This window comes from Dipodomys merriami, unplaced genomic scaffold (assembly GCF_024711535.1).
Source record: "Dipodomys merriami isolate MVZ:Mamm:240054 unplaced genomic scaffold, mDipMer1.0.p SCAF_11, whole genome shotgun sequence".
In the NCBI taxonomy this organism is placed as follows: Eukaryota; Metazoa; Chordata; class Mammalia; order Rodentia; family Heteromyidae; genus Dipodomys; species Dipodomys merriami.
In genome coordinates, this window is record NW_027202382.1 from 35,947,926 (window position 1) to 36,090,765 (window position 142,840).

Genomic DNA, 142,840 nt, shown 5'->3' on the forward strand with positions numbered 1-142,840 from the left:
TGGCCTAAATTCTAGTGCAGTCTAAGATTATCTCCCTTGTACAGAGAAGGCCACCAAATGAAGTAATTTGCTCAGGTTATCCATGTAAAGGCTACTGTGTAAAACCCAAGTCCTGAACTCTGAGGCTGGCTGAATGCAGACCTGCCCCAGGGCTGCCTCAATGTGCCCAGGAGATTCTAGGCTGGATGAACTGAGGCCTGGTAGCTTGAAGGAAGGTGAGAGTCCTGCTTGCCCTGCCCTGGAACTTGCCTGAATGTCCAATCCAGGGCCTTCTACTGATGGTAGAGACAGGGTTCATCCAGTACATGCGAGAAGAGGGTGAGAGAACATGGTTAGGAAGAGCTGGAAGAAAAAGGGTGCACAGTTGTGAACACTTACAGCATTCAAGGTCATGATCACTGCCTTCCAGGCTCTGAGGAGTCATTAGGAAACAGGTGAGTGGACCCGCTCTAGGTCGCCCCCACAGGGCTGGCAGCTGGTATGTAAGTACAGACTGAAATACCAAATGGGGATTTGGCTAGCTGACCTTTAACCCTGACATGGAGATTCTTGGGTTCTTTTCTAGGTACTACTGATTTCTGTTGTGAAGTATTTCCACCACAGCTACAGCCCCTCCTCCACGGAGCACCTCTTCTCCTTGTCCAGCCCTGGGAGGTAGGTAGAACAAGGTAGACATCTGTTATCGTCATCTTATGCCCAGGTGAAGTCCACTGAGGACCACTGTCTGGAGTCTACTACAAGGCCTTCAGGGTGGAAGCAGCTGCTGGTGGTCTCAGGGGACTCAAGAGGAGCTCCAACCTCCCCCACCCCCAACACACTTATGGCCTACACTGTACCTGACCACATTTCCTCCTTACCACCCTCAAGAGGAATCCAGGCCAGGGTGGGCAGGCCATCCAGGCAGACAAGGACTGGGTTGGGTGCCCAGATGCCTGGCCACACCCTGGTTGTGCTGCTTTCTTGCTTCCTGACTTTAGGAAAGTCACTTTCCCTCTCTAGGCTACTCCGTAAATACTTGGAGGAGGGGTGTGAGGGGGAGGGAAGGAAGGGCAGGAATGCTCACTGTAGGTTGTGGAAAGGTGAGAAAAGCTGGGTGTGGCCACCAGGTCCTTGGCTTGGGCTTGTTGACTGAAAAGTATGAGTCAGGGACTCTGGATGAGTCACCTCCACCTGGCTGGTGGCAGGGTGGGGTCAACCTGATTTCCAAGTGAGAGCTGAAGTTGGCTGGGAAGTGGGGACCATTGCAGAATCTTGGGCTGAAAGCCAAGCAATTCTTTTTTCTCAGTCCAGCTGGCCCTCAGTTTCTCCACCTGTAAGATGGGTGCATTATTTTCCCCTTTTGGTCAAAGTTGAATTTCTAAGTATGGAGAGAGCCTGGAGAGCACCTATCACCAACTCTGTGGCTGGCTACCAAAAAGGGAAGGGAATGACTTTATACAGAGCTTCCTGGTGGAGCACAAGCCAACCATGGTCCGGGCTGTTCCTCTTTCCCAAAGCTGACATGATAATCCGTCTGAAGGTCTCTAGGGAACTTTGTCCTCAGAGCTAGGGATCCCTAGAAGGCCCAAGGAATTTTAGACGCTGTTGGAGATGGTGCCTCTGTTCTAGGAGTCTTGAGTCCTTTTCTTTTCTCCACCACATAAAGAATTATGAGGCAGGAAAAGTGGGAACAGAGGCAAAGTGTACGTGAAAGTGAGAGAAGGTGCAGAGAGCCTCTTCACTGTTGGTCGGTTGGTTTGAGTCCAAACAGATTCTTGGCTGGGAGGGCCATGCACGCGGTGTAAGTCCTGTCCACCTGCTTCCCAGTCAAGGAGGGCTGTGGAGGAGGAGTGTACAGACTAGATAGTCTGTTTGTTTCCTGGTGGTTAGGGGCATTGCTTCCCTCAGGGTTTATCTCAGCTTTCCAGGGCCCCCCAGGAAGAGGAAAGGATGCTCTTTTTTGGGGAGGGGCATGGGGATCACCGTCTCTCCCTATCTGCCTAATCTTTCCCCTTTTTGCCTCGCTCCTGCCCTGCCTGTCAATGAGGAGTGCATAGCAGCTCTGCTCCACGCTGCCAGTGCTTTTGCTGATGGTGGTACCTGCCTCTTGCCTGTCCCAGCTCTGCGGACCCTGAAGGGTTGTAGGCCAGCCGTAGGCCCCATTACCTGAGAGTTCCGTGTGTTTGGTCCTCTTCCCCCTTCCGTATCACCACCTCACACCCACTTCATGGGCTTGGGTTCAACCAAGCAGCCCCAGGACCAAACCCTCAGGTTTTCTTGGCCTCCATCTTAGGTGCATGGGAATCTAGATGCTCTTCCTCAGCTTTGGAGAAGCTTGCATTGATTACCTTTTCTTCTACCTTTCTTTTTTTTTAATATTATTTTTAAGTAGTTGTACAGAGGAGTTACCTTTCAACAAAGCAGTTTATGAGTACAGTGCATCTTGATCAGTGTCAGCCCTTTCAACATCCTCTCCCATCCCTCTCAACCCACCTCTTCCCTTCCTTTTCTTAATTATGTAGGATATGCTTTGAACTTGATGATTGCATTCTCTTGCCTTCTCTTCATTTGTCCACTCCCCTCTCTTGATTCCACCCCACTCCTCTGTGATTACCCATTTCCTGATGTTTATTTTGTTGCAGTATGAGCCTTTCTAAAGAATTACACCATTTGAATTCTCCCCTGAATCTACTTTTTTTTTTTGCTAGTCCTGGGCTTGAACTCAGGACGTGGGTGTGTCCTTGAGCCTCTCTGTACTCAAGGCTAGCACTCTATCACTTGAGCCACAACCTCACTTCCAGCTTTTTCTGAGTAGTTCACTGGAGATGAACCTCACAGGCTTTTCTGCCTAGGCTGGCTTCAAACCATGGTCCTCTGATTTCAGCCTCTTGAGTAGCTAGAATTATAGGCATGAACTGCCAGTGTCCAGCTGAATATGCCATATTTTAATTAATATATTTATGTATACTTGAATACCACCCCAAAGTATTTATTTATATATTTATAAATTAATTCTAGCTTCCACATATGAGAAAAAAATTATTCTTTGTCTCTCTGAGCCTGAGTGTACATGGTTCTTTCCAAGTGTTTCCATTTTTTTTTGCAAACAATGTAATATCATTCTTTCTAATGCCACAATAAAATTCCACCGTGTATATACCACACTTTTTGATCCATTCATCCATTGAGGGCCATCTGAGCTGATTCCATACTTTGGTTATGGTGAATCTTACTGCAATGAGCATGGTTGTGCTGGTGGCTTTATTGTATTCTAGTTTGTAATTTTTTAGATACATGTCCAAGAATGGGATTGCTGGGTCATTAGGTAGTTCTATGTTTAGTTTTTTGAGGACCCTTCATACTGCTTTCTAGAGTGGCTGAACAAATTTACATTCCTACCAACAGTATATTAGAGTTCCCTTTTGGCTGTATCCTTGCCATAATCTGTTATTGTCTGTAGCCTTGATAATGGCCATTCTAACTGGGGTGAAGTGAAATCTCAGTGTTGTTTTGATTTGTTTTTCCTTTATGGCCAGACATATTGATCATCCTCTACCTTTCTGACTTTAGAGCCCTGTTTTTCTGTCTCAAATGTTCTCAGTATTCTGATCATCTTTTTTGTTGAGTTATAGAAATAGGTTCATTCACTCTTCCATTCATTCATGGATTAATTTGATAGGTATTTAGGCTAAATCTGGGTACTGGAGAATCAGCAAAGGATGGAACTTTTCTGTCTTACCTGAGTGGTACAGTAGAATTACTGGCATCATAGATTCATTCTGACTTCAGCTGTGAAGGAAATGATGGGTTATGGAAGCAATTTGGGGTGGGTGTGTTGAAGCGGGGGTTGTCTTGTCTGGTCAGAGCAGAGAAACCTTCAAGGCAGAGCCTTTAAGAGGGAGCAAGGGATGGCAGAATGAGCAGGGAAGGGAGGCTTGCTGCAGCACAGAGAACACAGGACTGGCCAGATCATGCTGCTCTTGAATTTGCCTTTTAGGCTGGCCACTGGGAACCATGGAGAGACTTAATTAGTAGAAGCCTTGAAAGAGACAGGACCAGGGACCAGCCTGATGAATGCTGAGGATGTCATGTTGGGTTTTTCCAAACCCAGGTGTCCTGACACTGCCTGGTATGAGGCCTGGTGATGTTAGTCCTGGGAAATGTGAATCCCAGGATTCTTTCAGTTCTGCTTGTGTGTGTGTGTGTGTGTGTGTGTGTGTGTGTGTGTGTGTGTGTGTGTGTGTGTGTGTGTGTGTGTGTGTGTGTGTGTGTGTGTGTGTGTGTGTGTGTGTGTGTGTGTGTGCGCGCATATGTGCGTGCTGGTCCTGGAGCTTGAACTCAGGGCCGAAGCACTGTCCTTGAAGCTTCTTTTGCTCAAAGCTAGTGCTTTACCACCGGAGCCACAGCTCCAATTCTACCTTTTATGTATTTATCTTTTTTTTTTAGTAATTTATTAGAGATAAGCATTGACTGACTTTGAACCACAATTCTCAAATCTCAGCCTTCTGAGTAACTGGGATTACAGGTGTACACCATCTGTGCCAGCTGGGTTCTACACTTACCAGCCAAACCCTCTCTGACTTCTGCTCTGGAGAGGGAGGTAAACTGAGGCCTGGAGTACACAGTGATAAGTGCCAAGGGGCCTAGAGAGCCATTGAGAGCTCTTCATCCTGGAGTGATACACACTGGCCTGAGGATGGGGACACAGGCACTTTGGGTTAGACGGGAGTATGCAAAGGCCTGGCTGCTCAGAGAAGCCCTCTGTACTTGGGAATTAGTGAATAAAGTGTGGATGGAAAAGTGACAGGAGATACTGACAGGGAGAAAGAGGTTGGGAAAGGCCTTGAAAATCAGGCCTTCATCTTCTGGGTGCCTTGGAGCCATGGATGGGTCTTTTATTTTTGTTGGTTGTGGGGCTTGAACTCTGGGCCTGGGCACTGTCCCTCAGCAATTCAGCTCAAGGCAAGAACTCTACCACTTGAGCCACAGCGCCACTTCTGGTTTTCTGGTGGTTAATTGGAGATAAGAGTCTCATGGACTTCCCTGCTCAGGCTGTCTTTGAACCACAATCCTCAGATCTCAGCCTCCTGAGTAGCTAGAATTACAAGTGTGAGCCACCAGTGCCTGTCATGGATGGGTCTTGAGCTGAGGAATGACTTGAATGATGGGATTTCAATCTGAAAGGGTGGAGCAGAAATGCGCTGTGCTGGAAGCTGGCTGGAGACAATGAATGTCACCCGTAAAGCCTTGTCACTCTCGCTGACCCCACCAACCAACCCCCATTCACACTCACAGAGCAAAATTCTCATGTCTGTCCCTTGTTCCTTATCCTTGCTCCATTCTGCCCCTGCTGGCCAAAAGCCTGAGTTGTCCACACTGCAGCCTGGGTGTGGTTAGGACAGTAGGTCTGAGCCTGTAGCCAGCTCTGACCTGGATTCCTGTGTGCCGCTTAAACAAGGTCTTCAATCCATCTCGGCCTCTGTTCCTTGCCATGAAGTGGGGGTGAGGGAGAAGACAGGGAAGTGAAGTCTGTCGCCTGTGCACAGTCATGGGACAGCCAGTTCATCTTGATATCTTTGTTGGCCCCTTACAGCTCAGTCTGTCATCAGCTGCTCCTTGGGGAGCTCTTCTTTTGGACCATAAATATGTGGACATCTTGAGCAGCCCTCACGAAGGCCTCTAGGGGACATGGACGGGGTGGAAATGTCTTTAGCATTGATATCTGGCTCAGGCCAAGCACAGGGGTCTGGATTGGCCTATTTGTACCTCTCTTGCCAGCACTAACACAAGATGAGTGTATCAAGCCAGCTTGCAGGTTTCTCAAAAACACTAAATGAGAAAGTGAATTTAAAGAATGATCATAGACCTGTGAGCATCATCCCACCAAACATATTCATCTTATGGCCAAGGAATCTGGGTCCCCAGTAGGGTCAGTGATTTACAAAACTGTGGACTCATTCATTTTTCTTTAGCCCATTGCAGTTCCAGTTTAAAAAACAGGACCATGCCTGGTGCCAGTGGCTCATGCCTGTAATCCTAGCTACTTAGGAGGCTGAGATTTGAGGATCATGATTCAAAGCCAGCCTGGGCAGGAAAGTCTGTGAGACTCTTATCTCCAATAAACCACTCAGAAAACTGGAAGTGGTGCTGTGGCTCAAGTGGTAAAGTGCTAGCCTTGAGCTGAAGAGCTGAGGAGCTGAGGGACAGTGCCCAGGCCCAAAGTTCAAGCCCCATGACTGACCAAAAAAAAAAAAAAAAAAGACCAATTTTCATTGCCCAGAGTGGTCAGGTAACCCCTGTAATTCCTGCATGTGGGAGACTGAAGAGGAGGATCGTGAGTTCAAAGCCAGCCTGGACTATTTAGTTGATTTTTTTTTGTCTCAAAAAGTCAAAGGCCAGGGATATATAGCTTAGGGGTAGAGTGCTTACACTCCATGCACAAGGATCTAGGTTTGATCACTAGTGTTATAAGATAGATTCATTAGTGAAATGAATTCTCAAGTTGAATAGGGAGAGAGGAACAGTAAAATGGTCCTCAAGTGGCAGAGGCTACCTTCAGACAACACTGGGGAATATTCTGCCTGAGGGTACACATCTGACTTTCTTAGTTCACATTTGGAGAAACTGAGGTCCAGAGAGAGAGGAGAGAGAGGGGGAGGGAGAGAATGGCTGGCCCATGGTCCACAGAGGGTGAGGAGCAGAAAAGAGACCCAGGCCCAGCTTTGGTATCAGCAGTAGGCAGGTGGAACTCTTCCCCCTCAAACCCACCCCACCCTTAAGAAAATACAGTGGAGCATGACACTGGGTTCCTGAGGAAGTTTTGGTGTTTCATTGTGTTGGGGAGGAGGATCATTTCCAGAACTGTGTGTGCCCCTGGTGCCTGCGGTGTTGGGCTTGGCACAGCTATTTTGGACAAAGCCACAGGCTTGTATTCATAGGCTGATGGGATTAGGTTGGCCTGTGTTAGGAGGTCACCACCTTTCTTCCACTCAGCCCAGCCGTGGCAGAGGAAGAAGCCTTTGGGGGAAGTTGGGACCCACAGGTGAGCAAAAAGAGAATTGGGGTAGAAGACTGCTAGGAAGAGGGACATGGAGGCTCCTAACTTCCCAGCTCAGTCACCAGGCAGATCTAAAGAGATGAGTCCTGGTCCCACCTTGTTCTCTTCCTGCATGTTGGGGACTCCTCACAGCCTAGGACCGCAGCTATGGTGGAGGGCCTCCTTCCCACCTGCCTGCCCTCTCATCCGGCCACACCTCCCCCTTGCACAGACCACACCTCCCAGCCACCCTCTACCTGCTTACCAGTTCCTGTGCCTGCAAAGACAAAGCTGGGTTCATCCTTCAAGTCCCTGCTCTAATGCTCACCTTTTGTGGACTTCCCACTGCCCACAGCAGCTTGAGCCATGATGGTGTTCCTTGTCTGTGTTCCTCACTGGGCCAGGACATACCATGGCAGGGCTAGGAAGGGAAGGGAGGGAAGGAGGGAAGCAGTAGTACCTGTCCTGGCTACTTACCTTGCATATCTAATATCCATCTGCACAACCCTCTGGGCTTTAGCTACTTTTTTTAAAGATGCCAGGGCTGGGTACCTGTGGCTCACACCTATAATCCTAGACTCAGGAGGCTAAGATCTAAGAATACTGCTTTGAAGCCAGCCAGGACAAATTCAAAGACTCCTATCTCCAATTAACCAGTATGAAAAACAAAAAAAAACCCCAAAACTGGAGATAATGATTCAAGAGACTGAGCATCATCCTTGAGTGAGAAAAAAACTAAGTCAGAACATGAAGCCTCGAGTTCAAACCTCCTACTACCACCACATACACACAAAAATAAAGATGCGAGAAGAGAATAATAGTCCTGAATGCAAACCTTGTTCTGCACTTCCTAACTATTTAGCCTCCTATTAAACAGCTCCAAGCCTCAGTTTTCCTATTAATTAAATGGGATAATGCCAGTCATAGGTCTTGGGGAGAATTCGACCAGACAGTGCCTGTTATGGTATCTGGTTCATCAGCAGGAGGAATTAGAGAAGTGCTAAATGGAAAAGCTGCTAATATAGGGCCTTGCACAAGTCGGTGGCCAAGAGGAGAGATGAGATCTGGAAAATCCTGGCATCCCGCTCCACCCTGCACCTCCCCCCCACCCCCAACCAGTCCCCTGGGCCTATCCTGTTCCCCAGATCAGGGGAGCTTTGTGTGGGGATTGTTTTTCTTAAGAAGTTTCCACTGGTGCCAGGCGATGACTCAGAGTCTGAGTCATGAAGATTGAGGGCCAGGGAGTTGTGGGAAGAAAGGAGGAGGAGGGAGAAGAGAAAAGGGAGAGGAAGGAAGCCCTAGTTCCAGTCTTGGCTCTCCCACTGTTTGATCCACCAGACTTGATAAGCTCCCACTCTTTCCTGTTTGGCCTCAGTTTCCCTACGTGTGAAAGGAAGGTGGTGGGCTTTGTTGAGTGGGTCTTACTGGTGGCTGAGCCTTAGAATCAAGCCTCATTCAGAGGTTCAGATGCACACGTTGGGTGCAGGGGGTGTGGCCTGGGAAACTGTCCTTTGCCTGAGCATGCTAGGGGAGTTTCTGCACACCTGAGCTCCAGAGGTGTTCCCCAGCTGCCTTCTGGGGTTAGTGGCTCCAAGCTGGGGCGGCTTGACAAGGGACGGCTCTTGTGGAATGTTTTGGAGAGTGGTGTGTGGGAAGGGTGGGGCTCCTTATTTAAAAACAACAATAATAAATTTTAAAAAATCAACAGCATGAGCAAAAACAGACCAAGAGAAAAAAGGAGAATAATGCCAATGGATTTTTATTTGTTTGGGGAAAATTTTTTTATCTTATTACTTGTTACTATTAAAGTCGTTTAAACCCAAAACAAAACAAAACCCCAACAACAACAGCCAGTAACTCCCATCTATAATTCTAGCTACTCAAAAGACTGTCATCTGAGGATCCCTGTTCAAAGCCAGTCCAGGCAGGAAAGTTTGTGAGACTTGTATCTCCAGTTAACCACCAAAAAGCTCTAAGTGGAGCTGTGGCTCAAGTGGTAGAGTGCAAACCCTCAGCACACAAAGCTCAGGTACAGCCCCTACGCCAGGAGTTCAAGCTCTCGCACCAACACACATAAAAAAGGAAAAATACAGGAAGAATAAGTTTACAAAATAGTAAAAAGTAAAGAAACAATATTCTAAAAATATAGTTTGCATAGTTCTTTGAAATAAAATCACATATATTTATGTAACATCTATTTTACTCATTTTCATTAATCCAGTGATTGTGTGTGTGTGTGTGTGTGTGTGTGTGTGTGTGTGTGTGTGTGTGTGTGTGTGTGTGTGTGTGTGTGTGTGTGTGTGTATGTATGTGCTGGTCTTAGGCTTGAGCTTAGAGCCTGGCATTGTCCCTGAGCCTTATTAACTCAAGCCTAGTTTTCTATGCTCTTTACCACTTGAGCCATGCTCCACTTCTGGCTTTTTTTTTTTAATCTGTTGCAGGGCTTGAACTCAGGTTGCTGTCCCTGAGTTTTTTCACTCAAGGCTAGCACTCTACCACTTTGAGCCACAGAGACATTTCTGATTTTCTGGTGGAGACAAGAGTCTCAGACTTGTCTGCCTGGACTGGCTTTGAACTGTGATCAGCCTCCTGAATAGCTAGGATTACAGGTTTGAGCCACTAGCCCCCAGCTGAATGTGGTGATTTTTAATAAACGTAATTATACAACTACCCGGTTTTGGTTTGTTTGTGTGTTATTGAGATAGGGTCTCACTCAGTAGCCCAGGCTGGTGGTGGCCTCAATCTTCTTGCCTCAGATTCCTGAGTGCTGAGATTACAGGCGTGTATCACCATGTCTTGCTTATGCACTCATCTTCAGAACCAATCTTGAGAACATTTTTATTACTTCATAAGGATCCCTTGTGCCTGCTTGCAACCAGTATCCTGTCCACCTCATGGCTAACCACTCATCTATTTTGCCTCTGAATGCCCAGATCCTGTTCTTTTCCCAGCCTCATGCTTCTGGCTCTACAATCCTACTCAAAGTATTTCTGTGTTCTGACCTTCGGATTTCTCCTCAGTACAAGAGGGAAGAATTACTCCCCCTGCCCTTGCAGGGTATTGTTTGAGTTTTTCCCGATGTGTACAAAGTGTTCTATGCACAAGAGGAGCTGGGGATGTGGGAGGGAGCCCGGCACATAGAACATTCCAACAGCCCTAGTTAACATTATTATTATTTATGATGATTATTATTTTATTACTATTATTTTATGTATGTATTTGTGTGTTTGCATATGTGCCAGTACTAGGGTTTCAACTAAGGGCCTCTGACTCTTTGCTTGGCTTTTTCACTCAAGGTTGGTTCTTGACCACTTGAGCCACATCTCTATTTCTCTTGCTTTCTGATAATTAATTGGAAATAAGAGTCTCATGGACTTTCTTGCCCAGGCTGGCTTTAATCCTCAATCCTAGATCTCAGCCTCTAGAGTAGCTAGGATTACATACACAAGCCACCGGTACCTGGCCTGAGCATTGTAAAGCACTCATTCTACACTAGGCCCAGGGCTGAGCATCTCACCTGCATGATGGACTTTTGTTCTCCAGGATGGCCCTGATGGGTTAATACCATTTCATTTTAGAGCTGAAGAATATTAGGCTCTGTTGAGGGTCACATAGACAGACTGTCCCAGAGCCCATTCTTTTTAGCCATTGTATCAAACTACCTTCTACCCTTTGGGCTATGAATCCTGGAGCCAGAGATGGAAATGCAGGTTTAGGACACTTACTGCTAAGGGCTAGGACCAGGAAGGTGCTGTGGACAGGGCATCCATGAGACATGATCCAAGAGAAAAGTGACATGGGATGCAGCTATCAGGTAGAACCGCCCCCTCAGAGCAGGGCATGAGGAATCCAGGGCCAGATGTGTGTGTGTCCTGGTGTCGAGAGCATGGTACAATGTATATACTTAGACACGTGGTCCCAGCAGTGTGGGACCTGAGCTACGGTAGCGGGTGGGCTCCAAGGCTACACTGGGACTCTCTATCGTGGCAGTGCTCAGGGCTCCAGGAAGCAGCAGCAGGGGCCTTTTTCCTCCTCTTCACAAAGGGTTGCCTGTTTTTCCCTTCCTCCTGCCTGTCTCTGGATGCCAAAGAGTGGGAGTGTCCCAGAGGGGCAGTGGGATCTGGAGCATGCCCCAATACCCCATTAGCTTGGACAGGGGTCAAGTCCTAGGGCCAAGTGCATGGCTCAGGAAGGGCCTGCCACACCCCTCAGATCCTCTTGCTTAGACCCAGCCCACCAGCATGGACTGGGACCAACAGAGCCCAGTAGTTTTCCTCCACGTGGTACTTACTCCCTGCTCTCCCCTCCCTGGCTTTCACTGTGGACTGTGGGCATGTTGTTGGTGTTTCTGGGCCTTGGGGGACAGCGAGCCTGATTGTGGCTGGGGCTGTGGAAGCAGAGGTAGAAGTTGCTGAGAGCTGTTGAGGAGGCAAGTGGACACTCAGGAGAGGCTGTGGACCGGAGGTGGAATTTCTTGAGCCCTCCTGGCACCCAGAACTCATGGTTTTGTTTTGTCTCATCCTACAAGTGCTTGGCTTTTTCTGCTCAATACTGATGCTCTACCACTTGAGCCACATCTTCACTTCGGGCTTTTTGCTGGCTAATTGGGGCTAAGAGTCTCAGATTTGTCTGTCTTGGCTCCTTTCAAACCTGGATCTTCAGATCTAGCCTCTACCACTTGAGTTACTGCTCTACTTCTGGCTTTTTCTGAGTAGTTTATTGGAGATAAAGTCTCACAGACTTTCCTGCCCAGGCTGCCTTTGAACTGTGATCATCAGATCTCAGCCTCCTGAGTAGCTAGGATTTCAGGCGTGAGCCACTGGCGCCTGGATCTCTCGTTTGAGACAGTCTTGCTATGTACTTCAGGCTAGCCCAGAGCTCACTACATAGCCCAAGCTGGCTTCAAACTGGAAATCCTGGCTTTGCTTTCCTAGCCCTGGAATTATAAGCCTACATCACCACACCTGGCATCATACCTGCCTAAGAGCAACTTTACTAACACTTAATCTACATTAAACTCTGTGTTAAAACCCAAGTGTGTTTTACCTGGTTCAATTCTTAAAGCAAGCATAGGAAGAAGGTACTGTAATCCCCAATTTACAGATGAGGAAATGGTGACACAGAGATCCAAGATGACTTGCTTAACTCTACTAGCTAGTTCAGGGGTAGATTGCCCCCAGACTTTTCTGTGGGAGCTCTTCTCCAAAACACACCCATGGGTCCCTCCCTTTGTTTTTCTCCCTCTTGGAAAGTCCTCCCTCTGTGGAGCTGCCCTGTAGCTTCTCCTGCTCCATCTGTTCCTGGCTGGGGCATCACAAACCCTACCTTCCTTTGCCAGCAGACCTACCTACAGTCGGTGTCCTCCGAGTCTTCTGCAGGTTCGAGTCACCGTGTCTGCATGGTGTGCATTTGTATTTTGCCTAGGTTCCCTTGGCAGGGTCCAGGATCCTGAGTGGGGAGGGAGGACGGGACAGGATAGAGAGGCTAGGACCCAATTCTTTGGATCCCCAAGTCTCCCGGGGTAAGCTCCTCCCCTAAGGCAGGGGAGAGCCCGCTGCTGCTATGGATCCTGGCACCAAGGGCCCCGGGGCTCACACTATGGATGGCCAAACCTTGCAGCTTCCAGGGCATGGGGTCAGGAAATGGTGGGGCGGGGCCCCTCTGGATGTCCTGCCCTGGCTTGCTGCATAAGGTGGGGTTGGTTCTGGAAGATTGGAGAGGGCCAGTGGCTTCAGTCCCTGGGATGATTGGCCTCTTAGAGGTGGCATCAGCCAAGACTCACTGGCCGTCTGCCCAATTGCTGTCCACACCCAGGATGAACTTGGCCAAGGCAGAGGCCCAGCTGGCCTGTCAGGGAGCCCTGATCCATAGAAACCTAGACTTCGGCTCTGGCCTGGTTGTCCAGAGACCTGAGTTCTAGGTTTGTCATGCCAGGCACTGGCTTTGTGGTCGTGAGGCATCATCCTCTTTTTCTTGGTGTTGTCATAACAACAAGGAGAAACTGATGCTCATTATTGCTACCCAGCCCTGCTCTGGGTAGTGTACTCAGCCCTCCTCACCCCACCTCCACCCCACATTCTGCAACTGGACATCACTGTCCCTATTTGTAGATGCATTACCTGAGACTCAGAGAGGGAAAGACCTTGCTCTAGGTCACACAGCTCAGTCTTGAACACAAGTTCCACTGCAAGATGCATAGACTTCCTCACCCCCCTCGTTCCATGCTGCTCTTCCTTGGTGAATGTGTTTTTGCCTCTGTGCAAGCCAAGCAGACTGTTCAGGAAGACAGTGCTCACTTTTGGGGAGGTTCTACTGAGTGTCAGGCCTTGGACCCCCTCATGGCTTCCTCGGCTCAGTCTCATCCTCCCCCATTTTATAGATGAGGAAACTGAGGCCTTCATCGCAGGCCACTCGATTCTAAAAGCTGAGTTCTTTCCAGTCCACAGGGCTCGCCAGGACCTGTCTAGGCCCTGTCCAGTTTCTCTGGGTTTCATAACTGGCTTCTCTGTTTACTGACCATTGTCCCTGCTGGCAGAGCCCTAGGCCAGAGGGGCGGGTGCTCCCAGGAGGACTAGAGAGAGAAACAGTGTTAGCAAAAGCAAACAAGCTGTATGAGAATGGCTGGCTGCCTGGGAAATCCAGAACAACAGTGTTTGAGATGAAGGAAAAGAACAGGGTGGTGTCTTCAGGCCCAGCCAAGGTCTTTTGTATATCATGGCTGGGGGGTGGAGGGGGTGGGGGGTGCGGATGAGGCTACGCCTAGTGGATGTTAACCATACTGAGAGACCCAGAGAAATACAGAGACTGGCCTGAGGTCAGTCACAGAGAGAATGAGGGTCTAGGGCCGGTTGTAGATGGCCGGGGTGGGGGGGGTTGGGGTCAGCCACAGTCCCCCAGGGTCTGCAGAGGAGTGTGGGCTGTACCACTTCATCCTGTAGTGGACACTGGATAGCTGCTAAGCGTGTGGCACTGAGCAGGATGAAGATCAAGATGGAGGTGCAGCAGATAGACTGATGGAGGAAGTTGGTGGGGAGTCTGTCTGTCCCACGTCAAAGAACCCGTGCTGGACCTGAGTGCCATGTGTTACAAGGAAAAGACTACAGTCTGTCCTCCACTTAGTGGCCCAAACCTTTGTCCTGGACACTCATGGCTTTCTTGGTGCCTCCTCCTGTTAGAGACTCCTGACTACCAGCTTGGCCTGGGCTTGGGTGGTTTAGCAACTACAACTTGGAGACTCTGTAGGGTGGCCCTACTCCTGCCAGGCGGTACCAGGGCTCCTGCCTGGTCCCACTGGCTTTGGAGTGGGTTGGATGTATGTTCAAATCTCAGTAATACCTCCTTCCAGCAGACTGACCCTGAGTAAGTGACTGTCCCTCTCCAAGCCTCAGTTTCCCTGGCTTGGCATGCTGCTCTTCCTGGCTTAAATCAGAGGTCCTGGGCTATCTGATTCAAAAGGACCCATAGGGGTGACCTGATCCTCTCCTCTGACCTGCAGCTTAGGGACATGTACATTCTGGGTATGATTGTACAGCCAGCATTGGGAGTGCTGTCCTGGAAATGAGACTTAGACTCAGACCGCAGCGGGGCCCCCCTGTTTTTTGTACATGGAGACACTGAGGCCAGCAGATGGACAATGAACTGCCCAAAGCTATCCAGGAAGTCGTTGATAAAGCCAGCCCTGGCATGGGGGAGGGGAGGTGCTTCAAGAGAACCTGAGTTCTCTTGAACCTACACATCATCTTCTAGGCAAGGAACCGAGTCAGTTAGTGTTACTCCACCTTCCTCCCCACGTATTGGTGTCCTCTTTGAGGGTTCCCCACCCTGGGGGTCCTAGAAGGCTAGGACCAGGGACCAAGTTCCAAACCTACAAGGCAGGCAAAGCTGCAGGACCTCTGTGATCATTAACCTGAAGCTAGGGACCCTGGACTGGTGGTCACTGACCTTGGGGTCTAAGCTGAGCCACCTTGGCCTGTTAATCACCAACTGGGCAAGTCCCAGCCACACTGTTCTATAAGGGGGGCTGCTCAGCCAGGCAGGCGGGCTATCACTTCAGGTTCCCTTTGTGGGGCTGAGAGGATAAGGACATTTCCTCTTGATGTTCACTTGCATTTTCTGAATTGTCTAAGAAGCAAGTATCCCTTTAAGTCTAGAAAGCATTGTTTCTATACTGAGTATCAGTGGGTCATACCTATAATCCTAGCTAATCAAGAAGATGACATCTGAGGATCGCAGTTCAAAGACAGGTAGGGCAGGAAAGTAAGGGAGACTCTTTATCTCTTAACTAACCAGCAGAAAAGCCAGAAGTGGAGCTGTGGCTCCAGTGGTAGAGTACCAGACTTGAGTTGTAAGTGCTGAGGGACAGAGCCCAAGCCCTGAGTCCAAGCTGTAGTACTGGCATACACACACACACACACACACACACACACACACACACACACACACACACACGATTAGTGTCCTATAGGAAAAGTAAACTATATTGGATGTATGCTTTTAAAGTTTTAATACCTACAGCAATGCTTTTTGAAAGTTTTTCAATGATCATCTTTAAGTAGTCGGATAAATGAGACTCAATTCAGCATGTCAACTTGAGTATAATGCATCTGAAAACTTTTTTCCCTGCAAGTGTCATGAGGTATACTTTGCATGTCATACATAATTCGTTCACTGTAAGTGTACAGTTCCATGATTTTTACTAGATTCTATCGTTTGTGTCATTCTCACAGGAATCCATCACTCTGGAAAGAGTGCTGATAATTGCAGTGATCTGGGTATTTCCTTCAGCTTCAGGCAAGCCTCGCCATGTCCTAGAGTGAAATCTTTTTCATCCTTTCAACGGGCTGCCTGAACAGTTTAGTGTTTATTGACTTCTTGTGGGAGGTCTGTGAAAAGAGGAATAGGAGAAATTATTGTTCTACAGTTTGCTTTTTTTTTGTGCACCTGGATGTGTCTCTGAGCTTATTGAGTGCCTACTGTGTGCCTGGCACCATCGAATCAAACTTATTCTCCCCCCCTCCCCCCACAGCTGCATAGTGGTTCATTGTATGGCAGCTCTATAATTTATTTAAGCCAGTATACTTGGATCTTTTCCAATTTCCTCCAAACAATGCTTCAGTGAACATCCTTGCACGTATATGTTGGTGTTCATCTGTAAGTAATTCTGTAGGAAATGTATGTTTTGAATTTAAACAACCAACTTGCTCTCCAGAGAGGTGACACTGGCTTATGTAGCCATCAAGAAGGCATGAGCAGTGGGCTTAAATCTTCCTGCGAGGAGGGGAGACACTCTGAGTCTAGCCCAGGTCGGTCTTCTGCAGGCTTCATGGGCCTGAGGGTGGGCATACCCAGGCCATGAAACACTTGAGAACTCAGCATCCCTCTAAGGCTCTCCACAGACGCCCAATGAAGTTGACTCTTCAGTGTGATTCATAGGTCTCTGGGGCACCTGCCTCCCTGGCCAGCCCCATCTCCTCGTATCCCCTACACATCAGCTGACCCTCATTATTCCCTGGACATGGCCTGTGTTTGCCTGCCCTTTGCCCAGTCTGTTCCCTCCACTTCAAGGCCCAGATTATAAGTCCCCTCCTCCACGAAGCTTCTTCCTGTGGTGGCAGTTGCCTTCTCTCCACTCTGTATTCTCTTAGCCTTTGATCTGAGCCCCACTTCCCTCTTAAGGAGGAGGAAGTTGTGGATGGGGAAGAGCAAATTTCAGCCACATTAGATAAGAAGCTTTCTAACCCAGGTTCCAGGAGGAGTTGGGATGGGTGACTGTTTGCCCAACTGCAGGCCAGGCTGTTTTTATAGGAATAATCTAACCCTAAGCAAGGGCAATGGCCTGCAGTAGATAGGGAACCAGAAGTATGGAAAAAAAGCAAGTAATGTACAGAAATCCAGCCCAGGTCTTCAACTTCTTACTTCCCATAATGCGTGGGAGAAGATTGAGACTCTCCCTTGCCCAGGAGAGTGGTACAGAGAAAGCAGGCGACCAGCTCAAGAAGCACGGGCTTCTTATCTGCAAGACATGAATCTAAAGTGTTCCCCATGGGAAGAGATAAAGAGTATCAAAAAAGAACAACTTTGTACATGGAAGTAACTTCAGGTTTTGTTAAAAATAAACCTTTTTAAAACAGATGCGTGTTTTGGGATATGGGTGGCTCACGCCTGTAATCCTAACTACTCAGGAGGCTGAGATCTGAGGATCACAGTTTGAAGCCAGCCTGGGCAGGAAAAGCCCAAAAGACTCACCTCCAAGTTACCACAGAAAGCCAGAAGTGGAGCTGTGTGCTCAAGTGGTAGAGTGTTAGCACCTTAAGCAGAAAAAGCTCAGGGACAATACCCAGGTACTGAGTTCAAGCCCAAGTACTGGCACCAAAAAAACAAACCAAAACAACAACAAAAAGCAAAACAAATGAATGTTATTTAACGGCTGGGCACTAGTATTTCATGGCTATAATTCTAACGACTCAGGAAACTTGTAGTTCGAAGCTAGCCTGGGGAAGGAAAGGCCATGAAATTCTTTTTTTAAAAATTGTTATTGTAAAGGCGATGTACAGAGGGGTTACAGTTCCATAAATCAAGTAATGAGTACTTTTCAACAATGTCACCTCTTCCCTCCTTTTCTGTTTTTCCCTCCCAACCCCTCCCCCACTAGTTGTATAGTTCATTTCCAACATAGGGTCTAGAGAGTATCACTGCTGCATTTGTTCACCCTTTGTCCCTCCATTTCTGTGCTCCCCCTTTTTCTCCCCCAAACAGATAAACTTACATAGACTCACAAGACAAAAGGTACAGAAGTCAAAAACGACAAAGGAGAAAAAAGAAGTAAACAACAAAAAAAACACTCTTGTTTCCATTTCTTGGAGTTCATTTTGATAAATATCATTTTATAAAAAATATAGCATGCTTGAAATTTGCAAGTCATCCTTATGCAAGAGCCAGACTAATCATCTCTGTATTGTTCCAATTTTAGCAAGTATGTGCGCTGAAAGGAGCACCATGAGATTTCTATCTCTTTAATTAACCATTTAAAAAAGCTGTGGTTCAAATAATAGAACACCAGTGGAAAAAACTAAGGGACAGTGCTCAGGTTCTGAGTTCAAGCCCCAGTATTGGCACAAAAAGAGAAAAGCCAAAGTCTGTTAGGGGCTGGAAAGCAGCCTTGGGCTGGTTTGGAACTCATCCCCAGATCTCAGCCTGCTGAGTAGCTAGGATTACAGACTTGAGCCATGTTGCCAGTCTCCGTCTCTGACCCACCCTGCCCCTCTCTGAGGTTTGCCTTCCCTTCCTGTAGTTGGTGGCTATGCCAGCTGCCTTGGGTGGGAGTTCTGCCAGAGCTACTGTGGATTCAAGCCATTTGAGTAACACCGGGCTCTTCCTAAGTACTCACTCTGAAAACTATGTTCTGACATACCATTATGCAGAGAGCTTCAGGAACATGCTAGGTACAGAACGCAGGGGAGGCTTGCGGGAAGTCACACGGAAGGAGACCGGAGATGGGCTCCCCATCCTTCTTTCTTGGATCCACTTAGCTAGCCCTGACCTAGCACCTGCTGTATGTCAGGCTCTGGGCTAGGTCTCTGCCCGGGGAGGTTCGAGACCTCGCCCAGGTCGGGTCGGTCCCAGTGGCAATCCAGCTGTCTCCAAGATCCAGGATAGATCCCCGCCTCTCCCCACCCCCTCCCCACTTCCCCCGCGGGGATCAGGGCACAGCGCCCTGCCCTGCGCCCTCCCTGCGGGGCGGTCCCGGGTTTGGGCGGACTGGGCGGGTAGCTACTTAAGGTCTGGGGACGGGAGGCTGTGAGGCTACGGACCGGCTCAGACATTGCACTGTGGCTGCCATGGCGCTGCACGGCTCCTCCGCGCGGCTGGGCGCGCTGGTCCTGGCTCTGTGCGCGCTGTCACCTGCCCTGGCGGCCACCACGTCTCGGGGTTCAGCCCCGGCGCCAGCACCCCAGGGGAGGGGGACCCAGACCCGGGTGAGTGCCCAGAGGGGGTTCCCTCTCCCCCCCACACGGGGGCTCCCGGAGTAACTCTCTATTGTAAGTTCTTGCAGATACAGCGCTAGGAAAAGGGAGTAATTCAGGTCTAGAATGGAAAAACTGTTTTGTTGCTTTGTAAGTATCTCTTGCTGCTTCTGGGCTCTGGCCAGGGGAGGGGAGCGGGGACCTCAGGGGACCAGGGCTGCTTCCCTCCCTGCAAGCTAACCTTACTTTAGAAGGACTTCTCCCTCACCCACTCATCCCTGCAGCCCTGTTTCTCCTTTTCCTTATCTAACTTCTGATGGCCCCCACGGCTCTCCTCCCACCTTCTGATCTCTTCTCCCATGGATTCCCTCTCACTTACTACTTTCTCTCCTTTTCTCTCTCGCCAAGTCCCTTCCCTCTTTCCTGTATCTCATCCCTGTCTGCTTAATTGTCATCCCTATTTATTCTCCTCTCTGCTCTTTCTCTCTGGTGATAACTACTCTTGGTCTTTCTGCCTTCCTGCCTATCCCATCTTTCTGATTTCTCCCATCTGAGTTTTGCTCCCCTCAGATCTCCCTTCCAGCCTGTGTGACCTGAGCCTGCTGGTTTCTCTCCTCTGGTTCTAGCTTAACCATCCTGCCCGTCTCCATGCACGCCTAACAAACAACCTTTCTCATCCTTGACCGCCCCTCCAACAGGCTCCTGCAGATGCAAGGCTGTGTCCTCTCCACCTTTCCCAAGAAATGGGACTGCGGGGTGGTGGGTGGGTGGAGGACTGGGTGGGGGGCAGGAGGGAGGAGGCAGACAGTGCAAGAGGCCACTTGGGCTTAACAGGCCAGTCCAGTCCCTTCTTGGCAAGTGATAGCACGAGTCATGTTCCTAGCCTCAGAAAGGCTGGGCCCTCACCTTTCTTTGGTCTTCGATTTCCCACAGTGGGGCTGGATGATGAACTCTCTGAGGGCCCTTTAGCTCTTAACAGCCATAAAGGCACCGAGAGGCATAAGATGAGTCCCGGGGCTCCCTAGATTTGCCACTCTTGGGGGACAGGGGAGTGGGGAGGTTTACCTGTAGTCCAGAAGTGCATGCTCCCTTTGGACAAGTTTCTTCCCTGGCAGAGTTGGTCTACCTCTCTGTGCCTCAGTTGTTATGATCAATTGATAATAAAAAGGGAAGGGAGAAGAGAGGCAGAGACCCTGCCTACTTCTTCCCTATCATCTACCCTCTGACCTAAAAAACCAGGTGAGGGAGTCCTGCACGAGGGACCCATGCTAGTCAAGGCTGAGGATTTAGAGGATAATCTCTCAGCTTTCTAACTCTCAGAAAAGGGTCCACTTGCCTTGGCCACGGGGACAGCTGGAGGCCCAAGTGAGAGGCTCTTGGTGCTGGAACTCAGCCTCCCTCAAGCCCAGGGTCTCTCCCTGCCAAGACTTCCGTGTCTGCTGAGCCTCTGCCCCCTCTCTCCCCAGCCTGGCAGCATGGTGGTGGAACACCCTGAGTTTCTCAAGGCGGGGAAGGAGCCCGGCCTGCAGATCTGGCGTGTGGAGAAGTTTGACCTGGTACCTGTGCCCCCCAACCTCTACGGAGACTTCTTCACAGGCGATGCCTATGTCATCCTGAAGACGGTGCAGCTGAGAAATGGAAATCTGCAGTACGACCTCCACTACTGGCTGGGTGAGGCTGACCCACCCAGCCCCTGCCCCAGTCCCAGGCTTCCCACCCCCATACAGCAAGAACCATTGAGGTACGGTCCCCCAGGGCATGCCAGCAATCCAAGTGATGACTGGGCCCTAACTATAGGCCAGGCCCTTGCTAGTAGTTGCTGCACCCCAGACTCTAGAGCCTACTTGGCTCTAGAGCTCAGATCCCAGCTCTGCCCCTCACCTCTGCTCTGCCTTTGGCTAAGTTCACCATATCTCTGTGGATGAGACTCATCCATAGAGAAGAAAGGTGAGGGTGAACACCAGTTTTGAGGACCCTGGATCCCCTCCATAACTTCTATGGTCCAGCTCCAGTGACGTCCCCTTCCCCCGCAGGTTTGGGACCTGTATAACGTAGCTCTGTTCTGCAGTGCTAATTGTCCTGTGTTCCCTCACTAAGTTCACAGGAGGCAGCGGCTTGCTCAGCTTCCATGACTGGACCCAGGCAGTGCTCCTCTTTTCCCTGGGACTTGAGACCACCTTCCAGAAGCCTGGCTCATGCTTTTCTAATGTCTCTAGGTGAAAAGTGTAGCCAGGATGAGAGTGGGGCGGCCGCCATCTTTACCGTGCAGTTGGATGACTATCTGCATGGTCGGGCTGTGCAGCATCGTGAGGTCCAGGGCTTTGAGTCGGCCACTTTCCTTGGCTACTTCAAGTCTGGCCTGAAGTACAAGGTGAGTTGGGCTCCATCTTGTTTGAGTGTCTAGGACATATATATGCCCCAGTGGCAGGATGCGCTCAGGTCCATGCTCTTCTGGCCTCGTGGAATGATGGATGGACAGGCCAGAGGTCGGATTTGGAGTCAACCAGCCCTGGGTTTGAATTTTGAACTCTTCCTAACAGTGTGGTCTCGGATAAATCAGCCTCCATCTCTAAGCTTCTGGGGAAAAGAAAATTTCCAGTGACATCATAGGGTTATCTTCCTTAGACCCCAGCAAGTTCTCAGCCATTAGTGGAAACCAACCATTTTACTTGGTACCCTGTAGTTCCTAGGGTTTTGCCAACAGAGGGTACTGGGTTAGGTGCTTGATAAGATATTCTCTCTCTCTCTCTCTCTCTCTCTCTCTCTCTCTCTCTCTCTCTCTCTCTCTCTCTCTCTCTCTCTCTCTCTCTCTCTCTCTCTCTCACCAGCCTTGGCACTTGAACTCTGGGCCTGGACACTGATCCTGAGTTTCTTTTGTTCAAGGCTAGCACTCTGTCACTTGAGCCACTCACAGACTTTCTTGTCAGAGCTGCCTTCGAACCACAATCCTTAGATCTCAGCCTCCTGAGTAGCTAGGATGGCAGGCGTGAGTCACCAGCACCCGGTTGATAAGATATTCTTGGTCTCATTTCTCTTCTGCTCACTAGACTCCCCCTTGAACTTGAACTCTTAGGAGTTGGGCCAAGACAGACCTCTTTCCCTAGGCCCCCAGCCAAGTGAGGCTGAGCAAAGACATGCTAGGAGCCCCAGACAGCTGGGACTGTGTGACCCCCCAGCCCCACAAGCAGCTTGATATCCCTAAAAGCCTGCCTTTCCTCCCCCACCCCCTCCAAGTTCCCAGAGAGCCAGTTGTACCTGCCCTGCAGGGCTGGGGAGGATTTGTTGAAGGAAAAGCTGAGAAATGCCTCATGTGGCACTTAGTTTCTTGAAGGGCTCAGGAATGGCTTGGATTTGCAAAGCTAGGTTCCTCTTTTTTTTTATTCTTCCCATGAAACCACCATTGTTCCTCCTGGAGAGTTCTAGAGTGAGATCAAAGCCTTGTGTATATCACTCGTGTATGCCATGCTCTCTCTCAGAGCTGTGTGTTCTGAGAGAGGTCACTACCCCTCTCTGGCTCTAGGGTCTTCTGTGTCTTCAGGACAGTGACTTTATCTTTCTCAGGTGAAGCAGAGACTGAATGATGGGCGAGTATTCATGAGACGCAGATAGCAAACGCAGGGTGTGGCCTGGGTTTGGCCAGGCAACCTGGCCTGGCTTCCCTGGCATCTGCCCAGGGAATGTCCGCCAGCTTACCATGCAGAGCTCCTGCTACTGAGCTGCGCAGCCATAGCCACTCTGGGCCCTGAAGAAGGAGAGGTGGGAAGGTGGGGAGCCAGGCCTCTGGGCTGGAGAAGGACTGGGTCTTTTCCCAATCCCCGGGACAGGAAATGGGAGAGTGCTTGGAGTGGTTCCAGCCAGACCAGGACACAGGTACTAAGGCCATTCCTGACCCCTGTGAGACTCTCGGCAAGGCCCACCCTCCTCTCCTCCACCTGTTATTCATTCTACAGTGTCAAGTCCCCATCTCAGCGATGCCTGCTAGAGTCGCTGCAGCAAAGCTGGCTCTGCGCTGAGGACATGCGTTGTCTCATTTAGACCTTCTGGTTGCCCTCACATCATAGGCTGGTGGTGCCCATTTTACAGATAAGGAGACCTGAGACCAGTAATTGATGGAGATTGCTTCAAACCCAGGCTTGTGCAGCCCTCACTCTCTTAGGCTCTGAGCCAAGCACAGGGTGACCACCTAAAGCGTGCCGAGTGTGGCAGGTCTCTGAGGGGTTCAGGTCTCTGAGGGGTTCAGAGACTAGGAGGTGAGTACTCATCTCTGTGCCTAGTCATCTGTGTCTTAGGGGCTAGCTCAGCACGAGTCTGATATGGTCACAAATATGAAAGTTCTCAAGGACAAAGGAGCATTTCCCCAGATCTGCCAGTGCTGAAGAGCAGGTGACAGGCTCGTCCCCCAGGTTTGTGAGAATAAATAAAGATGATAAGAATCACAACCACACAGGAAGCCCTTGCTACTGTCTCGATTAATTCTCATTACAGGCTGAGGCTCAGTGGGGTGAATTCCTTTCCCTAAATCTAGCCCGCGGAAGGTTCTTAACATTGAACACTTACATTGCTCTAACTGTGCCAGGGATTTTTTTGGAGCATTGGTCCTGTGTGTGTCCAGTCCTGGAGCTTGAACTTAGGGCTTCGTGCTCTTGCTTGGCTTTTTCACTCGGGGCCAGCATTCTACCACTGGAGCCATACACTTCTGGCTTTTTGATGGTTAGTCGGAGATAAGAGTCTCATGGCCTTTTTTTGTTCCCAGTCTGACTGAACTGTGATCCTCAGATCTTGGCCTCCGGAGTGACTAGGATGACAGCCAGGTCTTCCAAGTATTTTACTATCTAATTCATTTTACCCTATGTGATACCTACTAATGTTTGTACCATTTTGTAAATAAGTACTGTAATGTCCAGAGATGTTAAACAACTTGCTCAAGGCCACTCAGCTAGCAAGTGACAGAACTGGGAATCAAACTCAGAGGTGAAGAGTCTAACTCAGAGCTGGTTCAGAGTGGACATTTCAGGGTACCCACTTGGTTCAGATGGCATCTAGCATTTCCTCCCCTGCCCTGAGATGATTTTTCTTGACATTCTTAGGGATGATTGGGGAAGAGAGGAGGGCCCTAGAAAGTGGGATCTCTATCAGGCCCCAGATTTGGGACTTCAGTCCTGAAAGGTACTGGCACCTGGTGGAAAGGTGAAGTTCAAGGCCAGTCCTGTTTACCACCTTCTGCGAGTCCTCTGGCCGCCCCCGCACCTGGCAGGCCCAGCCCAAGGCTCTCAGCCCTGGTGTCCTCATCAATTATAGATCTGGAGGAGCAGGGCTTGTTATGCAAGACTTGTTCCTGTGAAAGCCTCTTCCTGGGAGCCACGTCTGACCCTGGAGTGTGAGAAGGGGCAGGAAGGGGTCAGGAGTCTCTAGGAAGCCTCTGGTTTGGGGTCTGACCCCTCTTGTTCTGAGACTCCTCCCCCTACCCCACTTCTTAAGGCACTGCCCCAAGATGGTTCAGAATCCCTTGATCTTCTCCCCATCCCTCTAGAAGCTCTTCCCCTCCATCTTCCCACAAACTCTGGGGTCCCCCTGGGGCTGGGTTACTTGAAACCCTTTGTTCAGGTAGAATCTGGGCCTGGCATAGTCCTTGGAGCCCCTGGCTTGAAGAACAATTGGAGATGCAGTCATGGGAACCTTTTCTCTCCCATTTCCCTCTTGTATGTTTTCCTCTCTTTCTTCTTTCTCTCTTCCTTCTCCCTTCCTCCCCCTTTTCTCTCCTTTCCTTCCTTACTTCATTCCTTCTCCCCCTCCCTTCATCTTTCCATTTCCCCCTTTCTTCCTTCCCTTCTTCATTCCCTTCCTTCCTTCCTCCCTCCCTCCTCTCTCTTTTTCTGTCTCTCTCTTTGTCTCTTTCTTTCTTTCTCTCTCCCTTCCTTCCTTCCTTCCTTCCTTCCTTCCTTCCTTCCTTCCTTCCTTCCTTCCTTCCTTCCTTCCTTCCTTCCTTCCTTTCTTTCTTTCTTTCTTTCTTTCTTTCTTTCTTTCTTTCTTTCTTTCTTTCTTTCTTTCCTTCTATACTGGGACTTGAACTCAGGGTTTAAGTGCTGTCCCTTAGCCTTTTCACTCATTGCTAGTACTCTGTCACTTGAGCCATACCTATACCTCCACTTCCAGAATTTTGGTGGTTAATTGGAGATAAGAGTCTCGTGGACTTTCCTGCCCAGACTTGCTTCAAACTGTGATTCTTAGATCTAAGCCCCCTGAGTTGCTAGAATTACAGGTGTGAGCTGTTGGTGCCTGGCTTAAGTATTCTTTTATTTTCTAGATACAGGAAGAAAATAAAGGATGGGAATAAAAAAGTTGGGGGGGGATATGGGAAGGGATGATTAGGGGAAACAAAGGAGGAGGCAACAATGCTTGATAAGAAATGTACTCATTACCTTGCTCATGTAATTGTAACCCCTCTGTACAGTATTTTCACAAAATAAAATAAAAGTTCTAAGGGAAGAATTGAGAGCAGAGCTAAATGACATAAAAGCGACCATTTTTTTCTGTCGTAAGTTTCCATTTCTAAATATTTGAACATGTCAGATATTTCAGGGGTATAGGAAAACAAGTGAATGAGCTTTGTGTCCGCCTAGTGCCTCATTCCTTGTCTCTAAAGAATTGGCAGAAATGATCTGTGGGTCCCTTAAGCACCTACTTTTAATTTTTGCCAGTCCTGGGGCTTGAACTGAGGGCCTGGGCACTGTCCCTGAGCTTCTTTTGCTCAAGGCTAGCACTCTACCACTTGAACCACAGTATCAGTTCCAGCTTTTTCTATATGTGGTACTGAGGAATCAAACCTAGAGTTTCATGCATGCTAGGCATGAAAGCTACATTCCCAGTGTCACCTCTCTGAACTGCCATGCCTTGCCTAGAAGTGGGGCAGTGAGATCCCTCCACCTCCCGGGTCAGCAGTGGGGACCGCATGGCACATGGACCGCAGTAGATTATGCGGTCATCTACTCAGATGATGCCCAGAGGATGCTCAGTCAGTAGTACCCCATAGTTCCACAAACGAGTGCTGGGTGGCTGATTTTCTGTGCAGGCTGCTGTACTTTACCCATTTCCCAGCAGTCTCTCTGAGCCTTCCTGCCTCTGTACTTTACCAGATCTCAGGCATCTGCTACACCCAGTCCCCTAGGCCCCTGGCCCTACACCCTAGTACCCAAACTCAATTCTTCCAGTGATGGGAAAGTTACTGGTGGCCTCTTAGGTGTGGGTGGGCAAGTCAAGAGTGGCAGTCACACGAGGTCCTTGATACCGAGTGACCCAAGGGCCCTGGACATAGCGTGCAACCACTCTGCTCAGCTATAGGAACTATTGAAAAGTTTTGTGGTCATACCAAGAAGGGACACCAGGGGGTGCTCAGCTTCTAACATTTCCCAAAAGTGGGGTTTGCCAAACACTGGAGCTGTTAGCACAGGATGTGGTCTTGAAAGTGGTTCTTGATCATAAGACTAGGTGGTTCTGTATACAAGAAAAAGCAAGCTGCTGGGCACCAATGGCTCACACCTGTAATTCTAGCTACCTAGGAGGCTGAAAGCTGAGGATCCCAGTTCAAAGCTAGCTGAGGCAGGAAAGTCTGTAAGACTCTTAGCTCCAGTTAACCACCAAAAAGCCAGAAGCAGAGCTGTGGTTCAAGTGGTAGAGTGCTACTTGAGATAAACAAACAAACAAATAAAACAGAAAACTCAGGGACAGCACCCAGCCCCTGAGTTCAAGTCCTAGTATTCCCTACACTTTGATCATGGAACCCTGAGGAATATATATTTTTTTATTGTAAAGGTGATGTACCAGTGGGGTTACAGTTACACAAGTCAGGTAATGAGTACATTTATTTTATTTATTTTTTGGGGGGGGTTATGGTCGTGGGCCTGAACTCTGGGCCTGGGCACTGTCCCTTAGCTCTTCAGCTCAAGGCTAGCGCTCTACCACTTGAGCCACAGCACCACTTCTGGCTTTGTTTTTCTGCTTATGTGGTGCTGAGGAATCGAACCCAGGGCCTCAGGCATGCAAGGCAAGCGCTCTACCATTGAGCCACCTTCCCAGCCCCAGTACATTTATTTTTGAACAGTGCCACCCCTTCCCTCGCTCTTTCTATTTTTCCCTCCCAACTTCCCTTCCCCCATTAGTTGTATAGGTCGTTTTTAGCATAGTGTCTAGTGACATGTTCACCCTTTGTCCCACGATTTCTGTGCTCCCTTTACCCTCCCCAAATCACTTACATAGACTTATAAGACTAAAGGTACAGAGATTAAAAAAAACAACAACAAACCAGCAACAGAGGAGAGAGGGGGAAAAAAAAAGCAAAATACCAAAAATCCTCCTGTTTCCATTTCTTGGAGTTCACTTTGATAAACATTTTATGTGATGATACGCCCATAGCCATTGAGTCTTTGTGATCTGAGGAATATCTTGAGGAAAACAAAATTAAATAGGAGTGTAGAAGAATGCTGATTGTGAAAGAGAAATATTTGCTGTTCTTTGATCCAGGAAAGTGGCTCCTGGAGTCACTTTTGAGTAGATTATGAGATTCAGTGGGATTCAGTCTGTAGGGAATCTAATACTCTTAGCAGTATTCACTTGGGAAAAAAAAATTGTTCCTCTTCTGATCCGTTTCCCTTCCTGTAATGGCCGTAAGGCTGTTCCAGCCTTAAACTGGACAATTGGAATGGTCAGGTTTGTGACTGGCCATCTATCTGCTGTTGGAAGGCCACTGCTCTGTCCTGTGCCCTTTCTCCATCACTGGATTAATGATTTTCTCTTGACCCAACAGGAAGGAGGCGTGGCCTCAGGGTTCAAGCACGTGGTACCTAATGAGGTGGTGGTGCAGAGACTCTTCCAGGTCAAAGGGCGGCGTGTGGTCCGTGCCACAGAAGTGCCTGTGTCCTGGGACAGCTTCAACAATGGCGATTGCTTCATTCTGGACATGGGCAATGTGAGTCCTGCCTACCCTTTCCTGAAGGCTCCAGGGCTCAGGGCTGACACACTGGTGAACAGATGTGTAGACATGGGTGGGACAAAACACAGACCTGAAGTCCACCTCACTGCGAGGTGAACTGAGGCTTTGATGGACACATAACCTCCTCTGCCCTGCCCTGTAAGCTCTTGCTTGGCAGGCGCAGACATGAATACTGTGTACTGTGATCAGTACCCCCCCACACACACACAAGCGGAGACACGTGTGTATGTTGCACATGTATTATAATGTAGCTGGTACTTGATAATACCCCAGGCCTGACTGATACATAGGTGAGTGATGCTTTGTAACATACAAGCCTTACAGGTCCCTGTGAGCATGAACCTGCAAATGGCTATAGCCAGACATTGCACCCCAAACTCATGTGCGTAGTTGAATAGTGTTCATATTGATTTAGTGTAAGCTCTCTCTCTCTCCTTTTCTTTTTTTTTTTATGAGACAAGATCTCACACTGATGTAACCCAACCTAGCCTTGAAGTCACTATATAGCCCAAGCTGGCCCATAAACTCACCATGCTCCTGCTTCAGCCTCCACAGTACTAGATTACCAGTGTCCGTGACCAGGCGTGGCTTTAGAATAATCTTGAGTGTACACCTCTACTGATTTCACAAAGCAAACCCTGGCATGTAACACCAGATTAAGAAACATCGCTCACCCCTTCTCAGCCTTTTGGCTAAGATCAAGTTTAGTATCTATTCTTACCAGTTTAATATCTAAATGTGTCCTCCATCTGAGTACACATTAATATATAATTATATAATAATATATTATATATTTTAATTACACTTATATATTATATACAAATATATTTATATTAAATATATGACTACACAACACATTTAAATAAAGGTGTTTTATGTAACTATATTTACATATTATGTATAAATTATCTCATATAATCTTTATATTAAATAGAGATTTGAAATTTGGAGTTGGATTAGAAGCTTGTTCCACCCACGGCTGGCATTGGCACTTGTAGGAATGGTGGAACATCTCCTCCCTGTTCCCCAGGGGGAATCAAGGAAAAAAAGGAAAAGAAACAAACATCCGCAGTCCTTATTACCCCCTTCCAGTCCCCCTGCTTCCCCAGGGAGGGCATTATCCAGAAAACTCTCAACAACATAGATTTGTTTTGCCTGCTTCTGACCCTTCCCCACACCCAAACACTCGCCATTTTACGTCTTGCATCCTTTTGCAGTGCCTTGCATGCCTGAGGTTCGTCTGTATCTCTGTCTTCACTTGTAGGTCACCTGTTCTCTCTGTTCCTAACTTTCAACTGATTTACCTTTTTTGCTTCTGATAGGCACTTGGGGTGGGCTCTGGTTTGGGCTCCTCAGGACAACCTTCCACCGGTCTCTAGTAGACTGTGCTTCTGCTCTGTCAGATATGTCTCTCAGAGCAAGATTGCTGGCTCTGAAGGTGTAGGAAGACTGAGCCTTAGTACCTACAGCCAAGTGGCTTTCCAAAGTGCTGGTACCAAGTTATCTTCCCACTGGCAGCTGTCTCCATCCGATTTCTGTTGCTATAGCAGAATACCTGGACAATTTATAAACCAAAGAAGTTCATTTAGTTTATAGTTCTAGAGTCTAGGAAATGCAAGGTCTAGCCACTGTGTCTGGTGAGGGCTCTGTACTGCTTCATCCCCCAGCAGAAGTAGAAAGGGTGAGAAGTGAAAAGTGTGTAAATGGCACAAAACCCAGGGGGTGAGCTTACGTTGTAACATTGTAACATTGGACAGAATCAACCCCCTCCCTCAAGCACGGCCTCAGTATCTCTAGTGACCTGACCCTGTGAAATTTCCTCCCACCATGGCCTGCCAGCCCTCTCCTGGGTGAGCACAGACCATAGTGTGTCTGTCCCTCCCTCCCAGCATCCTCCTTGGCATGAGCTGGACAGGGCATGTCAGAGGGCCAGGGCATGACTTCCTCGTGTCTGTCTTCCAGAACATCTACCAGTGGTGTGGTTCCAACAGCAACCGATTTGAAAGACTGAAGGCCACACAGGTGTCCAAGGGTATTCGGGACAATGAGAGGAGTGGCCGGGCCCAGGTTCACGTGTCTGAGGAAGGTGCTGAGCCCCAGGAGATGCTGCAGGTACCCACCGACGGCCACAAGGGGAGGGGCAGAGGGCAGGCTGCTTCTGCCCGCCTCATGTGATGAACGGGAGGAAATAGTTCCACAGGGCCTGGCATTGCCGGGAGATCACACTTCCCCAAGAGCCCAGTGAGAAGCCCAGGTGCATGCTGGGAGTGTGAGCTCTGAAGGAGAGCTGGGAGAGACCATCTCCCAGCAGCCCCTGGGGCTAGCTGAAGTCCAGCCCCTCTCTGATCATCTGTGGTAGATTTGTCAAGGACTCAATGGGGTGATGAGGTTGTCAGCCATTGTGCTCTGAGGCAGAGTCCATAGAGGCAAGCCAGGGTCGCTAGCCTCCCATTTGCCTGCAGGGGGTGGAGGGTGATACCAGAAAGAGCAGTGGGCTGGTTTTATGGAGAAGAGGAATGTGGACCCCGGCAGCTGGGCTGGTAAGGCCAGACAGGCCTAGCGTGGAGACGTGAATGTGCATTCAGTCATGGGTGCCAGGATGCAGTATGACGGCATCTGGGCCACAGGAGAGCCAGCCAGCTGTGGTGCAAGCAGGGGTCCTTGTGAAGGGCAGTCCTGGGGACGGAAGGCAGGGAGCAGGGGTCTGACAGGCAGATCTGGTGAGTGCCACATGCAGGAGGCCTGGGAACGCCAGCCGCCCCCTTGAGGGCCCTGGGGAGTCTTTCCACATGGCTGTTGGCCACCAGGGAGCTCCCAGAGAACCCTGCAGACCCATGACCCCCTGCTCTCCCACCTCTCCACCTTCCGCAGGTGCTGGGCCCCAAGCCAGCTCTGCCTGAAGGCACAGAGGACACAGCCAAGGAGGACGCCGCCAACCGCAAGCTGGCCAAGCTGTACAAGGTGAGCGTCTGGGCGTGGGGTCAGGACAGGCCCCGCCTCCTCCCGCCCCGCAGTGCTGTGGGGCCTGGGAAGTGTATGGAGGGAGGGGCTTCCAGTTCCCTCGTCCTATGGGTGCCATGCATTCCCATTGCCTTCCTGCAGGAAGAATGTGAGTGATCGACACATGTAGGCTGTGCTTACACATGGGATCCACCAAGCTCTCCCCTCCCCTTCCCTCCCCTCCCCTTTCCTCCTCTCTCCTGCCCTTCCTTCCCCCCCTCCTTTCCTTCCTCCTCCTCTTCTCCCCTCCCTTCCTCTCTTTACTCTCCCTCCTGTCCCTCCTTCTTCCTTCCTCCTCCTCCTCTCCCTCCCCTCCTCTCCTCTCTTCCCCCTTTTCTCCTTCCCTTCCTTCCCCTCCTTTCCTCCCCTTCCTTCCCCTCCTCTCCTCTCTTCCTCTCCCTCCTCTCCTCTCACTCTCCTCCTCTCCCCTCCTTTCCTTCCCCTTCCCTCCTCTCCCTTTCTTCCCTCCCCTCCTCTCTATCCCCTCCTCTCCCTCCCCTCTTCTCCCTCCTCTCCTCTCACTCCCCTCCTCTCCCCTCCTTTCCTTCCTCTTCCCTCCTCTCCCTCTCCTCCCTTCCCCTTCCTTCCTCTCCCTCTCTTCCCTCCCCTCCTCTCACTCCCCTCCTCTCCCTTCTTCTCCCTCCCCTCCCCTCCCCTCCCTCCCTCCCTCTCCCCTCCCCTCCCCAGTCCCCTGGGTGTTCCTGCAGTGCTCCAGACACTCACGCGCACCTCCCTCTATCCATCCTCTTAGGTCTCCAATGGCGCAGGCACCATGTCTGTCTCCCTGGTGGCGGATGAGAACCCCTTTGCCCAGGGGGCCCTGAGGTCCGAGGACTGCTTCATCCTGGACCACGGCAGGGACGGGAAGATCTTCGTCTGGAAAGGTAGTGAGGATGGAGCAGAGGTCCCACCTGGGTGTGGAGCGCTTGGGTGGGAATCCCAATGGCTTGCACACTCAGTGCCGGAGAGGGAAGAGCGTGGCAAGCACCTGAGCGGGTACCATGGAAATCAGGGGTCTAGGGTCACACCCTAGCTAATGCAGTCAACATGCTGGGTGATCTTGGGCACTCAATGCACCCTCTCTGGGCCGAATTGGATAGGATAATGCTAGTAGTAGGACTTGCGCCATCTAGCTGTACACTAGAACCATTCACGAAGGTGATGTGGTTTCTGTTGAGCAATCTCATGCTAGAGCTGTATGGAATTTTTTGCAGATGAAAAAAAACACATCAGTATTGGGGATTTAACTCAGGGCCTCGTAATTGCTAGGCCAGTGCTGTACCATTGAAGGAATGCCTTCAGCCCTTTTGCTTCTCAAAGTTTGTGTGTCCAGGTGGGGTCTCACATTTTTGCCAGGCCAGCTTCTGACTACCATCCTCCTACTTTTGCCTCTCAAGTGGTTGGGACTACATGGTGTCTGCCACCATGCCTGGTGCATGCAGAATATTTATGGGAGGCTCTTAGAGGTCGCTTAGAGTCGCAGAGGTGTTCTGAGAGGATCATGAAGGTCCTCCCAAGGTGCTCTGAGACCAGTTCTGGAAAGAGGATGGAGGGGTGGTGGGGGTGGGGAGAACATTATCAAACATGTGCAGTGCAGTGGTTACAATATATACTCTGGGCTCTTGAACCTGGGTCTTGAGACATCTGGCCGCTGACAGGTGACCCAGGAGCTCACCTGGTGCTGGGAGGTTCTCTGGGTTGGGACAAAGTTGCCTGTGCGGTGGGGAGGAGCCCTTGGTTTCTGCCATGTGCAGGCTTCTGAGTCCATGGGGCAGAGTCTGAATGTAGCTTCCCACCTGCCACGTGGCCTTGGGCAACCCCCAAAGCTCCACCTTTATCCCCAGTGGTTATGGTGATTGCGATCATCAGCCACGACTCCAGACAGGCATCTGGGAGTCCTCAGTTCAGCTCAGGCTCCTAATGCCCTCCTCCTTCCCCCATGGCTGTCTGGCGGCCCCCAGGTAAGCAGGCCAACACGGAGGAGAGGAAGGCTGCCCTCAAAACAGCGTCTGACTTCATCTCCAAGATGAACTACCCCCGGCAGACCCAGGTATGTCTTGGAGGCGAAGCCAGGGCTGGGGAGGGCTGGGTGGGAGGGAGATCTGCACGTGGACCGGACACTTGGGGTTCCCCTGATGCCCCTTTTTGGGTCATCTGGGTACATCGTGCCCCTCCCCGCTTCCTTCCCAGGTTTCAGTTCTGCCTGAGGGCGGGGAGACCCCACTGTTCAAGCAGTTCTTTAAAAACTGGAGGGACCCGGACCAGACAGACGGCCCTGGCTTGGCCTATCTCTCCAGCCACATCGCCAACGTGGAGCGCGTGCCTTTTGATGCTGCCACCCTGCATACCTCCACCGCCATGGCCGCCCAGCACGGCATGGATGATGATGGCACAGGCCAGAAACAGGTAGCCCTGGGGGCCCGGGGAGGTCGGGCTGTATCCTGGCCACTTTGTCCCTCGATCATTCCCAGACACCCCCTGGTCACTGCACCATCTCTACTCCTGGAGTCTGTTTCTCTGTCGTCCACTGCTGATTGATGAGATTCTGATGATTCCTTCATCTGGGGAGTCAATGTCTCTACTTTGCCACCAGGTGGCGCAGCAGAGCCTCTTGACCACTTGGAACAAGTCAGGTCTCCAGAGTTCTGCAGAGACTGCCAGCCAGCCTCAGGGATACTTCGTCCCTCTAAGCGGCTGGAGTTTGAGATTGACTGAGTCTAGTCCCTAGATTCACTGGGCTGGATTCATCAGGAGCTCCCCAGGGAGAGTGCAGAATGGGACAGGGGCATGTGTGATAAAGCCAGAGTAGGAACATTGAGAGTGGGTCCCAGCTTTGCCTCTGGGGGGCTCCATGATTGGGGAGGCTTTTTGTTTTTGTTTTTGTCAGTCATGGGGCTTGAACTCTGGGCCTGGGTGCTGTCCCTCAGCTCTTCAGCTCAAGGTGAGCACTCTACCACTTGAGCCACAGTGCCACTTCTGGCTTTCTGGTGGTTAATTGGCGATAAGAGTTCAAAGCCCATCTGGCTTTGAACCATGATCCTCAGATCTGAGCCTCCTGAGTAGCTAGGATTACAGGCATGAGCCGCTGGAGGTTTATCTTTAATGTCTGGCTGAGCCCAAATGGAATCACCTAGGCAAAGCGTATCCTGTCACCCTGCTGTGGGCTCTGTCTGGCTGAGGTGGGGAGGGGGTGGACACAGTGTCTGACCCCAGCTCTGCCCTGCCCTGACAGATCTGGAGAATCGAAGGTTCTGACAAAGTGGCTGTGGACCCTGCCACATACGGGCAGTTCTACGGTGGCGACAGCTACATCATTCTGTACAACTATCGCCATGGTGGCCGCCAGGGACAGATCATCTACAACTGGTGAGAACATGGGCCTTCAGTGTGTTGGGGGAACATAGGGATCCTTGCTGGGGAGGAGAGGGAGTGGAGTTGGTGGGGCATCAGGGGAGGTAGGACACCCAGGCTCTCCTGGGAATAGTTCTCATTCATAGGCAGTGCCTGTGAGGTTTCTAAGTGACCTTCCCTTCCCCTTTCCCTCCCCTCCCTTCCCCTCCCCTCCCTTCCCCTCCCCTTTCTTTGCTTTCTTTCTTCTCCTCCTCTTCTTCTGGCAGTACTGGCATCTGAACTCAGGACTTGGTGCTTTCTAGGCAGCTCCCTTGCTTTTAGTTCTTCCACTAACTTTGCTCTGGCTGACCCCGAGTGATCTTCCTATCTCTGACTGCTGAGTATTGGGAATTACAGCACACATGTACCACTACACCTAGCTTGTTCTTGACATAGGGTGTCACTAACTTTTGCTGGGCCTGGCTTTGAACCTCAGTCCTCCATCCTCCTACTTTCACCTCCACCTTCAGATAGTTTTGAACCTCCTCATATAGAAATGTACCATGTCCATTATGGGAGAGGTGGTCCGTTAGAAATAAACAAACCAATACAATATCTCGCACAAAATCTATGTGAAGCACTGTATAAGTTTATCCCTTTAATTGTCTTTTTTGTGTGTGCTAGTCCTGGGGTTTGGACTCAGGGCCTGGGTACTGTCCCTGAGCTTAGTTGTTGTTGTTGTTGTTTCTGAAGGCTGGTGCTCTACAAGCTAGTGCAGCCACAGTTCCACTTCCTATGTAGGTTTTAAAAATTAAATTATTTTTCTCTACCCCACAATATGTACAATTGTTACATATATCAATAAAAATCTTTAATTCTTCTAAAGCAGGATATAATTCAAAAACAGTCTCAAATCACAACAGAATAAAAAGGTGCTACTGAAAACTCTTATTCTCCTTTCCTACATGAGTCAAAACTTTTCAGACTTCCTAGATGTCCTTCCAGCAATGCTGCATGCAAATGCAAGCAAATGTGACTCATTGTTCCTAATTCTCTTCCTTGTTTGCACAAAAGATGGTTCACTATAGTCCCTCCCTCCCTCCCTTCCTCCCTCCCTCCCTTCCTCCCTTCCTTCCTTCCTTCCTTCCTTCCTTCCTTCCTTCCTTCCTTCCTTCCCCTTTCCATCTCTCCCGTATATATGTATGTATGTATGTATATTTGTATGTATGTATTTGTTTTATGCTGGTACTAGGGCTTGAACTAAAGGCTTCAAGCCTTGTGCTCAGCTGACACTCTACCACTTGAGCCACATCTCTAGTCTGGCATTTTACTGATTAATTGGAGATAAAGTCTCATGGACTTTTCTGCCTGCACTGAGTAGCCAGGATTACAGGTGTGAGCCACCAGTGCCTTGTTGCTCCTTTATTTTTTGGCTAAGTTTTGGCTGGAGGCCAGTTGAGGTCATTATGTAGACAGCTTCCTTGTTTTAGTTTTTGTTAGCAGCTGTATAACATTCCTTTGTTGTGCTTTATTTACCAAGTTTCCTGTTGGGACATACTTGGGTTGATGCTGCTGTACAGACTTGGGTTGAGCTGTTATAGGCATCACAGACTTTAATAACCTTAAGCAAACATGTGGAATGTTTAGGGAAAGTTCCTCCAGGCTTATGTCCCAGGATTGCTGGGGTCAGAGTCCAGGAACTTGACATTTTGATAGATTGCACTGATTTCCCTTGATAGTACTTGTGGCAGTTCACATCTCCACCCTCTCCTTGTAAGAGTCTCTCTTAAACCCACACCAGCGGACTGTGTTCTCATGCTTTTGGATGTTCATCAACTTGATAGTTTATACAATGGTGTCTTGTTATACTTTCAATCTGTGTTTGGGTATTGGGGCTGCAGCTCAATGGATGAGCATTTGTCTAGTTTATGTGAGACCTTGGATTCAAGCCCCAGCACTAAAAATATTTTTAATTGTATTTTTCTTACTACACAGCTTCCCTGTCTGATTATTAACTATGGGATTTTTTTCTTTTTTAAACTTTTGATTTGAAATAATAAGAATCCTTTCTTCCTTCTTGCTGTGTGTGTGTGTGTGTGTGTGTGTGTGTGTGTGTGTGTGTGTGCGCGCGGGCGTGCGTGCGCACGTGCCAGCTGGGGCCTGAACTCAAGGCCTAGGTGCTGTCCCTTATACCTTTTTTCACTGAAGGCTGGTACATTCACTCAAATGAGCCACAGCTTCATTTCTGGATTTTTTTGGTGATTAATTGGAGATAAGTCTCATGGACTTTCCTGTCCTGGCTGGCTATGAACCACAATCCTCAGATCTCCGCCTCCTGAGTATCTAGGATTACAGACGTGAGCCACCGCCACTCAGCTTCTTCTCTGTCTTTCTGTGCAGAGAAATGTCCTGGCTACTTTTGTACATCCCACAGTTGGGTGTCTGAGCACCTGTCATGGCTGGCAGACCCATGGGGCTCATTTAGGATGGGGAAATCAATCTGCTATACTGGGATCTAAGTGAGAAGACAGGAGGCCGAGCTGAGGGTGCTGGTTTGGCTCCTGGCTCTGGCTCTCCATCTCTATCCCCTTCTCCACTGCATAATGCGGATGGTGTTTTCTCAGACTCTGGAGTCTGTACAAACCTCAGTGCTTTGTCTCACTCCCTCTTTCAGGCAGGGCGCCCAGTCTACCCAGGATGAGGTTGCTGCGTCTGCCATCTTGAGTGCTCAGCTGGATCAGGAGCTGGGAGGTACCCCTGTCCAGGTGAGCCAGTCCACTGCCACTCCATCCATCCACCCATCTGTCCGTCCATCCGTCCATCCATCCATTCATCCACCCATCTACCCACCCATCCATTCATCTGTCCATCCATCCATCCATCCATTCATCCACCCATCTACCCACCCATCCATTCATCTGTCCATCCATCCATCCATCCATCCATCCACCCATCCATCCACCCATCTACCCACCCATCCATTCATCTGTCCATCCATCCATCCATCCATCCATCCATCCATCCATCCACATTGCAGGGCTTCTATGTGCTAGACATCATGTCTGCAGCCATGATGATCCAGATGGGCTTTCCAGTCAATGAAGAGACATTGAGTAAGAATGCATCATCACATACTGTGATGTGAGCAGCCTGCAGAATGATAATACACTTCAGGATCCGGTAGTAGGATAGGCAGCCTGGCCAAGCCATTAAGAGAATGGATGTGGAGACAGCCCTCTTGGGTTTGAATCCTCCCTTCACCTCTGGATACTTCTGTGTCCTCCAAATAGGGATAATATTCCCCCCACCCCCCCAACCCCGCTTACAGGACTAAGCACTCGTTACATTCATATGTAAAGCATTTAGAGCCATCCCTGACACAGAAGGCTCTTTCTTTATATAATGTATGTGAAGTAGAAAGTCATAGATCCCAGACCTCCCTTCTTCCCAGAGAGACACTGCAGGTAGGGCCTAACAGATGAGTAAGAGTTGGGTAGGTGTTGATTGAAGGAAAGCACAAACCAGGCATAGGGAATTGTTCTGTGCACCGAGCCTGAGGTGGGAGGGACATTGGATATCAGGGTGGGGAAGGAAAAGGGAGAGAGAAGGGAGAGGGGCCATGTTATGAGGTTCAGTAGGGACAGGTCCCGCGGGGGTGATGGTGAGGGTGTTGACTTTGGCCTGGGAAAGGATTGGAATTTGCTGATTGGTGAATCTGAGCTCAGCAATGGGGTTTCAGGTTTCAAAGGTGGCTCTGGCTGCTGGGAGGAGCCCTGGTAATGGGTGTGGCCAGGTCTTCCAGGGTTGATGGGAAGCAGACCTGGGGTCTATTGCTCTATCTGTTGCCCTTGGCCTGGGCAGGACTCTGGTCTGGATCTGAGCTGGTGTACTGACAATCATGCTGGCCTGGGTGCCAGGTACTAAGTGAGACACGCACTCATCTTGCTGCAGAGTTGGCAGGAACAATTTGGGCCCCATTTTGCAGGGGAAGGTCCTGAGAGATTGGGGTAGGCCGCAAGTTCTCACCAGCAGGGCAGGGTTAGGATCTGACCTCTGACCCAGCCCTAGCTGGTCACTGCATTTGGCTGTCTGGGGCCAGGCCTCCGATGTGAATGAGGAGGGCAGAGCCAGAAGCAGCTGGAGCTGACTGGCCCTGGCCAGCTCTCACCCCTCCCTTCCCCACTGCACCACTGGCCAAGCAGGGGGGTCTCCAGACCTGGAAGGCTCTTGGTGCCACTCCACCAGCCCTCACATCTGGACCTGACATCACCATTATGGAAGAATGCCCACAGACAGTCCTTGGGCTTCCATTTAAGGGAATCTATGCAGATGTGGGCTCTCTGAGTTCTTGGACCAGACTCAGGGGTAGCACTGGAAGGAAGTCTTCAGTGGGGGGGGGGGGGGGGGGGCGGCGGGGGAAGAGATGGAAAAGCAGCCACGGACACCCGGGGGACCCCAGGCCCTGGCATCACCTTCAGCTTCCTGCAAGTCTGATTCCCCTGCTCTGCGCCTGTGTGCTGTGGGGTCCTGGTGCTGCATGCCAGGCTCAGTAATGGCCTTGTTTGGCAGATGGGCCCAGTGCCATAAAGAAGGACTGATGAGCTGGTGGCTCACACCTGTAATCCTAGCTACTCAGGAGGCTGAGATCTGAGGATCACCGTTCAAAGCCAACCCAGGCAGGAAAATCCATGAGACTCTTATCTCCAATAAACCACCAGAAAACCAGAAGTGGTGCTATGGCTCAAGTGGTAGAGTTCTAGTCTTGAGCTGAAATGCTGAGAGATAGCACCTAGGCCCAGAGTTCAAGTCCCACGACTGACAAAAAAAAAAAAAAAGGACTGATCCTCTGTCCACCCTCCCCTGACCAGCTCTCCTGTCTCTCTGCTAGAGTCGTGTGGTGCAGGGCAAGGAGCCCGCTCACCTCATGAGCCTGTTTGGCGGGAAGCCCATGATCATCTACAAGGGTGGCACTTCCCGAGATGGCGGGCAGACAGCCCCTGCCAGTACCCGCCTCTTCCAAGTCCGGGCCAGCAGCTCAGGAGCCACCAGAGCCGTGGAGGTAATTCCAGGTCCTGGACCATAAGGGGAATCACCATCTTCGAAATCTGTCAGGCTCCATGGGCAGTGCTCCAGATCCTGGGCAAGATGGGGGGGGGGGGGGGGCGGGCTTTTCTTTTTCTTTTTTTTTTTTTTCTGGGGCCTGGGTGCTGTCCCTGAGCCTCTCTGTGCTCAAAGCCAATGTTGTACCACTTGAACCACAGCACCACTTCCAGCTTTTTTTTCTTCTGTTTACGTGGTACTGAGGAATCGAACCCAGGGCTAAGCCACATTCCCAGCTCTGCGATTGCATTTTTCTGGACAGCGTTCTCCAGAGTTCTCCTTAACCCTGGATACTCCAGCTCAGATTCCCACACCACTGTGGTTAGTCACGGTGGATTCTAGGCTCAATGGGGACCAGGCCAAAGTCTGTTGACCCCAGCTCTGGGTCTCCGGGGCTGTGAGGAGGGGGTTGGGGCTTTTTTGTTTTGTATCTGGTTTCTAATAAACTGGGGACATTCCCTTCTCAGGTAATGCCTAAAGCTGGTGCCCTGAACTCCAATGATGCCTTTGTGCTGAAGACCCCCTCCGCTGCCTATCTCTGGGTGGGCACAGGTGCCAGCGATGCCGAGAAGACAGGGGCCCAGGAGCTCCTGAGGGTGCTGCAGGCCCGGCCCACGCAGGTGGCAGAAGGAAGCGAGCCTGGTGGGTGCCGCAGGGAGCTTGCGGTTCCTCAGCCATGTCCTGGGTCAGCTAGGAGCCTCTGTGGGCAGTGAGGGGTGGGTCTCTAGAGTTAAAGGAAGGGAGAGCTTGACGCTGGCTGGGAAGTCTAGGAAGGTTGGTTGGAAGAGGCGGTCATTTGCTAGAAAGCCTTGAGAGACTCGAGGCAGGGTAATGACACCAGATCCGTGGCGATCTCTTCTTCCTCTTTTGAATCTGCTTTGTTTCCTGATCATCATTCAGGAAGTTCTTTGGGTCAGTCCTTAGTCTTTCCTGTGGGTTCTTGAGCTCTTTCTCCCTTATGGCGTGTTTGATGGAAGGAGGGAAGAGAGGCATTTATGTCTCCAGCAGATCTGTCCAATAGAAGCTTCCTGTCCAATAGAATGGACATGTTCTGTTTCAACCAGCTCCACTTTGATGGCGACTGAACACTAGAAATGCGACTAGTAAAATGAGGAATCAGACCTTTAATTATATTTAATTGTAAGGAATTTAAATATAAATGGCCACGTGTGGCCTGGGCAGGCATAGACAGTGTGGATCAAGTAGAAAACACAGGGCAATTGAAGTTAGAAATGATTCTGCATCCTGGCTTTTACCACGTATCAGCTGTGCGACCTTAGGTGAGTTGCTTAATGTCTCTGAGCTCCTCATTTGTTGAGAGGAGATAATTATCCCCATCCTGCAGTCCTGCTGTCCCTTGCTGTGTGTCTACTGCCAAGCCTACCCTCTCTGGGCCTTCCTTTCATCATCACCACAGTCCCTCAGGCCCTTTTTCTCTCTGTCCACTGGGAGTTTAAGATGAAGGCAGGGATGAGCATGGTTTCATCGGCTTGGGCAGGGTTTGTCTCCAGGTCTGAAAAGGCTAGGGGGCAGTGACATCCCACTGTAACTGCTATGGCCTCCCCTCCCTCCTCTCCCCCCCACAGACAGCTTCTGGGAGGCTCTGGGTGGGAAGGCAGCCTACCGCACATCCCCACGGCTGAAGGACAAGAAGATGGACGCCCATCCTCCTCGCCTCTTTGCCTGCTCCAACAAGATTGGACGTTTTGTGGTAAGTGTACAGATGTCTGGCCTCTCCTGTTCCCCAGCTAGGGAGCTGGCTTGCCCCAGGGGCGGAGGACAAAGAGGTGATACTGAACAGCAGGGGTCGCAGAGATGGTCTGAAGGACCAGTGTGGTAGAGCAGTTCTGCAGCTCCTGCCTTAACTTCCGTTGGTTCTTCTCAGATCGAAGAGGTCCCTGGTGAGCTCATGCAGGAAGACCTGGCCACGGATGACGTGATGCTATTGGACACCTGGGACCAGGTGAGTGAAGGAGAGAGGTGAGGGCCTCAGGCCGCGGACAAAGCTGAGCTTCCAGCTGTGTGACCGGGTACAAAGCTGAGCTTCCAGCTGTGTGACCGGGTACCGGAAGGAGGTAAATTAAAGAGGCAGCGCTAGGTGTTGCCAGAAAAAACAAAAACAAAAACCTTGGCTTGTGACAAGTCACTTCTGCGCGCTCAGCTTCCATTTCCTCAGTTGCAGCTCCAACCACACAAAATGCCCGAGAAAGGCAGACGAGCAGTCAGGTGGCCTGTCTGTCCCCCTGGCCCCGGTGTCTGTCCCCATGGCCTCTGCAGAATAGCACTCTGGCTTTAAATTGCTCATCACTCAAGTGTGAATTGTCCCGCATCACCTGGAGCGTTGGTAGTACCTCTCCAGGCTGAGAAGGCCCTGGGCTCTCTTCTTTATCTCCTAGGGGGAGACTGTTGAGGAGGACTCAGTGTAGGGGAATGGCATTCATTCATTTACTCATTCATTCACTCCTTCATCGAGGAGTAACAGAGCCCCTGGTTGTGTCAGTGCTTTTTTGGTTTTAGATGAAGTGACAAAGCAGTAAAATGAAGCAGAGGCAGATACCAGGTCTGGTCCTCACAGGATCTGTGTGTGTGTGTGTGTGTGTGTGTGCAAAGTAGCATAAGATGTCAATAACTTTTCATACTCTGTGTACTTTGATGAATGAACAAATGAATGAGAATGTGTTTACCATCCATGTGACAAACAAACATCTTTAAAGGGATGATTCATGAACTTCTAGAAGATCTCCAACTCAGTGTCTTATGGCACCATGTTGACCATGGTAATGAGTAAAGCAGGCGGGGGAAGGAATGGTGGGGTCTGTGGTGAAGTGGGACTCTCCATCAGTGGGACCACCACTGCTCCATTTTATCCAAGTCAAGGCAAAAGCTCAGTATTGCCAGATTCTCCCATTTTTCAAGACAAATTAGAATTCAACATGTTGGTGAGCCAGACGTTGGTGGCTCACACCCATAATTCTGGCTACTCAGGAGGCTAAGATCTGAGGATCATGGTTTGAATCCAGTCCGGGAAGAAAAGTATTGGATGCTTATCTCCAATAAACTATTTAGAGAAAGCTGGAAGTGGTGCTGTGGTTCAAGTGGTAGAGTGCTAGCCTTGAGCAAAAGAAACTCAGGGACGGTGTCCAGGACCCGAGTTCAAGTCCCAGGACCAGCAAAACAAAACATGTTAGTGGGTTATCACTTTGCAATCTCTGTTCCACATTCTTCCAGTCACTGTCTGTGGGCTTTGTAAAGGGAGTTTGGGGCTTTGTTCTGTCTGGTACCCGAAACCTTCTCCCCCAGCTGTGAATTTGGTCAGTGGCCTCCATGAACTTAGTATTTCTTATCTTCCCTCCAGGTGTTCGTTTGGGTTGGAAAGGATTCTCAGGAAGAAGAAAAGACAGAAGCTTTGACTTCTGGTGAGGATGATGTCTCTGTGGGACTTTGGCTGTGGGTTGGTGGGAAAAGCTTCTGGTATCAGTCTGGAAGGGGACTTCTTCCTCCATGGTTAGACCTGCCTGTTAGTTAGTGTTAGTCAGCTTTCTATTATGATAGCAAATACCTTGAGATGATCAGCTTATAAAGAAGGAAGGTTTAGCTAGGCACCAGTGTGTCACACCTGTAATCCTAGCCCCTTAGGAGGCTGAGATCTGAGGATTGAGGTTCGAAGCCAACCTAGGCAGGAAAAGTGAGTGAGACTCCTATCTCTACTAAACTACAAAAGAATCTGGAAGTGGAGCTGTGGCTCAAGTGGTAGAGTGCTAGCCTTGAGCATAAAAGCTCAGGGACAGTGTGCAGGCCCAGAGTTCAAGCCCTAAGCCTAGCAAAAAGAAAAAGAAAAAGAAAAAAGTTTATTTTTGCTCACCATGTAAGAGGTTTCAGTCTATGGTCAGTGGACCCTATTGATGAGGCAAAGTATCATGGTGGGTAATCATGTGGGGAGAAAAAATATCCATTTGCCTCATAGTCGGGACTTAGAAAAGAGCAAGAAGGGGTGGAGTCCCACTGTCTCCTTCAGTGACTTCCTTATCACTCCCACAAAGTGCTCATTACTTTCCAAACCACAGCAGGTGGTGAAGAACAGAAAACCTTGAGGGTGTCTCAGGGGAAGGAAAAACAAACAAACAAAACCCAACAGGTTCCCAGGATGCACAGGGGCTGAACTTGCCAAGGGTTCCATGTTAGACAGAGCTAGGGGTCGCTAAATAGAGTTGACTTAGTGAAAACTCCAGTAAAGAGCTGAGAACTTAGACAAAACAGGAAGTTACACCCTCAGCCCTGTCCCTTCCTGTCTTGCTGGCAGCGAAATCATGTGGGTGTCATTGCCTGGAAGGGATGCTGGTGTCCAAGGCAGGGGTAGGCCCCTTGTCCTGAGGCACCCTCTTCCTGATGAGAGACACAGTAAGACTCCCTGAATGTCCTTTTCCTCCGTGTGTGTCTGCAGCTAAGCGGTATATCGAGACGGATCCCGCGAATCGGGACAGGCGGACCCCCATCACCGTTGTGAAGCAGGGCTTCGAGCCTCCCTCCTTCGTGGGCTGGTTCCTGGGCTGGGATGACCAGTACTGGTCCACAGACCCCTTGGATAGAGCCTTGGCTGAACTGGCTGCCTGAGGAGGGGCACGAGCCCTCAATATCACCAGTCAGTGCCTTTTGGAACTGTTCATCTCCCAAAGAGACCTCATGGTGAGCAGGGCCACGCTGGGATGTTTGTGTGTGTGTTCGGATTTGTTTTGTTTTGTTTTATAGTAGCCAAAAATAGCCCTGCAGACATTCAGGGTTCTTGTAAAACCATCTGAACTTGCTGTGCTTTGGAAATGAAATCCAATAAAAGCCTTTTGAAGTGTGTTCTCCTAGTGTGGCTTGGATCCCTGGCCTTTCTCACTCGATGCACACATCAGTCTCGATCCTGTGGCTGACCCAGGAAATTCAGGAGCTACCGAGATGCCTCCCATCCACAGCCTGGGCACAAGTCTCCAAGAAAGACTGCCACAACTCTCAGACCATCCCAAGCCAAACGTAAAATGTTCTCTTAAAGTTTAATGCTATGAGCCAGGCACTGGTACCTCACGCCTGTAATCCTAGCTACTCAGGAGGCTGAGATCTGAGGATCGTGGTTCAAAACCCAGGCAGGCAAGTCCATGAGATTCCAACCAACCACCAGAAAACCGGGAGGGGTGCTGTGGCTCAAGTGGTAGAGAGCTAGCCTGAGTGAAAAAGCTCAGGGACAATGCTCAGGCCCTGAGTTCAGGCCCCACACTGATAAAATTAATTAATTAAATAAAATGGAATGGTATGATAGTGGTAGTGTTTTTGTGTCATCTGTTCCCCTCAGCACAGGGATTGAACCCAGGGCCTTAGTACATAGTAGACAAGCATTCTTCCACTGAGCTATAGAACTCAGTCCCTAACTCTCCATGTTTTGTGCCAGTACTGGAACTCGAACACAAGGCCTTAGAATCTTGTTTGGCTTTTTTGCTTGTGGTTGGTGATCTACTCCTTAAGCCATACCTCCACTATACTGCTAATCCTCACAAGTTCAATCTGCTGCCCAAGCTGTCTGGAGAAATCTGCTTTTTGTAGCTGTCATCTGTAAGAACTACCTACCCTAGATGTGCCCAAGTGTGTAGTTTCTGGGTACTGGAACGGGACTCCTTGGTGCTCTACATGATCCCCTAGGCCTGAGTCATTGCTTATGCTTAGGGAATCAAAAGGACCTCTTGGGGCCTTCCACCTACTGCTTCAAACCTTTTGTCCATGGAGGCTGCACACCAGCCCAGGGGGGCGGCTGGATGACAGAGCCATCGCTGCCCTTCCGCTAGATCTCATCACATTCCCCCTCTTGCCCATGGTCTCCTGTGGATGGACAGAAGCTTCTGTGGACAGAACTACAGAAGAAGGCAGTGTGAGATTTATGTGGTGGGAAGTGTGTGTGTATGTGTGTGTGTGTGTGTTTACACTGTCGTTTCCAAAGCTGGCTGAGCCCTGACATCCTCCAGGGAGCTTTTTAAAAGCATGATTCCCCAGCGGCCTTAACCTCTAGAGACTCTGCTTCATTGCAGAAATGACGAGGGTAGGTGGAAGGGGGAAGGAGTTTTCCAAGTGAAGTTTGGGGATAGGCTGAGTCATGTCAGGCAGAGGGTGTGCCGGGGAAGAATATGGGGCACAGAACAGCCAGTGTGTGGCTGGAACAGAAGGTGAGGAGCACTGGGCTGTGAAGCTGGACGACAGGCAGGCATCTTGAATGCCATGCCGAGGGCTCTGTTTAGATTTTACCCTACATGGCTTGCTCTTGCTTACCCACCAAAGGCGGCTTTCATGAACGCATAATGTGCTGGAACAAAAGTAGCAGTTACCAATGGAGGCTTCTAGAACCTTCCTTCCTGGAGGCAGTTTCAGGGTTGTTGGAACAAAGTTTATTACTTCCTTGTGCTGGCATGTAGGGGTGCAATTGTGGCTACAGGAAAGTTTTGCAATGTTTTGAGGAGGGGAATTGCCTGGGCCAATGGAATTGCCCTGGCTTCCTTAGCAGGTTAAAAAAATTTATCTTAGGGGCAAAAGAGCAAATCAGGAGTAGTTTCAGTGCAACCACATTTTGTCTTCCTCATAGTTTTAGATTTCATGATGTTCCACAATGGAGAAGTCACTATGACACAGACTAAGAAGCCAGAATGACCTCGCTTGGAGACTGGGCAAGCCTAGGTTCCCGTGTGATGGTGTCTTAAGCAATATAACAGGTGTACTTAATTTTGAGCAAACCATTGGATATATAATGTGATTTTTTTTCTGAGTCGGAGATGTAGCTCAGTGGTAGAATACAAGCTTACCACGGATCAGTCCTCAGCACCAAAAATGTTTTCTTCAAGCACAGGTATCTCATACTTGTAATCTTAGCTGCTCAGGAGGCTGGAATCTAGAGGATTAAAGTTTGAAGCCAACCTAGGCAGAAAAATCCATGAGACTCAGTCTCTAAAAATACCAAAAAAATCAAGGAATGGCTCAAGTGGTAGAGTGCCAGTCCTGAGTTCAAACCCTAGTACCACCAAAATGTTTTTCTTCTTGAAAAATAAGTGTTATTTTTTTTGGCCGGTCGTGGGGCCTGAACTCTGGGCCTGGGTGCTGTCCCTCAGCTCTTCAGCTCAAGGATAGTGCTCTACCACTTGAGCCACAGTGCCACTTCCAGCTTTTTCTGCTTATGTGGTGCTGAGGAATCGAACCCAGGGCCTCATGCATGCAAGGCAAGCACTCTACCACTGAGCCACTTTCCCAGCCCCGGAAAGTAAGTTTTCTTTAAGCTCCCAATTCCCCCTTTGCAAATGGGTAGTAGTATATTTATTACCTAACCCAAGATAGTATAAAAAGTGGCTGATGGCTTAAGCCACTTAAGTGATCTTAAGCTTGTTGTTTAAAAGGTTCTTCTTCATTTAATCTTAGCCAAAAGGCTGAGAAACATTAAGAAGGTTTTTCTTAACTCAGCGTATGACCTATCTAGTAAGGCCTCAAGATTGGAAAAAGAAAATTCAAAGAGCTTAGTTTGTTGTATACACTCTTGGTAAAGACACACTGTGCTGTGGGTAAGGTTGGATCTTTGACTGTAGGGCATGGAGAACCAAACTGAAACCAAATAAAAGCAATGAGCACACTATATGTGAGTCCAGAGTTTAGGGGCCTTCATGGTTGACTCAATCCAATGGATTTGGGGTTCCTGTTGACTCTATGGGCTTTGCCCTCCTCAGTCTGGTAGCCAGAGATGTTAGCCAGGCATTCTGGTTTTCATCCATATTAGGGTAATGAATGCTTAGAAGAGAAAGGACTGTTCTAAAACATTTCCTAGACAAGGTTAGGAACAATTGCTTCCAAATTTTGAGATTTTCCTCAGATCTTAAGAGTTCACATAGACCATTACTAACAAAATCATGAGCCAGAAGGACACTACCTTCCACAATCCAATTAAATTTGCCCCTGCTTCTGGGAGCTCTTAAGAGGCTGCACTTGAACAAGGTGATTGTTTCTGGGAAGGGAGGATCACTTCTTTTTGCAAATCCTAGCCTGATATGAACCAGGATCTGCTGCAAACCTGGTGTTACTGGCATTGGTAAATAATCTCAATAAATTCAGGGATTTCCCCTAGCCTGGATTATGAGTGGAAATGAAAGATAAGACAGACTAACTTGCATGGTTTCCATGGGAAAAATATCATTGCAACTGCAAAACTTTTTGAGGTTAGGATCTTAAAGGTGATCTAGTCTAGTGATTCTGAAGTAGGTTCATGTGTGTGTGTGTGTGTGTGGGGGTCACTGTCACTCAGTTAAGTATGCACATCTGTGTGGCATGACTCTGTATTTCTCAGCTTCCAGTGCATTTGCAAAACAGCCACGGCCTGAACAGGTGAACTATAATTTCATTTGACTGGTGAGGAAAGAAGTTGAGGGGAAAGGACTTATTCAAGGTCACATTAAAAGCTGGGGAAGTAACCCAAGAGTCATAGAATTCTATAGAACTCTGTAGAATCTTAGAAGCACTTCCCAGGATTTTACAAATAGATGGTTCAAATTTCATTTTTAAAGCAGTAATAACACTTCTATAACTGATAAATATATTTTTAAAGCCTCATTTCTCATTGGTTTACTTTATGGTATGTTACAAATATGTACTTAATAATTTGTTCTAGTGAAAGGCACTTCAAATATTTCACTAATGTATAGTTTCTTTTGTGGGGTTGGGTGGTGGGGAAGTGGAACTTGGTACTATCAAAGTTCAAAACTCCTAAGTAAAATGTTCTGGGTTCTGTATGGTTTAGTTAGCTGACTAACCTTGGGAAGATGTGCTATTGAGATCACAAGATAAATACGTAGTTCAAAAACTACCACCTCAGCTGGGCACAGGTGGCTCATGCCTGTAATCCTATCTACTTAGGAGGCTGAGATCTGAGGATCATGGTTCAAAGCGAGCTGGGGCAAGAATGTCTGTGAGACTCTTATCTCCAATAAACCACCAGAAAACTGGAAGTGGCGCTGTGGCTCAAGTGGTAGAGTGCTAACCTTGAGCTGAAGAGCTGAGGGACAGCGCCCAGGTCCAGAGTTCAAGCGCCACGACTAACCAAAAAAAAAAAAAAAAAAAAAAGCCAGAAGTGGCACTGTGGCTCAAATGGTAGAGTGCTAGACTTGAGCACAAAGAAGCTGAGGGACAGCACCCAGGCCCTGAGTTCAAGCCCCAGGACCAGAATAGAAAAAAAAAAAAAAAAGAAAGAAAAACAAAAAACTATCACCTCTATAATAATAAATTTTAAAAAAGAACCATGAAAATGGAAAGTACATAGAACTCTGGCTTCTTCCACTGAAGCCAGTGTTGTTATAACACGTATTTATGAACTCCTCTCATTTTTGGACTGAACTTTAGCTAAATCAGATGACCCAAAACTAAAGTGTAAAACTTTCTTAGATATGGCTGCAAAGTCCAATGAGATTTAAGTCTTGGGAAATGTGTAATCTACATAGAAAATGTCACGGTGGCAGTGGTGTGTGTATAGGAAAGATGGAGACAAGTTGTGTCACATGAAGCTACAGAGACACCTTAGAAGTCATCAGTATTAGGGGCTGGGAAGGTGGCTCAGTGGTAGAGCGCTTGCCTTGCATGCCTGAGGCCCTGGGTTCGATTCCTCAGCACCACATAAGCAAAAAGAAAAAAGCCGGAAGTGGTGCTGTGGTTCAAGTGGTAGAGCGCTAGCCTTGAGCTGAAGCCTTGAGCTGAAGAGCTGAGGGACAGCGCCCAGGCCCAGAGTTCAGGCCCCACGACCGGAACCCTCCCCCCCCAAAAGAAGTCATCAGTATTAGATAGGTTTGGGTTTGAAGATAACCAGCCTTGTGGTAGGCTGCCATTACTTTAAGATGGTTCTTCAAAAGTTGGAGGTAAAAAGGTAAAACCCATTGATTTCATATTGTTCTTCTAAGCAGACATAGGTCTGTGTGAATAGCTAAGTGACAAGAAGTGGGTTCCTGTCTCACATGGAGGAACGTGAAGGGCAATGAAGCCAGCCCAAGGCTTTGTGGGTCTGTGGTCTCACCTACGCTAGGGAAAATTCTTGGGGCAAGGTGGCCATCCTGGTACTGGAGGATCTGTTGGGACCCTTCTGAAAAATGAAATGCAGAGAAAATCAATTCCAGTGCACATGCTTTATTCTGCATTGTTGGAAGGGGAGGCAGGTGCAACCCCCGCACCAGCACTGCTCCATCCTGGAGTTCCCTCTAGTTCCACTGAACTTCAACCTACTGAACTAGGAATTCACAGACGCAAAAAGGCGGATCACTCAATATCTGGAGAGGAAAACACAGGGAACCTGGTGCACTGTTATTCATCCGGATATGACGTTTCCTGATCCTTAGTCACCATGTGTGAGCCACTTCACAACACAAAAACCATGACTTGAAGAAAATTCAAAATGTAAGTGTAACTTGGGTCCCTAGTTGAAATGTGCCATAACTTCTAATCAGCTCCACTAGGAATCTGGGTGGAGGGTGGTTCAAAGTTTTCTAAAATGAGCTTGGAAATGGGATATACAAGACAGGAAGGGACCAACAGGCTGGGACTGACAGTAATTCAGCTAAGGTGTAAAGGCAGATACAGAGAGTGCTACCGGGAATAGATGACTTATATTTAGACTTTGGGTGAACTGAGAGCCTCAAAGAGGAAGTGCTGCAAATGTCGGCAGCCGGCTTTCCAAATCAGGAAGGAAGAGGGTCAGGTGATTCAAAATGGACGAGGCTTCCTCATATTACAGACTAAGAAACCCTGGTCTAAATACACTTGCCACATCCCTTTCTACATCAAAGTACACACAAGAAAAAGCAGTTCTACATCTCTATAGATGACACCCTAAGTGCCAGTGTCTTCCCAAGATTGTCACATATTACATGTCCACTGTATTATGAGTTCCTCATGCTACTAATTAATGGAATTCATAACCAAGGTATCTCAGAGCTTGTAATAGTTTGTAGCCTGCGGTTATTGAAATATAATGGTCCTCCAAAGATACTCTTTTTAAGTGTTTTAGTCCCTAAGCTATTAGAGGGGTATATAACAATTGTTTATAAAACTTGGACAATATTTTAATAAAATAGCAAAACTATTCAAAACCTGATATATGAAAAAAAATCGGCAAGGTGAGAAAAGCACTTTTGTGAAAAGTATTTAAATTGGTTTGAAAGGCAGATCACAGAGCATTGTTTACTCATAAAAGGAGGCTCAGAGAAGTGGAAAAAAATGCACCTGTTAATTTTCAAAAGGACCACCACAACAGTGAATTTAAGTCTTTGAAGGGTTTGGGGTAATCTTTATCTAATTTCCCCTAGTTCTGACAGGTTTCCACAAAAGAGGGCCTATTCACTGAGGATTCTCTGACCCATGGTTTGTGTTTAGCAAGGAGATGGATATGAGGGAGACATTAAGATTCCGTGGAGGTAAGGCACAGATGGCCCCAAGAAGCTGCTGATAGCCCAAGTCATAGCTTTCTGCAAAGCATTTATCTGGCTAAGGGGAGTCAGATGGCAGTCTACTCTATGTTCTTGCTCTTGGCCTGGCTGCTGATAGAAAATTCAGAAGAGGAGGGGGTTAATCTACTACAAAATGTTCTAAAAATACAAACTCCTAAAATATTTTGAAGACTTAGGAGATTATCATATATATATATATATATATATATATATATATATATATATGATCAATCTTTCTCTTTTAGTATTTACAAACTAACAATTCTTTCTTTCCCACCTTGTCCCTTTCTAATGGTGCTACAGATCAGACTCAGGGCCTCAGGCATGCAATGCTCTAGCCCTGAGTAACACCCCCAGCCCCAAAGCTAACAATTCTTTTATCTGTTTTTATGACCACTATACATTCTAAAAGCTTTACATTCAACATATGGAAAAGGAAAGGGAGGGAGGATATGCAGTTTCCTGCCCTACTCTCTCTCCTTGTGAGCTGAAGGCTAAATTGGTCCCCTTATCCTTGTAAGGGTACAGCCAATCTCTCTCTCCTAGCGCATCTGACTCATTGCTTTGCCCCCATGAGGCCTTGCAGCATATCTATGGGCAGAGGGAAGACGATGGTGGAGTTCTTCTCAGCAGCAATGGTGGTCAGAGTCTGAAGGTACCGGAGCTGAAGGGCTGCGGGAGACTCGGTGATGACAATGGAGGCTTCTTTCAAAGCTCTGGATGCATTCATTTCTCCCTCAGCTGCAATCACCTGTGAGCAGAAAAGGACAGTAGGGGAGAGAGTAAGACTGGAGCAATCCATTAACATCAAGGCATAATCACCAAATGATTACAAATCCTTTTGCAATTCTTTGATTTCAAAAAAAGCAAAGAGAATCTTACTGAAGCAAAAACTGATAGAGCATTCGATGCATGTTTTGATAAGGGGCTGAAATAAGGACTTTTAGTACCTTTAAAAAAAAGTTCTGTTTACATATGTAAATTAGGCATCTTCATCCATCAAAATGAAAAATAAGAATAAAACTTATATGGAATCCTATCTCATTCTAGCAATAAGTACATAGTTATAATTTAATTCATTTATGATACTGAGAAGCATATCTAGTAAAAAATATTTTGTGTGTGTGTGTGCTAGTACTGGAGTGTGAATTCAGGGCCTGAACACTGTCTTTGATCTTGCCTTTTTAGTTCAAGGATGGTGTTCTGCCACTTGGGTCACAGCCACTTCTGAATTGGAGATAAGGCTTTCATGAACTTTCCTGCCTGGGATGGCTATCCTCAGATCTCAGCTTCCTGAGTAGCGAGGATTACAGGCATGAGCACCAGCACCTGGTATGGAAAAGCTTTAAAGGGGTTTAATTCATCTTCTGTCCTAATTTGAGACAATACAGAAGGATGTGCAGAGATTGGTGAGAAGAAACTGGGGGAGGGCCCCAGGGAGGCTGGAGGGTAAGATAGATTGAGGAGGCATTTGGGGAGAGAATCAGCAGTATTTGGAGATGGATTTGGTATGGGAAGGGGAGAGCAGAGGGCCTGATGAATTCAAGTTTCTGGGTTTTACTTATATAGATATTGACATTAACTGATATAGGATCTGGGACTTACTGAGAGAAAGAACAGAATTAAACCTTCAATTATCAAAGCAAACCACTATGTCCTGCCTTGGTGGGCAAGTGCCAGACATGGTCAAAGAGATGCATGTAATTGTATTCCAGGATGAGCACTAGTGAATACAGAAAGAACCCTTACCACAGGACGAGCAGCCTCTGATATTTTTTTCCATGTCAGCTCATGTGTCCAATTAGGCACTATTTTTTTTTTTGTCTGAACATGGACCAACTGCTGAGCTATCTCATTTCCCACTGCCAATTAATACACAATCTCTTGGCAGCAAAGCCAGACCCATCAGGATGGGTACACATTTTGTTCGTAGAAAAGCTGCTCTGAGCAAGCTGCCAAATCTATGAACACAATACTACAGGCTTTGTCTAGAGGTAGGCTGAGTACACTCTGCATAGCATCTTAGAGAACAAAGCAAGTTCTTTGGGGGAGGGGAGGGCTTTTTGCCAAATATGCAGTAGCTCCAGGTCAGTCAACTCTGGCACATGCCAGGCATTTTTCTGATCTGAGGCCATTAAAAGCTGGTCTATAAACTTTGAACCTATTGTAAAATGTGTAGAAAATCTGTCTTCTTTTGTGTCTCACAAATCTTCTACTTTGTGAACAGATATAGCTTCTTCCTCTTTGCTGCATAGTATTTCTTCATAGAACATCTAGCAACAGACATGGGAGTTGCCATGTTGGGGGCAATTAAGAAGTGCTGCCATGAACATCCCAGTCATGGCTTTTGGTACATTGCTGTAAGCCACATACTTAGGAATGGAGCAATAGCTTCTACAGTGTAGCAAACATTCAGCTTTGGTAGATACTGCCACTTTACTGCAAAGCAGTTGTACCAGCGTACACTCCCACCAGAAGAATACAAGCACTCCAGGTCCTCTCTCACCTGCCCACATTTGGTTCTTACCTTGTTTTTCAAGCCACTCTGCTGTTTATCAAGGGAAGCACCTCTTTGTAATCCCTATGGCTAATTAACTTGAAGGATTTTTTTTTCTCCAGTGTCTCTTAAGCTATTGGTTCCCCTACCCTCTCTGTTTTCTGTGGCTGTTTTATTAAAGTAGGCAGGGTTCCTTATTTTTCATGGGAACATAAATATAAGGCTATGGTTGCTGCAGAATTACTGCACTTCGCAGCAGGGTCAGGTTCACTGTGCAAACCCTAACCTTGAAGATAGTCAGCCCAGGTTTCCTGAGAACCTTCCAGACTAACCTTCCAGCCCCATCCCACTGAAAGCATACTAATTCAGAATTTCTTTTTTCTTCTGGCTATAAAGAGAGGACAGGCACTCTCCATGCTGTCAAGAATGGCATAGAAGGCAGGGGAGGCTGGGAGGAAAGCAGGGATTTCTAATTTGCACTGCCATGGTGTGACACTGAAGAACTCACTCACTTAGCTTTCCTGGGCTTCAATCTCTCATTGACAAGGACGGCATGTGACTTTCACTTTTCGGGGCAAACTCTGTTACCTGGAGTACTGCAGATGGCTTCTGAGCCAAGTCTCAGCTCAGTGGAAAACAGTGCTGTGGTTAATTGATGACAGGGGAATAGGAGGTTGCAGTGCCTGGGCAAGTACTGGCACTTTTGGACGATGAACTCTGAGGAGTCTATGAAGTCCACATATGGGAAATTTTATTATTCAATATGGTTTAGAAGTGAGGTTTAAGATAATGACTAGCTAAGAGCAGTTTCTAATTTTCAAAATAATTAGCTGATATTAGGGAACATTACTAACACAATCATATATATGATGTGTATCATATGTATGTATAATACATATACATATATCATACATATATATATAATTTAGTTTCTAAGAAGTTATGGGTTTAAAAGAAGGCACATGAAGATTATGTAGTACCATTGGGTTATTATGCTGAGCATCAATGATCATATTAGGAAAACCTATCCCAAACAATTTATTCTTCTGCCTGGGGCTGGCTAGGAAATGATGGTGGCCAATTTGTGGCTTCAAGGGCATCCTAAGAGAACAAGGTTCCGTGGCCAGCCATCTTCACCAGCTACTACCATATTCTAATGACAATCTGATTCATTTTTTTTGCATTTAGTTGATTTGTCAAATTCATAGCAACACCCCTAAGAGAACTCCTTCTCTAGCTGCTCACAGGGTGAGGCTACTGGGCCGTGGTATATGTAGCCATGCCCTTGGGCCACAGTTGGATCAATGAGATGCTCTCTTCTGTGAATGTGGTCTGTCTCCTTTACTGCTCATTTGGGAATATACTTGAACTTGTGAGTCAGAAGTCCTCCAACCAGCACTATTTTACAGTGGTACATGGCCTAGGAAAGACTGACTAGCTCCCTTTATCCTTGACTGCTTTATGGTTCCCACATTTAATTCTGAGGATTGTCTCTGCTTCCTGATCCTGGGTCTGGTGAGGCAGCCTGAAATTTTCATATATTCTCATCTTAAAAGATACCATGTTTCAGGTCAGCTCAACACATTTTTCCTCAGTGCTTCTCAAGGGGCCACATCACCCAATATAGAGTTAATACATAGGCAGGGTTCTAATGGACTGAGAGCCCCATGAGACATTGTGCAGAATTTGCACATGTAACATTCTGTTTTGGCCAGCCCTGCAACAACCTAATTAATTAAAACCCAAGAACATAAAACTGTTAAAGAGTTGGTGGCCTTCAGAACTGTCCCAGGTGTCTAAAGTGAGCATCTTATTTTGGGGGGAAAAAGTTCAGCAAGAAAAACAACAACAACAAAAACCCTCCAAAGAAACAGAAAACATTACCTTGGCTCTTGCCTCGCGGGCTGCTTCTGCTTCTGCTGCCATAGCTCTCTGGAGCTGCACTGGCAGCTTTACATCCTTAATTTCCACACGCTCCACCTTGATTCCCCAGTCATCAGTGGCATCATCCAAGGTAGACTGTTGGGAAGAGAAGCCAATCGAGTCAACGTCCATCTCTGCTCAGATGGCCAGAGTAGCTGCTTTCACTGGGATGTGAAACAGATAAGGTGCTGGGAGAGTGGCATAAAAAGTTATCCTTATGCCCATTAGGGGCTGGGTTGTTAGAGAACTGATCTCCATTCTGTTACTAATTGAGCTAGTACAGAGGTTGGCCAACCTCTTCTAAGAGGGCTGTGTAGGAAGTGTGTGTGTGTGTGTGTGTGTGTGCGTGTGTGTGTGCGTGTGTGCGTGTGTGTGTGTGTGTGTTTTGTGTGTAGTGGTCCTGGGGCTTTGAACTTAGGTCTTGGGTACTGTCCCTGAGCTTTTAGCTTTTTTTTTTTTTTTTTTTTTGCTCAAGTTTAGTGCTCTACCACTTGAGCCGCAGTGCCACTGCCACTTCTGGCCTTTTCTGAGTATTTTATTAAAGAGGAAAGTCTCACAGACTTTCCAGCCCAGTCTGATGTCAGACCACAATCCTCAGATCTTAGTCTCAGATTACAGGCATGAACCACCAGTACCTGGCTGTAAGAACTGTTTATTTTCAGTTCCTGTTGCAATGATTAAAAATGTAGGTCAAAAGCAACCATCATGAATGAATGCTATGGATGTATATAAATGAAACCTTACAAATACAGGTGGCTGACCCTGGGAACTATAGCTTGCTAACTCCTGAGCTAATGTGACTAAGTGCAAGTCATATTATTTCTTGGTGCTTGTTTTCCTCCTTTATTTTTTTTATTTTTGCCAGTCCTGGGGCTAGAACTGAGGGGCTGGGTGCTATCCTTGAGCTTCTGTGCTGAAGATTAGCATTCTAACACTTTAGCCACAGCTCCACTTCTGAGTTGTTATGGTTAACTTGAGATAAGCGTCTCAGGAACATTTCTGCCCAGACTGGCTTTGAACTGTAATCCTCAGAGCTTATTCTCCTGAGTAGCTAGGCTTAGAGGTATGAGCCACTGGCAATCTGATTGTTTTCCTCCTTTAAAAGGGTAGGAATGAACTCATATTGGGTATTTCATAAAGTTGCAGAGGTGTGGAATATGATCACGATGAGATCTATACAAATTGAGTAGGAATTCAGATTTCCAGTCTATAAATCTGCCACCTATTTCTTCAATGTATCTACTATCTTGTTGAACAAGCCAAGTTTAACTAGATATCTATCATACGAGCAAGACTGGGCACAACAGAAGGGAAGGTGCGGGACTCACCCACAAAAGGGACTCACCCACAAAAGAGAGCTCTAACATGTCCAAGTTTACGCTAAACCAAAAAGTTCCAAGCACACACTGGAAGGAAGTAAAAATAACATTCACTGTCATGTTAGGAACCCAGAGGCTGTTCATATGAAAACCGTGTCCTTCCAAGTCTGGAAAACCTTACTAAATACAAAGAGACCAAAGATACCTCAACTTCAATTAGCAAAGGATTCTCAAACATCCACACGCTCCTTGCTTTCGTGGTCAGTTTCCAGGGGGCTGCCATGTCTGTATGTTCCTCACCTGCATGTTGTGGGCGATTTCTTCTCTGTCAGAGAGAATCTGAGAAAGGTTCTTGGTGCCTAGAACATTCCTGAGCGTAGTCTGAGCCAAAAGACGGGTGGCAGAGTCTGCATTGGTGATATTTGCCACAGCCAGGGTTGCGTTCTGAACACGGTAATAGACTACGCCATCCACACTAATGGTCACAGAATCCTTCGTGAGGATCTACAAGAGGAAGGAGCAATCCTGTAGCACATTTCTTGACTATACAAACTACATTGTAATAAATTAACTTTGATAATGCAGTAGCCCATTTTCTGTAAGAAGGCATCAGAAGGTTCACTCTATCTTTAGAAATCTAATAAAACACACTAATTTATCCAAGTCCCTGAACCCATTCAATCACTCAACAAATGATGAGAAGCTACTTGATAGAAAGTATTGTGCTAGGGATAAAAGCATGACCAGTGTTGGGTCCTACTTTTGAGGAGGTGGGGGAATCAAAGGACACTTTAAGGGACAGAAAGTAGGTAGCCATGGGTGGAAGGGGTGAGACCTGACTCTCAAAGAAAGAATATTTTTACACAGCAAAGTTATGGTATACTTTATAGTATGTGCTTAATGTAACATAATTTTGTTTTGACTAAAGGATAATCTGAGTGGCAGGCTCCAGGAAAACAAGTAATCCAAATTAGTAGTTAACCTTTCTGGGACTCAGATTCCTCATTTGTGGAGATTAATAATATTTCCTACTTCACAAGTTTGGCTGTTAGAATTACTGAGTTTTAAGTGGTGAGAAAAAGTGCCTGACATATGATAATGCTATCATTATCAGATAATTTTAAGAGCTTTATCGAGTAAAAACTGACCTTGTTGAGTGGGGTAAGTTAATTTAGACAGTAAGAGAAAAGCCTTTTTGCCTTATTTCTAATCCGTGATTCATACATGAGTTCATGTGTTGTAAGGTGAGAAAAATGGAGAAGCCACATTTTGAGAGGATGAATCTTGGGAGTCTTTATTGGAGCACTAGTGGTCTGCAGGCAGCCAATTGTTACAAAGGCCTGCAGCTTGCAAATACACTTAACACAGCTAGCAAACAGGCCAAAGAGGGAAGAACAAAAAACACCATTGTGATACTATGTTGGCTGGGGAACAAGCAGGAGATAGGAGACAGGACAGGAACACTGGCCCAGGCCTAAATAGGCTCAGGTCAGGGGGCAGGGTCACAGGAAACTCCCAGTTTCAGGCACTGGATGACAGGTTTAGTAACCTATCAGCCAAAAGCCCGTCCTTGCCTCCAACCATTCAGGCAAACCCCCTAACCTGGGAGGCCACTCCTTTTACCCCTAGGAGTCAGTGGCTTCATCTTCTACCAAAGTAAAGATGCCAGACCTTACCATCCAGCATGTGGCCAAGAAGGGGTTGGCCAGACCCGATGGTCCTATTTCACTCAGGGCCCTGCACTTGCTACACAGGCAATCTATCACTTGAGCTATTCCTTCATTCTCTTTTTGCCTTGCTTATTCTTGGAATAGTTTTGCTCTTATGCCTGGGCTGCAACCCTCCTATTTGTGCTTCCCTTTGTTGCTGGGGTGACAGAGGCATGCCACTGAGCCAAGCCTCTGTGCTTTCCCCCATAGCTTGGGACAACACAACTGTGCCCAGCCATTGGTTGAGATGGAGATTTGCAAACTTTGATGCCCAGGCTGGCCTTGAACCATAATCCCCTAAGGATTTAAAAGACTTGATCCACCATGCCCAGCCTAGCCTATGAATTTGCTAGGGGCAACTCTTTGTATCTCTAGCGTTGGTAGAGTGCTTAATACATGGCAGGTGGTCACTGGGGAAGGGACGAATTGAACTGAATCACGGTGCTAGAAAGAATGAATGACAAAGAGCATGGAAGCACTTCTCATTGTTGCAACAGGTCCACCTGAATCCTTAAACGAATTGTTTGTCCCCATCTCCTCCACATGTTATACTGACATCAAATATAATGAAAGCGGGGGTTACACTGTGGGGGAGGGACATACAAAGCAACAAAGAAATAATCTTGTAAATGCGTTAGAAACACATGCATGAAAGAAACAAAAACATTAAAATACATATTTAAGGGTTCATTTTCCTAACATCACATTATCTGACCTTTTCCGCTTGACTCATACCTATACTAGATATTGCAAATAAGGGAAACCATGGGACCTATGCTTCTTTGGGCCTGGCTTACTTCACTTAATATAATTTTTTCCAAATCTTTCCATTTCCTAACAAATGGGGAAATGTCATTCTTTCTGATGGAGGCATAGAATTCCATTGTGTATATATACCACATTTTCTTGATCCATTCATCTACTGAGGGGCATCTGGGTTGGTTCCATATCTTAGCTATGGTAAATAATGCTGCAATAAACATAGTTGTGCTGGTAGCTTTAGTGTACAAAATGTCATGTCAAAACCAGCTTTACAATGTCGGTGTGGGGGGGGAGGGGGGTATAATTGGGTGGGGGGAGGGGGGTAAAATTGGGTGGGGGGAGGGGGGAGGCGGGGAAGGGAAGTGAAGGGTAAACAAAGGAGGAGGCTGCAATGCTTGGTAAGAAAAGTATGCATTATCCTGCCCATGTAATTGTAGCCCCTCTGTACAGTATGTTCCCAAATAAAATTAAAAAAAAAATACAGTAAAACTAAGAAAATGTACTTTAATAACCATAAATCTGCCTATATCTGACCATATTTATTTTGTATTTTCGGACAAAATGAAGCTGAGATTGTATTGACTGTAAGCCTGTACAATATTGTAAATAATGAGACTTGAACTCTAATTGTGATAACAAACAGAATTTATATCTAATAAACACACTAAAATCATAAAAAAAAAAAAAAAAAAAAAAAAAAGAGCATGGAAGCAAACACAGTTCCAGCTCAGCATGTGCTCTTGGCACCCTCTATCTAGCAGGGCTTTAAACTATGTGTCCTGGTAAGCCTGTGCTGACAATACCTTCCAATTCTACCCAAATTTCTGTGAAGATCAAGGAAACTAGATCCATGTAAAAGATGTCCCTTGGAAAGTATAACATGCTACATAAATAGAAGGGGGAAACAACCATCTTGCTAAGTAGCTGTTTAGCTCTACCAGGCATCAAAGCATCCCTCCCCTCCTCTCCGTAAGCAATCTAAAAATACCTCTAGCTTAGAAGCAAAGAGAAGGATCTGCAGATCGACAGAGTATATTATCACCCTATGTGAAAACTGTTTTCCATAAAGTGATGGGAAAGCAAATGTCTTTTCTAACAGAATCTTGCCACTGACTCTGCTTCAGTTGCTTGCTAAGCTGCAGCTTCTCCGGCAAGTGTTTACTGTAGGCAGAGTGTTCACAGAGGGGTGGGGGTGGAGGGAAGAATTGCTTGCCAAGTCCAATCAGCTCTGCATTCATCCACTTGCAGGGAGGGGAGAGCAGCTGGAAGGCAGCAGCTTTCAGCAACCTCAACAGATGCCTGCAATGTTTACAGAGGAAGATGCCAGCAATCTGAGAAATCCTGAAAGGGGGTCTTCTGAGAGTCTTATCTTCTCTGAAAGATAGACCATGCAAGAGATAGAGCAGAGCTCTGGGACTTTCATTTTTTGGTGCTGGTCCTGAGACTTGAACTCAGGGCCTGGGCATTGTCCCTTAGGCTTTTTTGCTCAAGGCTAGCACTCTACCACTTGGGCAGAGCTCCACTTCTGGCTTTTTCTGGGTAGTTTATTGGAGATAGGAGTCTCAAGGACTTTTCTGCCCTGGTTGGCTTTGAATCATGAAATCAGATCTCAGCCTCCTGAATAGCTAGGATTATAGGATTATAGGAGTGAGCCAACTGGCTTTGGATTTGTTTTTATGGAAGAAATGGACATTTTGATGATTTCTGGGACCACCAAGCTTGTATGCACTAAAAAGTCTGACCTCATCAACTATTTGGATCAGAACCAGCAAGGTCCTGTCTAAGCTGCTTTCTGGATTTTGTGATTAGAAAAGGCAACATGGCCAGGCTCTAACACTGTGCTGAGTTCCATAGGCCAAAAAACAAGACAGGATTCCCCCATCCCCATCAGCCTGCCTGAAGGTTTTCTGTCTGCCATGGCTTCTGTGATTCCTAAGACGGGTATAAAGGGCATGACAGAACTAATGAAGAATGCAACTAATACTGAGCTAAGGAAAGCACCAGACAGGGACCTCAAGGACTAAACTAGATTTAATCCTGGTTTTGCCACTGAAGTCTGAGGAATGAACCTTTGTCTATATTCTTCTGGTATTTTGCTATTTCAATGGTGACAACTTTGTGACGTAGTCTGAAAAAGTACAAGATGACCTCTAATACAATTAAACTTCCAAAGGAGCAATTCTAATTCTTTGGCCTCTAACCCATGTCTCGTGAATGAAATGGTCATAACAGGAAAGAATATTGGGCTACACAGGAGTTTCTCTCAGAAATTTATAGAGAATGATGACAGTAAACGTAATGACAATAATGACAGTAACTCGACACTCCCATTAGCATTAATTATGGTCTGTCATGACCACTTTTACACCCAAGAATTCCTCAGTTAGCCAAGGTGAGGGAGGAGCTCACCTCCTGAGGAGGAATGTCAAATGAGATGGTCCTCATGTCCACCTTGATGAAGCTGTCAGTGCAGGGTAGGATAAAAAACAAACCTGTAACAAAGACACACATAGGATCAGAGTGACCAGAGTGATGTGACCAGCCCAATTCTCCATCAATGCTAATGAACTGACCTACTCAATGCAAGTCACCAAATTTTCTTTGTGAAAAACTTAGAAGCTCAGAATGTTGTCCTTGACTCCCTTTGCCCACTTCCCACCTTGAACTGTCCCCACGGGAGGCCTGTGGAATTCATTTCCTTACTCCGTGCTGTGGACATTTTTTCTTTCAATGAAAATCTCTTCTCAAGCCATCTTTTTGTTTCTGGTAGTTATTCTTCCACAGCTAAGATACCAACCCTGCCCTGGGCATGGACTTGCATGACCCATCATAGGCCACCTCTTCAGCCATATCTGCATATCCTGTATGCATATCTGCATATCTGACCCCTGATGACTCTGGAGGGATTCCCTGATGACTCAACACACTGTCTCCCTTACACGGCTTTGTATGTGGTGCTGTGTCTGTTAGGAACCCTTCTTGGTGGCCAACACCTTCCCCTGCCATAAGTCTCTGCTAGGATGTCTCCTTCAGGAAGCATGCTTAGCTGCATGCTGGTGGCTTATGCCTGTAATCCTAGCTACTCAGGACATTAAGATCTAAAGTTTGTGGTCTGAAGCCAGCCTGAATAGGAGAAAGTCTGTGAGACTCTTATTTCCAGTTAAGCACCAAAAATCCAGAAGCAGAGCTGTGGCTCAAGTGGTCGAGCACCAGCCTTCAGGGTAAAAGCTAAGGGACAGTGCCCAGGCTATGAGTTCAAGCCCTAATATCAGCATGCGCACCCGATGGACGGACACACACACACACACACACACACACACACACACACACACACACACACACACACACACACACACACACACACACACACACACAGACACACACACACACACACACACACACACACACACGAAGCCTGTCTTTCTCACCTACTGCTATTTGAGGTTAGGTACCCTGCTCTGGGAAGTCTCTTGTTCATAAGACCTATCCCATGGGATGTAGCTATCCATTTCCTTGTTCGTGTCCTGCTACTGGACAAAGCTTTGAGGGAAGGGACTGTGTTCTAGTCTTGCTTCAATTCCCAGGCCTTGGGAACACGGTAGGAACTTCACTGAAGTGTACCAGATGAGTAACTAAAGGCCTTTCCTTAGTAGGGATTCTCATGCTCTGACTTCTAAAGCTGTAACCATTCCTGTGTAAAGATAATCTTCTGGGCTCAAAGGGGAAGGGCAGGAGGAAGTGTGCACAGGGATGGAGAATACTGAGACTAGCTAGAACCACAGGTATTGTTACACAATGTCTGATACCACATGGCCCTCACAGGGAAATCTCATCAATTAGAATGCTCCTGTCTCAAGTGAGGAGGGTATGATGGTTTACGTCTATAATCCCAGTATGTGGGAGGTCAAAGCATAATGATTAAGAGTTCAAAGTCCACTTAGGCTATATAACAAGTTCAAGGCCAGCCTATGCTACCTATGCTATGGACCCTTTCTCAAAAAAAACTAAACAAGCATGAGTAATTTATACCAGCTACTCAGGAGGCTGAGATCTAAGGATCACAGTTCAAAGCCATCCCAGGCAAAAAAACAAACAAACAAAACCCAAAAACAAAACCCAAAAAACTGTGAGATTCTTATCTCCAATTAGTTACCAAAAAGGCAAAAGTAGATCTGTGTCTCAAGTAGTAGGGTACCAACTCTGAGTGAAAAAGCCAAGTGAGAGTACAAGGTCCTAAGTTCCAGCCTTAGTACCAGCACAAAACCAAAATGAAACACCCTCTTCCTACAAATACAAAAGCAAATGAAAAAAAAAAAAAAGCCCTGTAATGCCAGCTACTTGGAAAGCAAAGATCAGGAGGATCATGGTTCAAGAAGAGCTTAGGCAAAAAAGTTTGCAAGATCCCATATTAATCAACAAGCAGGGTGTAGTGTCATGGGTGTAGTGTCATGAGTCGGTGGTCCCAGCTATCAGAGCAGTCACAAGTAGGAAGACTGTAGTATGAGGTTGGCCCTAGGTAAAAAGGTAAGATCTTTATTATTGTTATTATTAGTATTTTTAAAAGTTACTTTTCAGATAATCCTCCTTGCATCCCAGTACTGACCAGGTCCTTTGGCTCCTCCTTGTAAAATGCGACCCAATCTAAAGATGATGGCTCTTTCATATTCTTTTATAATCTAGAATTAAAAAACATAAATAATAATTTAACATGAGGAGCACAGACACATACACAGAGTCTTAAATATGTACTTACGTTCTCAACAGGTTAGCTATCTCCTATCTTTTCTCCGTATCCATACATTATCTATAAACAACATGTGCAATCTTTTACCCTTTATAAGCACATTTGCTATTTTCATACTGATTACAAAATATTCGCTGTAGAAATTTACAAAGTATAGAACATAATACAGAAATACATCTATTACCTCATTCCTCAGCTGTGACCATTTATAATCAGTTGTTCATGTATTATTTATTCAGGAAAAAAAAAGCTTAAGGTTTTTCTTTTCTTTTTTTTGTGCTGGTCCTGGGCTTGAAGTCAAGGCCTGGGTGCTGTCCGGGAGCGTATTTGCTTAAGGTCACTTGAGCGACAGCTCTATTTCCAAAGGTTTTTGTTCTGATCTTTAAAATTACAATAAAAGTATCTGAAAAAGCTTGTAGCATATTTTATTTTTCTAAGAACATGTAAATGATAGTCACTTATCTAAACCTTGATAATTTTGTAGGCGAAAGAGCCTTTTCCCTTATGATATGGCAGAAACTGCAATAAGTACATTCAGGCTCATCAATTCATTTTACCTTTACCATAGTTCCCTGAAGAAGGAGGTGTCATGGTTCAATTCCACTTTATAAGTGAGGACCCATGAGTAAACCATGGAGTCAGCACTTGAACCTCGCCATTGCTAACTCTTGAGAACTTGCACTCCAAGAACATCTCATATCCCTGATCCAGAAAATATCTGATGGCAATTCTTACTTTAAAATTAGATGGCTGGGAATTTTTTTTAAAAAAGCATTACAAATCCAGTATAATTGATGAGTAGAATCAGTTTTCCAAAAGAGGAAAAAAAAATTACAGGCTAGACCATCTACATCTCTTACACATATAAAAGTAGGTTGAGTAAGTAGGAACGGACTCCATCCTGATGTAAATGAAAAGGTCTTTACCTTTATGCACATCCATATCGATATTGGGAAAGTTATAAGTGTGAATAAGAATGAGGCAGCCACCAAAATCCATCCACAAGGTCCAAGGCCTTTATTTGGGATATCTGTTGAAAACAAAACCACATAGCTTGAATCACTGGAATTAACATGGCTGCTGCCTGCATCATCCTCATCTTTATATCCCCACTAGCAATTCAGAGCTTTGTGCTGAGCATTACTTTTCACATTAATCCTCATACAACCCTAGAGTATAGGTTCTCTATTCCCCAATCTATGTAACACACTATTCTTTCTTTTATCGAGCAAGAAAAGTGTATCACTTAACTCTCACAACAGTCCTGGGAGGCTAAGTATTTTTTATTTGCTTTGTGAGATAGGGTCTTAGCATATAGCCCAGTAGCCTCAAATTCACTATGTAGCCAATTGCATGACTGTCCTGTCTCAAGAAAATGTTAGGATTATAAGTGTGTGCCACCTTGCCTAGTGAAGCCAAGTACTATTTAAAAAATAATTAACTAATTTTTATTGTTATTCTAAAGGTGATGTACAGAGAGGTTACAATTATATAAGTGAGGTAGTGAGTACATTTCTTTTTGCATAATGTCACCCCTTCCCTCGCTCTCCCCCAGTTTTTCCCTTCTGCCCCCAGCCCCAAGTTCATTTTCAACATAGTGTCCAGTGAGTACCCTGCTACATTTGTTTATCCTGTCCCTCCATTTCTGTGTCCCCTTATCTCCCAATGACATATAAACAAAGAGAACAAAAAGGAAAGAGAACAAAAGAGTGAAAAAAACCCTCATTTCCATTTCCTGGAGTTCATTTTAATAAATATTATTTTGTATGATAATCAGATGCAGACAAGCATTTTGTCTTTCTGTTCCTCTCCTAAGAGTATGCTCCTTTGGTCTTACTGTATGTGAATGCCTAGAGACCTGTATAATTTACTATGTCCTAATGTATTTTAGATCTAAAAGCTAAGTATTTTTATCATGGTTTTTTGTTGTTGTGTTTGTCGGTTGTGGGGCCTGAACTTTGAGCCTGGGCCCTGTCCCTCAGCTCTTCAGCTCAAGGCTAGCACTCTACCACTTGAGCCACAGCGCCACTTCTGGCTTTTTCTGCTTATGTGGTGCTGAGAAATCAAACCTAGGGCCTCATGCATGCAAGACAAGCACTCTACTACTGAGCCACCTTTCCAGCCCCAGCATTTTTAATCCCATTTTAAGAATGAGGTAATTGAGGCAACATAATTTTCCCATGGTCACAATGGGATCCAAATACAAGTCAATTACTACAAAGCCCCCATTCTGTGTCTCTTTGACCCCTGAACTACTGAATTTAAAAAGTATTCCTTAATTTGGTTTCATGTTTGGGGTACTTTCTTGAGACAATATCTAAACTGGGTAAGTACAACACACAGGGATTTTGAAAATGAAATCTGATATTCATACAGAGGAAGGAAGCCTTCTTAATTCCAGTGATGCCTATTTATAGCAAAAGACCGTTTCAGGGCTTTGTGCCAGGCTTAAAGGTCTAGATTTTGAGTCCCACAGATTCTAAGCAAGAACAGATGGACTACAGATACTTACACCTGACAGCATTTGGTGCTTTCTAAAATATTGTCCCATACTCTCACACTCCAAAACACACATCTCTGTGTCCTATGCTATAAACTCCCTAAGGGTTCGGAGGTATCTTTTTACCCTTCCCCCCTCTTTTGGTGGTGCTGGGATAAAACCCAGGGCCTCACATATGCTAGGCAAATACTATACCAATAAGCTATGCTTTTTACTCAGTTTCATATTCCAATGTTTAACAAAGCATCCATCATAGAAAGGATATTTGGGCCTTAGTTACTTCAACTGTAAAAAGTAAGGATTAGTGCTAATTCAGCTTATAAAGTTGAATTAATGTTCCATAAATATAGATGATACCTTTCTATAACCCTCTATTCTATTTGAGTATTCAAATTTGCATGATGAAAATGAGGGAAATCCATACATTTGCTCTTTTTGAGGAAAGTTTCTTAAAAGACTTAATTTGTGTCTTGATGTTACCTCCCTTCCTCTCCTCATACATATAAACTGCCAGTCTAGGCTTGACTATTGAGATTCTTAGGAAATATAGTTTCAAAGAGAGGCACATGAAGACAAACCAGAAAGCACTGCCCAGATCATGTCTGCATTCACTTTCCATTGTCAAGCAGAGTGTCTTCAAACCCTTGTAAGTATATGGGATTGCAAATCAAGAGAACAGGAAGCTGAGTAGACGCTATGAAAATCGAGTTTACTCTTTCTTATATCAAATGTTCAGCTAGAAACAATCAGGGTTGCATCCACACTTTGTTTCCCCATTTCTTTGCAATTAAAAGATCCTATTCTCAACCCTCAAGCTTCACAGCTCGAAAAACTACAAAACCATATTCATCAAGGAAAAGAGGCCTGGATGCTTATAAATAAAACTTCAGGCTTATAAATAAAACTTCAGTCATCTACCACTTCTGGGAAAAAGAGCAGAAGCAATCTTAGCTACTCAATCACATTTCATAAAATTCATTTTCTTCAAATTTCCCACTCATTACTTTAGGATGGAATTCTAGCAACTTTAGAAAAAACAATGGGAAAACAGAATTTCTGAGATGTATTGGTTGATGCACTTGTCAATGTTTTGCTAGGTAGAAACTCTCTCTCCCAAAGATTAGGGATTCCCAATATTTGGCTGTAAATACTGTTTTGCTGTGTTTTAGTTCATTTTCTTCTTTTACTACCAAACTCTTTCCAGGAAATTGCATTAGAATACATTCTTAAGCAATCAAAGCCAAGGTCTGAAAGTGGATATGATCCTATACATTTCAATTTTGGCATTAAATATTCAAATTGAGCTTACTGCCAAATACTAACATAAGTTCTTTTTGTTGTTGTTGATCGTGGGGCTTGAACTCTGGGCCCAGATGCAGTCCCTGAGCTTTTTACCTCAAGGCAAGCAAGCACTCTACCAGCTTTAGCCACAGCGCCACTCCCAGTTTTCTGGTGGTTTATTAGAGATAAGAATCTCACGGACTTTCTGGCAGGGGCTGGCTTTGAACCAGGATCCTCAGATCTCAGCCTCTTAAGTAGCTAGGATTACAGGTGTACTCATGAGGCTGAGATCTGAAGATCATAGATCAAAGCCAGCCCAGGCAGGAAAGTCCAGGAGACCCTGATCTCCCAAGTGGTAGAATGCTAGTCTTGAGCTGAAGAGCTGATGGACAGCACCCAAGCCCAAAGTTCAAGCCCCATGACTGACCAAAAAAACAAACAAAAAACATGAAAACAGACAAGTTACCCAGCAATTTTTATTGGGTTAGTTTCAGGAAGAACAGTAACACATTCTTTCCCTGGCAACATTCACAACAGTGCATCTATCACAACATCTGGTTTACTTTAATATCTATTGAATGTGGCATGACTAGAAGTCATATGCAGTCATAAATCCATTAGTCCCTGAAATTTAATTACTCTAAAGTTCAAAAGATAATGGCTTTCCTCTGCTGACAAAAGCCAGAAACAAGTCTTCTATCATATCTAAAAAATAAGATTAGCCTGCACACACAGGAGGTTAGCTAGAGTCACTGAAGTAAACAAAGTTGAACCATTTAAAGGCATCTTTTCCTTCCCCTTTAACAGAACCAGAGTGAAAAATTTGATAGCATGAACCACCAGGAATTCTGTTGTCTGGGTGGAGAAAGATAGGTTGGTGAGGAGTAATTTTATCTTAAGAATACACATGATTGGTTCTCATAGCATTTTTTTTGCTGGACATGGGGTTGCTAGCACTCTACCACTTGAGTCACAGCCCCGCTTTTGGCTTTTATTGGGGATAAGAGTCTCACAGACTGTTCGAACTGGCTTTGAACAGGATCCTCAGCTTTCCTCAGCCTCCTGTGTGAACCACTAGCGCTGGCGAGATACGTGTTTTTTTAAAGCATTATTCTACACCAGATTTTGTCAGGATTTGACAAACTTCCCCTTTAAAGGGCCAGAAAGTAACATTTCAGGCTTTGCAGGCCAAAAAGTCTGCGGCAAGTACAACTCTGCACTGCCATGCGATAAATACACAATATGAGCGGGCTGGGCTAATGTATGGACACAGAAGTCTGACTTTCATCTACTCTTCACATGTAAGGAAATATTCATCTTTTTTAACCACTTAAAAATAGACAAACTGAGCCTAGCACAGGTGGCTCATGCCTATAATTCTAGCTACTCAGGAGACTGAGATCTAAGGACCATGGTTCGAAACTAGCCGGGAAGGAAAGTCTGTGAGACTCTTATCTCCAATTAACCACCAAAAAGCCAGAAGCTATGAATACTAGGCCCAAGGAGCTGATACAGATGAAGCATTATGTGATGTGGATGACAGAGGTTAAAATCTGTTCACTCCACAACCTTCAGGGAAGGAGAGGTTCTATTAAAGATTATTCTAAAAGTTGAAACCAAGAGAATTCTTTGCTTAGTACCAAAAGAATAAGGCAATTAAATAGCTATAAATATTTTATTTCCCAAGCATTCTTTTATTCCCATGTTTCAAGCCATAAAATGAGTCAGGAGAGAAAACATGAGAGAGCAACATCAGTAAACTAAAATTTAGAAAAACCAAACCAAACAGGAACTTAAGGAAATTCTGTCATTAGGCTCCCAATTCTATCTTGAGGCCAAATAGCTAATGTGTGACTAAAAGCCTGAGGATTTTGTGCCTGATTTGAAATCTACCACTCCATTTTCTTATCTGTAAAATGGGAGAAAGAAACATTACTTATTTCACAGCATTAGAAAGATTAAATAAGAAAATACATAATGTGCTTGATACTTAGAAGTGTTCAAGAAGCAAATAGTTATTATTTTTTATGCTCTCAACATTAAGGTCCGTCTTGATAATTGTTTATAGGAATAAACCTTTTAGTAAGTGAATTGCCTTCTGGGACCTACGCACAATGGAGAAAAAAAAAAAGAAGACTAACAATCTGTTTAGGGACTCTGTCTCTAGAGGAGGAACTTCATGTCTGGAGCAGGGAGTGAGAGGGCTAAACTTTGTTAGGCCATTTGTCATATATCTTTCCAATTTACCCTTAAACTTGAATTTGCCAGAGAATGTCCAGGCTTTCTGAAGGTTTTTCTGGACAAAGCACTGGAAATGTAGCCTTCCATGTTTAAAAGTTCTAGTCCCTGTTAATCTTTTTTTTTTCTCATCCATTAAGTATCTTAATGTTTTCACTTAAAGTTTCAAGAGGAGATATGTGTGTATACATTTCATACTTGAAATCTTGAGCTAGAAGGCAGTAAGATTATGGCCACAGTATAGATGAGAAACTGACATTCTGGATGAGAAGAAGACCAAATAGTAAGTTGAGAGTACTAAGATCTCAACCTAGATCTTCCGATTCTAATGTCTGTTTTCTTTTCCTACACTACTCTACCTTTCCTAAGGGCTCACTCTAGTGGACCACAAATTTGTTATCATTTTTACTGTCTATTCCTTTAAGACAGGCATTTTCTTGGTTGTGTTTTCAAAGCTAATCTACTAATAGCAAAGTCAAAATCAAAGCCAAAGCTTGGGGTTTAAGTTTCTCTAGTGGTCCCAGAACTTGGATAAACATGGAAAAAAAAGGACTGAGGAATCAATTCTCTACTGATATACATTTCCTTCTTTCTTCTTTCTATAACAGGGTGCTTAACTAGTCTACTTTTAATTTTTCTCAAATGAGGCTCCTTACTAGGACAGTATACTATGTTGGTAATTATAGTCTGTTTATAATATAAACCCAGATAAGCAGCCTACCCATAGTAAGAACATGTGATAAAGAACATCATGATCATACCCTAAAACAACACTTTGGGTTACAACAAACAATGACAGACTCAGAGCAGGGTGTTCACTTTTCTGTGATTATAATAGTTTTCAGGAAATTGCTTTTCCTTTCCTCCTCTTCCTCTTCTTCCTTTTTTTTTGTCGGTCATGGGGCTTGAACTCTGGGCCCAGTTGCTGTCCCTGAGCTCTTCAGCTCAAGGCTAGCACTCTACCACTTGAGCCTTAGCCACTTCCAGTTTTCTGAGTGGTTTATTGGAGATAAGACTCTCACCCTGCCCAGACTGGCTTTGAACCATGATCCTCAGCTCTTAGCCTCCAGAGTAGCTAGGATTACAGGCATGAGCCACCATGCCTGGCTCTCCTTTCTTTTTAAAAACTTTTTTTTTTGCCCATCCTGGGGCTTGAACTCAGGACCTAGGCACTGTCCCTGAGCCTCTATGCAAAAAGCTACTTCTCTACCACTTGAGCCATAGCACCACTTCTGCCTTTTTCTCAGTAATCTATTGAAGGGAGATAAGAGTCTCATGGACTTTTCTGCCTGGATTGGCTTTGAACTATGATCCTCAGGTCTCCACCTCCTGAGTTGCTAAGACTACAGGCATGAGCTACCAGTATCCAGCGGATTTTCAATCTCAACTGTATCACTTTTTCAAGTTTGAACACAGGGCTTTGTGTTTGCTAGGCAGGTGCTCTTACTGCTGAAGCCATGCCTCCAGACTCTACTTGGCTCTTTTGCAAAGCTAACTCAGCAGTTAATGATGCTTTTACAGTGTAAAATTTACAATTAGGTGGCACAAAAATTTATTTAATTACAAGTACATGACAGCTTCTGTAGTTTTAACCTACAAATTAATTGAGTTAATTTATGACCATGAATGGTTTAGCTCAGGTTGATTATTAAAGAAGTACAAAGTCTCCCTAATCTGACACTGTAACAACTGAAATAAACAAATCAGTCCCATGATTCTGCTTATTTTCTGAGACTCTCCCAGAGAGATTTATCCTGTTGATATGACTCTTAATTACAATGATACATTTCTTTGCAATCCATCTGCATTATTTCATTACAAAGCTAGAGCACTGGCTTTAGGACAAATTAGACATGTTTTGATTCTGGTCATATCTAACTATCTAGGATTAATTTTCAGCAGATACACAAAGAGGCAGAGTTGAGCTTTTGTAATTCTACTGCTTCCCTCAGAAGCAGTCCTCTAGAACTGTCTTATATACTAGGCCTTGACTGAAGGTGGGCTCCTTTGGGCTTTCCTTGTTTACTGTTTCTCAACTTCAGTGTGTACTAAAGTTGGCTAAGATCGGATATGCATTTTGGTGGTAGCTCTGGGACAGAGAACATGGTTTGGAAAATCAGATAGCCTAAGTTTGAAACCTGATTCTGAGTCTTATGAACTGTATGTGATTTTTATCACTCTGGCTTCAGTTTTCTTACTATAAAACAGAATGGTACTTTATTTGTTGTAGACGTGCAATTAGACCTTTGTAAATACTTAAGTTGCTTTTATCACATGACTAGCACCCAAGAGATAATGCTTGTGTAGCACTTAGGTGGTCTCTGGCACATGACAAGCATTTAAGAAATTCTATTTAAGGGCTGGGAAGGTGGCTCAGTGCTAGAGCGCTTGCCTTGCATGCATGAGACCCTGGGTTCGATTCCTCAGCACCACATAAGCAAAAAGAAAAAAGCTGGAAGTGGCACTGTGGCTCAAGTGGTAGAGTGGTAGAGTACTAGCCTTGAGCTGAAGAGCTGAGGGACAGCGCCCAGGCCCAGAGTTCAGCCCCCCCCCAAAAACAACAAATTCTATTTAAGATATTCCAGCAGTAAATTCCCCCTTCCCCCCAGTATCAAGTCTCTATGGCTTACCATTAGAAAAAAAAACTTACAGAACAAGAAAAATTTGTTTGTATGTATCTGGGGAACAGGTGCATTCATTTTCATTAGTTTCTTAAAAGAAAAAGGTTTAGTGTCAAACCAAGTAAATTAACTTAAAGTAAAAATCTGATCTGTGGCCTATAATCCCAGCAATTAGGAAACAAAAGCAGAAGGAGTTTGAGGCCAGCTGAGGCTATACAGTGAGTTCCAAGCCAGTCTGACTGCTTACTTTATTGTTCGCTGTAACGCAAAGTGTTGATTTGAGGGTATGATCATCATGTTCTTCATCACATATTCTTACTATAGGTAGGCTGCTTATCTGGGTTTATATTATTAGTAAACAGACTATAATTACTAAGATAGTATATTTGTCCTAGTAAGAAGCTTCATTTGTGAAAAATTGAAAATAGAAAATCTAAGCATCCCTGTTATAGAAGAGGCTATACATAGTAATAGAGAAACAGCTGGTCTTTGACTATTAACCTCAAAGATCATATTTATTACCAAACAACTCTCCCAAACTCAATCTTCACTGTAGTTTTCTCCTAGAAGGTCAGGGTACAAGAAGAAAGTGGACTAAGGAAGTATAATAGAGGGGGTGAATTTACATTATATGCATATCTGGAAATATCATAATGATACACGTTAGTACAATTAACACAAAAATAAGTAAATAGCTGGCCGCTGGTGGCTCACACCTGTAAAGTAGGCTGAGACCTAAGGATTATAGTTTAAAGCCAGTCCATGAGACTCTTATCTCCAATGAACTACTAAGAAAAGGCTGGGAATAGTGCTGTACCTCAAGTGGTAGAGCACTAACCTTGAGCCCAAAGAGCATCCAGACTCTGTGTTCAAGCCACAGGACCAGCAAAATAAATAATGTACAAGGTAAAAACTGTACCAACAAAGGTCAAGGTACAAAGGAAAGGATTCAACCCACTGTTTTTGTCTAGGAAATGACAACTATTGAAGAGTTGGTAATAGACTTTTTTTTTTCTTGTTCAAGTTCTAGAATTACTTACATGAAGGTATTAAATATGATTCCACTAAACCTGTGTAGCTTTAAGGAATTTAACCTCTGTATCAGTTTCTTAAAGTATAAAGCAGAGATAGCAACAGCACTACCCCTGTTGTGAGGATCCAGCAGATCCAGTGCGCATATGTGGTGGTGGCAGGGATGGAACCCAGGCTCCCTTCCTTGCACACTACCACAGAGCTACAGCATCAGCACTCTATAACTCTTTTGGTGCAAGAAGGAATTCAAGACATGTATCTCTGGGCAAAGGAAATTATATTCAGATGGGTGAAAAAAAGGCTGCTTCATACATGTTTAGAATTATTTATTGATAATTCCGGTGGAGCACGCCTATAATCTCAGGCAATTGGGAGGGAGAGGGGGTAGAATAAGTGCATTAGAGGCTCGCCTGGGCAAAAGCGAAAAGACTCACAAAACCAAACCAAACCAAAATAACCAGAATAGATTATTCCAGATGTGTTTGTTGTGGGGTACTGGAAAAGCTCATCTTGCCTCAGTTTCACTATTGTCCATTCTGAAATTCTATCTTTAGAACTAATTCCTTAGGATGGGTAAAGGATCCTGAGAGGATCTCATTATTCCTGAATCATTTTGGGCCTAACTTTATTGGGCATTCCTTCCCTCCCTCAAGGAGTTAGCCAATAAATGTTCAGGATGGCAGCTCTCTTGATGGCAGCAGTTTCTTCAAAAGTGGATATGGCCGGTCGCCGGTGGCTCACTGTCTCATGCCTGTAATCCTTGCTACTCAGGAGGCTGAGATCTGAAGATCATGGTCTAATGCCAGCCTGGGTAGCAAAGTTCCTGAGATTCTTATCTCCAATAAACCACCAGAAAACCAGAAGTGACATTGTGGCTCAGATGGTAGAGTGCTAGCCTTGAGCTCAGGGACAGCACCCAGGCCCAGGATTCAAGCCCCACGACAAAAAAAAAAAAAAAAAAAAAAAAAAAAAATGGATATGATGGAACCACTTACAGTTCCTGTCTCCAGCCTGGGAAGGGCCTCATAGGGTGGTAATGATAGGGGAATGTAGAGTTCTCAACTGGAGCTGATGACTCCTAGCTACTCAGGAGGCTGAGATCTAAAGAAGATGGTTCAAAGTCAGCTGGAGCAGTAAAGTCCGTGAGCCTGTTTCCAATGTACCCTAAAAAGCTGGAAATGGAGCTGTGGCTCAAAGTGGTAGCGCACTAGCTTTGAGCACAAAAGCTCGGGGTCAGTGCCCAGGCACGGAGTTCAAGCCCTAGGACTAGCACAATCAAACAAAACAAAGCCCCAAAGGAGGGGAACTGACTGGGGTAGAAAGAAGCGAAGGAAGAGAGCCAGAGACTTGCTAAGGCTGTGGTTGTTGTTGTTTGTTTTTCTCACACGTACCGCCTACTTCGTGTCCTGGGTCAGAGCCTGACATCTTTCTGTGTGAAACTGATGAGGTTCTGACGTCGGAGACGGCGACTCCAGCACCACCGGGAGACCCACCGGTTACTTCGGCGATTCCGCGTCCTCGTGGATGCCGCGAGCTAAGGACGCGCTGGTCCCGGGCCCTGCAGGTCCGTGCGAACGCGGACCACGCGAGCCCCGGCCGGGGTCCCGGGCATGGGACGCGCCTCTGCTAGTGGCGCCCACCACACCCCAGCACCCCAAAGTCGCAACCCTCAGCCTGAGAAGCACGGGGTACACGAGCAGACGCCCGACGACTCGGCGAAGCGGTCGCGCAGCACGAAGCCGCGAGGACGCCGCGCCCGGAACCGCGCCGGAACCCGCACACCTCGAGCCGCAGGCCGGAGCGCGGCCGGCCCCCGAGGGGAAGGCGACCGGGTGGGGCAGCCCGCCGTCGGGCGTTTACCCGGGGCTCACGGCTTACCTTTGAAGGAATCGGGGAGCCGTCGGGCTTGGGTGTCCTCGGCGCGCCGCTTCTCAGCCATGCTGTAGGAGTCGGAGCCGCACTCTGCAGCGCGCCACGAAACCTCGAGCCTTTCCAATTGTGATCCCTCGAGCGGGTGCGAGACCCGGGCGGCCCGAGCGCGGCTCTCCTGAGGCCCGCCTCCTCACGGCAAGACAGCCAATAGACGCCCAGCATCGAGGAGGACACGCCCCATATTACCCCACCCAGCCATCTGACCACGCCCCTGGCTTCCCGCTAGGTTTGCGCGCGGAGGGGCGTGGCCTGGCCTCTGAGGCGGCTGGGGGGAGAAGCACACGCCGGCCTCGGAACTCGGAGCTGGGGGGCGGGAGCCGGTTTTGACGTGGGGTGGGGGGGGGGTGAAGCAGACGATGGAATGGTTGAAGGCAAAGATGCGAATGAGGGAAAGGCGTCCTACGGGGTGGCAGTGTTAATGCAAGGCTCCTTTCCGTTCTTCCTCAGGGCAGAGGAGTTAGCGGGGAGGAAATGGCGCCCTCTCGTGGCGGGGCGGCACCGACCAGGCCTCCGTGCGGTGGGAAAGGGGCGGCGGCGGCGACCGCCCGAGCAGCCCCAGTGAGCGAATGGGAGTTGAGGAGGTGCTTTCGGTCCCGACGAAATCCCTTGGCCTGTGGCCGTCGGGGTGCGCTGGACGGAGACAGACATGGTGGCCGTAGGCGCAAGTGTTGAGGCAGCCACAAACACCTCAGGTGACGGGGGGGGGGGGGGGAGGAAGGAGGGGGGCAGGGAAGGGGGGAGCCGAGGGCCTGGCACGTGAAGTCATTTGGTACCCGACTGGACAGACACCTGTGCATCTCCTTGGCCTACCAGCTCCCTACCCGCACCTGTCAGCGTTGACAATTGTGTTTGGATGTTCTGAGCACCCAAACCAAGGGTGCTTGGTAGACAAAAAGAAAAAAAAAAAGATTTCCATCTCTTGGGGGAGATAAGAAAAGGCATCTTCATTCAAGGAGATGACCTTGGGATGTCCTTGGTGGTACTGGAGGGCAAAGGGAATCCGGGTCTAGGAAACGGTTTATGTCAGGGCATTCCCAGTCGCAAGCCTTCTCCCTTGGAGGTTTGTGGCTGGAAAAACTTCACCTGAAAACCTTAAAAGCAATGCCAACCGTCCCTACCATACTCAGGCACATAAGAAGGTGCCCTTTGTAAAAACTATCAAAGTAAATACAGTCGCAAGAAGTTGCAATATTACAGACAAGTCACGTGTATCCTCTTATCTAGTTTCCTCCCATAGCTACATCTTATGGAACTATAATCTCAAAACCAGGAAATTGACAATGTACATTTTTATCACATATAAAGGAAATTCCCATGACCATGATGATGAAGATATGGAGCTATGTTACCAGAACAAATGCGTGAGAAACACCTTTGTCTCTTAGTATCAGAAGTTGGCTATGTTATATCAGATACCTTGTACTTCTGGCACATGACATGGTAGACTTTATTTGATTTTATAGCTCTGGAACCTTGACTCATGCAGTCAACAGAGAGGTGCTACAGTGATCTTTGCTATAATGCAAAGGCTCTAGAATCTAATGGAAGCCTGATTCACATTTATCATGTTGATTTCCGGTCAAATACAAGCAAGGAACCCTATGCATCCCTGGGAATGGTTTTATAGTTTATGTGTGTACTTTATTAGACTTCTGGAGAAGATAAGAAAGTGAGCAGAGTTATTTAAGGATCCCGCCTCTTTAAATGATTCTCGAGGAAGTCCATAGCTTCATTTTTTCCATTCTACCATGAATAAGCTCCAGAGGCATGAACTTCCTGTTTATGCTGTGGTGCCTAGAAAAGAAAACCAGTAGCATAAGAAACTAAACTTTCCAGTAAATGAAGGAGAAAGACTTGATTATAGATCGCATAGGGTGAAAGGGTATTGAGTCTAAACTTTTACTGGAAAGAAAAATATTACTTCAAAATGAATTTAATGTGTACTTTTCCCTGCTATGATAGCTCCTGTGGCAACCCCAACAACGTCACTGCTTCAGTGTCCCTTTTGGGACAGAGACTTCAGTAAACACTTGGCTCTAGTGTTAGATTGCATCAGTTCTAGAGATAATTCCTGGCCTTAAACTAAGAACAAGCTCTGACTTATTTTCAGATCACTTGCAGAACAACTGAGAGTTTCCAATATTGCTTTAAATATGTTGACTTTTACTTGCCGTTGAGACTAGTGTGTTGGTTTTCTTGCACATACTCTGTACAAATGTATAGATCAAATGTACTTTTAAATTAAATATTAACATACATCTCCCTTTGGAAGATATATAACTTTTTCTAGAATTTCCTAAAAGAACTTCAGTGCTTTAAAAATGGAAACAAAATTGTGAATAAATTGGAGACGAAATTGCTAATAATCTTATCACCTCTAACAAAACAATGGCAATTTTGGTGAATTTTCTAGTTGTATTTGTATGTGCTTAAATTTAGAATAATATATTCTCTTATTGTTTTCATGTTTTATTTTGCTATTATTTTCCAAATCAGATTAAGGATGACAGTGATGACATTGAAATGTAGAAAAGATGAACCATAAATCTGTGATTGAATAAATCAGAAGGAAATTTAATTAATCTTGTTTCTGTGCTCACAAGAAATGCTTGAATAAGAACAATAAGAAAGTCCTTATTTTCCTTTCCTTTAAACTTTTAATCTGGGCTGTTCTTGCTGCCTTTAATGAAGTCAGCTTTAATGAAGTGAGAACAGCAATATCAAATTATATGTTCATCCCATTTTGTCCAAGAGAATTAACAAATCTGATGTCTTTTTTCTAGATGGATTACTTTGATTTGAATAAATTACAGTAAAGTTTTGTCTTATCTCTTCTTCAGAAAGTTATTCTAGGAGTTGAGTCATCACAAGAGTTTCATCAGAGCATTTAGTACATTTGGGGTGTGGCAGCAGACATGTTACACTACCAGTAAGCCCCTAGAAGTCCAGGTGCTCAGATCTTATGACAATAAAAATCATTACTATAACATTAGGATATTGAATAGAAACCTAAGTAGGATATTGAATCGAAACCTAAGAGAAGATTCTTATTAATCTGCTTGATTTATATGTTCACTCACAGATATTTATTGAACATTTACTGTATCCCAGAAATCAGTGTTTAAGATACATCAACAAACAACAACAAAGACAAAATTTCTTGTTCTCAGGTTTCAGGAAAGACAAATAGCAAGTTCTTGGTATTACTGATAAAAGGGGCTGACACACAGAGAAATTTTTTGTTGTGGTTATTTGCAGTACTGAGATTTGAACTCAGGGCCTTATACTTACTTGCCAGACACTCTACTACTTCAGTCATACTCCTAGGACCCTTTTGTTAGGTGTGTGTGTGTGTGTGTGTGTGTGTGTGTGTGTGTGTGTGTGTGTGTGTGTGTGTGTGTGTGTGTGTGTGTGAAATACAACTAACTGAAAGATGTATTTGTTACATATATATATATATATATATATACATATGTATGTGTATACACACACAAACACTTTTACTTGGAGCTGTTATTGGATCACTATTCTTCTACCTATGCCTCCTATAAAGCTAGAATTACAGGTGTGTACTACCACACCTATTTGTTGAGATGGAGGTCTCTCTAACTTTTTTGCCCAAGTTAGTCTCAAAGTTGGAGCCTTCCAATCAACCTACTGAGTATTTGGGATTGCAGGCATGTGCCACCAGGCTGTTTGTGAGATGTGGTCTTGCTATGCTGTTTTTAAGAAAAGGCCTTGACTAGCCTCAAAGCACCATCCTCCTATCTCTGTTTCCTGGATAGCTAGTTTATAGACATGTGCTAATATGCCTAATAGACAGGGTTTTGTATTTTTTTCATAGGGAAGATTTATTTAAGCATAAGCTTAACTTTATTGAAACATAAATGACAAAGTGATAGTACACCCCAAAAAGTGTGTTATAACTGAGGGTAGGCAAGTTGACCAAGCAGTTAAGTACATTGATCTCTTAATTCTTAGGCACTGTTATGGGTAGGTTTTGACGTGCTAAGGATATGTTCATAGTTGTAGAGTTTCCCAAGAAATGGGAGGGCCTTTCCAAGAACCAGGGAATAGGGAGCAGTTTAATAAGATATCCTTAGAAACAAGATGGTGATTTGCGGGTAGGTGCATTCATGGAACTACAATTTGGAGATGTTGTTGGGGACTACTGGCTTCTATACTGAGAGTAGTCAGATTTGTCCTACCAAATTGTTTAAGGCTTGAAGGAAATGAAGGATATACTTCAACTAGAATTGCCAGTTTGTTGCCAAGGTCATCTGACTTGTCTTGAGAATGTGTCTCTAGTTTCCTGCTTGGGGATCTGGGGATAGGGCCTGGGACTGTTTGCTGTCTTTCTGTTTCTCTGTGCTTTTCACTTGTCCTGCCCTCTTTCATGATTCCTGATGCTCTTTCTCTCTCTCCAAAATATAATGTCTTCTGTTACATGACTGCTTATTCAAAACAGATAATCTTCTATTTTGCCTATAAATCTAAAACCTTTTTGTTTTGAAATAATTTTAAATGTATAAGAGTCTCAAAGATGGAAGAGAGTTCCCATATACTATCTACCAAGTCTTTCCTCATATTAATACCTCATGCAGTCATGATACATTTATCAAAACTAAGAAATTAACACAAATATCATACTATTAATCAAGTCACAGACTTCATTTGGCTCTCATCAGGTTTCCACTGATACCTTTTTTTTTTTTCTACTCTGGAAGTTCCCATTGCATTTGGTTATCACATCTTAGTCTGTAAACTACGATGCCTTTTTGGTCTCTCCCCTTTTTTCTTGTCCTTACCAATTCTGCACAGTACTGGTCAGGTATTTTGTAGGATGTCCCTTAATTTAGTTTTCTCTAATATTTGAACTTGTTATTATTAAGTTAAGAATACGAGTTTGAGGAGAAATACCACAGTGGGAACTGTTATTTTTATTATAACTACATGGTGATACCTACATGGCTATAACTGATGCTTTTGGATAAGGTGATTTCTGCAAGATTACTCTAGTTAACTACAATTTTCTTACTATTCTCTATTCTGTAGAAGCACATTGTTAAGTTCAACACACATCCAAGGAGTGGATAAATTCCATTAATTATTTAATACCTTTCTTAAACCCTTTTACTTCTAAAAGTCCACTTGCTTCTCAGTCTTTACAAGATTCTGTGGTATATCTCAATTTAGCCTTTTCTTTCCCTACTGTATCCTAAGTCATTTTTTCTGCAGTCCCAATTATAAATTTTTGTTGTCCCTATTTATAGGGATATGGGTAAAAATAAAAACCCCTTATTCTAGCTTTAGTGGATTTTCAGAGGGAGTAAAATTATGCTATTATATTCAACCTGCCATTTTTAGCTGGAAGCTTTGAGGAAAACATTTTTAATCATCCAGTTGATTTTTAATCTGTTTTTTATTACATATATATTTATTGTAAAGATACTGTGCAGAGAGGTTACAGTTAAATGAGCAAGGTAATGAGTCCATTTCCTATCAATAATCTATGTTTGAATTTGCCATTCATTCTGCATCTCACAATTCTGCCATGGATGTAATCCACAAATACTTAATGCTTTTGTTTTGTATCATTGTTATGTTTTATATACCATTGTGATCTGCCTGAAACCTGATCCACAGCTAAGAAAACAAGTCTGTAGTGTTTCTTGATGTAATGGGTCCTGATTTTCTAAGGTATTATGGTTACTGCTATGAAGTAGGGTTTGTGAGGAATCTGGGGTGTTGCTTGTAATTACCACAGTCAGTTATTGAAATTAAAAAAGAAGATGGGGGGACTAGGAAGGTGGCTCAGTGGTAGAGCACTTCCCTTGCATACATGAGGCCCTGGGTTCGATTCCTCAGCACCACATAAGCAAAAAAGAAAAAAGCCGGAAGTGGTGTTGTGGCTTAAGTGGTAGAGCACTAGCCTTGAGCAAAAGAGCTGAGGGACAGCGCCCAGGACCAGAGTTCAGGCCCCACAACTGGACCAAAAAAAAAAAAAAAAAAAAGAAGAAGAAGATAGGCTTGGATACCTCAAGAATCAGTGCTTAGATCAGCTCCAGGCAAGGAACCTTAGCCTACCGCTATGGTCTCCCTTACTTCTCTTTCATTTTTGGGTTTCCTTTACTTTATGGTGTTTTGCTGTCATTTCTTTTTATCCTTTTTTTTTTTTTTTTGGGTCCGGTCGTGGGGCCTGAACTCTGGGCCTGGGTGCTGTCCCTCAGCTCTTCAGCTCAAGGCTAGCGCTCTACTACTTGAGCCACAGCACCACTTCCGGCTTTTTTCTTTTTGCTTATGTGGTGCTGGGAATCGAACCCAGGGCCTCAGGCATGCAAGGCAAGCGCTCTACCACTGAACCAACTTCCCAGCCCTCTTTTTATCCTTTAATGACTAGATTACTAGATTTTTTCCCCCTTCAATATGTTTTAATATCTTTTCAAGGTAATATGTCTGTGTGGTTCAAAACCAAAATAACACAAAAGGTATATATTGAGAATTCTCCCTCCCATTCTTTTGTGCCTCTTTCTCTCTTGTTCTTTCCTGCATGTATAACCATATTTATTGTTTTTGTGCTTACTTTTTGCAAATATAAACCTGTATTCTTATTTTCCCCTTCCTACCTGTTATCCATATTTATACTTTCCTCATTGAAGAATAGTTTCTTTTTTTTACAGCTCTGTTATATATCAGTATTTATTTAACTAGTTCCCTATAGAAAATAGCATGTTTGCTTCTCATTTTTATTTATAAACCATATTGTAATGAACAACCTTGTAAAACTTCATTTTGTAACTATGTAGGTATATTTGTATGTAAATTTCCAGAAATAGAAAAGTTGTAGAATATTGACTTAATATTGTAATATTTCTAGAGTGGTATTAGCTATCATCTGTTTTAACAGTCAGGGACATCCTGGTACTTTCTCAAGAAAAAATTTAGTGTTCTTATGTTTTTTTCTTTTCAAAATACTATTTATTTTTAATATTTTTCAGCTCTGAGAATGGAAGTTAGGGCCTTCTGGATATTAGACAAGCACTCTTCCATTAAGCTATACCTCCAGCCCTTTGGATTACTTAGTGTGTGTGTGTGTGTGTGCTCGTACACATGCATGTGCAGATACTGGGCTTGATTTCAGGGCCGCTAGCTGTCACTTGGCTTTTTTGCTCCAGGCTGTTACTTTGCCACTTGAGCCACACCTCCACCTTTTGCTGGTTAATTGATGATAAGAGTCCCATGGATTTTTTTCTGACCAAGCTGGCTTCAAATTGTGATTCTCAGATCTCAACCTCCTGAGTAGCTTGAATAACAGGCATGATCTACTTCTGATTGGATTATTATTATGGTTTTACCTGAAAAATTTAATTCAGGGGAGTGATGGAAAATGAAACAAATAAGATTAGTAGTAGATTAGTGGAGATAAAAAGAGGATACTCTTAGAAGAGAATCACAGAGGTGCAATGCCAAAGTGCTTCTTCACATTTATATAAAATAATACACATACTGAAATGAACTTCATGATATGGGAAAAAAGACCTTTCTTCCTTTCTTTTTTTTAGTGTTTGATGATTCTGTTTTCCTTACCTTATAAATGTATATCTTTGGGAAGGTGGGGAGGGGGAGGGCACAGAACTTGGGGGGAAACGATGAAAAAGCGCAGCAGTGGAGCTCACTGGACATTGATGAAAGTGAACTATACAACTTGTGGATGGAGTCGGGAGGCAGGATTGGGAGAGAATGAGGGAACAGGTGATACTGTAAGAAAGGAAATTACTCATTACCTGACTCATGTAATTGTAATCCCTCTGTATATCACCTCTATAATAACAATAAATTTTTTAAAAAGATGATACAATAAAAAAGTTAATGGAAAAACTACAGAAGCAAAGAAATGGCCAATGATTATTCAGACCCTGCAGAAATGATAGATTGGGTAATATTCCTGGCAGATTAGCTGTCCTTGGATGACAGAGTATGTGGTAAGATTAGTGATTTTCATAGAGGGTAATTTTAGTCACACTTCTCTTGTGAGATATGTTCCTTGGTCCAAAGCTGTGTGAAGTATGATACCATGACAGTAAGCAAGGGATTATGCTGTACACAAACAAAACACAATAGACAGGAAAGGTGTTCCCATAACCAGAATATATGTCTATTCCAGTACAAATAGCTTTTCTATCTATGATGGAAGTAGAATACCATGAACAACCTACCAAAAGATGGTTTGCTTAGAAAATAGTGTTATATTGGGTATTCCATTTGGATTCTGCTCTTGGAGATTCCAATGCTTGACAGTGCTAGTAGACAGATCAGCTCAGTAAGGGGCAGTATGTATTGTTAAGACTTTGGTTCCATCCCCACCACTATAGTCACTTTATACATCGGTTCCTTGTACACTAGGGTAAGGAAACATACTGACTTCTTAACACAGGATAAGTCATCTTTTTCCCCCTTATTATTGAAGCCTCTTCTGTAGGTAGTGTTTTTCCCCTAAATACTCATACTAATTCCTTTATACTTTTTGCTCATTTCTGAAAGATCTTTCCCTTTTCTTTGCTACCAGTCTTTCAGGTTTGTTATTTTCTACTACAGGCTACCTCTCCTTGCTGGCCAAGGGGACCACAAAATGTACTGCCAAAAGGTCTGCCCTTTGAGAGGATTTCCTTCACTAGTCTCCTTCATGGTTTCCCTGAGTGAGTACACTGGTATTAGCATTTTGTGGAGACCTTTTTGTAAATTTGGCCCCATTTTTTTCTTACTCCTTGAACTGTTTGTATTGAACTCCCACATGAAACCAAAAGGGTGGGCTGAGGAAAGGACTACAAAGCATAAGAAGTAGGTTTTCACCAGATGCTGGTGGCTCAAGCCTGTATTCCTAGCTGCTCAGGAGGCTGAGATCTGAGGATCACAGTTCAAAGCCAGCTCAGGCATGGAAGTCTGTGAAACTCTTATTTCCAGAAAAAAACTCAGAAAGAACTGGAAGTTGTGCTGTGGCTCAAGTAGTAGAGAGCTAGCCTTGAGCACAGAGTGGCTCAGGGACAGAGCCCAGGCCCTGAGTTCAAGCCCCATGACTGGCAAAAACAAAACCAAAAAAAAGTAGGTTTTCTATGGGTCTGAACTAAATATTCATGCAACAACTTATGTCTCATGTCTTACTGAAGACTTAGTTTGCGTTTGAACATCTGTATACAATCTCCACTTTATGATTATTGCTTCACATGTCCAGACTTGGTATAATATTTAATGTCTTGCCCAGACAACTCTTGTTCATAATGGGTAGTTTAGTCAGATAATCATTTAGAATCCCACATTAACAAATTAGTTTCTTCACTAAAGAAGGAATAATTATCAGCAAGAGAGAGCATGATTCTGTTCTAAACCCTAGCTATCTCATCTAATTTCTTTGTTGGGGCTTGCAAAAGGATCCACTGACACTTTGAACATTATTGGATAGTGTGACTCACACTACTGCCTGACCTGCTCCAGAGGCTTTTCCAGTCGTAGGCACTTCTCAGAAATAGCAGCCATATAATAAGATGTTCAGTGCAAATGAGTCAGTATATCCAAGAGTATTTTGTGTGTGTAGAACATCTAAAGAAGACCAGGACTGCCACCACACTATTGATCCTGAACTTGAAAAACAAGGTTTTCACAATATTACCTATTGAGCTGGACAGTGCTAACTCATGCAGTGTTCCAATTTAGGTAGTGCTATTACTCACCCTCAGGTGAAAGTTAGAAGACAGTCTGAGCAGAAAAGTTAACTAGCAAAAAATTGGACAGAAGTTATGACTCAAGGAGTAGAGTGTCAGTTGTGAGCCAGAAAGCTGATTGAGTGTGTGAGACTCTGAGCTCAAGCCCCAGTATGGCACACATACAAAAAATATTGATATAATGACAGGATATGGCTAGCTGTTTTATTTTTCTATGAAGTTGTACTTGAAATAGCACATTTTGTTTGTTAGATAGAAACTTTTTTTTAAAATTTCTATTATGCCAGGAAGGTTATATGCCAGCAGTGGGTAGAGTTCAGTCTTTTCTTCCTACCTGCCTTCCTTCATTCCTTCCTTCCAGCTACATAGCACTCTTTGCTCTAAGGGAAACTTTACTTCCCAATTTAGGTAGTTCTGATGAGTGGAAGCTACCAGATATAAAGTGAGTACCACAGAAAGAAGGACCCATAGGCCCTAGGAGAACAATTATTAAATATGAATAGGAAGCAGCACTTTGGGCAAAGAAGTTTAGAAAAGGTGAGAGACAAAACTGGAAAGATTGGATAGAGATATACTTATGAAATTTATGTACCATACTAAAATGTAGATAGCATCCTGTGGGCTGAGCAAAGGTAGTAAAGGCTTACTACAATGTCATGGTACAATCCAGTTGCTTTGAAAAATATTCCATAACAATGAGAACAGAAGATTGGAGATGGGCATTACTGGGGGATGTAATTATTATTTGAGATTATTTATTAAAGCTAACATAAAATAATGAAGACTGAACAAAGACTGCAAGTATAGAGGTGAAAATATTCATAAGAGATGAAATTAAGATGTAGTAAGTGATTATACACGGATTAAGAAGAGAGGACAGGCCAGGTGCTGGTGGCTCACACCTGTAATCCTGGCTACTCAGGGGCCAAAGCTATCTGGGCCAGGAAAGTCTGTGAGACTCTTATCTCCAATTAACCACTAAAGAACAGGAAGTGCTGTTGTGGCTCAAGTGGTAGAGCGTTTTAGCTCAGGGACAGCACCTGAGCACAGAGTTCAGATCCTACAACCAACAAAAAAAAAAAAAAAGAAAAAAGAGGACAAAACATACATAATACATACATACATACATACATACATATATATATATATAATATTTTTTAGGGTACTATGCTGGTTTTGGTTTGAATGAGGTTCAGATCAATCTGGACCTGCTGGGCCTGATGAAGAGCCACCAAATGTTTTGGTTCACACCAAAGAGATTTCCTGAAATTTGAGATTTCTAGCACCAAAGATGAGACAAGACTGTCTCTCTATCCTAATATGACTGATGGGCAGGTTAATAGCAGGAGTTTATTGCCGTAAGCACTGAGAAACCTAGAGATAATTATGGCCCAATAAGATAGTGTTTAGTGATACAAGGAAATAGTAGGATGTGTGTGTGTGTGTGTGTGTGTGTGTGTGTATGAAGGGATTGGGGTTTGAATTCAAGGTCTCATACTTGCTAAGCAAATGCTCTACCATTAAGCCATGCTCCCCAGCCCTTTTTTTTTTTTTTTTTGTCAGTCGTGGGGCTTGAACTCTGGGCCTGGGCGCTGTCCCTCAGCTCTTCAGCTCAAGGCGAGCGCTATACCACTTGAGCTACAGCACCACTTCCGGTTTTCTGGTGGTTTATTGGAGATAGGAGTCTCATGGTCTTTCCTGTCCCGGCTGGCTTTGAACTGCGATCCTCAGATCTCAGCCTCCTGAGTAGCTAGGATTACAGGCGTGAGCCACCAGCGCCCGGCAGCCCAGCCCTTTTTTTATTTAGGTTTTTGTTGTTGTTTCTTAAAGAGTCTTGCACTTTTGCTCAGCTGGCCTTGGACTGTAATTCTTCTATCTCTACCTTTTGAGTAGGAAATGGTAGTTCTTAATGTTGCATGGTACTGTCATTCAGATCCTCCTTCCCTCCCCCCATGGATCCAGTCTGAGGTTCCAAGAGATTAGAGAAGTAAAATACAAAAGAATATTGACATTAGCAGGCTTTCTTTGAAGCAATTCTTCAGAAACAATGTGATTACTATTTATTATGTTGTGCCATCTAGTGTAATTTTCTTTCCTTCCTTCCTTCCTTCCTTCCTTCCTTTCCTTCCTTCCTTCCTTCCCTCCCTCCCTCCCTCCCTCCCTCCCTCCCTCCCTCCCTCTCTCTCCCTTTCTCTTTCTCTCTTTTTTTTATTTTTATTTTTTAATTGTGAAAATACTGTACCGAGGGGTTACAATTACATGGGCAAGATAATGAGTACATTTCTTATCAAGCATTGTAGCCTCCTCCTTTGTTTCCCCTTCCCATCCTCCCCCCCATCCCCTCATCCAATCCTCCCCGCTACCCACCCCCACCAAAGTTGTGAAGTTCATTTTTCCACATAATGATTTGTACATTGTTGCAATGGGTCCACTTGTATCCCTATTTAAAAGATTTCCCATCCACAAATTATATCGACATCAAATACAGTGAAAGCAGGGGTTATATCTCTCCTTCTTTCTCTCCTTCTTTCTCTCCTCCTTTCTCTCTTTCTTTCTTTCTTTCTTTCTTTTTCTTTCTTGTCGGTTGTGGAACCTGAACTCTGGGCCTGGGCGCTGTCCCTCAGCTCTTCAGCTCAAGGCTAGCTCTCTACCACTTGAGCGACAGTGCCACTTCGGCTTTTTCTGCTTATGTGGTGCTGAGGAATTGAACCCAAGGTCTCATGCATGCAAGGCAAGCACTCTACCACTGAGCTACCTTTTATACTTCCCAGGCCCTTTTATACTTTTCTTATGCCATGTTAGGATTAAACAAAGGCAGATGAAGCAAGAATCTGAGGACCATTTCCTAACTTGTCGTTCATTTATGCATTCTTTCCTTTTTTTAGTTGTTAAAAAAATGAATATGACAGCTTTCTTTTACACTAGTTATTATCCCATGTTTTAGAACTCTAGCAGGAAATAAAATTTTTAAAACCCTTAAAGTCAATGAAGTATACACTGATGAGGAAAAGGGTACATTTTCCTTTTCCTGTATGTTTTTTCTATGTTCCCAGTACCATTTGCTAAAATTTATCTTTGTTTTCTTTAGGACTCAGCAGTGCCATTATTGTCATATATGATATATCCATTTGTATGTGGGTCATTGCATATGTTACATTGATTTGCCAGCTTCTATGCTAATATGTTATTGTAATATCTTACCTTATGATCAGTCAATGTTTTGTAGAATAAGAACTCTTACCTTAGCTGAGCACTAGTAGTTAACCCCTATAATCTTAGCTCTTCAGGACTCTATGATCTGAAAAATGTTGTTCAAAGCCAGCCCAGGCAGACAAATCTGAGACTCTTATTTCCAATTAATTAGAAAAAAGCAAGGAGTGAAAGTATTTAAACACTAGTCCTGAGCAAAAAAAGCTAAGTAAGAGCTCCAGGTCCTGAATTCAAGCCCTAGAATTAGCATAGTTGTACACGAGTCCCAGGGTGGGCATAAAATGTGCATAAAGATTTAAAACAATCTGTAAATATATATCTATACATTTAAACACTTCCTATAAATTTTAACTGGGATAAAACTAAATCAGTCAATCATTTTGAATGGATTGACATTTCTAACTTTTTGAGTCTTCCAATTAACCATTTAGTCTAGTTTTCTTTAATACCTTTAAATAGACATTGAGGTTTTACAAATGTTTGTAGATTCATTAGTAGATACTTGATTTTTTGCTATTGTATGGTAAAATGTCATCTTTAAAAATATTTACCAATGATTTTTTAATAGTAGTTTAGAAATGCAGTTGATTTTTGTTATCAGAAAGTATGCACAAATCTATACATTGGTCTTTTTGTTGGGTGAAAGAAGAGTTCAGGCAAGATGTATCATATAGTGAAAGTGATAGATAATTTGTTCGGAAAGCAATATGGCAGAGACAGAAGATTTTTTGTTTGTTTGTTTGGAAGGCTCTTTAGTACAAGAGTCTGATAATTATATTGTTGGATTGGATCCTCACTCTTGGCGGGGGGGTGGGGAGGGGAGAGGCACAGATGGCAACAGGGTACAAAAGAGAATTTACACTATTCCAGGCATCTAACGAAGGATGACAGTTTTGGGCAACTCATTTGACAGTTTTGCAATTCACAAAAGATTTTTTTGAAAGGAAATACACAGGCACAGAAAGCACATACACCCCCTATAATACTTTTTGTCTAACAAAATAAAAACAACAGAAGTGCCTTGCTTTTGCTTCTCTCTTGCTTTGCTTGTCTCTGAGATGGCTCTATTTTGTTCATATATGCAAATTAGGACTAACGTCTGTTCCAGATCTGTCCAGCACTGAAAATTTACTTCCTCCTCAGAAACTGACATTTGTAAAAAAAAAAAAAAAAAAAAAAAGAAAAGAAAAAAAGAAAATGACATTTGTATAGAACATTGTTCTGCATTTTGATACTATACCATAAAATATTTGGTAAGGAATCTTAAGGGGGAAAAAAAAGAAAAAACATGGAAAGACAATTTACAAATAGAGCATTAGCTTTCTCTAGGCTATCAAATGAGCTGAAAGTGCTGCTAAGCATACATTAATTTTTGTGTGGCCTAGTATGTACTTTTAACTGCTCATAATTGTTCAACTTTCTGATATTGTGGATGAGGTTTCTAATATGAAATGTTCATGGGGCTGGGAAGGTGGCTCAGTGGTAGAGCGCTTGCCTTGCATGCATGAGGCCCTGGGTTCGATTCCTCAGCACCCCATAAGCAAAAAGAAAAAAAAAGCCGGAAGTGGCGCTGTGGCTCAAGTGGTAGAGCGTTAGCCTTGAGCTGAAGAGCTGAGGGACAGAGTTCAGGCCCCACAACTGGACGCCCCCCCAAAAAAAATCTGCCTGCCATCGTCATCATCATTATTCCTTAAAAGTTTAGAGATAATTGCCAGTAATAGCATTTAAAGAGTACTTATTAAAACTCAGATTTTTCTCCCATAAAAGTAAATAAAAACAATTCACTTTGACTTTAGAAGCTTTGGTTTATATAATTATGCTATAATGCCTCGTTAAATTTGTGAAATGATGACATAATTGAGAGGATTACACATTCTTACATGAGTGATTTCTCTCCTTTCTGAATCACTACAACATTTTAGCCATGTCTTTTCTCTGGTTAATCTGGGGACTTTAAAATTTGCCAGGTAAATATTTATACATAGTTTTCTCTTCCTTGATAGTCCTTGAGGAAAAATAGTCAGAGAACCTTTTTTTTTTTTTTTTGGTGGTCACAGGGCTGGAACTCTGGGCCTGGGCACTGTCACTCAGCTCTTCAGCTCAAGGTGAGCGCTCTACCACCTGAGCCACAGCGCCACCGAGGAAAAATAGTGTTGTAACACTTTCCTACCTGGGATTGTACCCAGAAGAGCCTAGAGCGCCTCCAAGAGTTCAATAAATGTTTGTTTGAAAAATATGACTTCTATGTACCATTTAAAAATATGAACTTCACATCTCTCTTTGTAACCATAAAAAATGCATAGTTGGTAGAATGTCTTAATTCATCTAAGTTCAATCACATACTAGATGGATTAAATATTGAATGAGATTAATCACAAGCTATATATATCCCAACACTATAAATCGTGGTAAATATCTAATGAACAAGTTGCTGAATATTATTTTCTTTACACATATCCCTTTCACATGATACATGTGTACTAATATTACATGTATATATGTATATGTGTGTGTGTGCATATGTGTTTCCTGAACTGTGTGTGCGCATATTTTTCATAAAAATCATTTTTATGAAGTACCACCACATTATTTAAAAGACACATGACGCTACATTATACAAGTAATAACATCACATTAAACTATTATCCACTTAGTTATTTATTAAAGTTTTAGCAAGGATTTGTTTTAATATAACAGGATTAAAGTTAGAAGGAATAAAAAAAAATAAGAGAAACAGCTCCTGCTTCCCATGCAAGAAATGGAAGTTAAAGACATCTCATTCATTCATTATTTTATTCAAACTAGGTAAGATTAAATGGTCCCAAATTACAATAAAAACAATTTATTTTTGAAAGTTTCTAAAAACTGAAAAGTTTCCCAAATTTTGCATTCAAGAAAATATTGTAATTTACTTGTTAATCCATAAGCCTAATGGTATAATCATCAAATTATTTCTGACTGCCATGCTATATTAACATGTTTAATTTGTGGAGGAGTTTTAAATTTAAGGTCCCAATTATATTCTGGTGATAACAGCTTAGTGGGTTTGTTGACAAAAAAATATTTGTTTAGATGGCTTTCATACCGGCTGTTAATTTTTCTTCTGGTGTCACTTTTAATTCCTTTTATACACTGTGTAAAGAAGACTAAAATTTCATGGGGTGTGCCACCAAAAATGGCTTTATGGTAATAGAAATCTCCCTGTTCAAAGGGGATAAAAGCTGCTGATTTATGTCTTCTCTCATAAGGAAATTCATTAATAGTTTTAAAATACCACCATGCATGGAGTTGAGCTACAGACTTTCCCAGGGCTTCTACCCCGAAGTCATTCTTGAAGATCTGGTTTACAGCCATAATGAAGAGAAAATCAACTTCATACTGAATTTTGTCCACGAGGTGTGTGTTGAAGTTCTTCATGGTTCTGATACTCATGTCTTGATCTGTGCTTTCATTGAATAGAGGAAATACCTTGAATGTTCGAAGAGGACTCATCTTTATGTAAGGAAGCTTGGTTTTGCCATCAAAAAAGATGTAAAAGATAACATTAAATCCAACCATAAAGTGCTTATCAGCAGATTGTAGAAACTTTTTCATGAAGTGGTCTACAAATCTGAAATATGAAAAAAACAGAAAAATACTTTGATGAAATTAATCAGTAGAAAATATGTCATTAACACGCCGATTAACATACATGTCAATGATAGTAAAGAAGGTGAGGTAGAAAAGCTGGGTCTATAAACAACTATTTTGGTTAGTATAGGAGAAGATTGTATGTTTGGGGACCTGAGAAGTGCCATAGCATTTCTTGTGAAGCAAGAAAGCTAAATGTAAAAGTAGTATTAAGGACTGAGCTAAGGCGGAAGAAAATAACCAGTCCATGATAGGCAGAACTCATTACTAGGGTTAATTGTGAATTATTCTTTTGACGTAAAAAGTCCATAAATTCTCACTAAAATAAAAAAGACAAATATTAGGAGCACCTACTGTTCAGGAGCAAATACAACCAAGCCTATTGTAATATTCAGCTTCTTGTAATAGTTTTCTAGGACTTGTCTATTGTAAGTTCCTTCCCATATGACCGGAGCAAACCAGTCAGTTCTTGTTATAACATCAGGACGCATTCTATTGAGCAAAGAAGAAACAAATTGAGCAGGTATTTTATTATGGCAGTAGAAATTGTGCAAGTGATATAATGATTATAGAGAACTTACTATGTGTCAGGTTCAGTGTTGGTTTACATAACCCATTTAATCCTTGCAGTGACTTATAAGGAAAGCCTTACTATTATCTTGCTTCTCATATAAAGAAGCAAAGAGACAGATTGATGATTATCTAATTTGGTATACCCAAAGTCCATCAAAAACATAAATATAGCCAAGAAACAGTGGGTCATGCCTATAATCCTGCCTACTTGGTAGGTTGAGAACTGGAGGATTGTGGTTTGACATCAAGCTTGGACAGAAAAGTTCTTATGACCCTTCCCAACTTGTAGCTGGGTATACTGGGTGTATGTTTGTCATTCTAAACTATATAGAAAACAGAACAGAGGACTGGTTTGAAGCCAGTTCAAGCAGAAAAATCTACAAGACTGCATTCAATGGAAAGAAGCTGGGTGTGGTGTCAAATGCCTGTTATTCCAGCTATGGAAGCCTAAAATAGGCAGATGATAGTCCAAACACATGCCTGGGCAGGAAGCAATTTATCTTAAAAATAACAGTGCAGGAAGTGGTGCTGTGGCTCAAGTGGTAGAGCGCTAGCCTTGAGCTGAAGAGCTGAGGGACAGTGCCCAGGCTCAGAGTTCAGGCCCCATGACCGGACTCCCCCCCAAAAAAAGTTGAAGGTGTGGCTCACCTGCCTAGCAAATGTGAAATCCTGAATTCAAACCCTAGTACCACCAAACAACCTCCCTACAAATGGGAAATAACATCCAAAGATGATTACATATAAATGAATAACAAATACAAAATGATGTTCAAACTCAGATTGGGAAATGAAAAGATAATTGAATTATTTTAATCAATAGTTTTTCCAATTATACATGTTGAAACTACTGGACTAATAATAACAAGTAAGTAAGTAAAATAATGAAATAATAAGATAAAATAAAAAATAACAACGTATAATATTGCTAACATTTTCCCATAATAAATTAGAAAATAAGTAGTATAAATAAGGGCAATTTAACAATCTGAATCAAAATTAAAATCCTTTTAAAATTTTCTTTCCCTCTCTCTTTTCCTCCCTCCCTCCCTTCCATCCTTCTTTCCTTCCTCTATTTTTCAGTACTAGAGGTTGAACTCAGAGCTTCATGATTACTGCGAGGTGCTCTATACCTCTTTACTTTTCATAGTTTTTCCTTTGTATCTTCCATTTTATGCACAGGTGGACTTAGACCATAATCATTCTACTTATGCCTCCCACATAGGTGGATTGGTCGGCCTGTACTACCATACCTGGTTAACTGATTAACATGGAACTTTCACTGTGTGCTCAGGCTGGCCTCCAAATGTCATCTTCCCTATCCCTGCCTCTCAAGAAGCCAGGATTACAAGTATGAGCCATCATACCTTTTTAACTGATGACTCCATCCTAGGAATTTATCCTATAAATAATTCTGCACACTTATGTAAAAACTACATACAGAGATATTTGTTGTAGAACTGCTTATAATAGTCCCCAATTGTAAATGAAAAAAATAAAACCAATAAATAAATAAATAAATATATAAAGCATAACATGGAATATATAACATTGAAAACAACAAACCTCCCCTGAATGTCGCTGTTAACTGAGGATATTAAGGCTATATGCATGTATGAAGTGTCACAGTGAAACTCATCTATTTGTACGATCAATATATTCATTATAACAATTTTTTTAAAAATCAGGAGTCAATGGCATCTTCAAGTTATTGCTAGTGACATTTTTTCTGATTAATGTTGCCAAGAATATGAAATAAGATAAGAGTGTGACATATTTCATATTGGAAGTCTTAACTAAGTTTTAATGAGCAGACTCTAAGTCTATAATGTGGCTCATGGTAGAGTGCTTGCCTAGCATGCATGAAGCCCTGGGTTCAATTCCTCAGTACCATATAAACAGAAAAAGCTGGAAGTGGCGCTGTGTCTCAAGTGGTAGCGTGCTAGCCTTGAGCTGAAGAGCTCAGGGACAGACCCAGGCCCAGAGTTCAAATGCCATGACTGGGGAAAAAAAAACAAACACCTTAACAGTAAAAACTATTAGTCCTAGAAAAAAATAATCTTCTTCAAATAGAGTTGTATTACTTGTGAACAGAATTTTTTGTTCTTACTTAGAATTAAACCAGGCTGAGAGCTGGGGTTCTTCCACTTGATCATTCCTAGGTCCAAAGAGAAAAATCACATTAAGAGCAATCCACTCACTCAAATAAATATCTGTTGAACTTCTATAGTACCGTAGGGACAGTTAAGTGCTGTTTTTATGACTATGAACAAGAAGCTTATGGAATAGCAGGAAAAACAATTAAAAGAGATAATTACAGTATAGAGGGAAAGTGCTACACAGAACAGAGTTCTGCGGGAACATATAAATGAGTTACTCAACAGAAATTTGAGGTTCAGGGAAACCCCTTAGAGAAGAAATATTTAAATTGGATTTAAGAGGATAAAGACTACTCCAGAAAGTACAATATGATAAAGAGGTTATGCCCAAAGGCCAGAAGATAGAGAAGAATTGGTGATGGCGGGTCAGATATAATTTTAAAGTAACAGATCATACAGAAAGATATGTATTCACTGGGCTGGGAAGGTAGCTCAGTGGTCGAGTGCTTGCCTTGCGTGCATGAGCCCACATAAGCAGAAAATGCCAGTGTGCTGTGACTCAAGTGGTAGAGCGCTCACCTTGAACTGAAGAGCTGAGGGACAGTGCCCAGGCCCTGAGTTCAGGCCCCACAACTAAATAAAAAAAATTTAGACAATGTAAAGATTTCATTAACTTCTACCAGTCATCAGTGGCTTGCTATGTGATAGGTACTCAGTTACACATTGAAATAATAAGTTGGGAATAAAGGTCCACGTATCTTTGATTTTCATTTTAAGGTAGAATCTACCTAAGATTTTTTTTTCTTTTCTTTCTCTTTTTTTCAATTTCTTCTTCTTTTTTAATTGTAAAGGTGATGTACAAAGGGTTTCTTTCTTCCTTTCCTTCTTTTTCTTCCTTTCTTTTCTTTCTGTCCTTTTCTCTCTCTCTCCTCCTCCTCTTTCTCTTTCCCTCTCTCCCTTCCTCCTTCCCTTCCTTTCTTCTCTCCTTTATCTCTTTCCTTTCTTTCTTTCCCTTATTTCTTCCTTCCTTCCTTCCTTTCTCCCTCTCTCCCTCTCCCTCTCTCCTCTCCCTATCTCCCTCCCTCCCTCTCTCTTCTTCCTTCCTTCCTTCCTTCCTTCCTTCCTTCCTTCCTTCCTTCCTTCCTTCCTTCCTTCCTCTCTCTCTCTCTCTCTCTCTCTCTCTCTCTCTCTCTCTCTCTCTCTCTCTCTCTCTCTCTCTCTCGTTTTCTTTCTTTTCATAAAAACCTCATTATGTCATCCAGACAGGACTCCAGTTTGTGATCATCTTGTCTCAGGTTTCTGAATGCTGGTATTAATAGGTGTGTGCTACCCTCCACAGCCTACCAAAAGTTTTGCTGTACATTCTGGTAACAATATTATTAGTCAATTTTCCTTTTATAAACTTGGAATGTTTTGCAAAGTAAGAATGACTTTAGCTGTGCACCAGTGGCTCATGATCTAAGGATCACAGTTCAAAGCTAGGCTGGGCAGGAAAGTCTGTGAGACACTTATCTCCAATTAACTACCAAAGAGCTGGAAGTGAAGCTGTGGGTTCAAGTGGTAGAGTACTAGCTTTGAGGAGAAAAGCTCAGGGAGAGCACCCAGGCCCTGAGTGCAAGCTCTAAGACCAGCAAAACAACAACAAAAAAGAATACCTTTAAACAAACTTGCATTTCTGGAAGGATGAGATAGCCCTAATTTTTCTTATTCTTCATTCCTTTATGATATACTCTGATGAGTATAGTCAAAAAGCCCGACATTGTATATAGACCAATGTTCTGAATGGTTGAGAGAAGACAAATTGGTTAGAAGCTCCAGGACTTAAGAGATTGATATAGCACTGGGTTCACATAACCCTAAATGATTACTGGAAAAGCCAGGAACCAGAAATGCTGATTAACACAGACACTGAAAGAGCCTCAAGGAAAAGCTACTCTTTACAGTTAAAGGCAGGATAGGGGCAACACAGCAAAACAGAAGACTTTTAGACCCTAACCATACCACTGCAGCCTAATACTACAAAAAAACTGTGGCCTTCAGTCTACTCATCTAGAGGAAGGCAGAACTTTAATCAGTACTCAGCAATTCAGGCCAATTTTCTGTGGCAACACAGAAGTCAATTCTGACTTTTCATCTCCACTCTTCAGTAACCAAGTATCTGCCCTCCTACTCCATTCCTGATTTTGATGGAGTTAGAATAGAGACCTTATATTTCACCATTAACTGACAGTGATGAGATGACACCAGCCTCTTTTTTTGTGGCAGTGTCAGAAAGTACTGAGAAAACACAGGACTTAAACAAAATCTAGAATGGCACAACCTCACACCCCAAATGTGCAGGAGGATCTCAATGTAGATGAAGAAAGGTAAATTATGCACATGTAAGATATAACGTGTATTAGAATGATCTCACTTTACTAGAACTTTAAAGAAATCATTGTAAAAAATGTTTTTCAGTGAGCAACTATAAACACACTTGAAGCATATGAAACTAATAGGAAACCTTAGCAAAGAAACAAAAAAAAACAACAAAGTTTTAGAAGATACAAAGTAGTAGCAAATATAAATTTTAAAAGATAAAATTTGAAAGAAATAACTGTGAAAAGACTCAACAGCAAAATGGAGAGGACAGAGGAAGATCAATGAACCTGGAAATAGGAATCATTTTGAAAAAAAGAGAAAACAAATGGTAAACTCCAGCTTCAAGGACAAGTGAGACTATTTTAAAAAGAACATTCATTCTCAAGAGAAGAATACAACTGAAAAAATACTTAGTTTTTATTTTTATTTTTGGCCGTTCTGCAGATTTGGCTCAGGGCCTTAACACTTTCTAGGCCAGGACTCAACTGAGGGTAAAAGATCTTGACTTACTGTCAGTTTCCTGATTTTGATTATCATTATTATAATCATGTAAGATTATTGGAGACAAAATAGGCAAAAGCTGGTTAAAAAGCATGCATGATCTCTTTGTAGCTTCCTCTGATCTATAATTTTATTTTGAAATAACATGAAAAAAAATAATAAGTTCATTATTTTCTATTTTCAGAAGTGTCTTCACCAAAGATATTTCATTATGAGATTCCCTAGGAAAGCACTAGGGAATTAGAACTTCCTGTGCCTACCTTCACTTAAAAACAGTGACAAATGCTGATATTGTAAAAAAAAAATATTCTTTTGAAGGTTACTTTCACTAATCTTGAGATCCTACACACACTGAGTAAGTTGGCTACCGCGCGCTATTAAAATCAAAAGAAAAACATTGTCTTGTACAGGAATACTTAACTTATAGCAACTTCCAGAACAATGTTTTATATCAACACAATGAGAACCCAATTGACTCCAGCCAATTTCTCCTAATAGATTTTTACAGTATTTATAGAACAGACTCTTACCAGCAGGCATACATCTTCTGTAGGTGATTCTTTATACTTTGGATAAATGAAAAAAGTTATTTTAGTTTTAAATTTGGAAAATATGTCTAGAATTTAAATTCAATTTGTTAACCATATCAAACTATTTGCCAGGAATAATGCTATAGTTACTGAATATAATCCATGCCTGTTACCAGTTTATGGTCTATTACTTTTTCAAAATAAGGTAGACCTTTATTACCTTCAAAAATATGACTTCAATACTATTATAATTAATATATAATAATAATTAATATATAATTAATATAATAATATTAATATAATTAATATAATTAATATAATTAATATAATTAATAATATAATTAATATAATATAATATAATAATAAATAATGAGATAGAGGTTGAGGCCAGCCTGAGCTTCACGGTGAGAGCTTGTCTCAGAGAAAGAAAGAAAAGGAAGGAAAGCAAGGAAGCAAGGAAGGAAGGAAGGAAGGGAGGGAAGGAGGGAGGATGGGAAGGAAAAATGACCACAAAAATAAGGCACTGGAGTAGGTAAGAATTTGAATTTTCATTATCTTTAAGTAGTTGTACAAAGGGGTTTCAATTCAGCATAACTATTTTTTAGTACAATGCATCTCGATCAATGCCACCCTTTTCATTGTTCACACACACACACACACACACACACACACACACACACACACATACACACACTGAATCTTTACTGTGAGGAAATTTTAGCAGGTATAACAAATTTTTATTCCAGCCATATCTGCCTAGCAGGTGCTTTCATTCTTATTCACACTAGATCAAATTTTGATGTAAGTTAAAATTTTATCTTAAATAGGCCAAAGCTATTCTCTCGTTTTATTTTTTCCTTCACAATATTAAAACAACTGGCATCCCTAACATTATATGATACACTTCATGTTATGTTCATTGACCTCCACCTAAATGTAAAGCTCCAAGAGAAAGGTAACTAAGAGTTATTACTGCTTTCTACTGCCTAGAACAGGGCCTATACTAAGAATGCGACAGGTAGATACTTCCTGAACGTTGAAAAGAAAAGAAAAGAAAGAATTAATATTTATATTCACCAAAGAAGACATGATTTCTGGTTAATTTAGTAACTATTTTAATTTTTTTGGATAAAACTCAGCCATTTTGATCAACTCTGCCAATCATTCAAGATAATGATTCATCAGGACTGTATATTTACCTGAAATGATGCTCAGTCAATATCAGCAATAAAGAAAGTAAAATCAACAATTGCATTTTTCTTTTAGAATTCATTTCCTCCTAGAAAAGGAGGAGAAAAAAGGTAGTTTTTTAAAATAGCTGCTTCTTCACCATCTTCTAACAACAAATGAACTTATGTACATTTAGCTATCAGCTTTAGTATCTGATTCTGGATTACTCAGCCTTAGGATGAAGGTTTATTTGAGTCAGGGAAGCCATCTTTCTGTTTGAAGTGTATCTCCTTTGGGATACCAACTGACTCTTTTTTGATTAGGTGCTAAGTATCTATCATGTTCTTTTTTCATTCTATAATTATACCAAATTATCAAATTATACCAAATTATCAAATTATACTTCTATTACATAGAAGATATTTAATAGGACCCTCCTATTTTACTAGAGCTTTTGTGAAAATAAAACTAGGTTATCTATGAAGATGTTAGTAGGTGCTTGGACTTATTCTATCCTAATATTGATATTTTTTAAAACAAAGACAATAATACATATAATTTAAGCAAAGACCAGAACTAAAAACTTCAAACATATGAACTTTCTCAAAGGTACATACTTATGACTTAAAAGCTAAAGATATTAAACACTGTAGTGAAATATTTGGCTCCAGCCTTTTGCTTGGGCATAGGTTGGACATATTCTCTATCTACAAGTACAAACTGGTTTTGGTAAGCATCATTCAAGAGCAAATATTGCTTTGGGGTTATGCATTGGAGTAAAACAAAGGTTTCCAATACTTAACTTTTGAGCACTCATTTAAGGAGCAAGGTGTTTTAGATCTGTACCTTATTATATAATGGATATTAGCCATTATATTATAATTTAGTTAGAGAGCATGTGAAACATTTCTAGTCCAGTCAGACCTGAAGACCTAGTATGAAAAAATAAGTTTAAGATACCTAGTAATTTTTCTATATTGAAGACTTGTTGAAATGACATTTTGACATAGTAAGTTAAATGAAGTAGTTTATAAAATTTTTAAATGTTTTTTTGTTGGTGTTGTTGGTTGTGGGGCCTGAATTCTGACCCTGGGCATTGTCTCTCAGCTCTTCAGCTCAAGGCTAGCACTCTACCACTTGAACCACAGCACCACTTCCAGCTTTTTTCTTTTTTCTTTTTTTTTTGGGGGGGGGGTCCGGTCATGGGGCCTGAACTCTGGGCCTGAGCGCTGTCCCTCAGCTCTTCAGCTCAAGACTAGAGCTCTACCACTTGAGCCACAGCGCCACTTCCAGCTTTTTTCTTTTTGCTTATGTGGTCCTGAGGAATCAAACCCAGGGCCTCATGCATGCAAGGCAAAGGCTCTACCACTGAGCCAACTTCCCAGCCCCAGCTTTTTTCTTTTTGCTTATGTGGTGCTGAGGAATCGAACCCAGGACCTCATGCATGCAAGGCAAGCATTCTACCACTGAGCTACCTTCCCAGCCTCTAAATGTTTCTTACTTCTTGGTAATGTTAGTTCCTGTAATATTTAAAGTGAAAAAGTGTGGCTCAAATTTCTTGCTGGAAAGTTCTCCTGTAGATAATGTCATCCTGTGAGTCAGTGTGGTACAATTTAACTGTCCCAGCAATGTGCATGACCACCTTTTAAGTTCAGATAATTTGTAATACTGCATGAATGAGATAAGACTGATCCATTTAACCAGGTTATTTTCTGGCAATATGCCTTCAATGACATTATTCTTAAAAGTCAGTAATATAATAATAAGTTGAAATGTCACCATTTTTTTTTGTCAGTCATGGGGCTTGAACTCTGGGCCTGGGTGCTGTACCTCAAATCTTCAGCACAAGGCTAGTGCTCTACCACTTGAGCCACAGCATCACTTCTGGTTTTCTGTGGTTTATTGGAGATGAAATCTTACAGACTTTCTTGCCCAGGCTGGCTTTGAACCACAATCCTCAGATCTCAGCCTCTTGAGTATCTAGGATTACAGGCATGAGCCACTAGTGCCTGGCATTCACCAAATATTTTATATGATGAACTTTTAGGTAAAAAATTTGAATCCCTACTTAGGATTTTTGCTAACATCATCTAAACTTTATGTAGTACCTTTGTAAGAGTAACTTTACCTGGTTTTGGTGATTCAGTAGAGTGCTAGAACAGATGACTTCCAAGCATTATATTTGTAAGTCTGCAAACAACAAACAAGGTCAAATGAAATATTTTGTACTACCTTGCTGTCATGTGAATATTCTATTTCTGGTGATGTCACCAGACTCTTTTGATGATGAAAGTATTAGAAAATCAGTGTCATAATGATGCAGTGATGCCAAGTTCTCATGGCTACCAAACAGTAGAACTTCATCCCGTTTGAAAAATTAAAGGATTTAAACATTTTAGTTTCCTTTCTTACACTTTTTTACCTTTTTTTTTTTTGACTCCCGTCGTGGGCCTGAACTCTGGACTTGGATGCTGTCCCTCAGCTTTTCAGCTCAAGGCTAGCACTCTACCACTTGAGCCACAGTGCCACTTCTGGCTTTTTTTTTCTGCTTATGTGGTGCTGAGGAATTGAACCTAGGGCCTCATGCATGCAAGGCAAGCGCTCTACCACTGAGCCACCTTCCCAGTCCTACTTTTATTTATAACTTATCTTTACTTAAAATAAAATTTGGATGATGTGTGTACATTTGCATGTGTATTTATGACAGAGAAAAATTAACCACTTTTTTTCAACCTCTTTAGACATTGCTTAATTATCCTAGACAGAGATAAATAAGCCCTTAGAATATTTTTTATTTTTTTATTGTAAAGATACTATACAGAGGGTTACAATTACATCAGTGAGGTAATGAGCCTTAGAATGTTTTTAAAACATGTACTTTTATGATAATAAAAATAACATGTTTTCATGTTACCAAACTTGTCAAATGCATAAATGCACAAGAAAAAAAATAAGCAAATATACAATATCTAAAGGTAACTACTCTTACTTTGAAATTATATGTACCTTGGGGCTGGGAAGGTGGCTCAGTGGTAGAGCGCTTGCCTTGCATGCATGAGACCCTGGGTTCAATTCCTCAGCACCACATAAGCCACATAAGCTGTGGCTCAAGTGGTAGAGTGCTAGCCTTGAGCTGAAGAGCTGAGGGACAGTGCCCAGGCCCAGAGTTCAGGCCCCATAACCAGACCCAAAAGAAAAAAAGAAAAGAAAAAAAGAAATTATATGTACCTTTGTTTTCTCCTTCCCTCTAAAACGAATTGTTTTTTATTTAAAAGGTATGTGCATTAATCAGTGTGCACATGTAGAAAAATTTTAACAGAAAATAAGGTGACTTGATACATATTGAGGCTTATTCTCCAGCCTGATTCTTCTAGTTACTCCATTTCCAATAGCTACTGTTAACTGTTTCCTGGGCTTGATCTTCAATTTTTCTGAGCTGATACAGGTGCGTGCGTGTGTGTGTGTGTGTGTGTGTGTGTGTGTATGACATGCTCTTAGTACTTCTACTTTCTCTCTTACCAATATATTCTGAAGATAATTCCATTATAATTCATCTTTTTCCCTGGTAAATTGTATTTTATTACAAAAATATGTCATACTTTATTTAAGTAGTTTTCTATTACTAGACATTTTGGTTGTTAAAAAAGAAAACATGGAGCTGGTTATAGTGGCTCACACCTGTAATCCTGGCTAGCTACACAGGAGGCTGAGATCTGAGGATTGTGGTTCAAAGACAGCCCTGGCAGGAAAATCTGAGAGGCTCTTATCTCCAATAAACTACCCAGAAAAAGCTGGAAGTTGTACTGTGGCTCAAGTAGTAGAGTGCTAGCTTTATCACAAAGAGGTTCAGGGACAGCACCCAGGCCTTTTGTTCAAGTCCCAGGACTGGCAAAAAAAAAAAAATATGAATCAAAGATTTGAGGAACAACTACAACAAAAAAGCTAAACAACACAAACACACACAAAAGGCAAATAAGTATAATTACTGCATGGTATTCATGAGGATTGTGTTCAGGACCCTCCATTTTATATAAGCAACTTGAGTATCCACATGATTTGATATTTGACATACATTGCATCTGGGACATCATTTTTAGTTCAGGTATAGCTTCCCAGTTTTTTTGGGGGGGGGGTTGTTTTTGGTCATGGGGCTTGAACTTTGGGCTTGAGCACTGTTCCTTAGCTCTTTAGCTCAAGGTGAGCGCTCTACCACTTGAGTCACAGTGCCACTTCCAGTTTTCTAGTCGTTTATTGAAGATAAGAGTCTCATGGACTTTTCTGCCTGGGTTGGCTTTGAACCATGATCCTCAGATCTCAGCCTCCTGAGTAGCTAGGATTACAGGCATGAGCCACCAGCGCCTGGCAGCTTCCCAGTATTGAATTTGGAAATTAATGTCCAGATATGAAACACCTTTATAAATACAAATGATAATAATAAAAATTAACAAATTAAGAAAAAGCAGCTTTGCTTTTCATAAATAAAAACCATTTACACTGAGCAATGCACTTAAAAAAATATTTTGGCTACCCCAAATTGAATCTCTTTCATGTAAGGGGAGCTCTAAATTTGAGAAGGAGCAATATTCTTCTGTATAGTAGTTGAAATTGCCAACAATTTTTTTTCTTCCTCAGCTAAAAACTGGGTATATGACAAACTACCTGGCAAGCTAATAAAATCCTCCTTCTTGGGTCTCTGAACCAGCCATAAGGGGGTTCAGTTAAAGTTTTCATAGTAGATTCAAGGATTAACATTGTGGCAGATGTTTCCAGAGGTGTAGATGGAGTCAGTAATAAGCAACTGAGTGTAGGGGAAATGGGGTCAAAGCCCACATCCAAACAGATTATTCTTCTTGCAAGATCTTGTCTGTGCCTTTCCTCAGTTCTTTTCTGTGACTTTTTTTGCTAGGTACTTTGAGTACTAGATATTACTAAATTACTATATTATTACTATATTTCTATTATTACTATAGTATATTTTCTAGGCTAGATATTACTAATATTAACCAGTATTTCTTCCTAGAAAATGGTATAGTCCATTTTCTAGTTCTCTTGCACTTACATAGGGGCATATGGTAAATTCAGATTGAGTCACTCAAGAGCCCCTGGCTTTTGGCCTTTTCTTGTTCTTCTATCCTTGAAGATGGTTCTATTTCACTCCTTAACAGTTCCAAATTCCTTAGCAAACCCATCACTGATTGATTGTTCTATCAACTGATCACATTGATTGATACAGTTGCTAATATTAGAGTATGGTCTAGTGTCAGCTTTTGCTGCATAACAAACCACTCAAAACTTAAAGGGTTGAAGTAACAATGCTTTATTTTTTTTTAATTTTTTTTTTTTGTCGGTCATGGGGCTTGAACTCTGGGCCTGGGCGCTGTCCCTCAGCTCTTCAGCTCAAGGCGAGCTCTCTACCACTTGAGCTACAGCACCACTTCCGGTTTTCTGTTGGTTTATTGGAGATAGGAGTCTCACGGTCTTTCCTGCCCGGGCTGGCTTTGAACCGAGATCCTCAGATCTCAGCCTCCTGAGTAGCTAGGATTACAGGCGTGAGCCACCAGCGCCCGGCCAATGCTTTATTTTTGTTCATGACTCTAGAGTTCATTTGTGGTGATCTGCTCCAGGCTAATTTAGTCTTAGATAGACTGCAATAATAAATCTGGTGCATTGATTGGGAGCTTCCTGGTTCAAATCTACTTATTTGGTTATTAGATAACTATCTTCTGGAGGCAGTGCAGAAGGTTGTAGATACAGAGAATGACTAATAATCAATCATGCAATTATTTACCAAAGACTCTGAGAAATAGACTGTCAGATTAGAAAGGAAATTCAAATGTTCATGCTATTCAACAAAAATGGACACACAAATTACCAGCTCCTCTGGGACACAGCAAAGGCAGTACTCAGAGGCAAGTTTATAGCTCTGAGCTCCTACATCAACAAATTGGAGAGATCTGAAACTAGCAATTTAATGACACATCTAAACCTCCTTGAAAAAGAGCAGCAAGATAAACCCCAATCCAGTAGACGGAAAGAAATAATCAAAATTAAATCAGAATTAAATGAATTAGAATCCAAAAAAACTATAGAAAGAATCAACAAAACAAAGAGTTGGTTCTTTGAAAAACTTAACAAAATTGACAGACCCTTAGCAAATCTTATCAGAAAAAGAAGAGAACACACCCAAATTAATAAACTCAGAGATGAGAATGGAAACATCACCACGGAAACAACCAAGATTCAGAACATTATAAGGGAATACTTCTCAAAACTTTATGCTAATAAGTTCGACAACTTGACAGAAATGGACCTCTTCCTAGCAAATATTGACATGCCAAAACTAAACCAAGATGAGTTAAACTATCTTAACAGGCCCATATCAAGCATTGAAATAGAAACAGCAATAAGAGACCTCCCAGCTAAGAAAAGTCCAGGACCAGATGGTTTTACAGCGGAATTTTACAAGGCCTTCAAAGCAGAGCTCACACTAATTCTCCTCCAACTCTTCAATGAAATTGAAAGAGAAAGCTCACTACCGAACACATTCTATGAAGCCATCATAACCCTCATCCCCAAACCAGGCAGGGACTCATCAAAGAAAGAGAACTATAGACCCATTTCTTTGATGAACATTGATGCAAAACTTCTCAACAAAATTTGGCCAATCGACTTCAACAATTCATCCAAAAAATCATACACCACGATCAAACAGGATTCATTTCAGGGATGCAAAGCTGGTTCAATATACGCAAATCAATTAATATTATTCATCACATCAACAGGAGCAAGAACAAGAACCACATGGTTATCTCAATAGACGCAGAAAAAGCATTCGACAAGATCCAACACCCCTTTATGATGAAGGTTTTGGAAAAATTAGGAATCCATGGAACATTCCTCAATACAATAAAGGCTGTATATGACAAACCTACAGCCAGCATTATACTCAATGGTGAAAAACTAAAGCCATTTCCTCTTAACTCAGGAACAAGACAAGGATGCCCACTCTCTCCACTTCTCTTCAATCTAGTATTAGAATGCCTAGCTACAGCAATAAGACAAGATGCAGACATAAAGGGGATCCAAATAGGGAAAGAAGAAATAAAACTCTCCCTCTTTGCAGATGACATGATCTTGTATTTAAAGAATCCCATAGACTCCACTCCCAAATTACTCAAGCTGATTCAAAACTTTGGCAAAGTAGCAGGTTATAAAATTAACCCCCAAAAATCAATGGCTTTTCTGTATGCCAACAATGAGAAAAGTGTGGCTGAAATTAGGAAAGCAACTCCATTTGTAATAGCCCCACAAAAAATAAAATACCTAGGAATTAACTTAACTAAAGAAGTGAAGGACCTCTATGATGAAAACTTTAAAATCTTGAAAAAGGAAATCAACACAGAACTTAAAAAATGGCAAAACCTCCCATGCTCCTGGATTGGCAAGATTAACATCGTGAAAATGGCAATACTTCCCAAGGCTATCTACAAATTCAACGCAATACCAATCAAAATTCCACCCTCATTCTTCAAGGAAATAGAAGAGGCAATCCAAAAATTCATATGGAACAATAAAAGACCCCGAATAGCAAAAACACTTCTCAATGGAAAGAACACTGCTGGAGGAATATCAATACCAAACTTCAAACTCTACTATAAAGCCATAGTAATCAAAACAGCTTGGTATTGGCATAAGAACAGACCTCAGGACCAATGGAATAGAATTGAAAACCCAGAAATGAACCTACAGACCTATAGCCATCTAATCTTCGATAAGGAAGCTAAAACAATAGAATGGAAGAAAGACAGCCTCTTCAGTAAATGGTGCTGGCAAAATTGGTTAACTACATGTAGAAAACTAAAGCTAGATCCTTATATATCACCCTGCACCAGAATCAACTCCAAATGGATCAAAAACCTTGAACTCAAAGCAGACACTCTGAAAACATTACAGGATGGAATAGGAGAAACCCCAGGTCTCCTTGGCTCAGGCCGAAATTTTCTGAATAGAGACCCGGAAAAACAACAAATCAAAGAAAGGTTGGACAAATGGGATTGCATAAGGTTGCAGAGCTTCTGCAGGGCAAATGACATAGCTAGCAAGATCAATAGAAAGCCCACCGATTGGGAGAAGATCTTTACTAGCCATACAACGGACAAGGGTCTCATATCTAAAATATACTTGGAACTCAAAAAATTAAACCACCCAACAACAAATCCTCAAAGAAACAACTGCCCAATAAATAAGTGGGCGAAAGACTTAAAGAGAAGCTTCTCTGAAGAAGAAAGAAGGATGGCCAATAGACACATGAAGAAATGTTCAACATCCCTAGCCATAAAAGAAATGCAAATCAAAACAACATTGAGATATCACCTCACTCCAGTTAGAACAGCAAAAATCAAGAACTCTAACAACAACAGATGCTGGAGGGGATGTGGACAGAAAGGAACCTTACTTCATTGTTGGTGGGAATGTAAACTTGTTCAACCACTTTGGAAAGCAGTATGGAGGTTCCTCAAAAGACTTCACATAGATCTCCCCTATGATCCAGCAATCGCACTTTTGGGCATTTACCCAAATGTATACAAACAAGACCACACTAAAGCTACCAGCACAACTATGTTTATTGCAGCATTATTTACCATAGCTAAGATATGGAACCAACCCAGAAGCCCCTCAGTAGATGAATGGATCAAGAAAATGTGGTATATATACACAATGGAATTCTATGCCTCCATCAGAAAGAATGACATTTCCCCATTTGTTAGGAAATGGAAAGGCTTGGAAAAAATTATATTAAGTGAAGTAAGCCAGGCCCAAAGAAACATAGGTCCCATGGTTTCCCTTATTTGCAATATCTAGTATAGGTATGAGTCAAGCGGAAAAGATCAGATAATGTGATGTTAGGAAAACGAACCCTTAAATATGTATTTTAATGTTTTCGTTTCTTTCATGCATGTGTTTCTAATGCATTTATAAGATTATTTCTTTGTTGCTTTGTATGTCCCTCCCCCACAGTGTAACCCCCGCTTTCACTTTATTTGATGTCAGTATAACATGTGGAGGAGATGGGGACAAACAAGTCGTTTAAGGATTCAGGTGGACCTGTTGTAACAAGGAGAATTACAAAATGTCATGTCAAAGCAAGCTTTACAATGTCGGTGTGGGGGGGGGGAGGGGGGTATGATTGGGTGGGGGGGAGGGGGGAGGCTGGGAAGGGAGGTGAAGGGTAAACAAAGGAGGAGGCTGCAATGCTTGGTAAGAAATGTATGCATTATCCTGCCCATGTAATTGTAGCCCCTCTGCACAGTATGTTCTCAAATAAAATAAAATTAAATTAAAAAAAAAAAAGAAATAGACTGTCATACTGGGATTCTTGAATTAGGTTACATACCTGTTTGAGTTGGCTACCATGTGTCAATGACTCTGTCTTGAAAGGAGAATCTTCTCCTTACCATTAGAAGAGTTGCAGCCAGATGTCTTGGCTCACACCTGTCATCCTAGCTTCTCAGGAGGATGAGATCTAAGGATTGCACTTCAAAGGCAGGTGTGGCAGGAAAGTCTATGAGATTCTTACTCCAATTAACCACCAGAAAGATCAGAAATAGTGACTCTAAGGGATAGCTTCCAGGTCCTGAGATTAAGCCCCAGTACAAGTAAAGGGAGGGAGGAAGAAAAGGAGGGAGGAACGGGGTGGGGGGAGAGAGAGAGAGACAGAGAAAGAGAGAGCCTTTGGCCGTAGTGGCACCACAATTATTTAGATTATCAAGAAGACTCTGTATTATGCATGCAACAAAGGGAAGCCAGGAGGAGGAACAGAATAAGTGGGAACAGCCCACACTAAGCAAAAAGAAAGAAATGTAAACATCACCTGATGCGGAAAAAATAACTTGTATTGTCAAAGCTCATAGAATTCACAAACTGTATAGACCATGATAATGACAATTTGCCTTGTGAAAGTTAAAATATGTTTGAGACTCTAACAATACTGTGAAATATGTAAAATTTATGTAATCACCTAATCTCAATTAAAGAAAAAAGTGAGAGAAAGGATGGGTTAAGAGAGATGGGTGACAATGTTGTCAGACACTTTGTACTCATATACTGTTTTGTAGAATGGGAAGTTCTTCATACAGCTACATAAAGATAATAAAAAATAAATAAAGTGTTAAAAAAAAGAAGATTCTGGGACATAAAGTTGCTGCATACCCACTCGGGGTTATAATAAGATCTGTGAATACTTATGCTTATTCTAGAAAGTTTACAATGTCATAACTCCCCTGGCATAACATAGAATAAATCCAAAGGTTGAAGGAAACATGAATTTTGGAGTTAATTATATTCAGTCTCTTCCTGTACCCTTTTGTTCCCTGATGGGACTTCAAAGATAATTTCCTTCAGCAAGTCACTGAAAAATGGGTCAATGTGGAAAGATAGTGAAATGAACTCTCTGGCTTCAGTAAGAATTATGAATTCTGTGATGCTAGAAGAACTTTGAGACCTCATACGTCAAAATGTGAGTTGAATTGCTACAATAAGAAATGATGGTGTCTTGCTGTGTTTCTACATCTGCCAGTTTACAGACAATAGGCTCCTTGAACAAAGAGGAGCCTATATCACCTTGAGGAAGGACCTTTACTGGGATGACCATATCCCTGACGGAAAGTATAAAATGGATACTAGTTATGAGTACATAATAACTTATAGAGGTTAGAAATGTCATGTGATTTGCTGAGCAGAGTGAAGACTCAGGGAGTAGAGAAGATAAATTATTATATTTCCTGCCATCTTCATCTATACACAAACACACTGAAGTATGGTCTACAAAGGGGGGGATTTCAATGGTGTAACTCCTTTGAAATACTAAGTTACCATCTAACAAAATGAATCCCAGGAAAGGAAACTTGAGGTGTTGGGGGACGGATGAGTTCAAGGGAAGGGGCATAGACAAATGAAGAGAGGAAGGCTGAGAGAATGCAGCCATAATATGTGTGAAAATGGAATTAGGAAAACTGAGGGGATTGATGGGGTTGGGAGAGATGGAAAAGAATAATGAAAGGTGTGACACTGGTCAAGATGCATTGTACTTTGAATAAACCCTTTGAACAATCCTTTTTAAAAACTAAAAAAATGAACTGAAATAAAATCTGCCCTGGATAGGTAGCAAAAATAGTGAACTGAGATAGCCATTTGCCTGTTCACTCTCAAGTCTATCTTTCCAGTTTTTTCGAATAGTATGCCCAGCATTTGAGGGTCAGCATTACACAGAATGGATTTGAGTATATAAATACATGAAAAATAATATGGAGTCTTTCTTTTCTTTTTTCTTGTTTGTTCATTTATCTGCCTTTGGAGAGTTAAGGGGGAGCAGAAATAGAGGGTCAAAAGGAAAACAAATGCAGGCACTATGTTGAAAATGTGCTACTCAACTTGTGGGTGGGAACAGGAAGGAAAAAATGGGAGAGAGCAAGAGGGAAGGGGTGACATTGTTCAAAAAGAAATGTACTCTTTACCTGAAGCCAGCCCAGGCAGGAAAGCCAGTGAGACTTTTATGTCCAATTAACCACCAAAAAGTGTCAGGAATTGAGCTATGGTTTAAGTAATAGACTGCTAATCACAAGCAAAAGAGCTCAGGGACAGCCTCCAGTCCCTGAGTTCAAGCTCCAGTACATTCTCTCTCTCTCTCTCTCTCTCTCTCTCTCTCTCTCTCTCTCTCTCTCTCTCTCTCTCTCTCTCTCTCTCTCTCTCTCTCTCTCTCTGTCTCTCTGTCTCTCTGTCTCTCTCTCTTTCTCTCTCTCTCTCTCTCTCTCTCCCTCTCTCTCTCTCTCTCTCTCTCTCACACACACACACACACACACAAATATGGAAAGTCTTTTCAAGGAAGATTATTGAACAGCTTTCAACTTATTCTTCATACTTTTATTAGTTTTTATAAGAAACAGCTTTGTAGTCTTAAAAGCATATAGTTGTGCATGAAGGACTAAAAATTTTATAAGTAACTGTGTGCCTATCTGGTGGCAGCTTTAATGTTTTCCAAGTTGTACCCATACTTCTAGAAAATCTTTTTTTTCAGTAACACAAGAAGCATATCTACTTGGGTCAATTAAAATATTTCAAATTTCATTTTCTTGTCCCATAATCCATTCTATTCCAATAAATAACAATAATATTATTATATAATAATGATATAATAATATTTCCTCAACATTCATCTAAGATGTGAAATTACTGCTACTCCATCTGGTTTCAGTAAACAAATTCTGCAGTTACCATATCCTACATAATATGGTTCAAAATGAATATAAGGAAAAGTATGAATCAGGTTGGCAAGCTTACCATTTGGTAGTGATATTTTAGTGCTAAAGTATATTGGGTACTAATTTTCTAAGGAAAATAGCAACATGATGCTCTCAAATTGAGAAACATAAAAGAAGGGCTATAAAATTACACAGTCACCCTAACCCATTTGTAATTCTTCATATCCCAATAGAGTTTGACAACCTTAATATCAGAAGAGCGTCTAAGACGGTAATCCCAACAGTATTCTGGTGATAAGATTTTACTGGGTTTATGGAGAAAGAAATACTTGTTTAAGTGGCTTTCATCATGCCACACTGCTTCAATGTTATTTTTCTTGTCATTCATGATTCCTTTGGCACACTCCCTGACAATATCAAGAACTTGAATGGTTGTGCCTCCAAAGACAGCAGCATGGTAATAAAAATCTCCCTTACCCTTAGGTATATAAGCTTCAGATAAATTGTTTCTTTCATATGGTAACCTTGAAGGATGTTTCTTGTACCAGTATGCATGTAACTGAGCTACTGAGTTCCCCAGAGTCTCCAAACCATAACTGTTTACAAAAATTTGATCTACATCCATGCAAAACAGGTAGTCAACCTCATACTGGATGTGATCCACAATGTGTTCACCAATTATCTTCATGCGCATCATACTGTTGTCTTGCCATCTCTTCTCTTTTTTAACTTCAAAAATTTTAAACATTCGAAGGCGATTCAAAGATATCCAGGATAGATCAGTGAAGTTTTCTACCATGATATAAATGATGACTTTCTGACCAATCATAAAAAATCTATCAGCAGATTTCAAAAAGATAGGCAAATGGTAATGAAGATATCTGTGAAGTAAACCAAAAGTGATTCAGTTGCTCTTCTTCTTTTAAAAAGAAGTTTTATTGTTATTATAAAGGTGGTTTACAGAAGGGGAGGGGTTTACTGTTACATGTCAGGTAAAGGGTACATTTCTTTTGGGACAATGTCACCCCTTTCCTTGCTTTCTCCCACTTTTTCCCTCCCATTCCCACCCATAAGTTGTATAGTTCAATTTCAATATAGTGGCCAGTGAGTACTATTTCCGCATTTTTCACACTTTGTCCCTCCATTTCTGTACCTCACTTAACATTCCCCAAAACGTATAAACAAACAAACGGAAGAGAACAAAAACAGCAGAAGACAAAACTCTTGTTTTCATTTTCTGGAGTTCATTTTGACAATTATTACTTTGGATGATCAGATGCACATAGGCATTGTGCCTTTCTGTTCTCCTAAGAGTATCTTCCTTTGGTCTCACTGTGAATGCATAGAGACCTGTATAATTTATTATGTCCTGGTATTTTAGATCTAGCTCCCAGATATGAGAGAAAACATGTGCCATTTGCCTCTCTAAGATTACCTCATTTAACACGATTTGTCTATCTATTTCCCTGCAAATGTTATTCTTTCTAATAGTGGTGTATAAAATTCTGTTATATATAGTTCCCACACTTTTTAAATGAAGTTGGTCTTCTTGTATTTTACTGGAACACTTACTATCTAAATTCCATGGACATAACATATCCAGAAATACTACTAAGCAACTAAGTATTAGATATTCTATTATTATCAGTATCATTATTGATCATACAAAATACTGCATTTCATTATGACATCTTCATAGTTTCATGCTATGTAATTTTATAATAATTAGCCCTTTCTTGTTCCCTTCCTTTCTGCCTTGATTCTTTGCTGTAATATTATTCCTTTATTTTCATAATGAGTTCTATAAGTCATAGAATAGGAGTTCCCCAAGAGAGGGACTAAAATGGTGCAAGCAGATGAAAGCCAGAGATTTCAAGGCTATCATAGAAATGAACTTGCTTTGAGGGGGCCAGGCTGCAAGCAGGAAAGGTCTTGAATCTCTACAGGAGGAAATACTGCTGTCAGTATCTGGCTTTAGGAATGGTCTGCTATGCTTACAAAGTCAAGGGAGGAATAGTACATACCCTACCATCTGCGTAATTTTTAAAATTTTGTACTGTGGCCTTTGCTGTGTCTTAGGATACAGTAAAAGATTCTCAGGGTAATAAAAGCCCTTAGAGATATTCAAAAAAGGGAAGGTAATCATCTATAACTCAGCTTCAATGATGTTTATTTAATCTTAAGAAATAAGCTCTGGGGACTGAAAGTGGCTCAGTGGTAGAGTGATTGCCTTGCATGCATGAGGCCCTGGGTTCGATTCCTCAGCACCACATAAGCAGAAAAAGCCAGAAGTGGTGTTGTGGCGCAAGTGGTAGAGCACTAGTCTTGAGCTGAAGAGCTGAGGGACAGCGCCCAGGCCCAGAGTTTAGGCCCCATGACCGACAAAAAAAAAAAAAAAAAAAAAAAAAAAAGAAGCTCTGGATATTGATCTGAAATATAGCTGATTACAGGTCAGAATGAAGCTTTCTAGTTTGGCATATGTAAAATTATACGTAAATTATAAAAAAAAATAGAACTGAAAATATTCTTCTGAAAATATAGTTGACACGCATTCAAATTAAAATAAGTCCAAATGGGCTGGGAAGGTGGCTCAGTGGTACAGTGCTTGCCTTGCATGCTTGAGGCCCTGGGTTCGATTCCTCAACACCACATAAGCAAAAAAGAAAAAAGCTGGAAGTGGCGCTGTGACTCAAGTGGTAGAGCACTAGCCTTGAGCTGAAGAGCTGAGGGACAGCACCCAGGCCCAGAGATCAGGCCCCACGACCAGACCTCCCCCCCCCCAATAAATAAATTAATTAATTAAATAAGTTCAAATAATATTTGTGTCCGTTTCTAAGCTTTGTTATTATGACACTGACAGCTTTGAAGATGGAATGTCTCTTGTTTTTTGTTTGTTTGGCTTGCCAGTCCTGCTGCTTGAATTCAGGGCCTGCGTACTGTCCCTGAGCCTGTCTGTGCTCAAGGCTAGTACTCTACCACTTGAGCCACAGCACCCCTTCTGGATTTTTCTGTTTATATGGTACTGAGGAATTGAATTCAGGGCTTCATGCATGCTAGGCAAGCACTCTGCCACTAACCACATTCCTAGTCCCTATCTCTTGTTTTTTCCAAAGGTTTGTAAATTTTGCTGATCTTTTTTATAAAGGACCAGTTTTTTACTTTGAATTCTACATTTCATTTATCTCAACTCTAAAATTATGGATGCATGTTTTCTCCTTGATTTAAGCTTATTTTGCTCTTCTTTACGTAGTTCCTTAAAGTAAATGCTTAGGTTATTAAGATACGTGTGTGTGTGTGTGTGTGTGTGTGTGTGTGTGTGTGTGTGTCTGTCTGTCTGTCTGTCTGTCTGTCTGTCTGTCGTCTGTCTGTGTCTGTGTCTGTGTCTGTGCATGCACGTGCTGGTCCTAGGGCTTGAACTTTGGGCCTAGGCACTGTCCCTGAGCTTTTTTGCTCAAGGCTAGTACTCTATTACTTGAACACAGTACTGCTTCTAGATTTCTGGTGCTTAATTGGAGATTAGAATCTCACAGATGGGCTTGGAAGGTGGCTCAGTGGTAGAGTGCTTGCCTTGCATGCCTGAGGCCCTGGGTTCGATTCCTCAGCACCACATAAGCAGAAAAAATTAAAAAAGCCAGAAGTGGCACTGTGGCTCAAGTGGTAGAGTGCTAGCCTTGAGCTGAAGAGCTGAGGGACAGTGCCCAGGCCCAGAGTTCAGGCCCCATGACCGGACCCCACCCCCACCCCCCAAAAAAAAAGAATCTCACAGACTTTGCTGCCCAGGCTGTCTTTTAACCATGATCCTAAGATCTCAGCCTCCTGAGTAGCTAGGATTACAAGCATGAGCCATTGGTACCTGGCTGATTTTTTGTTTATTTTTGTTTCCTACCACTTTGTTGAAAATATTTATTAAATCTAAGTGGTTTCTCTTTCTGTTTTAGAGAATCCTTAGGGTCTTTTAAATATAGGATCATATCATTTACAAATAAGAATGATTTGACTTCTTCCTTTCTTATTTGTATGCCTTTTATTTATCTATTTTGAGTTATTACTCTAAGAAGTCAAGTACTATATTGAATAAGAGTGCACACCCATTTCGTTCTTTACTTCAAAGGAAATATTTTAGTTTTTCCCAATTAGCACTATGTTGGCTATAGGTTGGAATTATGTAGCCTTTATTGTGTTGAAGTACATTCTCAGTATTCCTAATTTCTTCAGAGCTTTAATCATGAAGGGAGATCGAATTCTGTCAAAGGTTTTCTGCATCTATTGAGATGATAGTGTGATTTTTGACCTTCATTCTTTTTAGTGCTGTATTACATCTGTTGATTTGCATATGTTGAACCTCCTTGGATCCCTAGAATGAAACCATTCAACTATAGTGTATGATATTTTTTCACATATTGTTGAATTTATAATTTGTTTGAATTTGAATTGGTTTGTTAATTATTTTATTGGGAATTTTTGTGTCTATGGGTATTAAGGAAATTGATCTATAATTTTTTTGTTATTGTTGTGTCATCTGGTTGTGGTGTCAGAAATGACTTTATTAGTGTTCTTTTTCTCTTGTGTAATAGTTTTGGAGTTTTGCTTTAATGGTATAATTGAATTTAATAATGAATCTCTCTGGCCCTGGGCTTTTCTTCATTGAGAGACTATTACTGCTTGAACTCATTTCTTATTACAGTATAGACCTGTCTAATTGGAGGGTAAAATGCATCTAGAAATGTACCCACTTCTTCTGGATTTTCTAATTTTTATTAGAATATGACATTTTTAAATACTAACAATCCTATCAATATAAACTTTGAAAATCAAGAAAGCATAGAATCACGTATCCCAAGCCCTGTAATATATAAGTGCTGGTCTTCTTGAATTTCAAAGTTTATATTAAGAAATGTAGCTTTACTCTGATGGGATTACATTTATATGTAATTTGGCAATTCTCTTTGCAGCTTTTCAACATCTTTTTAGTATAATATGCAAGTTTTTCTGGTCTTCTCTGTTTAGTGTTACAAAACATCCTATATTTAGCAACCAACTCTTTCTTAAAATTTTGGAAATTTTTTTCAATTATTTGATGTTTTTATGCCTTTATCTTGCGCTTCTTCTATGCCTATGATTCATAGGTTTGGTATTTTAATAGTGTCCCATAGGTCTTATACCATACTTCTTGTCATTTTTCCTTTAAATATTCCAATTTATGCACACATTATATTATCAGTCCTGTCCTTTCTAGAATACAAGGTTATTACAGGAAACATCATTCAAGTAAAGATGACAGATATAAAATGGTAGATATGCCAAGCTTTTATTTTTTAATCTTGCTTTTAGTTACCCTTAGATAATTGTAGGCCCAAGTAATAAGTCAGTGCTTTTCAACAAAAGCAATTTCTAAACACTCATGGGCTTACACTCTCCAAGTAAACTTGGAATACCCATAACTCTGTTGTTCACTAGCAATCTTGGGAGAGAAGAGGTTTGTGTCACAGACATGCAGCCACCACAAGCTTCAACGTGTTTTGATATCCTTCTAAAAACAATGCTTAGAGTTATGCTGATAACACAAATTGACAGTAAATGTTCAGCAAGACAACTGAGGAGCCGCTGTGAAGGCAGTTGTCCTTCTCACTTATCTGTTCATTCAGATATGTCCTGCCTACACACAGATGTGAAAATGACTCTTCAGCTTTCCTGACACATGGGGCCTGCCAGGCTCCTGTTTCTGCAGATAATACTGCCACACATAACCCCACCTCTTGGCAATCTCTCTCTTCCACACTTGTTAGTGCTGCTGGCCTGGCAGGTCATGGTTTACTTGCCTTGCTCCACATGGTGCCAACAGTGCCCCCTGGCTTTGATGGCTGTTGCCTAAACATCTGGAGTATGTGTCATCTGGCTCCCCGTCTCTAGGGGCTCTATGTGAGTGGAATCCCACAGGACTATTTTTTCTCAGCTGGATCCTTACACTCAAAAATCCTGTCTTCAAGTCTCATTTTGTCAGAGTGGAGCATGTGTCATAGAGGAATGTTTTTCAGAAGTTCTTTCTCTTCAAAGGCTGGTAGTCTGGGATCTATTTCTACCACATTCTCCCTGGATCATCTTTGCATCTGGCAGACACACCAGGTATAGCTGGCTATACACAGGCTCTGTTTCCTCCATTCTACCCTCTGCAGTCTAGTGTACTTCTAAGAGGCTCTGGGGCCTATGACATCAGCGTGGAATTCACTTTCCCAGGCAGCAAACAGGGAAGAGAGGGACATAGCACTAAACAGCAAGTTATCTTCATTGGCCACTTATTAAAGCGATTCTGAATATTGTGAAGTGGCAACCATTTACCCTCCAGAGCAAGGTCTTTGGCTCTGCAGGTATGGATAGTGATCATGCCTTCTCTCCTCCCTTTTATTCAGCTCCATCCCCAGTCATATCAGGATCCTGTTAATGGCCCTCTCAGGCCCTGATTTTTGGCTGTAGGCATTCCAGGTGAGTCATCTTCACAGCTCATTCATCCATCTGAAAACCCATTTGCTTCTCATTCCCCCCCTCTTTAATGCCTATGTTCAACAGTGCTCTGTCTTAAAACACTCCTATCCTTTTACCTATATTTGTTGTTTTCATAGGGTTTTAGAAGAGATCATTGTGATGACTATTCTTCTATCTTTTAGTGAAAATGCTTCATTGCATTTGTTTTTCTATTTTAGGAATCTACATTCATGGTTTTCATTTCTATTAGATTAACAATACAACAGACATTGGCTTTTGTTTAAAAATTCCTGAATGATTTTAGGGATCCTTTCTATATTTTTACCTTATGATTGTGAGAAATTATAGAATATAAAATTTCTACTGCTGATAATTGCAATTATCCTGATTTATTGTGTATTCAACTACTATTCCTGTGAAGGATGAGTAACCATAGTTAAGTAGGTTTACCTGGAAGTAGTTTGTAACTTAGGGAATGCAAAGAAGAATAAAAATTGTTGGGTTTATCTAGTGTAGTGTGGGGACAATGAAGGATGGTAATAACAAAAGTACAGACATTAAAATAATTGGCAGATGATTGTAAAATCAAATTACAAGAAAACGAACACATTAAGATTTTTTTTTGGCATGGACCAAATGGGCAATATTTAGAATTATGTCAGGAATTGGCCTAAAGAGAGTAATTACTAAGTGAAATTATAAAGTACTCCAGTCAATTACCTACTGTTTTCTACATTAAAAAGTCTGAATATGAAGGACATTTGGAATCAATACCTACCTTCCCACAGCAAATACAATCAATCCCACAGCAACTTTATGACGTGCATAGTAGTTTTTCAAGAACGATTCGTCATAAGTGTCTTGCCACACAATTGGAGCAGACCATTCAGTAATAGTACTTACATTATCTCTATATCTGTAAGAAAGATATGAGTTTTTGAAATTAGCATATATTGTATAAAGTAAGAAGCTGAACTGTAATGATTCCATACACATACAATGTCCTTTGATCATATTTGGCCCCCCTCTATTACTTGTAAAAACAAAATAATAAAATACTTTTTAACAAAACAACAGGAGAAATTGCTAATGCCTAATACCTTGAATCTCAATGGAACATCTTTATTCATCTCAAAGCCTTGTCAATTATCATAAACTGGAGAAGCAGCATATCAGAAATTGCCAAATCATTTCAACAGTACACTTGTAGCTTAGTTACGTTGTAATCTCAAGATCTTTAAAGATATATAGTTGAAAAGTCTCCCAAAATCTAAAGTTATCATTTCCTTTATATCCATTGCTAATATCTGGTCTAAAGTGTTTCTTTTACATGGTTATTGTTAATGCATACTTAAAAAAATGAATGTGATAGTGTTTGAAAAAAACTGCCAGTGCTGATACTTGTGCACTGCCTATATCAGCTTCATTAGATTTAGAGCAACCAAGTCAAAGTTAGGTAGGAATACTTAGGAAAACTTAGTGGTCTTTCAATTTATTTTCACTCCCAACTCTTTCCACAGTTTGGTAGTAATACTGAAGTCATCAAACTGGATGACTAAATCTGCAGTGAGGAGAGTGAGCCTCATTCCCAAGGAACTGTGATTGTTCTGACCTGAGGGTTCTCTGAGAGAATGATACAAAGCATTGTTTCACCTCGCTGAGATCTCTCTCAAAGTGATAAAGTAGCTAAGGTAAGTAAGGGGAGGGTGTTCTTGAATGAATTTTGGAAAAGTGTCTGATGCCCTGCAAAAACAATTATAGTTGGAACAAACACTAGAGATGCTGAAAGGCTGTGAAGCACATATAGGAGATGAGTTATTTTGGAAAATAAGGGATTAGATAGCTTTTTTGGTGTATAATAGGAAAATTATGAATGTATACACATGCCCAGGGTAGGATACATGCTCAGAAAAGACCTGCATTTTCATCCCTGGCTGAGATTTAAGCTCAGTATAAGCAGAAAATTTAGGCTAAGACACAATTGTAAACCTTGGAGAAGGGCTTCAAAACCAATATGAAGAATGAAGGTCCACTTCTTTTCAATTTTCTTTTTTTCCTTCTTTCTTTCATTGTTTCTCTTTTTTCTTTTCTTTTTTGTTGCTTTTTTATTTCATTCTTTCCATTTTAGGTCTTTCTTTTTTCTGTTCTTTTTTTTCTCCCTTTTTCGTCCTTTTTTTGTTCCTTGCTTTCTTCCTTCTTTTTCTTTTGTTCCCTTCTATTATCTTCCTCTTATTCCTCCCTCCTCTTTTTTCTTTCTTCCTTTCTCACTTCACTATTAACCACTAACTAAACATAAGTAAAAGGAACAGAGACCAACACTGAGAAAAAACTTAAAAATTGGTTTAGAAAAGTACTAAACAAACAAAACTATAAGCCACATAACTTTTATTTTACCAGTCCTAGAGTTTGAACTCTGGACCTGCGCACTTTCCCTGAGCTTTTGTTCTCAAGGCTAGTGTTCAAACATTTGAGCCACAGCTCTACTTCTGGCTTTTTTGTGGTTAATTGTAGATAAGAGAATAGTAGACTTTCCTGCCTGGGCTGGCAGGATTACAGGCATGAGCTACCGGCACCCAGCCAAGCCACATAACTAAGGAAGTAAAATATAAAATTTCCATAAAGAACATAATATCATCATCAAAATGCCCATTTTAAGCAAAAAGTATGAGACATAAAAAGGAACAAGAAAATGCTCTTTCACAAGAACAAAAAGATCTTTCCAAGGAATCCTAGACATTATATTGAAGAGGCAATGACTTTAACTCCTTTAAATACGCTCAAAGAACTAAAGGGAACTAGAGGTAAAGAACTAAGAGAATCTAGGGAAACAAGGGGTCAGTATTAATACGGCATATGGGTAAAGTGATAGAAATAATTTAAAGGAGCCAAATGGAAATTCCAGAGTTGAGAAGTGTAATGGAAAACAGTATATGGTTTTAACAGAAGATTTGGGTAGGCAGAGAAGAGAATTAGACATAGACAGAACACTTACCCACAATAGAATGTACAAGTATACATGGAGTAGCCTATAGACTACACCATATAAACACCTATAAACTTTAAAAGACTGAAAACACACAAAATATATTCTCCATATGCAAGGAAATGAATTTAGAAATAAAGAACAGAAAATCTGGAAAGCCCACAACATGTAGAAATTAAACAAGATACTTTTTTAAAGTTCTAGCAAGGATTTATTTTAGTATAACAGCATCAAAGGAGAAAGAAGTGGAAAAGAGACAAAAACATTTCTTCTTTTCCATGCAGAACATAGGAATTAAAGAATCCAATAATACACTCTTAAATAACTTAAGGGGCAAGGAAGGAATGGCAAGGCAAATGAGAAAATAAGAGACAAATGAGGATATTGCATATTAATAAATATCCATCAGGAAGACAAAATATCTATGCATAGAATGCTAAAGCTCCCAACTGCATCAAACAAATACTGATTGATCTAAAAACACTCATACTCCAAACATGCAAAAACTCAGCAAAGAAACTCCAGAGCTGCATTGATGAGCTGGACCTAACACACATCTATGGAATATTCTACACAGCAGTGTCACAAGATACATTCTTCTTAGAAATCCATGGAACATTCTCCAAAACAGACTACAGTCTAGGTCACAAAGCAAATCTCTGCAAATTCAAGAAAATCAAAATTACTCTCTGTATCTGATCAGACCGCAATGGAATAAAATCGGAGTTCACCAAAGCAAAAACCATTACAGAAAATACTTAAATTCATGGAAACTAACAATACATTGCTGAGTGATCGGTGCTCATTGAAGAGATAAGAAGGGAAATTCAAACGTTTCTGGAATTCAATATAAATGAATACACAAAATGCCAGCTCTTCTGGTATACATCAAAGGAAGTACTTAGAGGAAAGTTATGACTACCAAGAAATTAGAGAAATCTTAAGGCAATACTCCAATGATGCACCTCAAGCCTCTAGAAAAACAGGAAAAAGCCAAACCCAAAACCACTATATGGAAAGAAATAATAAAAATTAGATCACAAATGAATGGATTAGGGACTAAATAATATATAAGGAATTAACAAAACAAAATGTTGGCTCTTAATTCTTTTTTAATTGGCAGGCCCTTAGCAAACCTAAGAGAATTGAAATCACCCAAATAAATAGACATAAAAAAGAAAGCATCACAATAGAAACAAGCAAAATTCAGAATATTATAAGGGAATATTTTGCAAATCTTCACACCAATAAATTGGAAAACCTGGCAGAAATGGATATATTTCTAGAGAATGTTATAATATCTAAACTAAACCAAGAAGATATAAACCGATTAAATTGACCTATAATAAGCACTAAAATTAAAATGACGGTGAAAGACCTTCCATCCAAGAAAAGCCCAGGACCTGATGGATTTACATTCAATAAGACTTTCAAAGGAGTACTAACACCAATACTCAAACTTTTCTATGAAATAGAAAGTGAAGGATCAGAAAACAAAGGATGCATGTTTTTCCTTACATGTGGAAGCTAGGATTAGTTCATAACCTAATAAGAAAATACTTTGGGTAGTATGCAAGTATATACAAACGCATTAACTGAAATATGGTAGATTCAAAGGAGAACTCCTTAGAAAGTGTAATTCCTTAGAAAGGCAAGGTCAAAGCTCAACATAATAAACACCAGGCAGCAGGTACTGGAAAGGGGTGGAATGGGACCAATGGGAAAAGGATAGACAAATGAAGAGGAGGGGGAGAAGGCAGTCAGGAATTCACTGTATAGCCTACAAAATTAAGAAGAGTAAGGGAAGGGATGTGTTGGGGAGGGATGGGTGAGAATGTTGAAAGAGCTGACATTGATCAAGACGTATTATAGTCATAAACTGCTTTGTTAAATGGCAAGTCCTTTATACAACTACCTAAAGATAATAAAAAAATTAAAAATTTGATTTTGGATAGGGGAAGCATCCTCATTTCTTTAAAATAGCAAGTATCAAAATATCTAGAAAAAATACATTGAGATTACTGTAAGTGAAAACACATTTTGACTTTGGCAATGGTTTTCTAGATATAACACCAAAAACATAGGTGAAAACAATAACAAAATAATAAATTAGACTCATCAGAGCATAAAACTTCTTTCATCAAAGGATACTATTTTTTAAAAATGGAAAAAAAGACCCATAACACAGGAGAAAAAAACGTACAAATCACTTATCTGTTAGGAATCTAGCATCCAAAATGAATGAAGAAACCATACAGCTCAACTTTAGTGTCTTTTTACAATAAATAAAAACAATCAAGAGCTGGTTGTTGGTGGCTCACACCTATAATGCTAGCTAGCCAAGAAGCTGAGATCTAAGAATGGCAGTTCACAGCCAGCATAGCTGGACACTTTTATCTACAGTTAATAGAAGTGGAGGTGTGGCTCAAGTCTTAAAGCACCAGTCATGAGCAAAAAATTTGAGCAAGAGCTTGTCTAGCTCCAGCACTGGTGGAGACACATACACACACACACAACAACAACAACAACAACAACAACAACAACTCAATTTTTAAAATGGCAAAGACATTTCTGTCTATATATAAAAGACCAATAAGCATATTACAAGGTCATTAGAAACTGGACATTAGTGGTTCACATCTGTATTCCTAGCTACTCAGGAAACTGAGATCTGAGGACCATGGTTCAAAGCTAGCTTGGGCAGACAAATCTGTAAGACTCCTCAACAAACCACCAAAAAGCTGGAAGTGAAACTGTGGTTCAAGTGGTAGAACATTAGCCTTGAGCAAGAAAACTAAGGGACAACACCCAGACCCTGAGTACCAACATATGTGCACATGCACCCACACGCACACACACACACACACACACACACACACACACACACACACACACACACTCATACATACACACACGTCACTAGATTTCATTAGAAAAATACAAATCAAAAGTACATTGAGATATTATTTCATACACATAGTCATGATACAATAAAAAGGCAAGTACTAGAGTACAATTCCTGTAGCCCCAACTACTCTGGAGGATAAGGCCAGGAATTTGAGACTATCCTGGGCAACATATAAGACCCTGTCTTGAAAACAATAACAACAGAAACAACAAAAACCTATCAAAACAAAGCACAAACACTAGAAAATTGGCAAGGATGTAGAGAAGTTAGAACCCTCTACATTATGGTAGGAATACAAAATGGTGCAGCTACTATGGAAAACAAGTTCATGGTTCCTCAAAAATTTTGATATGTGTTGGGTGCTAATGGCTTACACCTACTCAGGAAGCCGAGATCTGAGGATCGAGGTTCAAAGTGAGCCCAGGCAGGAAAAGTCTGTGAGACTCTTATTTCCAATAAACCACTCAGAAAACTGGAAGTGGTGCTGTGGCTCAAGTGGTAGAGTGCTAGCCTTGAGCTGAAGTGCTGAAGGACAGCATCCAGGCCCAGAGTTCAAGCCCCATGACTAACATAAATAAATAAATAAATAAATAAATAAATAAATAAATAAAATTTGACATGTAAATACCACCTGACTCAATAAAATTCCATTTGTAGTAATTCCACTTATATATCCAAGAAAAATGTAAATATATATCAGAAAACCCATACATGAATATTTATAGCAGAATTATTCACCATAGCTAAAATATGGGAATAACTTAATGTCCATATCTTATAAATTGATATGTTTATGTTCATATGGAATAATATTCAGCTAGAAATACATGCAATAATGGAGACATGCTAACTGAAAGGGACCAAACATAAAATGCTACATATTGAATTTCATTCCTATGGAATATTCCAAATGAGCAAACTTATGAAGATAGTGAATCAGTGTTTTCCAACAGGTGGGGCAATTGGAGAATGGAGGGATTTTTTTTTCTGTTGTGACAAAGATGTCCTGCAATTAATAGACACACAACATTCAGAATATACTAAAATTCAGTAAATTCAGTTTTCAAATTTGAGTACAGAGAGCTAGTATATTACATATAGCTAACAATAAGACAGTAATCAAAAATATAGAGAGAAAGCCTTCAAATCTATAAGACAAAGGGCTAGGGAGAGAGAGAGAGATTGAGATTGCATTTGGGATAAGATTGTTTTAGGAAAGTCAACATTAAAGAGCCCGGTATTCATATGTGAAATTTTGCATCATTAATGGTGATAATCAAGAAAATAAGACAATGGGAATTATCTGGAGCCTATTTAGAATCTATGTCATTGATTACAATTTTCTCTTTTGTCCAATAGTCATAAATCATCATTAATTGCTAGGACATACTTTGCTGTTGTGTCAGTGGGATGATACACCAGTTATGAAGCTATTGTCTTTCATGACTAAGCCTAAAATACTATTTACTCTGTTTCATTTTACTTGAGCTGAAATTCTGCTAACTCTGTTTCTCTTAGCCAGTTGGTACCCTGCTAGAATTTGATAATAGTGAGCACAGGGGGAAAAATCCCAAGGCTGAAAAAAACTCTCTTTTCTGTGTTCTGCCGGCTTCTTGTTGCTTCTTATTCCTGCAGATCCCCTACCAGCAATGTTTCTTCATCCCAACAACAGCAGTCCCTTTTCAGAGTAGCATTTGAATCTGGTATTCAGACTTCACATCATTTACAGTAACAATGTGAATCCCAGCCCCCAGGGGATTCTGTTGTGCTCAGACACTAGCACCAATGAAGCAGCATCAGAGTTGAAGTTCCCTGAACCACCACTTTGTCTAAGGTCTGATGATTCAACCCTTTTTGTTTCTTTAGCCCAAAGTAGAAATAACTCTTGTGATTGCTACCTCCATGATACCTTTAAATTAGCTTTTTTTGTCATTTCATTACCTACTTAACAATTTCCTATTAGTTAATTCATTATATTGAATTCTCTGCCTGAATAATTGGTGTGCTTTCTAAGTCCTAATTAGCTTCTGACAATGGTTATGATGTTATAGAGAAGGAGCCATGGACCATTATCCAGTCATGATTTGCACCCTTTTGAAGTAGTAATTAGGTAATTTCCTTAAGGCCTATAGCTTTGGGGTAAGAGACAAGTGGGCAAAGTAAGAAAAATTAGAAAAGCCACAGGGAAGCTCCGTACTGAAGCACGGTAAATCCAGAGTCCATCTGTCCCACTTGGGCCCACTGGTAAAATGAGCATTAACCAAATGACTGCAACTATACTACCTCAACACTCATGATCTGTCCCTGTCTTAACACCTTGAATTTGTACAATTAAAAGTCTCAATAAGGATAGGAGAAAAAAAATGGAAAAGAGTGAGGGAGGAGTAACATTGTCCAAAAAGAAATGTATTATTTACCTGACTCATGTAACTATAACTCCTCTATATCACACACACACACACACACACACACACACACACACACACACACGCACACGCACACGTGCGCACGCATGCGTGCGTGTGCGTGTGTGTGTGTGTGTGTGTGTGTGTATAGCCCCTCTATATCACAATTTTAAAAAGATTTAAGTCTCAACATGAAGGATATGGATCCAAATACTAAATCCCAGTGGGTCTTGGTCAATGTTTTATTTAATGCTATAATGAGAGATTCATCTACCCTTCAATTTTCTGGATACCAGTAGTGGTGCAGTTGCTATCTGTTTATGCATTTATGGTTCAACTTCCCATATGCCAGACTGAGATTCTTACTTGGGATCAAACCAGTCTGATAGGTGTAATTCTTGATTTTTTAGAGACCTGAAAGGAAAATTAATGCAGAGTCACGATATATCAACTAGAGTTTGAGATAATCAATGGTCTGTATAATAATAAGGTGTAAAATAAGAATAAGCAGCAGAAAAATAATTAAATTTCATGATTATATAACATGGAAAAATCATGATTTCCAACTCAAATTAATTCTTTGGGCTACCAAGAAATCCTTTTTTTGCAGTGTGAAAGCCTTAGGTCTTGAACTCAGGGCCTGAATGCTGTCCCTGAGCCTTTTGTTTGCTCAAGGCTACCTCCCTATCATTTGAGCCACAGCTAAACATCTAGCTTTTTGGAAGTAAGAGTCTCATGGATTTTCCTGTCCAGGCTGGATTCAAGCTTCAATCCTCAGATCTTATCCTCCTGAGTAACAAGTATTACAGGCATGAGCCACCAGCTCCAGGCTAGAAATCTTTTTTATTCATCTAATTTATAGAGGAAACAGCAGTATTGAATTAAAGCTCTATAAACTTTCTCCCATTCCCCCTTCAAATTTACCTAGTGTGTCACTACTTTCTTTAAAAGTCTTTAAATGTCTAACCCAGATTTTTAACATTGTTAGCCACATCTCCTACCAGGCCCTTACCATAATCTTCCTGGCTCACTGACCTTTTTAAAAAATATTTCTTTAAACCTAACACAACTGGAACTAGCTAATTCCAGATAGCCTTCAGAGTTCATTTTAAATAGTCCTTCCTGAGGGAAGTGTTTCCAAGTCTTCTACATGAGATTAGAGTCCCTCCATTAAGTTAGTCCTTACGGAATGTTTTCCTTATTATATCTGAGTTAGCCTATACAGCACCCATGAGATGGGTACTTTATCACTTAATCCCTAGTTACTAGTTCAGGATATTAAAACGAGGTGCTTTTATTTTCTTGCTCAAAGTTACAAGCAGTTTTTCCAACTCCTTCCCTTCCCTCTTTGCCATAAACTCTCAAGCCACCCAACACCCCAATTGTAGAGCTAAGGCATCTTGGAAAGTTGATCCTGAGCTGAACGAATGAAAAGATGGACCCAATTTGTATGTCATGAGCTAATTCATACCAATCTTTATCTATGCAGGTAGAGTAAGCCAGTGTAATGTTGCAGATACATGATGAAGGTAATTAAGATCAGAAAGCCAGAGAAATAGCAGACTGGCAGAATGCAGTCTGTGGAAAATGGGTGGAAACTGGGTAGGTGAAATGTATTGTGCGCACAAACAGGAAAAATTTTGAGGTCAGGATTTAACTAAAACATGGCATTATACTCAAACGCCTACTACCATTGCCGTTAGATGATACATTAGTATCAGTATTATAAAGCTATAGAATCCTGATGCTCATGTGAGCTAATATTGATAATACAGATGTTAGAATGAGTTGCATTAGATGCATTTTCCAGGAAACATTTTAATCTATTTCTGTTCCCAGTTTCTGATGCAGAAGACTTTCATGAATGTTCTAATATTTACCCATAGGTTTTTCTGAAAGTTACTGTTCTCTGTTCACCATGATTATATGTAGGGGAAACATGCCTTCTTAATAGATTATTTTTTGAATGGCACAGTTTAGCTTAGTCATGTCTCAGTAAGGATCTTTTAAATTATAGCCTTCTTAGAAGAAAAAAGGCCCATGGACACAATAAACATTAAGGAAGAAAGCCATTTTTTTTAATGTGGGTTCTATAACTACAGGAGAAAAATGAAGAACCTATTATAGTACACAATTTTTGAGAAAGTTTTCCTCTCCACATACATGATACTGTGGCTAGTGAAATCCCCTCAGAATCATTTAACTAAGCCTTCATTCCTGAATGTTTTTCCAGTTTTCAGAGACCCAAGGGTGATTATGGCAGGCTGATTCTCACTTGTAGTAATTCATTTCTTCTAGTAAGGTCCCGCCCCTCTAACACAGATGCCTCTCAGCTAGTCTGCTTTGGTTTCTGGCTTCTGACTTAATTATCTCCAACATGTATTTGTATAATTGCAGTGATTTATTCAGACTGCAAGGACTAAGGACCCACAAGTACTCCATTGTCTCCCAAACCATTCTTTATTCAGACTTTATAGCATATTTGTAAATAAACACTTACCAGCACTGATACATCCTCTGCAGTTTCTGTATGCTTAAGACAAAAGACAAGCATTACTTTCAAATGCATATAAAAAGTTTTTACATGTAAGATGGCTAGAGCTAGAACTAAAAACTACCAGTCCAGCACTTTTATTACCTAATATTGCGAATTATACTACTTAACCATTATATTGTTGGTTATGGATTACAACAAACTGTTTAATTGCTAATTAAGTCTACTTGTGTCAGGTTTATAGAAAGCAAATACAATATATAGTACCTGCAGTCAGCAATAGTAGGTTTTTTTACTTAAGAACATACAAATGGTAGCTTCTCTTTCACATTTATAAACATTATATTGCTACTGTAACTGGTAGCATCATATTACTTTTTTCAAAATATGGACCTACAAAAATTATTTTAGCAGTGTGTCAGCATATGGCAATTAGGACAGAGGACTCAGAGTCCAGACCCTCTGAATCATGAATCTTCCACAGCCTCCTATTTCCCACAGGGAGGTGAAATGCTAGACAAGGTATATAAATGTTGAGACCAGCATTCAGTGAGTCTAAGTTATTACTTATTTCTCCCCAACCACTGCATAGTTTGTATGCAAACATTCAAACAATAATAACAGAAAACCGTTCTAATCTTGAGAGATGGTCAAGCAGGAATAGCAGCTCTCCAAACATCAAACAGGAAAGATAAGAAAAGAAAACCTACTAGACCTATTATAGTCAAATCACTCAGTTTACAGAACGAAGAAAAAATATTAAAAACCATAAGTACCAAGTCACATATAAAGGCTAACATGTCAGAATAACAGCAGATTTTTCCGTAGAAACACTAAAAGAAAGGAGAGCATAGAATGATATGTTCCAACACTGAAAAAAGATAGCTGTCAACCTAGATTCATATATCCAGGAAAGTTAGCTTTTATAATTGAAATAGAAATAAAAACTCACCACAATAAACAAAAAGGAATTTATGACCACTAAACCAACACTGGAGAAGATACTTTAAGAAATCCTGTACCAGAAGATAAATGCAATCAGAAAAATACAAGAAAGAATAAATTCCATTAGATGAGTAGATTAGCAAATGTGGATTATAAAAGAAGTAAACATCACAAAACAAACCAAAATAACAGGATCTACTGCATATCTTTTGGTATTAATACTAATTATTAACTATCTCAATTTTCTAAAAGACAGACTCAGTTGGATAAAAACATCACTGATAAAGACAAACATTGGTTTGAACCAGGCGCCTGTGGCTCACACCTGTAATCCTAGCTACTCAGGAGGCTGAGATCTGAGGGGCATGGTTTAAAGCCAGCCTGGGCAGGAAGCCATGAGACTCTTATCTCCAATAAACCACTAGAAAACTAGAAGTGGCGCTGTGGCTCAAACAGGAGAGCCCTAGCTTTGAGCTGAAGAGCTGAAAGACAGTGCCTAGGCCCAGAGTTCAAGCCCCATGACTGACAAAAAAATTTAAAACAAACAAAACCATTGGTTTGGGGTGAAAGAAGAGATAAAGGTTTTATAAGCAAATGGACTCCTAAAACAGTCAGGAGCAACTTTATTCATATCTTATAGAACAGACTTCAAACCAAAATTTGCCAGAAGAGACAAAGAACACCACTTCATACTTATGAATGGCACAATCCATTTTAAAAAATCCAACTATTGGAATGCCCAGTTTTATTAAACAAACACTTCTGATCTTAACAAGCACAGATAAACCCCAACACAATAATAGTAGGAAAGGTCAGGAATTCATTCTCACCAATCAATATATATCAAGACAATATATATATCAAGATAATATATATAATATTTTTAAAACAACAGATATATTTTATTACTGATTCCATTAAAACAAATAATTTTGATGGTTAAGACTATATTTATGCAATGTATTTGGGTATAATTTGTACATATATTTGGATCAGTATAATTTGATGCCAATTTATACAACTCAATCCTGTTAGCTTTTTGACATACGATATTCTTACCAAGTATCAGAATAAAACATTAAACTTTTATTGTTACCTGAAATGATACTCCATAGGTAAGGCCCATAGAGACAATATTATCAATAATAATAGAATTATTTTTCTTTTGCATGCCATTTTTTCTGTGAAGAAAAATAAATGCAAATAGATTAAATATCATACAGTGTATACACAGTAAGTTGTATGAATCCCTCTTGATAATTCAGATGATTTAAGATAAACTAATTAGCAATTAAGGCACTTCAGCTCCTTCATTAGTTGTCTGTTTATATGAAAATAGTTGAGTCAGTGGATATTCTTGGTTGTATTTCACCTAGCTACAAAAAAGTCTTAGAACAGGGGCAGGGAAGTGTAGTGGTGGAAATGGGAGGGCAGGGATGTTAGGGGAAAAAAAGGGAGGAGGCAACAATGCTTGATAAGAAATGTAGTCATTATCTTGCTCATGTAATTGTAACCCCTCTGTATGGTATTTTCACAATAAAAAAAAAAAACATTAAGAGGCTGGAAAGGTGGCTCAGTGGTAGAGTGCTTGCCTTGCATGCCTGAGGCCCTGGGTTTGATTCCTCAGCACCACATAAGCAAAAAGAAAAAAGCTGGAAATGGTGCTGTGGCTCAAGTGGTAGAGCACTAGCCTTGAGCTGAAGAGCTGAGGGACAGCGCCCAGGCCCAGAGATCAGGCACCACAACTGGACCAAAAAAAAAAAAATTAAAAAAGAAAAAAACTCTTAGAACATTAGCTTGTTTTAGCTGTCTGTGGTATAAAAGATCTTACAAACTTCATTTCTATTTTCCAAATTATGAAGGACTTTTATCTTCAAAAAAGTTTCTACTACAAAAAAATTCTACTTCCCAGACTAACTGCATAAAGTGAGGTATGAATAAAAAAGATTTACTTATGAAAATACTTATCTGGATTCTAAAAAGTTGTATAGTTATGAAGTTAACTATTTTTAGTCAAACGATTTTTTTATAGTTGGTTACTTCAGGAAAGACTGTAGCAAACAACATATACTGTTGCATACAGTATGTATATACCTTCTCCCAAGTAATTGAATGTATAGTTATTTAGCTCATGAGTTAGGAGATAAACTATAATTTTTAGATTATCTGTACATTGATCTTGGAATTTTAGCCATCAAACTTTAGCCAAACTCTTTTGTGTTATTTATTCAACCTGGTATGAAATTATGCACAGAAAGAGATGTGGCTGTTTGGTTGAATTAAGGACAGTCTCTTACCTATCGTTTTCCTCAGGAAATTTTATAGTCTTCATTAGAGACTCGACATTTATGGGAACTGAGAAGATATGTGGAGAATCTTAAATAGGCAGTTTTGAAAGCTTTAAGGAAAAGTTCAATGTATTGGTTCTATGACACCCTCAAGTTTGTGTACTTATTATTCTGTCTTCTATGAATGATGATATCATCACATTCTTAAGATGATGAAATAATTAGATTGTGAGGATATTCTTATGCCAGTGATTTCTTCTTTATTGTCAGAGAACTATATTGTGTCCTGTTTATCAAAGATCCTTTAAGCTGCATTTGTTTTGAGGGGATTTTTTAAAAGATATATATATATATATATATATATATATATATATATAATTTTAATATTATTTTTTGCTGGTCCTTGAACTCAGGGTCTGGGTGCTGTCCCCCTGAGCTTCTTTTTCTCAAGGCTAGTGCTCTACTACTTGAGTCACAGCACCACTTCCAGATTTTTCTGAGCAGTTCATTTGAGATAAGAGTCTCATGGACTTTTCTGCCCAATCTGGCTTTGAACCTCAATTCTCAGATCTCAGCCTCCTCAGTAGTTTTATATGAAGCAAAACATATAATTAAGTATACCATTTCAATATATTTCCTATACACACATGGAAGTGTGCAACAACCATCTTAGTTAAGAGAAAGAGTATTTTCATAAATTCCTTATGCCTCTTTAAGCCAGCACTCTCTTCTATCCAATAAAACGCTGAAGAAGTTGGAAATGTCAAGGACTTTAAATAGCAGTGATTCTGAAAATATTTTAAGAACTTAACAGAAAACACTGTCAGAATGAATGAATACATAGGAATTGTCAGCCAACCAATGGAAATTACAAAAACAATGACTGTTCTAGAACAATGAACGAATTGAGAGCCAGCCAGGTGTGTTGGCTCACATAGAACTGCCATTCTAGCATTTGGGAGGTTAAAGCAAACTCATCATGAGATCAAAGCCAGCCTGGCCTATGTAGTGAGAACCTGTCTTAACAACAACCACAACAACAAAAAAAGGCCAAAATAAGTGTATATTTCAAATAGAAAACTTACTGAATAAGCTTACCAATGGGACCCTAAAGAATAAAAGGCTAGTGACATGAAATATAACTCAATGTGAGGTAGGTTATGAGAAAAAGAGAGACTGATCGATAAAATAACAGTGCCTCGCCGGGCGCCAGTGGCTCACGCCTGTCATCCTCGCTACTCAGGAGGCTGAGATCTGAGGACTGCGGTTCAAAGCCCACCTGGGCAAAAACTCTGTGAGACTCTTTTTTTAATTTATAATTTATTGTGAAAATATTGTACAGAGGGGTTACAATGACATGGGCAAGATAATTAGTACATTTCTTATCAAGCATTGTAGCCTCCTCCTTTGTTTCCCCTTCCCATCCCTTCCCATCCTCCCCCCACCCACCCCCCACCAAAGTTGTAAAGTTCGTTTTTGACATAACGACTTGTACATCTCATTGTTGCAATGGGTCCACCTGCATTCCTATTTAAACGATTTGTTTTTTCCCTTCCACTCCACAAATTATACCAACATCAAATACAGTGAAAGCAGGGGTTATACCGTGGGGGAGGGACATACAAAGCAATAAAGAAATAATCTTATAAATGTGTTAGAAACAATTGCATGAAAGAAAAAAACATTTGAATACATATCTTAGGGTTCATTTCCCTAACATCACCTTATCTGACCTTTTCTGCTTGACTCAGACATATACTGTGAGACTCTTACCTCCAATAAACCACTCAGAAAACCATAAGTGGCACTGTGGCTCAAGTGGTAGAGTGCTCACTTTGAGCTGAAGAGCTGAGGAACAGCACCCAGGCCCAGAGTTCAAGCCCACGACCAAAACAAAACAAAACAAAACAAAAACCAGTGCCTCAGTTACCTATGAGACAATATCAAAAAGTCTAACATGCATAGAATTGGATTCTCAAAAACAGAGAAAAATGAAAGAGAAATTAAATCTTTATTATAGCCAAAATTTCCCGGATTTTATTTACAAAAAAGTACAAAGTTATAAATCCCAAGCAATAAAAATACAAAGAAAACCATAACTAGAAAATTACAGGGCAGATTGCTGTGTTTTGTGCTAGTCAATTCTCAACTTTGTAGCATACTTAAATCATGTAAAAAAAACTTTAAAAACAAAAAACTAATCTCCAGGTTCTACTCCATGCCAATGGACCAGAATCTTTGGGGTGAGACTTAGGTATGAATATTAGTAATCAGGGAAACTGTTATATAGTCAAGATTGAGAACCAGTGCTTATGTCCCTTACCACTAAGAAATAGTTATAGGGCTGGGAATGTGGCTTAGTGGTAAAGTGTTTGCCTAACATTCATGAGGCCCTGGGTTCAATTCCTTGTTGCCACATAAACAAAAAATAAATGAATAAAAATAATTTTTAAAAAAAGAATAGCACTGAAATAAGGATACAGGTTGACCCATTGTAACAATGAGATGTACAAGACACTATGTTGAAAACTTTAAAACTTCCAGTGGGGAGGAGGGGGGGAAGGAGTTGGGGAGATGGGGAGGGAAGCAATGGTAGAGAAAAAACAAAGGAGGAGGTAACAATGCTGGATAAGAAATGTACTCATTACCTTACTCATGTAACTGTAACCCCTCTGTACAATATCTTTACAATACAAAAATACATACTAAAAGAAAAGAAATAGCTATAACTCCCATGTGTTCCTGTAGATTTTGGAAGCAGTGTCCCACATGTGTAAATAGCAAGCTGCCCCCCATCTAGCTGATGGATGTAAAAGTAGTGAACTTACAGTGCAGCCTTATATGCAAGTTAACTGGACGTGGACCCTCATGACCAGTCATAGTCTACATAGGTAAGTAGGTCTAACAGCCACTCTTAGGATCATTAATCCAGTCCTATAAAGAGATTTCACTTTTCCCTCCATTTTTCTTTTTTCCTTTTGGGGCCTGTACTGGGGCCTTGAACTCAGGACCTCACATTTTCTCAGCAATTTTTTTCTCATGATTGTCTCTCTACCACTTGAGCCATGCCTTAAGTTTTAGCCAGTAGGAGCCAGTCTCTGCACACTGCTGCCTGCCTTTCCACTTTCCCCTGTTTTAGCAGAACTTTCCAGCAGGTTCCTGTTGGGATTTACATGGATCATGGTCATTTCTGATCCTTGCAACCAAGATATCTTTAACTAAAATTTTCAGCTCCTATTATTCTGGACAGTTACAGACAATTCACTAAAAATATGTTCTAACCAGCTAATTTTTTTCCTAGCCATATTCTTTAAAAATTTATAGCAATTTTCATTTCTTTTTTGTACAGTGAAATTATTATTATTTTTATTGTGAAAATACTGTACAGAGGGGTTACAATCACATGGGCAAGATAATGAGTACATTTCTTTTCTTTTTCTTTTTTTACTTTGAACATGAAGAATCAATGTTGGGTTTTTTTTTTATTGTGAAAATACTGTACAGAGGGGTTACAATTACATGGGCAAGATAATGAGTACATTTCTTATCAAGCATTGTAGCCTCCTCCTTTGTTTCCCCTTCCCATCCCTTCTCATCCTCCCCCTGCCCCCCCCAAGCACTTTTCATTTCTATGCAGTATTAATACCTATTTCTACAAACTCCCAGTCTTGACGAGCTCTAGAAATGCTTTTCATCATTGTAGTTGCTGAAACAGGTTTGTTGTTGGAAAATGATGCCCTCTTGTGTCCAAATGGAGAACTTGATATTAGATTTACAAGGGGCTTCATCCAGATATTTACATACATACATACATTACATCATAATTGAATTCATCTCCTGAATCAATCATTCTCCCTCATCCTCTTTACCCTCTTAAAACATTCAGCAGGTTTCATTGTTGTTTTCATGCATGTATATAGTTCCTGGACCATATTCACCTGTCTTCACATTTCCATTTGCCCTCCTCACTCCCACTGCTACCCATTCCCACTGGTCACATGTTTTGATTGTAACCGTGAGACTCTATTTGAGGGAACAGATTGTCAATGAGTTTAGCTATGGTTTTTTTTATGAGGACCAAGATGTGCACTAGAAACTTGATGGCCATCAAGTCCTATTCCAGGACCCAGAGATATTGTGCATGTTTGTTTTCACACAATGTTTCTTTCTTAATAAAGCCCAAGAAAACTTGATGCTAGAGTTTCTTAGCCTTGGCACTAATGGCATTTTGAGCCAGGTATTTCTTTGCTGAAGGGGAATGTCATGGGCATTTTAAGCTGCATCCCATGCCACTACCCATTAGATACCTATGCACACACCACATGCACACACCACTTGTGACAACCACAAATGCCTTCAGACAAGACATTACCACTGCCAAATGTCCCTAAGAGTGGGGAAAGGAGGGGAGTAATTCCCAAGCTGAGAAGCAATGATAAAGCAAAAGTAAACCACACAATACTGCCCTTGAAGCAGCACTAAACCCTATAGGTTTTGGCACACTGTTGGAGCCTAAACTTGAAAGCAAGCTGCAAGTCCTCTGAGTTCCCATATTGTGTACCATGGGAGGAAAAGTTCCAGGTGCCAGGTGCAAAACCTCCTGGTTTTTAAATAGGACATACGACCTGCAATCACAAGATGACTTTTAAAAATTAAATTCATTTCTTATAAGGCATATTAGGAGTGAAAGTTAATGCAGTCATCCACTTCTTTAGTAAATAGGTAAGTTAATAGGTACTGGAGCTGATCCAAAGGCAGACAGTCCTGCCTGTGAAGAGCTAACAATTCTAGAGGAGTTTGGTGGGGGGATGATTCAATTATAAGTTAAAGAAAGTCCAGTTCCAACTTGCTTAACAGCAAGGAGACTTTACTGGCACACATATTTGAGAAGCACATGAGCAGTACAGATGTTAGGTAGTTCTGTGTCTCATTCTAAGGCTTACCTACTTCTCATCTGAAGTAACTAGAATTTTAAGCTCCCTTATTTCTAGGAAAACATCTGAAACTCACTTGTTTGGGCTACTTTAGGTACCTGATCATCCCTTAACCAGTCATTGCAACTGGGTAGGGAGATGGAAAGTGAATGAGCTTGGCCTAGATCACTTGTTCCAATGATGGCAGGCTTCCATAGAAATTGAGTAGGTTCCCTAAAGAAGATGAGACTGCTGGGAAGTAGGAGAGAACCATACATCCTAGGTGAATGTGAGGCAGGCAGACAGAGCCCTCTGTGTTTTTTGTCACGCAGGCTCTGCCTGGTGATTTTATCCAGTCCCAAAGCCCCATTTTCATGGGCATCTATGAATTTGCAGGCTTCCATACTTCACACCTGCTGCTTCTCCCTCAGAGACCTCAATCCATCCAACTTCCCAGTGACTCCTCTTCTGTCAAAGATCAGCTCATGGGTCAGGCCTCTTAAGTTTTTTGGTTTTTTTCCCCAGATCCCTAGATATTCTTCCTTCCTCCATAGTTCTGTAGCCGAGTACCCACCTACATTTTGTACTTGCTCAGGTTCCACAGTCCTGCTTTTCTAGCTATATAGTCCATGACTTGGCCGTTAAAAGTTTTCAGGATGCTCAATTCTCTCCCTTTGGTATATAACCCTTCCATCGTGATTCTCTAGATGCCCAGACATGTCACGATGGTTACAGTATGTGTAAGACTGTTAAAAAAATGTATTTGTGGACTGGGAATGTGGCTTAGTGTAGAGTTCTTGCCTAGCATGCATGAAACCCTGGGTTTGATTCCTTAGTTCCACATAAACAGAAAAAGCCACAAGAGGTGCTGTGGCTCAAGTGGTAGTAGCCTTGAGCAAAAGAAGCTTAGGGACAGTGCCCAGGCCTGAATACAAGCCCCAGGACCGAGGGGAAAAAATTGTATTCATTGCATGACATGTGACTGTAACCCCTCTGTACATCACTTTTACAATACACTTTTACAGTAAAAGAATGAGGGAGGTAGTCTAGTGCTGTTGTATGAGCACAGGCTTTAGACAGAAATTTTGAATCCTAGCTCTGCACCCCTCCAGATTTGAGTCTTGGACTAAGATCCCTACTTACCCCTTTTAAAATGTATGTGAAGTGTGTTGTACATTCAATAGACTCGATGGCTGTCGAGCTGATATATTCACTAATACAGTACACATTTAATAAATGCTGGTACTGTCAGAACAAAAGGGTCTCACGTGATAGTGACTTTTGCTATGAGTGATAAAAACTGTCATTCCAAGAAGGACAAAGAGCCCGCTATGGTGGTACACATCCATAATCTCAGCACTTGGTAGGTACAGGCAAAAGGATTGTGACCTCTAGCCCTGTCCCCTGTCTCAAAACACCAAAATGAAAAGTGGGGGAAAGAGACAAGTCTTTCAGGCCTTGAATAAACCTCTCCCATTCCAGCTGCATGCCTACATGTGCTTCCCGGATTCAAACTGGAGTGGAAATAGGTGTGGCTGACCTGTCCACCTGCCCCTTGCCCGGGCACGCCTTCCAAAGGACTGACATGGTACAGCAGTGGTTACACAGTGTTTATGTCAGCCCAGCATACTCAATTGATAGATAAGAATAACCGTCTTTCTTACATGATGCATTTAAATTTACGCAATGAATTTGAAGCAGGTTTAATGCACTATTAGTGGTAGATGGTACAGGCCTAGGATGTTATCTAGTTTTGAAACCATTCATTCCTATGTAAAAATTCTATGTAAAAATTTGCAAGAATTTACACTTGTAAATTTTTTTGCATTTTTGCATTTGTAATTTCTTTGCAAGTTGCATTTTCCAAGATATGAAATGTGGCCCTACATATGTGTTGTATCGGCACATTTGTTCTGTGGGCTTCTAGGTTTGAGCTCAGCATAGCCATTTACCACCTGGATGGTGTAGCTTTTCAGAACCTGGCTTTTCCTCATTTGTATAACAGGACTAATCCTCTACAATGTGGCCATCATACACTATTGAATCCTAGCTATACATCTTTTTAGATCTGAGTCTGACTAAGGGATTTCCACTTATCCCTATTAAAATATATATATGAAAGTCAGGCAATGGTGGCTCATGCCTGTAATCCTATTCAGGAAGTAGCTATAGCAGCAAAAAGTTTGCAAGACTCCATCTCAACGATTACCTGAGTATGGTGGTACATGCCTATCATCCCAAAGTATAAGTAGGAGATTGGAGTCCAGGCTGGTCTGGACAAAAAGCAAGCACTTGTTTCAAAAGTAAGAGCATAAGGGCTGTGAGTACAGCTCAATCAGTACAGCACCTGCCTAGCAACCATCTCACTACATGAGCCTGATGGTAAGTTATTCGGTAGTATTGGGATTTGAAGTCAGGATTCTGTGCTTGCTAGTCACATTTTCAACCTACCCTTAATAACTCCCAGATATGGTTATGGCATTGCTATCACCCTCTGCCCTGTTGTTACACTCTGGGCTTCAAGTCATCTCTGCTGATAATTATTTCAGCCCATGTTGCAAAGATCAATAGAAGCATAGGTTTTAGAAGTTTTGGAGCAAACCTCAAGCCTGATCTTTGTGGTACTGTCTTTGTAATAGGACATACATTTTTCGGAAAGGCAAGAAGGATTTCTGAGTCTAAGAACCTAAAATTCTACAGCTGACAGTTCGGAACATCTTTGGAAGGAAATGCATAATCCATGACCAGACCAGAATATATTGAGAAAATAATTTATTGAAAAGGAGAAATGTTTTAAAAAATGTTTAAGTATTATCATTAACAAGGCTCTGAATTTTTTCCATTGATGATTTAAAGAATTTTAAAAATCAAGAAATTCCCTCACAATTCCTTTAGCCTTTTTTTCTAAACTTCCACGGTAGATAATTTCTTTGGTTCAAGACTTCAATCATTAATCACAACCTACTCTAGACAGAGTCCACCACAACCTGTATAATGAAGAAACAAGATCTTTAACTGGTATGTGATCTCTATTTTCTTTTTCAAAGCCCACTAATTCAGGAGGGGTTTTTGGTTTTTTTGTGGGGGGGGGAGGTATTGGAAATGTGATTTTATTCATTCACTCATTCCTTCATTTGGCAAGATTTAAGAGTTAGGAGGCACAGTGAAATGGTAGAAAAAAAAATGTAAGTTTCATTTTTCTCAAGCCTTTTGCTCTAGTCATCAAGCCAGTGCAAAGGCTCTTCAAATACATTGCGTGAAGATGAAAACAAATGACCTAAACTGGAATATAAGGAAAATATAAATATATATGCAGGTGTATATGTTGCCTGCCAACTTTCTGTATGTTGATTTGCTGATCTTAGTATATAGAATGTGACTGCTTCTCTTAGAGAAGGTGATTGAATGCTCAACTGCTCAGTCATGACAACTGGGCCCTCCCATTGCTATTCTTCATGCTTTTGTCACAAAATCAATTAACCATTTTGTCCAATCCATCTGGTTGCTTATACTTCTGTAGTGCAGTAGGAGAAACGGACATCTTTTGATGGCAGGGCTTTATCCCCATACCAGCTCTCCATGTTGAGGCATGATGGGCTAAAGAACCCTGAGGTTTCCAGCAGGTAGCAGAATCAGCGGATAACACATTGTCTTCTGATGAAGCCCAGCTTCTTGAAGGCCTCTGTAGTCTGACACCATCCACTTCTCCTCACCAAGTGACTGAACACTAGTCTGGTGGATTGAAAATGACTTAGGCAAAACAAGAAGTACCTTCCATTCAGATCCCTGCTCTGTCAGTCATGGGGTTGAAGAGGCTGGAGGTCACCCATGCCCTGAAGTGACACGGCTCCAGGGTGTTCAGCCCCTCTTTCCCCACTCTTTCTGTTTGCTATTTCCTGGAAAACACAAAGTTGAGGCTTTGTTTTCATGTCAAGCTGGGCGTCCACTGGTCCATTCAGATTCCCTGGGACTCTCAAGATGCACAGCCAGGATTTCTCCATTGGGAATCTTTACCCACCTTTTGCACAGAAGCCACACAATATTCTGATGAGCAAAGGACATGGACTACTCATGACTTGAAGCAATCAGTTTTGAAGCCTTTGAGGATTGCCAATGTAGATAGCATCCTTACTAAAAGCTCTCGTGCCACAGAGCAACTTTATGTTGCTTTAGACCCCTCAAAAACAGGAAGACACTGAAATTAATGCTCTTCTCCTTACTACCCCCCACCCCCTGCCCCAGCCATAGCTCACTGCCAAACACTTTCCTTGCTACTTTGTTCTCTGATATGTTTACCTGACATGAGTAAAGTGTTCTGGCTCTTTCTTTGCCTGTGGCAAATTCTTTTTGGTTCAGCTGATAGTATTTCCCCCAATCTATTATAGATAAGAAATCACTGGGAAATTTACATCTGATTCACTGAGGCTCAGAGTTATGAGGCAGAATAGCATGATTTTGCCACGTGGATGTTTCTGTTAGTGATTATAAAAGTAAAATTTCTGAGGAATTAGCCAGAATGATCCTCTCTCAAATTCAGAAACCCATCAGCACAATGTAAAATCAGACATTATTCCTGACCACACTATACTCTTTTGTTTGCCAAGCTATCTTGACAGTTTTAATATCTGTTGGCAGACCTATATGATAATCCCAGCAGTATTCTGGAGATAAGATTTTAGTGGGTTTATTGAGAAGGAAATATTTGTTTAGGTGGCTCTCATCATGCCACTCAGCTTCTATGTCATTTTTCTTGTCCTGGAGGATTCCTTTAAAGCACTCCTGGGTGAGGTTGAGAACCTGAATGGGTGTTCCTCCAAAAATAGCTGCATGGTAATAAAAATCCCCCTGTCCAAATGGAATGTATGCTGCAGACTCCTCCCGCCTCTCATAGGTAAACTTATCAGGATCCTCCTTGTACCACCAGGCCTGGAGCTGAGCCACCAACTGGCCCAAAGTCTCCACACCAAAACTGTCTTGGAAGGTCTGGTCGACATCCATACAGAAGAGGAAGTCAACCTCATGCTGGATGTGGGTTGAAATATGTTCCCCAATGGTCTTCATGCGCATCATGCTGATATCCTGCCATCTTTTCTCAGGCTTAATCTCAAACACTTTGAGGGAACGCAGAGGATCCAGCTTTATCAAAGGCATCTGGGACACGTCATCCACCATGATATAAAAGATGACTTTGTGGCCCACCATGAAGTATCTATTAGCAGATATTATGAACTCTTCCAAGTAGTGTTCAATGTATCTGAAACAAAGAAGAAAAGGAAAACATTTTATCTTTGGATTCTTATAAGCGATCACATGCTACTATAATCTCATTATCTAAATTTTATAATTAAAAAGGGAACCATTTCTCCCCAACCCAGATGGGTATTTCTTTGTGGAGGGACATCTGTGAGTGTAACACGCCTGCCTACTCAATACCAGTCATGTCACTTAACTCTTAGGGAAGTGGAATGATTTATCTGGCTGCCAATTTTAGAAGAGCCACTGGGCATGCACAACCCTGTCCTCTTGCTCTTGGAAGCCAGCCAGCCTGAGAGAGCATGTATTCTCAACTGTTCTGCCTTGCAATTAGCTTAGTGGTACAGACTCTATTCCCATATCTGGAAGTATGCAGGTTCTAATGTTGTAGATGGCTGGGTGTCTGAGTCCTTCTAATTCTGTGGTTCAGTTGTTAGGATGTTCAGGGCTTACGGATCCAAATGTCAGCTTTAATTGTAAGAGAGGTGATATTTATGATAATTTCGAGGATCATGGTTCAAAGCCAGCCCAGGCAGAAAAATTCATGAGACTCTTATCTCCAATTAACTGGCAGAAAACTAGAAGTGGCACTGTGGCTCAAGCAGCAGAGCTCTCACTTTGGGCTGAAGAGCTCAGGGACAATGTCCAGGCCCAGAGTTCAAGCCCCACAACTGACAAAAACAAACAAA

The 142,840-nt window shown here is 42.4% G+C and overlaps 5 protein-coding genes, 1 non-coding gene and 1 pseudogene across 12 annotated transcripts in view; 2 read left to right on the top strand and 5 right to left on the bottom strand.

The window, feature by feature from the left end:
* The first annotated feature begins 565 nt into the window (after positions 1-565).
* LOC138820865 (gelsolin) lies at positions 566-44,239 on the top strand. 3 transcript variants are annotated; one of them, XM_070012825.1, is made up of 17 exons: positions 566-654; positions 20,445-20,649; positions 21,195-21,349; positions 27,779-27,940; positions 29,927-30,076; positions 30,836-30,925; positions 31,716-31,848; positions 32,926-33,014; positions 33,155-33,370; positions 34,197-34,330; positions 36,969-37,059; positions 39,183-39,353; positions 39,862-40,036; positions 40,981-41,105; positions 41,280-41,357; positions 42,750-42,810; positions 43,836-44,239. In XM_070012825.1, the coding sequence occupies exons 2-17, from the start codon at positions 20,454-20,456 to the stop codon at positions 44,003-44,005; spliced, it is 2,196 nt and encodes a 731-aa protein (XP_069868926.1). In that variant the 5' UTR covers positions 566-654; positions 20,445-20,453; the 3' UTR covers positions 44,006-44,239. The 3 variants fall into 3 exon arrangements, with proteins under 3 accessions (XP_069868926.1, XP_069868917.1, XP_069868931.1); XM_070012816.1 differs by lacking the exon at positions 566-654 and adding an exon at positions 18,808-18,990; XM_070012830.1 differs by lacking the exon at positions 566-654 and adding an exon at positions 19,053-19,128.
* LOC138822409 (U6 spliceosomal RNA) lies at positions 17,904-18,009 on the bottom strand. Its single transcript, XR_011370440.1, has one exon. It is a non-coding gene; the product is annotated as a U6 spliceosomal RNA (small nuclear RNA).
* Positions 28,637-28,748, top strand: LOC138822379 (U2 spliceosomal RNA; annotated as a pseudogene).
* Positions 44,240-49,548: 5,309 nt separating the features above from the next.
* On the bottom strand, positions 49,549-75,543 carry LOC138820882 (stomatin). Of its 2 annotated transcripts, none has more exons than XM_070012843.1 (7): positions 75,385-75,543; positions 64,761-64,864; positions 63,694-63,766; positions 61,500-61,582; positions 56,920-57,123; positions 55,262-55,396; positions 49,549-51,631 (listed from the first exon to the last, which is right to left on the bottom strand). In XM_070012843.1, the coding sequence occupies exons 1-7, from the start codon at positions 75,443-75,445 to the stop codon at positions 51,437-51,439; spliced, it is 855 nt and encodes a 284-aa protein (XP_069868944.1). In that variant the 5' UTR covers positions 75,446-75,543; the 3' UTR covers positions 49,549-51,436. The 2 variants fall into 2 exon arrangements, with proteins under 2 accessions (XP_069868944.1, XP_069868951.1); XM_070012850.1 differs by lacking the exon at positions 75,385-75,543 and adding an exon at positions 74,898-75,122.
* Positions 75,544-91,246: 15,703 nt separating this feature from the next.
* Positions 91,247-101,456, bottom strand: LOC138816421 (N-acetyllactosaminide alpha-1,3-galactosyltransferase-like 1). Of its 3 annotated transcripts, XM_070006145.1 has the most exons (6): positions 101,354-101,456; positions 99,255-99,334; positions 98,056-98,091; positions 94,675-94,722; positions 92,349-92,486; positions 91,247-91,974 (listed from the first exon to the last, which is right to left on the bottom strand). In XM_070006145.1, the coding sequence occupies exons 2-6, from the start codon at positions 99,326-99,328 to the stop codon at positions 91,308-91,310; spliced, it is 963 nt and encodes a 320-aa protein (XP_069862246.1). In that variant the 5' UTR covers positions 99,329-99,334; positions 101,354-101,456; the 3' UTR covers positions 91,247-91,307. The 3 variants fall into 3 exon arrangements, with proteins under 3 accessions (XP_069862246.1, XP_069862255.1, XP_069862263.1); XM_070006154.1 differs by lacking the exon at positions 98,056-98,091; XM_070006162.1 differs by lacking the exon at positions 92,349-92,486.
* Positions 101,457-111,202: 9,746 nt separating this feature from the next.
* Positions 111,203-132,133, bottom strand: LOC138816437 (N-acetyllactosaminide alpha-1,3-galactosyltransferase-like). Its single transcript, XM_070006173.1, has 6 exons — positions 131,995-132,133; positions 130,794-130,878; positions 128,759-128,791; positions 126,625-126,672; positions 118,741-118,878; positions 111,203-112,363 (listed from the first exon to the last, which is right to left on the bottom strand). The coding sequence occupies exons 2-6, from the start codon at positions 130,871-130,873 to the stop codon at positions 111,670-111,672; spliced, it is 993 nt and encodes a 330-aa protein (XP_069862274.1). The 5' UTR covers positions 130,874-130,878; positions 131,995-132,133; the 3' UTR covers positions 111,203-111,669.
* A 7,520-nt stretch (positions 132,134-139,653) lies between these two features.
* LOC138820889 (N-acetyllactosaminide alpha-1,3-galactosyltransferase) overlaps positions 139,654-142,840 on the bottom strand; it is a 72,981-nt gene continuing 69,794 nt past the window's right edge. For both annotated transcript variants that reach the window (XM_070012873.1, XM_070012863.1), the window contains exon 8: positions 139,654-142,152. In XM_070012873.1, the coding sequence (XP_069868974.1) occupies positions 141,459-142,152 (694 nt within the window). In that variant the 3' untranslated portion in view covers positions 139,654-141,458. The remainder of the gene's footprint in view (positions 142,153-142,840) is intronic.

Excerpts from the sequence above, each read along its gene's own strand:
- LOC138820865 (XM_070012816.1), top strand. The coding sequence starts at position 18,853 with ATGGCGCTGCACGGCTCCTCCGCGCGGCTGGGCGCGCTGGTCCTGGCT. Across the intron at positions 20,650-21,194 it reads CGACCTCCACTACTGGCTGG|GTGAAAAGTGTAGCCAGGAT; the intron begins GTGAGGCTGACC and ends TAATGTCTCTAG. Across the intron at positions 41,106-41,279 it reads ACAAGATTGGACGTTTTGTG|ATCGAAGAGGTCCCTGGTGA; the intron begins GTAAGTGTACAG and ends GGTTCTTCTCAG.
- LOC138820882 (XM_070012843.1), bottom strand. The coding sequence starts at position 75,445 with ATGGCTGAGAAGCGGCGCGCCGAGGACACCCAAGCCCGACGGCTCCCC. Across the intron at positions 64,865-75,384 it reads GCTCCCCGATTCCTTCAAAG|ATATCCCAAATAAAGGCCTT; the intron begins GTAAGCCGTGAG and ends TGTTTTCAACAG. Across the intron at positions 51,632-55,261 it reads CCCGCGAGGCAAGAGCCAAG|GTGATTGCAGCTGAGGGAGA; the intron begins GTAATGTTTTCT and ends TTCTGCTCACAG.
- LOC138816437 (XM_070006173.1), bottom strand. The coding sequence starts at position 130,873 with ATGGCATGCAAAAGAAAAATAATTCTATTATTATTGATAATATTGTCT. Across the intron at positions 128,792-130,793 it reads CCTATGGAGTATCATTTCAG|CATACAGAAACTGCAGAGGA; the intron begins GTAACAATAAAA and ends TTTTGTCTTAAG. Across the intron at positions 112,364-118,740 it reads ATTGTATTTGCTGTGGGAAG|ATATCTTCATTACCATTTGC; the intron begins GTAGGTATTGAT and ends TTTACTTCACAG.
- LOC138816421 (XM_070006145.1), bottom strand. The coding sequence starts at position 99,328 with ATGAATTCTAAAAGAAAAATGCAATTGTTGATTTTACTTTCTTTATTG. Across the intron at positions 94,723-98,055 it reads CAGAAGATGTATGCCTGCTG|GAATGATCAAGTGGAAGAAC; the intron begins GTAAGAGTCTGT and ends CTTTGGACCTAG. Across the intron at positions 92,487-94,674 it reads TCAGCCTGGTTTAATTCTAA|AATGCGTCCTGATGTTATAA; the intron begins GTAAGAACAAAA and ends TTTGCTCAATAG.